General features: G+C 40.6%; 1 protein-coding gene across 3 annotated transcripts; it reads right to left on the reverse strand.

Annotated features, from left to right (window-relative positions):
* Positions 1 to 23,811: 23,811 nt before the first annotated feature.
* On the reverse strand, positions 23,812 to 113,893 carry LOC124804904 (BTB/POZ domain-containing protein 2-like). 3 transcript variants are annotated; one of them, XM_047265281.1, is made up of 7 exons: positions 113,591 to 113,893; positions 112,804 to 113,379; positions 97,461 to 97,796; positions 86,962 to 87,121; positions 60,518 to 60,675; positions 38,862 to 39,096; positions 23,812 to 25,876 (listed from the first exon to the last, which is right to left on the reverse strand). In XM_047265281.1, exons 2-7 carry the CDS (start codon positions 113,376 to 113,378, stop codon positions 25,718 to 25,720), a joined length of 1,623 nt encoding a protein of 540 aa, XP_047121237.1. In that variant the 5' UTR covers position 113,379; positions 113,591 to 113,893; the 3' UTR covers positions 23,812 to 25,717. The 3 variants fall into 3 exon arrangements, with proteins under 3 accessions (XP_047121237.1, XP_047121235.1, XP_047121236.1); XM_047265279.1 differs by having other exon boundaries at positions 113,489 to 113,893; XM_047265280.1 differs by having other exon boundaries at positions 112,804 to 113,398; positions 113,489 to 113,893.
* Positions 113,894 to 121,896: the final 8,003 nt, after the last annotated feature.

Below are 121,896 nucleotides of genomic sequence, written 5' to 3' on the forward strand. Positions count from 1 at the left end.
TCACTACCTTAAGGGAAGCACATCATGCACTTGAAGGATAATGACTGATTTGTCTATCAACTTAGATTAAAAAAATTGAAATCGAAGGAGCTGCGACTCTGCAGCGTATGGATGTTGCAGCAAGTTGTGAGCAAAACGAACATCGTACATGATTGTCACGGGATGGGCATGAAGTACCACAGCTTATGCCTGGGACAGAGCGTGAGAATAATGACAATAGGTATCGACAAATTACTGAGACTCTACATACATGATATTAATATGGAAATAGTTCAATTAATGCTATGCATTGTGAGAAATTGAACTGTAGTACTGCTGTTACGTACAGCCAGTGTAGCGAAGAATGCACTGGTGTAACGAGTGTTGGATCTGTGGTGCCAACATTGGCACATATAAAACACAAGGAATCTTTAATAAAACACTGCCTGTTCCAAACCTTCTTGAGTAGAAAAAACTGTACATCCCATGATATTTATTAAGATTTTCCAGAATGTGCTGCCTACATCATGGACTGAAACACGAAAGATCCTCATTTAGAGCTGGTGATGCAGCTCTGTGGGCAATGAAGATTGCACATAGCTGCCAAACATTTTTCCAATTTGAGAAGGTATTCTTGGGTCATCTCTGGTCAATGTGTGTACAAGAATGCTTCAAGTTCATAATCCTGAGCTTTTTGTACAAGAATGCTTAAGAAAGCAAGTTCATAATCCTGAGCCGCAAAACCCAAAGCGAGGAAACATGTGCATTTACTTTAAGAGTAATTCAACAAAATGTGGTACTGGGATAAACTCATGTCTTCATATGATGTGTTAAGAATTTTAAAAGGTTGATTACTGATCACTATATGTGAGAAAATAGTCCATGTCCCTGACACAGACTTTGAATTGTTTATGTCCACAGTTGACTTGCTTGTTCTTATCCAAGAGGATGCAAATTAGAGTGAAGCAGTGAACAGTGGTCAAAACAACTACAATAAAATAAACACCAGAATGGCCACAGTCCACATAAGAATGCTCAAAGGGGACATAATGATTACGATGCATGGAATAATAACAATCAATCAAGCAATCAAATGGACTTGTAAATCAGCCTAATTATAACAACAATCAAACCGTAAGCATTTCCGCAATCGAAATGGTAATATTAACAGAAAAAGGTGGAATGAAGATGGTTATAATGTCCAGTTTCAACCTAAAAACATGTGTGAGATGTATGACCCTAGACAAAGAACAGGTCCAGCCAGTAAACTGGCAGTTGACTCCACTTTGGGATAGAAACCACCTGGTAAATAATGTCAATGTAATACCAATGCCACCTCTTAACCAGCAATGACAGTGGATACCACCAGTAAACATGATGTCACCGCAAATGCAGCAGCAGTCTCATACCGTTAGGATTGTTGAGGTTGTTGACAAACCCCTGCCCAGCATGCCACAAGTGTCAAACTCCACTGACCCATGTGAGCTCCCCGCATGTGGTCATAGGGACATGTGGGGGAGAGGGGGGGAGGGGGGGCAATTGTCAAATAAATGAATCCACACTCAGATACAACAAGGGGTTGGACCTGAAGGAGGATTTGTGCACTAATACATGCAAATGTGGTAAGTGGAACACTGAACTGGTGCAAGCTGTACTTAAGGGAACTACTCATGGAATGCCTGTCAATATCATTATTGACACTGGTGCAAGCGTATCCTGAAAGACTATGACTTATTCAGGTGCATAAATCAGTTACATAACTTATTGTGATTGGTGGTGCAGAACAGCAAAATTGTCAGTGGCGTATGTGGATGAATGCAATGAATCCAGAACTAGATGCAGGCCGTTATGCAACTAAAAACAGAAGCAATCAAATGCTCACTCCTAGTTGTACAAAACTAGCAGTCGCCTGTATCCTGGGATGGGAATATTTGAGAAAGAGGTGCAAAACTAGACCTTTCTCAGGCTGTCTGTTCACTAAAGTATGAATGCAGAATTCTGGAACTGGCAATGATAAAGGCAACCGCACTACACAGACAATATTGTAGGGGGTTGAAGGTTACTTATGACCGACCAAAGTTAGTGCAAATCACCTGCAATTATATGTGGGAAGACAACCTACCTATATGTAGGAACGCCGAGAGTGAGATAGAAGTCATAATAAAGGACATCGATACCAAGGTCACCGAGTAGAATTATCTCGACAAAAGTCAGCAGCACCAACTTGCACAACTGCTAAATCAGTATACAGTGGAATCCTCAGAGAAACAGGGCATAATAAAAGGATACATTTATGACATGCAAGTTAAACTGCATGAGACATACTGCCGAGCTACATAATCTGTCCCTTGGAGCAAGAAAGAGGTTGCATCCAAAGAGATACAACAAATGATAAAGTGGTGGAAAATAGAGACCTTCTTATCCCCCTTATAGCAGCTAGTTGGTCACAGTCCCCAAGTCGGATGGTAGCATTCGTCTTGTGCTTGACATAAACAAGATAATCATTCCTGTGCAAACATGACTGGAAAGTGTGGAGGAACAAACACAGATGTTCCAGGGAGTGAGATACCTTATGAGATCAGAGATAACAAGGCAGGTGATGACAGAAGGAAAGACTGAGCAAGCTTTAATGTCATTAGGCAAATAGGCACAAAACAGAAGTCCCCAACATAACAAACAACAGGGGACTATTCATGACTAGTGAGAGGGTCATCTTGTCTTGCTGACAACTCTCCCAAAAGCCTCTAGTCTAAAAAGAGTCAATAAAAAGTGGCAATTGTTATACACAGGTCCACACTTGATTGTAATGATACCACATGAAGCTTGCTGCCTTCCTGCATACTCAAGTACTTTTAACGGTGAAAGGATTATGCCCATGCCATGATTTGAAACCTTTCATTACTGCAGAATGAATGAATATTAATATACCATGTTGTATGACAGAATAAACAAAGTTTTTACTCATTTCAATAGTAGTTTAAGTATGATTTCTGTGTTTTACTAATTGTTACCTACGTATGCATGTCAGTAGCTTTCAGTTATTTCTCTGAGTGTGTGTGTGTGTGTGGTGTGTGTGTGTGTGTGTGTGTGTGTGTGATGTTTTGTTTGACTTTGAAGTGGTAACTGAAGCCACAGACAGTTCTACCTTTTTGACGTAGGAGACACAATGGTATTGAAACTGTATCAACAATCTTAAGTTAAAATAAGCCCTCAGTAAGCAACTATTGCATGCTCCAGGAGCACTTTTTGCTTTTATGATTTCGACTTACTAATCAGATCATTCTGATTCTCACCTTGCTTATAATAATGTCTCATACAGGATAAGACTTGTCCTGATTGCGGACATCTGTATGCTCTATGCATATGTTCTTAACTGCTCACTCATGCACGCGAGTTTTCTGCACATTATAGCAAAGTTTGGCAGGATGCAGCCATTTCCTATATGTGGCAATATTTTGCGGAATGGATCAGTGTGAATGAATATGAAACCACAAGAATTAGTTCAGAGTGACCAAATGGTCAAGTTTTCAGCATAAAGGGATGCTACATTACTTCTGATGTGATCAAAAGTAACGAAAGTTTAAAGCATGCAAATGGAAGACACATTTTGCGTATATGCTCATGAACTGCAGGAACTTATATACTTATAGTGCTGCTTTTCATCAAGTACAATGTACAGACTGAATGATGTGGAAGACATCTTAAGTATGAATTTGTGAATATAAATTGTGCTTTAAGTGCAAGAGCGCTCTATTCGAGTGCCAAACTGTGTGTGATGCAGACAGACAAAAACTGCGTAATCACAGAAATCGAGTGACTGATATAATTATCAGTGAGTTCAATTATTCAGTTAAGTATTTAGTGGAGCAATGCTTCACCAAACACGTCTATACCTACAGAATTGTGCATTACAAAAAAGCAACTGGAACTGTGTCACGCAAGTGGAAACCAGCTATGTTAACTCACAAAGCAGACAGTTTCAGTTAAAAATAATGCATCTCAATGCTGCAATGCCAGGTGCACCAACCATGCACTAAAAGCACTACAACCCTATGAGCCTGTTACGAATGCTCACCACAGTGTCTACAGACAGTGCAGGATATCAGAAGTGCTGTGCCAAAATAAAAAGTGGTGCTTTGTGTATGTTCTTGAAAATAATGATTTCCTACGACCCAAATGTGTACCAAACCTGGACTGAAATACTTCTTCGTATTACATACAAGAACATTTATTCACACACAAGAATAACTGTGGAATGAATGCAGAACAACAGGACTTCTTTACATCTAAACTACTATTGCCGATAAAATATTAATCCAGTATTTGGTGCTATTTCATGTACTTGTGGCAGCATTCACAGCAAAAAACTAGGTGTGTGGAATCAGACTAGCTGACTGTCTCTGGGGACACAGCCAGCTGCAACAGCTGATTTACCGAGGGGGGTGTGATCCTGAACTTGAGCTGTCACACTACACCAGCCATCCATGTATCAAACCATGGACTTCTATTCCACACCACCACTATCAATGCAACTAATGAAGAATTATTTATGTATTTGCGAAATAAGACTGTAAAAACTTCATACTTCTGCAAACATTATCAGCATGAACTGTTTATGAAAGCTTTTTTGACAAAGACTTTTGAATTCATTCACGTTCCTGGTATATATAAGACAATCTTGCAAATGACTGTTGTAAAGTTCTTTATATAACAAGTATGCTTTTATAAATTTCATAACCATAATGAAATAATTTTTATTTCTCTCTGAATTCTTAATAATTGGAATAACATAACCTGTAAAGGACTTGGTAATTATTATGTAAAGTTCAGTCATTCACAGTCTGAAGACTACGGGCAATGTTCTTAGTAGTACCTGGTTTTTCCTGTTGCCTATAACCTGAATGGGGAAGTCAGTCAATACCTTTCCACTGAATGTAAATTTGTCAGACTGTTTTCGTTAATTGTAAAGTATAAGGAGGCCAAAAGTCAAGAATATAGTGCCCATGTAAACTCAAATAATTAAGCAAAGAATGTAGAATGTATATAACAAGTAATATCCATCATCATCTGCTATTTAAAAACTTTGAACACCCAATTAATGTAATCATTCTTAACTAATGATGAACATTCTGAAAAGGAAATGATACACACTGTAATAATGAACTCAAACTAAAGTAAAGTGTCTCTTTCACAAGTACGAACAAGGTGATCAATTGTGACAGTGCAGAACCAGTACTAGTGGAATTACTGTCCACAAAAATGATGTGAATTCATGGCACAATAATCCCAGGGGGCCATGGCACTGGTTGCCTTGGGGAAAACAATATTTATTCATATCAAATTACAGTGCAGTGAATTAAGACTTTTATCATTCTTGAAAGACGTGGGTAAAAATGTACCGAAAAAAACATCACTCATTCAACGTAATTGTACTGAAAAAAATAGTGATTTATTTCATATGTTATTCTTTGTTCTACGTTAAAAACATTAATAACTGTGAAACAGTTGAATGATTTTATGTGATCAGCTGCTCTGGTCTTGATCTTGGATGAGGATAGACGTCAGTCACTGTAAGTGTACTTATGTTGCATTTTTGGTTAAATGTATGTATATTTTTGCTCTTAAAACCTTTATTAGGTATTTAGCATACCTACATGTCAGGAAACTAATCATTTACTTGTTCAGAGTATCAGGACATGCAGTACAGTGTGAGCCTATGATTGATTGTTGTTGGCCAGTTGCACGGCCGCAGTGTTTTATTTGAATATTGCCAATATTGAGCAGCACATAGCTGCAGAAATAACTTACAAAGTTGCATTTTAATTATATTATTTAACTTCAGTGTCATTTTAATTTATTTGCAAAGACTAATAGCAGTTTTTCTTAAATTCTTGTGGTTGTTGCATAACAGTTATCTTTTATCTCAGCTACGTACATTCACAAAAATTAACTTACTCAGAAATGATTACTAATAAACATGCCACGCAGTAATATTTCTCTGCACGAACTCATGACATTAAAGCAGTATTAATTTCAATGAAATTGTAATGCAAAAAGAACCTGAGCTATTTTGTTGATATAAGAGCTAGTACAGGGCCTCACACCATTCTTTACATGTTTCATATTTCCATAAAACAAAAGACTGTGTAATTTGCCCATGATAAGTTGTGTTGCCACTTTAGTGTTTGCGGCATCATTTGATGTTTAATATACATATATGTGCCAACAGATCATACAGTTTAATGAATTGCACATGTACACACAATTAAAGCACACCACTTGAAGGTACAGAATGGAACACAACAACATACATAGTACGAACAACACAAGACATTTGATGGTACAAAATCTGCATTAAATGAGCTTGTAAACAATGTGGACATAGCTTTGAACTAGTGCATAAAGCACACAATCCAATATTATAATGGTTTTAAAAACCCATACTCAGCGTCTCACATGAAGTAAACTGCTCTTCCATAAGAAGTAAGAAATTTCTTGGAAAATTAAGCGTATAAGTGTGCTTTTGACTTCTATGCATGTAAAATTTTTTAAGTAGGTGATCACAGGGAAAACTGATTGCAGACAGGGTCAGTAAAGTAGATTCATTTCAACATAAATTTCCTGTGGTTGTCCATGTTGTGTTGCTAGCATCAGAGCTGGTGGTATCTTTGTCATTAATAAAAAAAATTAAGCAGAGCAGTATTCATTCAAAAACATCACCCTAGTTGAGGCTGTTCAGATAGCTTCAGTGGAAGGGGCAGCAATTATGTCCACCAAAGAAAAAGGATTTGGTGAAAAAATCATCAGGGCAAAACAGGAAAGATTACCCTTAAGTTTATCTCACGTGGAAGTACAGGATAGAAGAAGTAAAGTTAAGTGTAAAACCTGTAACAAATCAATACATTTAATAAGGGACTGCAGACTTGAGAAAAGAATTCATAAAGTAGAATCGGTTCAATCGTGTCGAGGGTTGGAGGCCAAAAACCAGCAGGTGAGAAAGTCGCAATTTATTGAAACACAGACAGCCCTGTAAGAAAGTGAAGCCAGCCGTGTATTTCGCTTGTCATAGCCCAGGGCATATGGCTAGAGAGTGTACTGAGAATGCAGAGTAATCTGAAAAACCAGAAGCAGGGAAATTGAAAAACATAACATTATAGTCACCTTTATACTGAATTGGAAAAAATATTTTAAGCCGACTGTGAAAGTAAAAATGAGTTTGTAGAATTGAACTCCTCACAGAGCACATAAAGTCTATTAAAATTGCTTTTAGGTAATGGAGCATAGATTAGCTTGTTCAGTATGAAGTACCTTTCAAGCCAGATCATGAATAGACCTGAAGAAAGTATAAAGTTTAAAGGTATTAGAAGTCTGGTCATATGCACGTATGGGACAACAGTTTTAAATGTTGGAATAGATCAGAAATCAAGAGAGAAACATAAGTTTCATCTGTTAGGAGGGGAATTGGGTGTTCCCTATGGTTATTTATTTGGTAGAGGCTTCTTTATAAAGCATGGTGCAACAATTGATTACGCCAAGATAACCCTGTGAATTGGGGGCAGGCCCATTAAATTATGTATGGAGACAGAAGCACAAGGCACAAGTACACAGGAGCAGGAGCTTAGAAAATCAGGTTTTGAAACTGCAAAATGTGAATACAGTAGAGTTCACAGTTCTCTGAGTAACTCAGAGAGGCCGGCAGACCAAAGTATGTGAAAGAAATGATGAAGTACTGGTAGACAGATGTGTCCCTGACAGGAAACAACACTACAAAGCCTAAGGTAGGCCAGATGGATAGAATAAAGTTAGGTCCTTGTGAGGAGAGTATTTTTAAGATAAAGATTTTGCATACTGCTAGCCCAAGAGAAGGAACTGCTGAAAAAAAGAGTTGCAGGAATGTATGTACCTACCAAAGCACTGGTGGGAGTACAAAAAAGCCCTTGTTTAATACTGTTAAACACACAAGAGAAGGTGGTTTCTACTGAGATACCTTGCATTAGGGCGGCAGAAGTTGTGCAGTTTAGCCCATGTCCAACGTAGGATGCGTGCAAGGTAGACAAGGTCTCAAGTGAGCAAAAATTGAGTCAGTTTATTAAACGAAAATTTGCAGTTAGGTCATTTAAATTCCATAGAAAAACAATCCATACCAGAAGTGTGTTCTGTGCATAATGATATCTTTCTTTTGCCAGGAGATAAGTTGAATATACGGACATAATTTGGCATCAAATAAAACGAGGGACAAGTAATTTGCTCTCATCCTTACAGAATACCAGACGTGAAGAAGGAAACATTACAGCAGCAGATAAATCAGATGTTGGAGGATGATATACGAGTACCTTCAAAAATCACTTGGAATTTCCTGTTAATCATGATTCCCAAAAACATGGATGCATCTGGTAAAAAGAAGTAGAGATTGGTAGCTAATCACAAAAGACTAAACGACATTCCTGTCAACAGTCTTCCCACTCCTATATATACCAATAAAATTTTGGATAGATTAGGCAAAGCAAAATATTTTTAACACTTGATTTGGCCAAAGGCATCGCATCAAGTGTTATTAGATGAAAAGGAATGAGAACTTACAGCTTTTAGTACACCATATGCCCATGGCCAAAGAATGCCAATGTAACTCCATTCTACACTTTCCACATTTCATTTCAAAAATTGATACGTTCAGTTCCAATGGGTTTACAGGGTTCTTTATTTAAACAATGTAGTAATTTTGGTCCATCACTGGAAGAACACAATGTCCATTTGGGTGAAGCTTTTGAGAGATTATGGCAACACAATTTGAAATTACAGGTGGATAAATGTGAATTTTTAAGGAAAGAGGGCACATATATGGGACATGGCTTAACTGAGTTTGGATTAAAGTCAGATCCAAAGAAGTTAAAAGCAGTGTTGGAATATTCCCAGCCCAATACAATATATGCATTTCCTAAGTGGCTTTAGTAAAGTGACAAAACCACTTCATGAGTTGTTGAAGAAAGGTGTTAAGTATGAACGAGGTGCCAAGCAGGAAGATGCATTCCAAATTCTAAAAGAGAAGTGCTCATCCCCCTACATTGTGGTACACAGATTTTTTTTAAAAAAAAAAGTTTATGATCATGACTGATATGAGCCAGGATGCTATTGGTGCGGTTCTTAGCCAAGGGGAGGTAGGTAAAGACCTTCCAGTTGCACATGCATCCAAAACTCTGAACAAGGCAGAGCGAAACTATATCACACGAAGAGAGAGTTACTGGCCATAGTTTGGGCAGTTACATAACGTCTGTTTGGTTCTAAGTTTACCATTTGTACAGATCAAAAACCATTGCTGTGGGTCAGAAATAATAGCAATCTGTCCTCACATTTAATGATGTTCTGACTGAAATTAGATGAGTATTATTATGACATTGTATACAAAAAGAACATGAACAACAGTGTAGCAGAGGCACTGTCCACGATAATGGAAAAACAATCAGTTGATATCAAAACTGGGGCAAATGAAAGTGGGGAATGGCTGATAGTCAAGGAAGATGAACAGCAGGAGATAACTGCTGAAGAAAAGGTGGATATTTTGCAGGAATTATATGATGCACCCATAGGTGGTCGTCAGGGAAAAGTGAGAATTTAAAATCGAATTAGGAAATACCAAACGTGGTTCAGTATGAAGAAGGCTGTTGAGGACTACATCAGAAAATGTATTAGGTGTCAAAAAGAAGATAAAGCAAATATTTTAAAAAAGGTTTTGGTTATAACACCAACACTAGATGTGTGTTTGAATGGTGCAATATTGATATCGTGAGTCCCCTGGCTGTATCAGACAGAAATAAGAGACATATACTAACATTCCAGGATGTTTTAATGAAGTTCACTGCAGCAGAACCAACAGAAAAGCAGGCCACAGATACAGTGGCACATGACATGGTGAACAGAATCATTCTAAAGTTTGAGATACCCTCACTAACACTCAGTGACAATGGTAGAAATTTTTTGAGTGACACACTAAAAATAGTGTGCAGATTGTTAATGATTGACAGGTTACAGGCCTCCTACCACCACCACCACCACCTATCAAATGGAGAATTGGAAATATCACAGCGAACTATTACAGAATTCCTGAGACACTGTATTAACAGGGCTCAATTAAACTGGGATGAATGGTTCCATTCATAGACTTGTGTATAATGCCACACCCCATAGCACCATAAATTATACACCACGAGGTCTTTTTTTTTTTTTTTTTTTTTTTTTTTTTTTTTTTTTTTTTTTTTTTTTTTTTTTTTTTTTTTTTTGGTTACAGCTTGTAATATACCAGGGATATTGCAAAGAGATCCTCAGATGTTACATACAATTATGCTGATTATGTACTCAAATTAAAGAAGAAATGAGATAGATGCACCATTGTAACAGAGATTATAATAAACAGTATAAGGGGAAGAACAAACAGTACTATGATAGAGACCAGAATGTGAAAGATTTTAAAATGATGATGATGATGTGATTCTTCAAGCTTTCCTGGCAGATATGTTGTAAATAGTCTTCACGGGTTTGCCGCTGGTGGCAAGCCTGTGAAGACTATTTACAATGATGATGATGATAATGATGATGTTGGTTTGTGGGGCACTCAACATTGTGGCCATCAGCACCCATACAAGTTCCCAATCTTTCCAGTTCCAATCTTGTCATTTCCCGAATGATGATGAGACAATGAGGGCAGCACAAACACCCTGTCCCCGAGGAGAGAAAATCCCCGACCCGGCTGAGAATCAAACCCAGGACCCCTTGATCCATAGGCAGCAATGCTAGCCACTAGATCACGAGCTGTGGATGATTTTAAAACAGGTGCAAGTTCTGTTGTATGATGGAAGCATTGGAAGGGGCAGAAGCCATAAGCTAGACATGCAGTGGCATGGCCCATACACTGCTATAAGGACAAAAGGCCCAAATGTGGTCATTTGTTTAAAGAGAAACAAATTTTTTAATGATGAATGCCAATAGGTTAAGGTAGTTCTGTTGAAAAATAACTTTTTCTTGAGTTTCAGATGTGGAAACTGACATGACTGTTGCACCCGGTGAGCTGTACTGCAGCAGTGTACACGCTTGAACAATTTCAAGGCTTATATTATGATAGTACTAGCAAGGTACAAATCTATGCTATATTAATGTGGGAGAACTTCAAGGAACAGCTGATGAGACTAAAAGATTGTTTGGGATAAGCAATAAGGAGTGTACTGCTGCAGAGCAAGCTTTAGAATGGCATATCAAGAAGATCCGGAAATTGCAAGGTCTAATTGGACAATTAACAAGACATGAGACCTGTAGGAAAAGATGTCTTAAATTTTGTGGGTGAAATTAGTAAAATATTGTTCAGGATACCTCCTATTTCAAATCAATAATTGATTCAATTGAAAATGAACAGAAGCAATTGCTTAAGTTGACCAAAGAGCAAGTAAAAGTACTAAAAGAACTTTGAAAAGTTTCAGTCACCCAGTAGTTAGCCTTTCACATAAAGAGGAAATGACACTTAAAAACATGGAAAATCTCCATAGATACATGAATGAGTATGCTAATAGCACTGATCAGAAGATACAGCACTTAGCTGTGATCACCACTGTTAATGAACAGTTAATACAGTTGGTATCGATTTACACTGAGTTTTAAAGACAATATGATACGCTAATTTCTGCTATAGTAAATGCACAAAAAGGAATACAGTGGAGCTTTGAGTTTTCGTTCTCTGATTTTACATTTTTCACAATTCTACACCGTAAATTCATAGCCCCTCTGAAAAACCCATAAGACCAATACTAAAAATTCTCTGCTTTTATATTTCTTCCTGGTAATGTTTACTCAGTTATACTTTCTTACTCAATATCTCACCTGACTTCGTTCCATTTTCTCCCTATTGACATTTGAGGTGACTGAATGAGTTACAAGTGACAAAAAACAGACGGTTCACATCATGGGTGATGGGGGAATAAGGAAATATTTTAGGCTGTTGTGGGGGGGGAGACCTGAACGGCAGCAAAGGCGGAGAAGATGGACTTCGGTATGGCAGAGCTGGCGGAAGAGACACCTTTTCTCTTTGGGTACAAAAAGAGTACAAGTAGTGACTGAACCCCAGAGGGGTGGCAACAGACAGCGACTGACTCATGGTGAATGGCTGACTTTAGGCTGGGCATCCTCCTGCCTATGTGGAAAGTAACTGGAGACTACCACATTACATTCCCAAGCAGTACATGGTATGTCTCTCCATGTGAAAGATTCCGGAGTTAAAACTTCCCCGTATTTGGATCCCCAGGAGGGGAACACATTGAGAGTAGATGTATTTGAAAGGAAGAAAGGGACAGTGAAGGGAGGAAAGACAAAGACTGGAACATGGAATGTGAGTACACTACTGCAAGCAGGAAAGCTAGAGAATGTAAAACAGGAGATGAAAAGGAACAGATTAGATGCTGTGTGAAATGAGATGGGGAGAGAATGGGGAGATAAAAGTGGAGATTAGAAGCTCTTTTACTCAGGGGAAATCAAGAGTGGTGAAAACAGAGTGGGAATATTGATAGGGCAAAAGTTGAAAAATAAGGTAATGAAGGTACAATATATCGATGGAAGACTGATGATGATATGACTGAAGGGTAGTTAAAAAGATTTGGTATTAATACAGGTATATGTGCCAACCAACCAGCATAGAGATTTGGAAGTGGAAGAATATTATGAGAAAAATACAAGAACTCATCAAGAAAGAAAATAGAAATGCCTGTGTTATCATTATGGGGGACTGGAAGAGATGAAGAGATGAAGATCCAGTAGGAAAATTTGAATTAGGAATAAGAAATGAGAGAGGTGAATGACTAGTTTCTGTAAAGAAAGTGCATTAGCAGTGAGTAACACATTATTTGAACAGCACAAAAGGAGACGTTACACATGGATATCAAATTTGAATAGGGAAAGATATCAGTTGGACTACATCCTGATACAAGAAAGGTTTAGGAACTGTTTGAAGGCTAAAGCTTATCCAGGAGTGGATATAAATTCGGACCATAACCTAGTAATGGGAGAAATACAAGTGAAGTTGAAAAAGTCTGGAGAGGTAAAGCAAAGGAAAGACTAAATACAGGAAGACTCAAAGAGGTAGGAAAGGCAACAAATCTGGAGAGCAGATTTATGGAAAAATGGCAAAGAGGTAGTGTTGATGAAAGTGTTAATGACAAATGGATAAAACTGAGGGAAGGACTCATGGGCTCTGACAAAGAAGGTACAGGAAACTGAGTAATGAGTTAAGAAGAGAAACTGAAGAAGCAAGAGAAAAATGGATGAAACAGAAATGCGACGAAATAGAGAAAATGGAGAAAGAGGGAAAGTATGAAATGATATGTAGACTGGTTAGTGAGATAGTTTTTGAACATAAAAGAAAGAGGAATAACATGGAAATAGAAAGAGCGGATGGTACTCTAGCAGAAAAACCACAGGAGGTTTTGAACAGATGGCAAGAATATATTGAATGTCTGTATAAGGTGGATGAAATGCAAAACAAAATTAAGGTCGAAGAGGAGCAATATGTGCCAGAAGACGGAAGCAGAAGCAGAAGTAGAAAAGGAGATGAAGAATAGGAAGACATGTGGAATTGATGATTTGGCAGCAGAACTGTTGAAGAGTCTGGGAAACAAGGCGAGAAAAGAAATAGTCTACCTCTGTAATGAGACATACGACAAAGGGGAATGGCCAGAGGACTTCCTTGCAACAGTTATTGTACCAATAGAGAAAAAGAGAAACACTAAAAAATGTGAAGAGCACCGGACCATCAGTGTAATTTCTCATGCAGCTAAAGTCTTGCTGAGAGTGTTGAATAGAAAGCTATATGGCAAGCTGGATAGAGGGATTGCAGAGGAGCAGTTAGGATTTAGAAGAGGAAAAGAAACAAGAGATGCTATTGGTCTGTTACGAACTATGGGGGAAAGATATATGGAAAAAGGTACAGAAATCTTTGCTGTTTTTATAGATTTAGAAAAGGCTTTTGACAGAGTTCAGTGGAACAAGCTGATGGATATTTTGAAGAGGAAAGGAGTAGATTGGAAAGAGAGATGACGGATACAGAATCTATATTTACACCAGAAAGTAAGGATAAGGATTGGAAATGAAAAGCCAGAAGGAAGCAACATTGGACGAGGTGTTAGACAAGGCTGTTGCCTTTCCCTGCTGTTGTTTATCGTATACCTTGAAGAGATTATTGCAAAAAATTTAGATGGGAAAAGAGGAATACGTATTGGTGGAAAGAGAATAGAAAGTGTAAGATTTGCTGATGACATGGTATCAGTGGCAGAAAGTAAGCGGACAGTGAATAACATGCTGAAACATCTGAATGAAGCTTGTGTGGAATATGGGATGCAAATAAACACAGCAAAAACAAAGAGTATGGTCATCAGTACAAGATGCAGACAGTGCAATATTAAAATAGGACAATCTACCATTAGCTAAGTATGTGCATTTAAATATCTTGGAAGTACAATAACTGAAGACGTGAGATGTCACCAAGGTGAAAACTCGAACTGCCATAGCGAAGGAGGCATTCAACAGAAAGATGACTCTTATGTGGCAAATTAGATAAAGAACTAAGGAAAAGGCTTGGCAAATGTTTTGTCTGGAGTGTGGCACTATATGGGGCAGAAACATGGATGCTGAGACGAGAGGATGAAAAAAGGTAAGAAGCATTTGAGATGTGGATGTGGAGGAGACTGGAGAGAATAAGCTGCATGGAAAGAGTGAGTAATGAAAGAGTATTGAAAAGGGTTGGTGAGAGAAGATGTCTGCTGAAGGTTGTAAGAGAAAGGAAAAAGAACTGGTTGGGACATTCATTGAGAAGGGAGTGCTTGCTAGCAGATGCTTTGGAAGGATTGGTTTGTGGGAGAAGACTGAGAGGAAGAAGGAGATACAAGATGATAGACGACATAAAGGGAAGAGGAAATTATGCAGACCTGAAGAGGATGGCAGAAGACCAGACAGCCTGGATAACTACCATGTGAAAACCTGCCTTTTGGCAGAACACTGATGATGACGATGATAATGGGGGGGAGGGAGGGGGGGAGACGTGAGAGAGGAAATGCTGACATAATCCACAGCTGGCGCTGCCAACACAACTTGCAACGTTTAGCTTCGCCGCTCAATGATGAAGGGTTGAGTATGTTTCAGACTACTTTTTGCAGGAACTGACATAATCGTGACGTGGTGGTACTGTGAAGGTGACCAGGAATGAGACTATTGATTTGTCGATCGCTATAGCGTCAAGTTGATATATATTACGGATGTGTTAGTGAGAGGAGAATCTTAGCTGTAGCAAGTACTATTTAGGGGAATATGTCTGTGGTTGTACAAAGTGCGAAATATTTGTGACAAGGAAGAATATGAGCATTATTGCTCATCTTTTCAATTGCAGCAATTTAAGCTGTTGTCTTAGGTTACCTGCCTAACCACACACTAGGAAACCACGATATATTCAGAAATAAACAGTGAAGTATTTGTGACAAGGAAGACTATGAATTTTATTGCTGCTCATTTCACTTGCATAAATTTACCTAATTACACAGTCTGAAATGACCACACGTTCAGAAATAAACAGGCAAATATTTATTTCATCCTTCATTTTCTAACCAGATAGAGATGTTTAGCAACATCGAATATTGCAGAACATATTGTGTTATAATCATACTGAATGTGATAGCAATGCTAAGAGGGGGGGAAAAATGAATAAAAGTTGGCATGCATCGATTTGTGCACCTGTAACCTCCAACTCAGGTAATCATGACGTTATCCACTACATTAAAGCTTACTCCTGTGAATTTCAGGCATTGTGCATTAGTTACCATAAAATCTCTTGAAGCCTCACATCATTAATGCTTTAATGATTGACATTTAATGATAGTGTGATGTTTGTGATATATGCAACATTGTTTTGAAATGGCATACTGCACACACTACGAAAGAAATGAATAATTGAAATGCACAAAGTTCACACAGGGTTCATTACCAAGCACTGGCAAAAGTTGATAGTCAGAAGCCTACTAGTGACATCACCACTGCAGAAAGCAGTGTGAAGCCGCCTCAACACTGACGCTGAAAACATGTTTCTGTTGGAAACATTATTCCCTACAGTGTTTTGCATTTGTTTACTACTTAGTTTTTTGTCTTTATTTCTGTCCATGCTGGCAGCAAACATTTCTCAGTGTATTCACATTGTTTGCAACATTGTCTGCCATGTCATGTCTAGAGAAAAGGGAAACTGTAATATATGCTGCTCCCTTATTAATACTTGAAGGCTCACTCAAACAAAATGAAAGACATCATCGTCCATTTTTTAAAATATATTTATAGTGACTTGTGACCTGAAGGCCATAAGCATCTTTCATCGTTTTATAGTTTCACAGCTTAAGGTTGTGTTTATCAAAAAATTTCAGAATAGATTTAAAAACTATGATATTATTTTGATGGAGGGTTTGTAGAGCAGCTGGTGATGCATGATAAAATCAGATTAGTTGTAGTATGAAACTGATTTGTTGGTTTGCACATAGTCATCTTTGGTGAGTGAAAACATACTGTAAAACAACTAGGGGGAAAAACTGCTACATGTAGAAACTGAATATGGAAGACAGCTCCAGCGCCCATAATATGACTTGGATATCATCTAATGAATTTGAATTTCTGGCAAATACTGGCAATCACTGTCTCTTTAAAAAGAAAAGATGGGCATTTCAGGAAAGCAATTACAACACAACATGCTGTTAGCCTTTTTTGTCAATTCCAGAGCCTTGAGTATTTATTTCACATTTCAAAGCAAGCTACAAGAAACGACCTTATTTTTCTTTTCTATGCAGTCTTTCTCAGTATTCTACTAAATGTAGCGGCAGTTTTCTGCAGAGCGTCTTGTTCTATTACTGTTATTGTACTCCTTGCTTCATATATTCCGCAAGCAGCTGTCAGGCTGGTACAATGATAACAACTCGACAGTCTGCTGCCTCTTCCACTGCCCTTTTTATCTCAGAAAAACTTAATACAACAAACGAAAACAAAACACCTAAAGACCTCTATATAGCAGATGACACAATGCAACACACATACATACACTTGCACTGTGCAGTGGTGGCATGTCGTAGCTGGCCTGAAACATAGTTTCCTTTGACCTACACGGACACTGCTAGGGATAGATGTTTCCATGTTTTAATAGATATTTCCAAATGGTGTCCACATCATGAAGCCAGACATATGTTTGGAAAACATGTTTCAAGCCTCGTGTGTATGTGGCTTGAAGTCTGCTCAACTCAATTAAACTGGCATTGGCTACTGAAGGAAAACACACACTCCACATGATAGACTACTTTAAATGATGTAGCCGACAGGTGCACATTTGCGTTTCACAGTTCTTTACTTTCACTGTTCACCTGTGTAGGTTTGGTGATGACATATATTTGTAGCAGGTGGCCTCTTCAGTCAAGCACAGGAAATAGTGAAGAGTGAGATGAAAGCTCCATTATATTTGAACACAATGAGGAAAGAGCCCCGTTGTAAGTGTACTGTCATATCGCTGGTTTAGTTGTGGAGTATCTTTGCAGACAGCCGCGTCTAGAGTCGAGCGCAGGACACGGAACTGTTACATTGTGTAGTGTGTAGCTCTGCATGTGAGAGGCATTGTTAGTATGGAAGTTGAAGTGATGCTATTACAGTAAAGTGATAAAATAAGCAAATGATTCAGAGGAAAGTGCATCAATAAGTAATTTAAAAATGAGCAGTGCTGCTGCGAACGTATTTGTGTATCCTCTCGTTGCGTGTCATACCGTACAGTATCAATCATCCACACCGTGTTCGGTCTTCAAGAATGAACTAATGTGAATCAGTAATACTATTTACCACAAAAGAGAGCATTTAAGTGCCAGTGTCTTGTTGCGAGCATAAGAACGTGCGTTTGATCATCGCGTTCCGCATCATCAATGATCAGCCGCACTGCGATGGTTACGCGCACACTCATACAAGTGAGAACTGAAAAATTAACTTTACAAACAGTGCCATATCATTACTAGTTTCAAGGAGGAGTGGTACCAAATATCCGTGTATGCGTGATGAGCGTAAGAACTTTCATGCGATCATTCGGCTTCCGCAACGTCAACAATCACCTGCGTCATGTCGGTTACACGTGCGCTCGTCCAAATGATATTGTGGACTGTTAATCAACCATTAATTGGGCTAACACTTCTGAATTAGAATGTAAACAGTGCAACCAGTGACTTTCTTTTATCGTCTCAGAATATAGTTGTTCATTCCAGACGTCGGACAGTGTTGTGTTTTAATGTTGAGAGGTTCCCCTAAACCCACTTGCATATTTCGATAGATAATTTCAGGCAAGCCAGCAGCAGTATGGAGCAGAACAGTACGATTGCCACGGGATTACCAGGTACGTGGTGTGGACAGGGCGCACAGTCAAGGAATGACAAACAGAATAAAGTACCCCCCACCCATTAGTACTCCCGGGCGTGTTACACCGTTACCTGTGCCAGCTCCACACAGAGATCAAAGATAATCCAAAGCACTGCAAAAGTCCCTTACTAGGTAGCAAATTACTATTGCGAATCACATAAGGAAAATGTAAACAAGGATCTTATGTATTCTTTCTCCGATTTATTATTGTAATGATGATATGTAATGTTCAGTGCAGAAGTGTTTATGTATGTGTAACGTGAAGAAAAATAAATAAATAAATATTGATGTGTGTATGAAATGTGAAAAAAAGAGAAAAAATATTTTACCTTTGTTGTGTACGAGGTGGGACTTTGCAAGATTTGGCAATCCTGCAGGCTTGCATAGGCACATCATCTTTGACCTTGGTCTATAAGCAGATACTAGTCCAAGTGGCACATCGATGCAACTGCGAGTTGTGTGGTGTAATAAGTTAACATGTCTTTGCATCTCTCGTCACGGAAATGGAACTCCATAATATTGCGCAATGGTTTGCCATTTCTTTTTGCATTAAATTGGGTGAAAATGCGACGACAACTTACGGTAAGCTTCAGAAGGCTTTTGGAGAGGAGGTTATGTCAAGAGCTCAAGTTTTCGTTAGCATAAAATGTTTAGTGAAGGCAGAACAAATGTTGAAGATGAAGACCGCAGTGGACGACCTCACGGTTGGATGTCAACTTGGCCAAGGTGCGTGAACTCGTACGATCTGATCAAAGATTACCCGTGAAAATGATTGCAGAAGAACTGAACATCAATCGAGAAACAGTTCGTCTAATAATAACTGAGTATTTTGGTATGAGAAAGATTTGTGTGAAAATAGTCCCCAAAAATCTCACACCACAACAGCGAGAAACACTGAAAAATGTGGCAGCCGATCAGTTAGAGCAAACAGAAATCAATCCAGAATTGTCAAGCTGTGTTATCACTGGTGATGAAAGTTGGTTTTTTCAGTACAATCCAGAGACAAAATGCCAAAGTTCCCAATGGTGCTCAAAGGAATCACCCAGGCCAAATAAATCTCACACGTCAAAGTCAAAAGTGAAATGCATGCTTGTGTGCTTCTTTGATTCCAAGGGAATTGTTCGTAAAGAGTGCATGCTTCCTGAACAAACAGTTAACCAATATTACTACAAAGAAATTTTATAAAGACTTCATAGAAGAGTTCTTTGTGTCCGTGCCAACATTGCTGATAATTGGATTCTGGCTCACGATAATGTGCCATCCCATACTGCTCTGTCAGTACAGCAATTTTTAACCTCAAAACAAATTTCAGTACTACCACAGCCACCTTATTCACCAGATATCACTCTGTGCGACTTTTTTCTATTTCCAAGAGTCAAAACGGCAGTCAAGGGACACCATTTTCAAACAACACAAGATATCCAAAAAGCTGTGACGAGGGTCTTGGAGGATATTACAGAAGATGAGTTCCAGAAATGTTACCATCAATGCCAGAAGCACTGGAAAAAGTGTGTGCAATCAGAAGGGAACCACTTTGAAGGAGACAACACTAAACTTGACTAAACCAGTAAGCAACATTTTTTTCTCATCAGTCTCATTACTTTATTGTCGCACCTCGTATATGACGCATCTGTGATATGAAGAAACAAGTTATTTAGCCAATGATTTAAACTGAGGTTTCAATGTATTTGTGAAATAAAGGGAAAAATGAAAATGTTTTATACTGATGTATACATGATGTGTGCAAAAGTGCAGTGAAAAATTAACTTTGCGAAGTGCAAAATGTAAAAATGACTAAAGTGATTAACCAAGAATGCATGTAATATTTTTAGAACTAAACAATGCAAAATCCAGGACGCAATGTAACAATGTTATAAAAAGGAAAGTTGTGGGAAAGACATCTTAGTTCTAAAAATATTATAAAAAAGAAAATTGACACTCACCATATAGCGGAGATGCTGAGTGGCAGGCAGCCGCACCAAAAAGACTGTCACAAGTATGGCCTTTGTCAAAAATAGACCAACAAACACACACGCACATGCACGCAAGTGCGCACTCGCGTGCCTATAAACGCAAATCACACAGACATGACTGCGGTCTCTGGTAATTGAAGCCTGGCAATGTACTGATGCCTGGATTCAGTTGCCAGAGACTGCAGTCGTGCCTGAGCTAGTTGCATTTGCGCCTGAGTGTGTGTGTGTGTGTGTGTGTGTGTGTGTGTGTGTGTGTGTGTGTGTGTGTGTGTGTGTGTGTGTGTGTGTGTTGTCTATTTTTGACAAAGGCCATACTGGCCGAAAGCTAATTTGTGATACTTTTTTGGGGAGGCCTACCTGCCATGGTGAGTGGCAACTTTCTTTTTCATAATATTTTTAGAACTAATATGTCTTTCCCACAACAGAAGCCAGATTAAAAATTTGTTGCCAAGTAACTGTCATTAAATTTTTCACGTAGGGGAGATATATATTACCGATGTAATAACTTGCACAGTGTTAAGATTGCTGGAAGCAACCAACAACATTCCAAGGTAAAGTACAGATCAGGCAAAAGTGGTAGGTTATTGGAGATCAACAATAACTGCAAATTGCAGACATTCTGGGCAGCTGTCCCAGGGGAGAAATTTCTCTTAAAATGATTACTCGTAACTCTTTCCACTGCCTAGATGCTGTTGTAGAGTGCTACAGTAGTAGTCCCCACTGACAAAAGGCCACTGGGCAGTGCCAAGAGATGTAAAACACAGTTGTTTCTGGCCATGAGAGGAAGGACAGTGACGCTAAAGTTGACAATGTAACAATATATAGTTGGTAACTCTTAAAAAACAAATATAAATTTCAAACTCTTGGCAGTGTAAAACTGATTACAGTATGGGGAAAACCTTCTTAGAGTGGATACTTAAAAAAATTACTTATTACTACCATTATAGGTATGGACTAGGGGGGTAAATGATGCCTACATGTAAATGCGATCCATGAGCAGTAAAATAGAATCTTGGAACTACTTTCTGATCTGTTATGATGTCTCTTTATCATGTCTGAACGGAAAGACACAATAGTCACAACAGTCTTTGCTGTTACCTAGTGTGCCTCACATAAATAAATTTGCTACGTCGTAAGGGAGTTTTGCAGTGTTTTTCATTATCTTTGATCTCTGTGTGGAGCTGGCAGAGGTAATCGAGGCTCTTTCTTCACTGTGTTCAAACACAATGGAGCTTTCATCTCACTCTTCACTATTTCCTGTGAAAGTGCTTGGCACTACTGCAAACAATCAATGTGCCTTCACTAGAAGTTTGTCCTTCTGAATTTGCTCCTAACCACTGGGAAACTGCAGATTGACCTGGAACCCCATCTTCTCTCTCTCCTGAATTAGAACATGACATTGCTTGAAATACCTTTTGGCAAACCAAATCATTAGCTATCCTGCGAAGAACACAGGAAGTTGCAGCAAATTTCGTGGAGCATGTATTCCCAATTCTTTTATAGTCACTGCAGTGCTGTAGTTTGCAAAAAAGTATTTTCTACTTACTGTTACACTCAGATAAATAGTTTATCACTTTGAGATACATTGGGGTTGCTCTCCCTTGGTTCAGCTTTACTTCAGCCTTAAATTACTTTTGTGTAATAGGGGCTGGGGACTGTGTCTATTGTGCATTACCATATACTTGTACTCCATGACAACAGATTTCATTCTTCCAATACTTAGCTCATGCTGGAGACGAAATAGTACATGATCAGTTAAAAAATCCTGGTCAAGGGATAGCATTCTAGGGTGGGATTACTAAGTTAATATCCCCCTATAGTGTTATAAGGCCTTGACACATTTCTATAGCAAACAAAGACCGTGTTTTCTCTAAATCAATGGTTAAACACCATTTCTGATATTCTCTATGCACCTTTCTACTCATTTAATTTGTGTTATTCCCGTCCTCAAATGACTTTGTCATGAGCAAAATGCAAACTGAATAGCTTATTATTTGTAGACACATTCATACTATAACAGGAATGTTTACATAACCTTAAGGCAGAGTTCAAGCATATTTTAAATCCTGAAGGTGCTACTGCACATCCTTGGCATTACACATTGATCACTGAAATCTCTCTAGATAGCTATATAAAGTCTGTCAGCTTGAACATAAGCAACTCATTAACACACTAACGTTGTAGTCCACAATTTACAAAGGGGAGGGTTATCATAAGCCTTGTTAAAGTCAGTGGAAACCATATGGGTCTCCAGATTCCTGGTCAGTCTTTTTTCCACTAGCTGTTTTACACAAAATACTTTGAAATTTTAAGCATTTTGTTTCACACCTGGAAGTCCTCTGTTACCAAGACAGGTGAAGTGTGATAAGTCTCATAACGTATTAATTACGAAAAACATACAAGAAAATTTGACACTATACAGTTTTGACTGTGAGGAATATTTGCCTAGTTCCATCACACTCCACTTCTGTAGTCAAACACACGCTCTATTAGTGGGTGTGCTGAGATGATCTATATGTCTAGTGATGCGTATTGCCAAAGTTTTATTAAAATTTTCTTCATGGTGATGGTGAGGCACACTAGGTAGCAACAAAGACTGTTATGACTATCATGTCTTTCTGTTAAGACATGATAAGGAGACATCACAACAGACCTGAAAGTAGTTCTAAGATTCTATTTTACTACTCATGGATCACATTTACATGTAGGGATCGTTTACCCCCCTAGTCCACACTACAATGGTAGTAATAAGTAATTTTTTTTTTTAGTTTTTTAACAGTTGTTAACTTTATATTGTTACATTGTCAACTTTAGCCTTCAGTTCCAAGAAACAGAATACAGTTATGTTTTTACACTGGGAATACCTTTCAAGGCCTCTTCAGTTGACCATTTACTATGTAACATATTCAAGTATGTGTAATTGTGCATATAAGTTAACTTTATTTGTAATTCAGTTTTCTAGTTTTTAATTATGTCCCTTTTCTTTCTTTTTTAAAAGATTACCTGATGACAACTTGCTAATGAGGTGAAACCTGTAATTATACCACTTAGGTGACCTGAGGCTATAATAATAATCAATTATTATTATTATTATTATTACTAATATTATTAATTACACAACAGTCACAGTATTTCCTTACGGCAGTGGGCCTAGTTGGTTCAAAGATTAAAACATTAATACAAGATAGGAAATGTACCATGATCATGTCTTTAACAGTGACCTAATGCAAAACTAGTGACACTTTTAACGGGACTTGACACTGACATTACACATCTACTGTTTACAACAATGAAATAATGTTATCTTTAACACATACCTAAAATTATTTTTAATCAACTGATGAAGCTTGTTAGTCAACTGATGAAGCTTGTTAATCAAGATTTACAAAATTTGGTGTCTAAGAAAAGCAAGCAACAATTCTTTTTCTGTACTATTTATTGAGCAATGTAAATACAGCTCTGATTACAGAAAGCAAGTGCTCTTTCCTCGATAAATCTTTTTAAATACATTATTTCTGCCTAAGTCTACACTGCACTCAAAAAATACTGAACAATTGTACACATCATATGCGTGAATCACCTCTGTACTAAAGAATAACTGAAGTAATAATACTAGCAAACGAAGCAGATTTCAATGGCAAAAAATTAAATGTGGAGAGTAGACACCAATTTTAGCTCACTAGCAGAGTAAGTCTTGATTGGCTAGCTAATACTACAAGATACTGAGCCATGTTTGCCAGCCATATACAAACTTTCACTGTCAAGTGAGTTATGACTAAATTCTCCCTTCCACAGTTATGATACTACTGTAACATAATACTTCATACCTCAAACAACTAATTAACAGCCATCATGATTAAAACAGATAATAATGTAAAAAGATCAGCCTTAAAATGCATATGCGTGAAATGTTTTAAAGAAAGTAATTTACAAATACATATATTTTATATACATCTCTTTTTACACATTACTGCTGAATTGTCAGAGAAAGCTTTAAAAGGTAGACAAAATTGAGAATGACTGGTACAAGTAGAAATAGCAATTAAGAAAAGAATTTAACCCAAACTGGCTCCTTAAAAGTGGGCAGAGTTCATTGGATCAGGAACAACTAAAGCAGCACATGTTAAATTTCTAGCTATTGGAAGTTTCTAAAATTCTTTCATTGAATAAAGATGAAAAACAGGAAAGAATAGGGTATTTGCAGAGGTGTTGAAGTCAAAAGTAACTTTAAACAGTGGCTGTGCTGCTTTTGATGCAGACTTGATGGTGGTTAAATGTGGAAAAAACCTGACAGATTTGTTGTCTGTGTGGATTCATTCTAGCACTATCTTGTAAAGCACAGATCTATTTGGGCACTTTGCTCACAATGTGTTGTTAAGAGTTGAATGGAAAAACTGGAACACTGATGTCTCAAACATTTTCCACAATGCCTTGATTTCAAAACATGATATATTAGACTAAAACAAAATGCCCATTCATGTTTAAAAAAATCAAACTGTAAATAAAAGAACATTTCACAATTGGATGACAAAACTACACTCAATAAACAGCAAGATCTAGATAAACATACTGACTAATGTCTTTTCTTAGAGTGCTTTACAAGAAAGAGGAGTTATGCAGAAGCAACTGACTCTAGTAAGATGCACTTAGATTGTTTATACATGAATCCTGATCGAATGGACTTTTATTTAACATGGGCTAAGCACCTGCAATCACACCATTTCACATTTACAAAAGTCTCACCACTTTGATCTCTTTATGTCTTCTTGACAAAATCGTGTGACTCATGCTTGTAGTTTTTCCAACATTCAATCTCCTAACAACCATGTAAACACATTCCCCCATCCATACACAAATTACAACCTTTCTTTACATTTAGGTTGTTAAGTTCTTTTATAATTATTTTCTTCTTTCAACTTGCATGTCATCTACTCTGATTTGTTCCTTTTCTTTTAACAGACAAAGTTTGAACAAATAAGTGTGCACCAGCCAACATCAAATCTTAGTTTGACATAATTTGAAAAATTTAAATTGTATACTAACATGTCATATCACAGTTATGTCTCTGCTAATTTCTCTTCCGTTTATTGCTCGGATGTTTTTTCTTTCAGTGTGCCCAGCACAATGCACCATTAAATCAGAACACATTTAATGGACAGAATTATATAATAATGATGAACATTCCTATTATTTTACAAAGAGAATACTAATATTTATCACAAGAAGTAGGATATTTACCCTTTAATGTGAGAGAGGAAACTTCCTACTTAAAATACAGTCACACACTTTCAGCCACAGCATCAAAAACTATTTAAAAAGTGATCTTATGTATAAAATATTATTTCTGGAATCTGGCCGTCTTCAACTGAAGTTCCATTATTGTTCCCAGCAGCATAGGAAAACTGAAATGTAACTTTGCCGCCACTTGGACAGTCAAGCACCAGCTTCCTCAAACCTTTTGTGCCGTAGTGAGATTCTGGACCCTGGAAAGATTGAAGAAATTATGGTAAACACATAGAGAAAATACAAAGCAATAGTTCAAATTACAACTATATCAGCAGGTGGAGTTTTTCCGATACTTTGGTAATTCCTGGCAACTACACAGAACTGTCTATGGCTCAAATTAATAACTGAGTGATTGACAGATTGCAGTAGCCGGAGGCAGTGTTACTGGTGTGCAGCCAGCTACATCTTGGCAAGGCTCTGAAGATACCTACCAAACAGGCAACCGGATGAACACATTGCACTTGGCTGGCAGTTTGCTGGTGGCTCACCTCTATCACTCTGATGTCAATCACAAAGTTATTTATTACATCCATTAATGTAGCTTTTACACCCATCAACAATATTACACAGTCGCACTTCTGTTTTGCATCATAGGATGCAAATGTAATGTATCACACATGCATCTGTGTAATTTCGCTGCCTGGTTTTCCAGAGTGTTTATGTCTTGTTCCCCTGGTGCTTCAATATGACTTAGCCTAAAACTGGATCACTGTTGCTGTCTTCATTATCTGTCAACTGACTTGGTTCTTCTCACTGAAGACACAAATAAATCACAGACATAATGTTATCAGCTAGTATCTGTTAATCTTCCTCCATAACAAAATGAAACATTGTGAAACTACTTGAAGAAAGTGCAAGTGTATCCACTTGACAATAAAATTCTACAATATTGTGCCATGAATCTACCTTAATTACCACTTTTTTTTCCTTGTCCATGCAAAATGACTCTGAGCACTATGGGACTCAATTGCTGAGGTCATTAGTCCTCTAAAACTTAGAACTAGTTAAACCTAACTAACCTAAGGACATCACACACATCCATGCCCGAGGCAGGATTCGAACCTGTGACCGTAGCGGTCTCGCAGTTCCAGACTGCAGCGCCTAGAACCGCTCGGCCACCGTGGCCGGCCCTTGTCCATGCACCACCACAGCAAAACTGTTTAGGAAATTAATCAGCAAATACATCTGGTTAACAGTATCTATTTGTACAATGTAAAAAGGATAGACTGTTACACACCATAAAGACAACACATTGCATTTCAGACAGGCACAATAAAGAAGACTGTTACACATTGATCTTACGGCCAAAGCCTTCTTTGGAAAGCAAAAAAAACACACACATACACACACACACACACACACACACACACACACACACAACTAAGCACACCTCACGCATACATGACCACTATCTCCGCTACTCCAACCAGAATGCAACTGCAGCTTGTTGAATAGAAGCAGCAATGAAGTGGGGTGGGGAAGGGGCAGAGATAGCTGGGTATTGGGGGTAAAGGGGGGGGGGGGGGGAGGAGAGAAGGGAACATAAAATGAGGAGAGAAGGGAGCAGAAAAGGAGAGGCGTAGAACAGTGAAACAGACCGGTGGGAGAAATAGCAGAGAATGGTGCACAACAAGGATGACAGGTACAGACTGCGAGGAGGTAATAAGGGGTTGGAGGGTGTGGAGTCAATATGTTACCATAGGTTGAGGTCAGGATAATTTTGAGAGTGGAGAATGTACTGTAAAGGTAACTCCTATCTGCGCAGTTCAGGAATGCTGGTGGTTGAGGGGAGGATCCAGATGGCTCAGGTTGTGGAGCAGCCACTCACATCAAGCACGATATGGTGCCCTCTTGCCCCTCCAACCCAAGAACCTCACTCGCAGCCTCCCGACTCTTTGCCTGGCAGCCTTGTTCTGCCACCATCTACTTCCTGCACACTCTGACAGGCAATGCCGACTCCTCTCCCCCCCCCCCCCCCCCCCACCTGTACCCCACTATTCCTCCCCTTTCTCTGCCCTATTTATGACTGCTGCTTCCGTTTGACACAACACAGTTGTATTCTGGCCAGAGCAGCCACAGGTAGGGTCCTGGGTGCATGAGATGTGCTTGTGTGTGTGTGTGTGTGTGTGTGTGTGTGTGTGTGTGTGTGTGTGTGTGTGTGTGTATGCGTGTGCGCGTGTGTGCGTGTGTGTGTGTTTTCCTTTCTACAATGAAATTTTTACTTTGCAACAGAGTGCCTCTGATATGAAACTTTCTGGCGGATTACAACTGTGTGCTGGACCAAGGCACAAACTCTACACCCTTGTCTCTCACAGGCTATTGCTCTACCGGTAGAGCTTGTTATGTTTACCTGGTTTGCAGTTATTTCTGATGGGAACAATCCTGTCATTAACCTGTTCACAGTAACTCAGTATCTGCCCAACCTTCCTACTCATAGTGAATCCTACTGCTGGTGTACCAATTTCCACTGCTGTTATTACCACATATTCCTACAGCCAGATAGATTTATCTTCTTTCCATTTCACAACACTGTCCCATACTATATCTACTCTGAGACCTGGAATTTCCCTTCTCATATTTTCTAGTTTCTTTATGATGTTCAAACTTCTGACATTCCCCACTCCAACTCACATTATAATACCATTTTGTTACTTATTCAATCTTTTTCTCATGATTTCCTCCTCCTTGGTAGTCCACTATGGAGATATAAATGGGGGCTTATCCCTAATCTTCATGGCACTTTTGAACTACATGCGACAAGTCTTGTGGATAGACATGTTTTCCTTTTAATGCCATGATTTCCACCATCTTCTGTATCCTCACTGACCATTGTTGATTCTTCAACCTTTTAGGGGCAGTTCCTCGCCCCTAAGGCATGAGATTGCTCTGAAATTCCATCTCCCCCTCAATACTCTTGAACAGGGCTGTAGGCAGAACCAGAGTGACTCCTTATACCATAAGTCTCAGCAATGGCCGAGTTCAAAGGTGGGAACCAGAATGTTTTTAATATTATTCGGAGACACTATCACACAATCAGCATAGCAGCTAATTCATCCAAGCTGCTGACAACAATAGTATACACAAGAATGGAAAGATAACTGACGATCTGTTACACAACAATCAGTCTAGCTTTAGACAAAGAAAAGGCACCAGACAAGCAGTTCTGGCACTGTGCTTGTTAAAGCAAGATCAATGGAAAACTAACACACTATCATTGGCTTCGTTGAGCTACAAAAACCTTTTGACAGTGTGAAATGATGCAAGATGTTCAAATTCTGAGACATATGAGAGTAAGCTATAGGGAAAGACAGATAACATACAATGTGTACTAGAGGCAAGAGGGAACAGTAAGACTGGAAGAACGAAGTGTTCAGATTAAAAAGGGACTGATACAGAAATGCAGTCTTTCTTTCCTACTGATCAGTCTCTACGCTGAAGAAGTTAAGTTGGAAATACAAGAAAGATTCAACAGTGGGATTAAAATCCATGGTTAAAGGCTATAATAATATAATTCACTAACAACATTGCTATCCTCAGTGACAGGGGACAAGAAGTACAGAATCTGTTGAATGAAATGAAAAGTTTAATTAGTGCAGAATATGGATTGAGTGTAAACAAGGAAAAGATAAAAGTAATGAGAAATAGAAGAAACAAGAATAGCGAGAAACTGAACATCAAAATTGGTGATCACGAAGAAGAAGTTGTGAAGGAACTCTGCTAACCTGGAATTAAAATAACACATGACGGATGAAGCAAGGATGACAAAAGATGGACTACAATGGCATTCCTAGCAAAGAAATGTCTACTGGTACACACAACACTTAATTTGATGGAGAAATTTCTGAGAACATACATTTGCAGCATAGAATTGTATGGGTAATAAATCATGGACAGTGTGGACACTGGTACAGCATTTGAGATATGGTGCTACAAAAGAACACTGAAAATTAGGTGGACTGATAAAATAAGGACTGAGGAGGTCCTTGCAGACTCAGGGAAGAAAGAACCATGTGGAAAATGCTGACAAGAAGAAGGGACAGGATGATACAACATGTATTAAAGACATTAGAGAAAAGCCTCCGTGATACTAGAGGGAGCTGGAGAAGGTTAAAAACTGGAGGAGAGAAAAAGAGAGAGAGAGAGAGAGAGAGAGAGAGAGAGAGAGAGAGAGAGAGAGAGAGAGAGGGGGGGGGGGGGGGGGGGGAGAGATAAATCCAGCAAATAATTGAGGAGGTAGGGTGAAACTGCTACTTGGAGGTGAAGAGGTTAGCACATAAAAGAAATTCGTGGCACGCCAGAAATGTGACTTGGTACCTCACTCTTTCTACATTTCTGTATGATGATCATCTGGATCATAAACCCTGCACCTAAATAGGGAACGTATCAACCAGTCTCACATCTACATCTATGTGATTACTCTGATATTCACAATAAAGTGCCTGGCAGAGGTTTCAATGAACCACCTTCAAGCTGTCTCTCTACCATTCCACTCACGAATGGCGCGCAGGAAAAATGAGCACTTCAATTTCTCTGTGCGAGCCCTGATTTCTCTTATTTTATCGTGATGATCATTTCTCCCTATGGAGGTGGGTGCCAACAGAATGTTTTCGCAATTGGAGGAGAAAATTGGTGATTGAAATTTCATTCATTTGCTGTCCTGCAATGATTTCCATACGGCGAACAGGCATTTTGTTCTTAGGTGATGATGGAACTCAAGTTCCAGCATTTCCTCTTCATTTATGCCTGACTCCTGACTACAGTGTAATGCTGGCTCTTGGTTTTCAGTCAGGATGACCAAAGTGAAGTATTGTGTCATTGTTAGACAATGTCTCTAGGACAGGCTGTTCCAACACCCATGCCTGCCCCTCAACACACCTGCAGGCAGCAGCAGATAATGCAGGCTAACTGCTAGATGGCCCAATTGCATGTGTTCTATACATGTGCAATTTGTTTGGTCACCCCTACCAAAATTGCACAACCAGTGTTGTATGGCCTCGAATGCTATGGCCCGGCTGCAAGCCTGCCCACACATCAGCAGTTTGCACACTCTTGCAGCCAATTCCTGGTGGTGTGTGGAGACAGCAGTTATTGATGACCCATATTTGCCAGAACCCCACCTACTTACTTCCCACACATTTATAGTGCCAATGGCACAATTCAGAGTATCTAAAAACACTTGCCATGACTTTATTTCTTTCTCCAATTGTTATTCATAACACTGCTCTTAATGCTTAACACTTTGGAGACCAGACACTTAGAGGAATATTGGGCCTATGAAACTGGCCATTTATGCCATTTGTAAGAGGGTGTTTTATCAAATATCCTGGTTCGCTATGGGTATTTGTACCAGATAAAGACGATCACAAGCATGGATATTTGATAAACAGTGTACAAGAAAAAAGCAGATACTATGCACCCTCGTCTAGGTGCACTGTAACAAGGGCAGCAGCAAGCAGCCGTGTGACGCATGGCATTCACTTATTGCACAGTTCTATACATGTGCTTTGGCACTTCAATTTGTCAGTGTTGTCAATGGCTTTGAGTAAGAGAGCCATTGACATTGTCAATGGGGACCCAAAACAAATGAACCACTTTTATGTTATAAGGAACTTTGATATTCACAGCCTAAGTGTCAGATGCTGTATGTCAGAATGTGCTATTCTGCGTGTCAATCACTGGACTCCGTCATTGTGAGATTTGAGGACTTTAAATACATAGAAGTGCAAATGAAGGTTCAGAGTTTATTTAGTAGTAGTCATTATCTAACATTTCATCACCACCCCCCAACAACAGAAGAAAAGGAAGTTCGTATACAGTGGGGGGACGGAGTAGCTGAGACAGCCAGAACAATTTCTAAAGATGACCATTCATCAGCAACCTTTATAACAGATAACTGACAGATCTTACACCATGAAAATATATGAAGCACAGACAACAGGTGATGTATGCCATTGCAAAACCCATCTCTTTCACTTTACATTATGTAAAGTGTTACTGGCACATAAGTAATTGATGTACCTTCAAGAGCAATAATACTAAAAAATGTCCAAGCTCCAAATTTTATTGTTCATATTCATTTCAGTTCTTTGAGAGACCACAAATTTTAAAATAATGGCCACAGAAAGTATAATTACCCACCCAAGAAAGAAGTACGAGTTATTGAGCAATTTCTTCCTCTCGAGCTTCCAAAATTTCACACTCACTCAACTAAGCGACATATGTGTAGCAGAATTACAGCAAACTGGGAAACCTAATGAGTACTTGCATGAAATTATGTCAATGTGATTGTGCTGGCTTTGTAATTCACAATAGCAGCTGTAATATTGACTAATGTTTCTTTCAAAATAATTTTAGCAACTGACAACAGAAGGCAGCACCAGTCAAAGAGTGCGATACGATACATTGTTCTCTTACAAAATGAGTCCAGTTTTCGAGTGACAGATGGCTTGCACATTGAGAAAGTCATGGCTTGACCTATACTCAGGTGTGGTCTTTTTAACACAAAATTGTGGATAGAGGTGTGATCAGGCTTGGTCTCCAAAGTGTTAATAGTCTGTTAAGTTGGAACACTGGTGATGTTCGACTCATTCCAAAGCTGGTTCCCTGGCCCTGATTGTGGGATGACTTTTTTCATCAACAGCTGCACTGCTTCTAAAGCTGGCTGTAGGACTCTGGTATAGATGCACCAGTTGCACTTCAGGTCTTACTATCGACCAACTCTGTATGATCTGTTGAGAAATAACCAGTTAACTATTTAGTGCCCAGCTCACTCTGGAAAGTGGATCCAGATGGGAAAGTCAATGAATGTCAGTTCCCAATGATGTGACTCACTTGGCATTAAAGGAACATGTGGATCGATATGTAGTCGGTACAGTACATTGACTGAGAAGCTTGGAGTAAAGTTTGCCTTCCTTGTAGGTCCCCTTGATAACTCTCAGCTTGTTGAGGGTTAAGGTAGCCTACTGACCCATATCTCAGGTTTCCAAAGTCTGATGTCACAATTGCAATCTTAGGTCTGTGCTCTGTACTCCAAAGTCAAGTTTGTCTCCTGTGTTTGCTTCTTTAGCTAATGTGTCAGTGAGTTCATTTTACAGAATACCGAAATGACATATTGGGTTCTGAGGGTTGAGCCTATCCTGACTCTTACATTTGGAGGAATAGGAAATGGTTAAGCACCCACCAGATACAAACACTGTGATCAGGCATTGGTGATGTATGGAAGCAACGCGCACTGCTGATTCCAGTCTTATCATTTGGTCTGTGATGGACCGGTGTGCCCAAAACCCATTTCGACGTTGTGCAAATGCACTCCAGCCTCCCGGCACAAACAATTGCTGAGTGATTATTCTTTCAAATAATTTACACAGGCTATCCATTAGAGAGCTTGGTTGATAATTAGTAAAATTTTGAGTGTCTTTTTCCAGTTTCAGAATAGAAATAATAATATCCTCCGATCATCTGGATGGAAATTCCCTTCCTGCCAAATGTGATCTATGTGTTTTATGCTGCCATTGCCAAGATGTTTAAGCATTTAGTTGTGGATTGTATCGGGTTCAAGAGCTGTGTCTCAACACGCTGATGAAACACTGTGAATTCCCATTCACTAAATGGAACATTCTATGATTCAAAGCCTTGGATGAGGATAAGTAGTTTCAACCCACCAGGCATTTTCAGGTCAGGAAATAAGGATGGTAGTTACCGCATGTGGAAAACTTGGCAAAGTGCACCACAAAACATTCATGAGTGCCTGTGGGATCAGTACAGATACCACCACTGAGGGAGATGCCTGCATCTATTGTGAATGGTTGGTGGCTGCAAATGTTGCAGAGTTTGGTCCATACATGAGATGATGGGTTGAAGCCTCTTACAGAAGATACATAATGTTCCCAACACTCTTGTTTTCTCTCTCTCTTTTTTTTTTTTTTTTTTTTTTTAATTAAATCCCTGCCTGAGGCTGAAGTCTCTTGAATGCTATTAAATGTTCAGTAGACAGCTGGCATTCGTGTTAAGGATGTCCCTTTTGACACTCTGGATAGCTGGAGCCATTTCTTCAGACCACCGTGGCATGGGTTTCTGGCAGGGAGGGCCCGAAGTATGGGTATTTTTGCCTCTGCAGCACAAATAATTTGTCAATGCTATCTAGAACCACCCTTTCCATATCCTTCTCTTGACTGGCTTCAAAAGTTGCTTTGGAGGTGAAAGCTAACCAGTTGGCTTCTGAAGTGACTAACATCATGCATATTCCACTGATAAGTTATTTGAGAAAAAAAAAGTGATAGGAAACTGCTCGCCATCACAGAGGTCATAATGGACATCCCACTGGATTAAGGGGAAGATGCTCAGCTGCAGACTGTGATTTCTATGGCTGAATATGTTCCATGCTGTACTGCAATGTGTTGCAGCTCTAGTGTTATGTAGGCAGACATCCACTTCTGAAATTAATAGCTCTATTATATTGCACCTACTGCATGCATTTTTGCTGCCACACACAGGATTGTGGACACTGAAGTCCACTAGTACCAGTAGCCAGTAGAAGGAAGGGTGGAGGCATCTCTGCTCTACTAGCTCCTGACATGGACAGACCTATCTGGTTGTAGATGAATATTACATACAGTTACCCTAAGTGACTTGAGGACATGAATAGCCACAACTTCTAACACAGTGTTTACAACTTCTAATGCAGTGTTCAGTGACACCTGTTCACTGAAAACGACAGTGTTATGAGTGTGCAGACTCCTCCATATACCCTCCTGATGTTAATGCAATTTTTCCTGTAGGATTTGTAATTTTTTAAGTTGGGTGTTGGGTTTCTGTGAACTGTGTCTGCTGGTGACACACCAACTGCAGAGTAAGTGGCTACAGCTGCCCAAGTTCAGCCAGGTGGCAATGGTAACTGTCACAATTCCACTGAAGGAACATCAGATTGGGATTTGAGAAAGCAGTAAAGGGTAAACAGGAATGACAATGTGCCGATGACTCATGCTCCACTCAATGGTATTCCTATGTTCAACCTTAGGGGGATGGAGGCCGGATTGACTGGAGCAGCAGAATTCAGTTTAAGTTTCTATTTTTCCTTCTTGTGCTTTTGATTTCTGCAAAGATTTTCCTGCTTTGACTTCTGAGACAGGAGAGGACTATTCTTTTCTATGACATGCAGCCTTTTGCTCTTTCAGCCGCTGGTCTGTTTCATTCCAAGAGGGAGCACTTCGGTAGTAGTTGTCCTCGTCCCCTGGTTATGTTGGAGAGGGCTGCCGCTTTTTGAGCTGTGCCGTTGGTGTGTTAGCACTACAGCTGTGGGTTGGTGGGGGGGGGGGGGGGGGGGGGCAAGGAAACTGATATCCCCTACCCTAACTGAAAAACTGGCATCAACATGTGTCTGGGGCTAGGAGTTGCTATCTGAGACCTTGTAATCATGCCAGGTGTAGATTTTGACATAAGCCTGTGAGGCAAAAAGTCATGTTGGAGCTGTGGAGCTGTTCAAACTTTTTCTTTTTCTTAGCATCTAGATAACACAGGTGATCAATTTTTTATATTCCTGGATTTTTTCTCCCTCTTGTAAACTGAACATTTTGGTGATAAGGGGATGATGATGTGGGCAATTCACACTTGTAGGATGTTGTTTGCAAGGTCTGCCCTTGTGTTTTCCCCATCTACATGTCCAGCAAGTAATCTCATTAGTACAGTGAGGGAACATGTATCCAAATCCCTGGCACCTGACTCAACTTGTAGGAGGAAGAAAACAGGATCTGAGATCACATCTATAAACCATGGCCTTCAATTATTCAAATAAAACATTTCCATCAAAGGCTAGGATAGAAGTTCCAGTGTCCACCATATTATCCTTAGGTCCTCTCTGAATGCCAGTACCACACCACTTAGTTAGTGTGAAGTTCTTCATCTCTTGTGTTAGGTCCCAATGGAAGATGACACCTCTAACTCTGTTGAGTTTGTTATGAGGATAGATGATAACTGGTGTATAGACAAAATTGTCACATGTCAGAAGTGCCTGTGATTGGATCACAGTCAAAGTTTTGATTCAAAGAGATATATTTCGCATTTTCTGTATTGCAGGAACTTCTCTGAACCTATCCTCAATATTTTCAATGAAAAACAGTGGGTTCATTGTCATGAAGCATTCTCATTCAGTTCTGGAGCACACCAAGAACTGTGTGAATCCTGTTTACTGTGCGCAAGAGACGGCCTTCTTGGCATGGCCACCAGTACAATGAGTTTGATATGTTTCATTGCAGCTCACCCTTCCTGATGCCACTCACTCCATCTTGGTGTTCTCCCCGTGTGCATCACACCACCATGACAAAGCCGTTGCATAGAGTCTTGGTGCCCCAGACTGGGCAACACCTACTCCTCAGCATATAGCAGGTTACAGCTTGGTTGTCAGCAATGTGAGCCTACGGGATTACAGCTGTGATGGTATTTGATGACACCCCACCCCCACAAAAAAACATTGGCTACCATGCTGGATTTCTGATGCAAAAATAATTTCTACCTCCCACAGTTCTGTGAAATTTAGAAAAGGTGAGGTCACACCCTACAAGGGGACCAAAAGTAATTAAGCCCAAAAGGTTGTGAAATGAGCTAAGATTGAGGGGTGTCCTAATAATAGTAGAGTTGTCAGTGTAAAAGGTTGACTAGGTATAAGACTCCATTTAGCCACCTCTAGCAGAAGGTAGGGAATTGCAGTGTGTCCATTATAGCCCGCAACCCAAAAGGTGGGATTTCAAAATACAGAAGAGCTCTATTGCTCAGTTCTTTCTGAGGCTTCATTCTGACATTACATGTCTTGTTCAACTCTTCAGTTCTCAACTATGGAAGTGAGGGAAAAAATTGAACTGCTGGCATTTCTGACTCAAAAATAATCTGAGAAATTTCACCAAAGAAAATTGTAAAACATGACAACAAAACTGAAACTTCATTGAGATACACTTCAGTACATGATAATTTAAGGGTGGAAGAGATGAAACAGACCCCCCATTCACTTAGAGAAGCATGGAAAAGTATTGACCATACTGAGTGATTTAAACACTTCGACACCTCAAAAGTCGCAGCTGTTTGTTTATGTTCAGAAGAGCAATGCATAACGTACACAATTAAATCAACAAGCTGTCGAATGTGTCAAAGTGCGATATGCAATAAATAATTTGTCAAATATTAGCTGTTAATTCATATATGAAGAGGAACCCAAAAGTAATGAGAATTTCTCTCTGCCAGTTGGTAGAACACTAGCTCTGAAGTCTCCTGCAGCACACAATTTTTGTATCACTTGCCAGAGCAGCATTTGTCTGCAAATAGTATTGTGGTCAGTGTGACTGTTTCTGCAAAAGCTGTTCCAAAGTGTTCAATAATTTTTCACATACTGACATGCCAACATTGGGTTCTGTTTCCAGTTAGGGAAGTAAACAGCAGAAACTACTGTAATGCTTTGGACAGTTTTGGGGAGGAATCTTGGAGTCAGGTAATTGAAGATGAATCAAGACTGAAACGTCCCTCGACTTCCAGAACAGACAGAAACTTTGAAAAAATCATGCTTGATCATCGTAGAACAATTGATTGGTGGAAATGACTGGGATATCTTACAGCCCATGCCAGTGAATTCTGACTGAAGGTCTGAAGATAAAACATGTTGCAGCAAGCTTTGTTCTGTGTACTCTTTCTTATGCTCAGAGAGCCAATCATTCATGCATGTGCTGAGAACTGAAACCACAAAACCACAGACAGAAACTGATATGATGTTTGATGCAAAAGTTATCACTGGTGACAAATCGTGGTGTTATGGATAGAACCCACAAACTAAGCAACAATCCAGCCAGTGGGCGGATTCATCACCAAGAAAGCAAAGCAGGTGAGATCCTTTGTGAAGACAATGTTGGTTTGTTTTTTTCAACATCAAAGGGAAAGGTCCACCATTAATTCATTCCACCTCCTCAGGGGACACTGCCTTAACGTAGCACTGTCCGTGCGGGTGAGGAGGTTTGCGTGCTCTGGATCCAGAGGGTTATGCTGGCGGTAGCGTATCTACCAGCAGGGTCACCCATGCCGGACAGACTGAAGGGGAGGAGCCAGACCAAGTGTCCCCCTCAACGACGAATTGAAAACCTGTCTCCTATCCTTTTCCCATCCCTAGCCCATCCTTTTTCTTTTCCTTCCCATTTCCCCCCCACATAACCAATGATAGCGGTTAAACCATGTATAGGGGTGCGGAGAAAATGCCAAGCCCATATGCCGAACATCTGGCAAACTGTCAATGCCTCGGCGATAATGTGGCAGCCCCACCAAGGCAATCGGAAGTGGTGGGCCAATCATCCGCCCTTCTTAAATAACCTGATAACTGAAACTGAGATGCGAATACAAAACCGGATGGATAAACTGGTAATGACCTTTGGCATGAAAAGGAAAACGAAAATTGGCTTTTGGAATATACAAACCTTGAGGGAGAGTAGCAAGCTGAAACAAGTGAGGATGGCTTTGGATTGGAACCCTCAAGGAGTTAGAAAATGTGGTCATGACAAACAGACATGGAAAAGGACGATCGAGAGAGAAGCTGCAGAGGATGGGAAAAACCTGGAGTGAAGTGAAGAGACTTGCTAGAAATCGTACCAGGCCCTACGTTTCAGAGGGAATGGCAAGGACTAAGCAAGCAATTCATTCCACAGAGCACCACAGCTAATTGGCTTTTGCATCACAACACTACTGTGTTCACACAGCACCTTTCGGCCAAAACCCAACTGAAAATGGCTGCTCCCCCACCATCCTCACCTTACATGGCCCCCAGTGACTTCCTTTATTAAGAAGAATAAAAATAAACCCAATGAAGATGCATTCTCAAATGCTGATGGAGGCACTAAATAGTATAACTTCCACTAATGTTAAAAACGCTAGGATAAGTGTATTATGTCTTATGGACAATATTTTGGTGTTTTAAGTTTTAAAAATGTTCCATCAATACATAATTTCTTTTACACAGTTCTCATTATTTTTGGGTCTTCCCTCACATACAGAGACTACTTGGGCCACTGGTTTTAGGATTATGACATTGTTATTTTTAAAGCAATCTGTAAATGAAATATATTTGTCTTAAGATAGAACTCCCACCCCAAAACACATACAATTTATATAAAATAAAAATGTTTCTGCATTTTATTTCAATATTTTTGACATACATACCTTCAATGTGACTGATGCAATGTAACTTGTATTGGGAAGTATTTCAATAGGTTCTTTGAACATTACTCTGAAAGTTGAACTGGATCCATCTGAACTAAAACTGGTAGTATTAGTGCCCAGAAGATCACCAGAACCAGTATGTATTATCTGTATATTAACACTGTATTCTGTTGGATTACGAATTGAGCCATAAAGACCAAATCCAACAACAAATATTTGACGATCAACTGTGAACCTGGAAAAATTTACAGAATTTTAATTTCAGTGAACTGCTTGTATATTAAAAGGTAGTGACTTAAGAAAAACATCTTGTTGTTCAAAACATTAAATGCCCTAGTAACATTGCATAATGGGTTTTAAGGCATGACTGCCACATTTTTATCTGTGGAGAACGTTTGAGTACAGTCCGCCTCATTCACAGTGATGTACCAGAGAGAGAGAGAGAGAGAGAGAGAGAGAGAGAGAGAGAGAGAGAGAGAGCAGGGGAGGGGAGAGGAGGGGAGGGAGAGCAGGAGAGAGGAGGGGAGGGAGAGCAGGAGAGAGGAGGGGAGGAAGAGCAGGAGAGAGGAGGGGAGGAAGAGCAGGAGAGAGGAGGGGATGGAGAGCAGGAGAGAGGAGGGGATGGAGAGCAGGAGAGAGGAGGGGAGGGAGAGCAGGAGAGAGGAGGGGAGGGAGAGCAGGAGAGAGGAGGGGAGGGAGAGCAGGAGAGAGGAGGGGAGGGAGAGCAGGACATGGATTATGCATCGCTTCCTATGCTAGTGAATGGTCAGTTGTAAACAGTGCTACAGTATCACAATAGTAATTGCGTATCTTACATATCTAATAATGACTATGTCACCTGGGAGCACTGCATTCATGTAGCTAAATGAATGTATTGCTTATATTCTGCCTTATACTGCTGGGCGTGTGGATGTACGAGAAGCGTTTGAAAAGTCTGTGCAAAAATAAAAACTACTTATGTGTTTGGGGTAAACCTTTCTTATTTTTTGACATTGTCTCCTTTCAGACTTATACACTTCGTCCAATGCTGTTCTAATTTGTTGATCCCTTCCAAATAATAGGAATTGTCCAAGACTGCAAAATAGCTATTAGTTTCTGCAATCGCTTCCTCGTTTGAATAAAACCTTTGTCCCGCCAGCCATTGCTTCAAATTGGGGAACAAGTAGTAGTCTGAGGGAGCCAAGTCTGGAAAATACGGGGGATGTGAAATGAGTTGGAATCCTATTTCCATTAATTTTGTGACCACAACTGCTGAGGTGTGTGTTGGTGCATTGTCGTGATGGAAAAGGACTTTCTTGTGGTCCAATCTCCGGGGTTTTTCTTGCAGCTCGGTTTCAAACTGTCCAATAACAATGAATAATATGCACCTGCAATAGTTATACCTTTTCCAGATAGTCGATGAGGATTATCTCCTGCGAATCCCAAAAGAAAGTTGCCATAACCTTTCTGGCTGAAGGAATGGTCTTCGCCTTTTTTTGTGCAGATTCTCCCTTGGTAACCCATTGTTTAGATTTTGTTTGGTCTCAGGAGTATAGTAATGTATTCATGTTTCACCCACAGTGACGAAACAATGCTTAAAGTCCTACAGATTCTTCCTGAACAGCTCCAAACCATGCTTGCAACACTTCACATGGTTCCATTTTTGGTCAAGCATGAGCAATTGCGGAACCCTTCTTGTGGATAGCTTTCTCATGTCCAAATGTTTATGCAAAATATTATGTACCCATTCATTCGACATGCCCACAGCACTAGCAATCCCACACACCTTAACTCTTCTGTCATCCATCACCATGTCATGGATTTTATCAATGATTTCTAAAGTCGTAATCTCCACATGGCATCCAGAACGTTCAGCATCACATGTGCCCATATGGCCACTCTGAAAATTTTGAAATCACTTATAAACTGTTCTAATCGAAGGTGCAGAGTCACCGTGATGTTTACCAAGCTTCTCTTTAGTCTCCTGAGGCATTTTGCCTTTCATAAAGTAATGTTTAATCATCACACAAAATTCTTTTTCGTCCATTTTTTGAGAATCACTCGCCTTCCTTGATTCACACGAATGCCAAACACAAAGAAATTGACCAATATGGCTGAAACTTGGTGTGTATTCCTTTCAAAGATACTACTAATTAAACATGACCTCGATGCAAGCCAGTGGTGCCATCTCTCGGACTTTGCACGGACTTTTCAAATGACCCTTGTAATGCACATTTTATTCATTTTTCTGTGGTTTAGAACATAATGTGAAAACTCAGAAGTAAGTCAGCAATAAAGATCACTTGGGGATTAAAATCAACCTGATAGCCAAGGAAGCAGAAACAGAGACTAATAACACACAAATGTGAATAATGGAAACAACAGCAAGGCTTACAATTGGAGAAGTGGAAAGTACCATATAGGCAAACACATTATGAACCAAGCAGAAACCACTGTTGCATAAAGAGGAAAGAATGCAATGAAAAAGTAAATGTTACTGAGGATTTTTCCACTTCTCAAGCTCAATGATCCATCCCAAGACAAACTAGCTGACCATCGCATATCGAAGTTATTGTAAAGTCAAGAAAGTTTGATGTGAATATTATAGAAGAGTGTTCAGTGATGATACTTGAAATAAAGTAAATTATCACAAGATCTCTCTCCAATTTAGCAGGCAGACCTCAAAGTATTAAAATAAGGAGGAAAATGGAACTAGGAAGCCATTCAAGCTCAGTCCTAAAATGTTTAACAACACGCAATCAGATGTCCAGAAATGAGTGATGGTCAGCCAAAGCAGAGTCACTGCGTGGTCAGTTTGAATACCAGGCCTTTCTGTTATGAACAAGAGTAAAGCAACGAAGAGTAGGAAGTTAGCAAAGGTAAAGAATTGGAAAGATAAAACCTCTACAGTAGCAATTTTATCCAGTTAACAACTTAAGGAATACTCAAGAAAACTGCGATATCTCCATACAATATGTGGCGTTTGTCTGTGTGAAGCAAAACAAGACACTCAGAATTTTGAGACCTGAGGTGAATTATGAACCCAAATTTAACACAACAGAAAAATAATGATCTTAATGGTAACAGTAACAGTAGTAGTAGTAATAATAATAATAATAATAATAATAATAATAATAATAATAATAATAATAATAATAATCTCTTCTTTAACTGTCAAGTCTAGAGGATCAGAGTAGTCCAAATAGTCTAAGGCCACCGTGCATGAACAATCCAGCAAGCCAAATAGTACTCTGCCAAACCAAATTTTGCTGTGTGTAAGGAAACACATGGACTTTGGTGGCTCAGCCAGTCCAGTTGAATTTCCGGCAGGTTCAAAAGCTCTGCACCTTTCTAGTGTGAAAAAATCTGCTGCAGTGAGCCATGGCAGTCCACCTAAGATTCCCTCACACATGGCACGTTCTTGCTCGGTCATGGCACGTTCTTGCTCGGTGTGATGCAATTTGGCAAATTTGAAGTCGTGTCTGGTGATCTACAGTAGTGATGTCCAGTGGAAGCACAAACTTACTTTTTTTTTTTGCAATTTCATTTTAGGCCATATTTTGTAATTCATTAGTAATTTTGTATAGGTTTCTGAATGAAGGGAATACTACAACATTTTATGTTTTTGGCACTTGTTTTCTACCAAGGTTGTAATTTCAATTTTTTGTTGTTTATTATTTGTGATAAAGTACAAAGTCATTTACGGATGGTAAGTAACTGTTATTTGTGGCCACCTATTTCATTAATTTACTTTAATCTACAAGATGTACTTGTGCGTAGGCCATGTTTATATAAGTGCTAGTCATGCTTATATTTGCTGCTTGTTAGATATTATGAAACGGAAGGAGCAGGCAAGAAACAGACACAACCATTCACATGATTTGAATTAATACTGCCTTGATTGGAACAGTGTCCTACAAATAGCCATGTGATTTAAATAAATACACATTAATAATAATAACAAAAGGTTTTATTTAAAAGTAGTTAGAGACTGGATAAATACAAGCAACCAGCTGTGTACATGATCAAATGTCCAGCCTGTTCCATGTTGTAAAATGGTAAACATGTAGATTATTTGACATACATGACCACGAGCACACAGTGTGCTGTTACATACAACTTCAGAGGAATGCTACCAACCCTACATATTCTTACCAATGGAAAATATTTGTAAATGAAAACTATAAAACAAGTTGTGATAGAGGAAAGCACAAATATTGTGTGAATTTGTCATATTATATGCATGTGGAGAGCCACACCAAGGGACAATGAGTGTCCTCCAAATGGGATAGATACCACAGTAACTTCATGAGCAGAGGTACCAGCACAGACGCGAATGTATGAGATCCTTGCATTACTGGCCTACAGTGGACAAGTACAATGTCCTCTGACAACAGTTATTAGGAAATTCAAACAAATGAACACACTGTCATTCTGAATCCTTCATTCTTTGTGTAAACTTGTATGCAGTGGTTTAGAGTTAGACAATCTCATTGGACATTTCATGTTATATGAGGGTTACTTCGCTGCTGCTGGCAGTACCAGTGGCAGTTGCACTACAATGACAAGTTATCACTGAGTTGTGATGGTGCAGTAATTTTACATCACTATGCTGCATGCTGCACAAGAGAGCTTGCTGAGCTGTATTTACATGAAAACAATATTTGTTACAATTTTATTTTATTTATTTATCTTTTTCTGTGCATTGCAGATAAAGTGAAGATGGAGTTTGGCTTTTAGCAGAAGTTTAAGAAAGAGCTGATGACTGTTGTTAAATGAGAGTGGCGTTAAATTTTTATTTTCATTGTGATTCTTTGCCAGTAATAACCAGAAAGACAGAAGTAGTACATATTGTATCCCAGTTCCATTAGGACTGTGGCTATGTAAAATAAAAGTCATGAATCACGTTCCCCAATACAGAGCTGAAATCGTTTCAAAAGTGTTCTGAAATAGTCACTGTAGTTCTTTATTGGAGCTGCAATGCGATTTTCTTGGATGTCTTTGACTGCACCATAATGGCGTCCTTTTAGTGCCAACTTCAATTTGGAGGAATGATCATAAGTTGGCTAGGAGCATATCCAGCGAATACATTGGGTGATCCAGGACTGCGATCTGTTTGCTGGCCAAAAATTCACACACAATCTTCACTTTGTGGGCTGAGACATTGTTGAAGAGCAACCAGGAACCTGCCACTTGGTATTCCTTTTGAATTCGAAGAACTCTCACCCACAAGCGATGGAGGTCTCAAAAAACTTGGTGTTACCTTGCTGTGCCACCATCATTTTCTGATAAGTGTCATACTTACTGCAATGTTCACAGCCAGTATGCCTGCTGCACTTTGACCTTCTACATGGCTGTTGAAACTTCAAGGATCATAATTCAGGCCTACATTAAGTAATATATGAAATATGAGTCAATATGTGCATCCTGAGAAGGGCACTGCGATACACTTTATACCACTGACATGATCTGGTTAAAATGATTTGCCATATGATTATTCCACCTCTAGAAACAGTGATTAACCTCTGATTTGGATTTACTGTGAATGACACAAAACTGAATCATAATAAGACAGATACCCTTATATACATCCATATGGTGGAATAACTATTTTTTAAGTAAGAAATTATTTCCATACATTTTTAAATTTTTAAATTTATGATCTGGACAGGCTGGCCATACATTATTTAATTCATAATAATAAATGTTTTTGTTTTTGTTTTTTTTCCCTTTACAAATGTCTGCTTGTGTCTGTGTATGTGCGGATGGATGTGTGTGTGTGTGTGTGTGTGTGTGTGTGTGTGTGTGTGTGTGTGTGTGTGCGCGCGAGTGTATACCTGTCCTTTTTTCCCCCTAAGGTAAGTCTTTCCGCTCCCGGGATTGAAATGACTCCTTACCCTCTCCCTTAAAACCCACATCCTTTCGTCTTTCCCTCTCCTTCCCTCTTTCCTGATGAAGCAACCGTTTGTTGCGAAAGCTTAAATTTTGTGTGTATGTTTGTGTTTGTTTGTGTGTCTATCGACCTGCCAGCACTTTTGTTTGGTAAGTCTCATCATCTTTGTTTTTAGATATATTTTTCCCCACGTGGAATGTTTCCCTCTATTATATTCATATCATTAAATGTTTCTTTTGTCATACTTATATTTTGTGTCAACAGAATTGGGTCACAGTTTGATCAAAATTTTTTCCCCATTATTATGAAGATAATTAGTATCATTTCTTTTTGAAGATGTCAGCACTATCACACTGATGAGCGAAAAAATAGGTACTATAGTTGCCACCGTAACCATGACTGCAATGTTGGTTTCTCCAGTATAGAGTTTTAGGGTGCAATTGTGAAATACACAGTAGTGATTGCTGAGAATTTGTGATTTGCAGGCATGCAAACAACTGACACAGTGAAGCCATATGAATAACTGATTGCATCAAGAAAGACATATGATAAGAACCATCTGTTGAAGTGCATTCAGGGGAATAGTTTCATTAGATATTTTATACTTATTCAGTAAGTAACTGTAGAAACATTCAACAAAGGTATTTAAATGTACGGAAATAGCACTGCAACTGCTTATTTATTTGCTTCAGAATCTTGAATTATTTATTGGGGAAATACATAACAGCACTACATACTGAGCCTTTACAACAAAGTATTTTACTCTATTCAGATTTGTAGATAACTTCCAACACTGTGAAAAGTGAAATTCAATGAGTATATGAACAGTATTTTTTCCGTGTACATAAGGTGTGATAAAATTCACCAATTCATTGAAAGATACAGTTATCAGTTTTGTTGAGTTGGATGCCAGTAATGTTTAATGCTTTTTACGGAAGTGCCTGAAATCTGTCGGGCATCTTGTCAATGTGTTTTATCATGTCCTTACTAAAATTTCTAGTGTTTTCTTAATGTATTTTTGTTTGTTCATTGGTATGATAGTTTCTTTGCCAGCTTTTAGAAGCATAACACTGTTAATTTTTATTTTGTCATTAATAGCATTTATGTCTTTGGTTTGACTGATCAGCTGATGGTTATTGCATTGTTTATTATAATGATTTTTGATTCTTTTGGATATTTCAGTAAGAACATTGTTTTGCTCTACTCTTGGAAGTTTTGCTGCATCACTGCAATTTTTACACATTCCATCATTTCTACTGTACTACTATGGGATGGTTTTTGTTCAGTGATATTAAGTTAAACCTTTCTGTAAAAAGTTGTTTCATTGTCATTAAAATTAAATTTATTAAAATTTGACGATCTTTTGCAGAAATGAAATTCTGAATTGCAATTTGTTCCTGGTTTCATGGGGTAGCTAGCAGAGTTTCTATTTCCTGCTATGTCAATGTCTAATCTTTCTCCTGTCCATTTCTGTCATAAGCAGCAATAATGGTCATCATAATCACAATACTGGTTCCGTAGTAGTTTTCCTTTTTTTGGGTGTGTTACATATAACCAGGGACTCCTACGATACGACTTGGCAAACAAATGGTAATGAGATGGGGAGCTATTAATATCAATGGGGGCTACTCTGGGAAGAAGGTAGAGCTAACAGAGGCTGCAAGTACGATGGGGCTGGACGTTTTAGTTGTTAGTGACATTCGGGTAAGGGGTGAGAAAGAAGAGGAAGTGGGAGAATACAAGGTCTACCTGTCAGGAGTCAAAGCAGGAATAGCACAATGGGGTGTAGGGATTTACATCAGGAAAGAAATGGAACCCAGCGTAGTTGCAATAAGGTATGTAAACGAACGACTGATGTGGATGTATTTGACAGTGTCTAGCAAGAAAATTAGGATTGTGTCAGTATATTCGCATTGTGAAGGGACAGATCAAGATAAGATGGCTGCATGACCTCCAACAATTGTCTCCCACTCATGATTTCGCGTTGTCGGATCCTCCTGTCCAATTAATCCCATACAAGCTCGATTGGGTTACAATCAGGGGATTTGGGCCGCCATTCCATGTTTTTCAATATTTTATGAACCTCTAGAGACTTCACATAGTTCTGACACAAGCGAGACGTATGTTTCGGGTCGTTGTCTTGCTGCAAGACAAATCCTTTCCCAATCAGATGCAAACCAGATGTCTTAGCATGTCGCTGGAGAATGGCAGGATAATCTTTTTGGTTCATATTTCCATCTATTTTCCGACTTTATTCCCTACAAAGATCCCATACCATCCCAGAACCACCTCCATGCTTTATAGTTGGAATTACGCACTGAGGATTCAAGCGTTTATGGGGTAAACGGCGTACAAATTCATGGCGTTTACTTCCAAATATTTCGAACTTGGATTTATCAGTGAATAAGACTCTTTCCCGATCCTTCGCTGTCCAATGTTGGTGTGTCTTAGCACACTGTTGCATTTTCTTCTTGTTAACAGAACGCAACAGTGGTTTCCATGTTGCTACACAACCTCGGAGGCTGTTGTCTGCCAAGCATTGTCTCACTGTTGACTCACCGGTGTATCCCGCGTTGCGTTTAGTTCAGCAGCCAATTCACGGACAGTTTTTAATCTGTTACGTTTACTGGTCACTAACAAATACTTTTCCTGGCGTTCTGATATTTTCCTGGGTGCTCCTGAGCGAGGACGATCTGAGTTAGGAGCCTGTTTCTCGATGCCAGTGTATGGTTTTGACATCTCCGCTCATGGAAATCATCAGTTTCTTTGCTATTTGTAGGATATTATTGCCTTCTTGGTGCAAAGTGATTATCATTACCCATGATTCATAAGGAATCTGACACTTTGGGGCCATTTTCAATTACTTTCGCGCCGTGTTATACCTTTATGCAAAGGCAACTTCAAGTGAACAGAAATGTAAACAACGTACACTTGACAGTAAAAAAAGTGGGTCACTGCCGAATACAACCAACATAACGTAGCTGTGTTTCAGGTCCTCTAAACACCAAAACCCCGTGGGGTACAGTCGTTTGACTACACACAATAGGTACCGCAAGAGACTACTAGAGACCAAAGTTCAAATGGGTCTGAGCACTATGGGACTTAACTACTGAGGTCATCAGTCCCCTAGAACTTAGAACTACTTAAACCTAACTAACCTAAGGACATCACACACATCCATGCCCGAGGCAGGATTCGAACCTGCGACCGTAGCGGTCACGCGGTTCCAAACTGACGCGCTTAGAACCGCACGGCCACACCGGCCGGCAGAGACCAAAGGTCTTTATGGCAGTCAATCTAAACGTCAACTAATATCGTCATACAAAACATATTAGAAAACACGTTCTTAGCAATGAGACACCCCATAACACTCATAAACTAACCTTAATTACAACAAGTGACATTCCAAAAGTTCTGAGAAAACGGATTATTTTACATATGTCGTACAGTAATCCTTGGTCAAAATTAAATACTTGAGACAATATATGGAGTTACAAAGCTGTACAGCGATTGGAAAAAAGCTTTTCGCTCTCGAAAAGGTTTTCCATCCACGTGCTGAACGTCGCTCAACGGCGAGTGGTTCTGGAAACTGGATATTGGACGAACCAGTAAAAAAAACGCGATTAACAGTGTGGTGTCACCGCCAGACACCACACTTGCTAGGTGGTAGCTTTTAAATCGGCCGCGGTCCATTAGTATACGACGGACCCGCGTGTCGCCACTGTCAGTAATTGCAGACCGAGTGCCACCACACGGCAGGTCTAGAGAGACGTACTGGCACTCACCCCAGTTGTACAGCCGACGTTGCTAGGAAAGGTTCACTGAGAATTACGCTCTCATTTGCCGAGACGATAGTTAGCATAGCCTTCAGCTTAGTCAATTGCTACGACCTAGCAAGGCGCCATTTATCCTTTGCTATGTATCTACTGAAGCATGTACAGTAACAAGACCAATGTTCACCAATTGTGGATTAAAGTTCAGTATTCCAGCAGCTACGTACTTTTCTTTATAGCATTCATTACGTATCCTGTTTCAGACCTCACGCCAGCCTGCGTGAGTATAAGCGCGTGCCTTTCGGTTACCCGTCACTGTGGATTGGCTGTCTTGCCAGTCCACAACATTTTTGGCGACGACGATTTAACGGTCGTATTGCTCTAATTTACTTGTGTCATGGCTTCGCCACAATCTCCAGAGGTACTGTCCGAATTTTATCGCTTGCAGAATCAGCAGACGCAGGCGTTATTGGGTGCCCTTGGACAGCTCGTCCAGGGTCAACGTGCAATGCAGAACGATGCGGCAGCCGCCGCTCCACCGCTACTGCAGCCAACACAAGCAGTTGCACCACCTTTTCGACCGTATGATGCGGCGATGGAAACCTGGACGGAGTGGTCATGCCAATTTGGATTTCATCTCGCCGCCTACAGAATTCAAGGTAACGAGCGGCAGCCTCATTTATTGGCGTGTGTAGGGGTGCAAACGTACTGTGAGATAGTGAAATTATTTCCCCGACGCGACGTAGCAACTCTATCCTACGAAGAAATTTTGTCTGCTTTAGATGCCTATTTCAAGGAATCAGTTAATGTAGTTGCAAAACGGTATACGTTCTTTCGTACGAAACGTACTGCCAGTCAAACTAATCGGGAGTGGGTTGCAACTTTGCAAGGCCTTACAAGGGATTGTGCTTTTGAGTGTGAATGTGGACTCCCTTATTCAGATACTATGGTGCGTGCTGCAATTGCACAGAACGTTTCTGATGTTCGTATACGGGAGCAAATTTTGAAACTAGTCAATCCCTCCCTTCAACAAGTGATAGACATATTGGATAGGCAAGACACACTTGACTTTGCTCAGGAATCGTTTGAAACTTCGCCAGCTGTGTGTCATATTAACCGGCCCGCCGGGCGAGCGGCAGTGTGAGAATTGCCCGTCACGCCACGCTATTTGCTTTTTCTGTAATAAAAAAGGACATGTTCAGAGTGTTTGCCAGAAAAAGCTCAGATCGGACACAAAACACCATTCCCGGCCCTTTGCTTCGCGCCGGAATCGCACCAAGAATGCTCAGGCTCGTGAACCTTCGCCCATGGAAATTCATGTCGTTAATTCCACTCCGCCCAGTGCCGCTTTCTCTAACAGTGACTGTGTTCGTCCCACAAAATGTGTGCGTCGACATCGACGGAAATCACGTCAAGTTGCGAGTGATTCTGTACCAGTGTCTGTTCAAATTGCACGAAACAGTCGCTCTTGTCGTCAACAGGACAATAAACTTTTTGTGGACTTGGACATTCATGGCAACGTGATCCCATTCCAGCTCGATACCGGCGCTGCAGTTTCATTGCTCAATAAAGACACGTACAAACAACTGGGCACTCCTCCGTTGCGTGCCGCAAATGTTACGCTAACTACATATTCAGGTCACAAGATCCCTGTGTTAGGACAGTGCAGCCTTCTTGCAACATACAAGGGAAAAACAAAACTTGTGTCATTTTACGTCCTTCGATCTTCTTCTGCAGTGAACTTGTTTGGTTTCGATTTATTTCAGTTGTTTAACTTGTCTATAGTTAATCAGGTCCTATCAGTGAACCTGACTGTGCCTTCAGCCAATGTTTCTCATCTATGTGACGAATTTGCAGACATTTTTGCACCGGGCCTTGGTTGCGCTAAGAACTATGAAGCACATTTGGAACTGAAAGTCAACGCGCAACCGAAATTTTTCCGAGCGCGCAATGTTCCCCACGCATTGCGTGATGAGGTCGCAAGAACATTACACGATTTAGAATCACAAGGTGTAATTGAACGTGTGCAGGCTTCTCTCTGGGCCTCACCCTTAGTAATTTTGCCAAAACCTTCCGGAAAATTGAGACTTTGTGTGGACTTCAAGGCAACAGTGAATCCACAACTAGTGATTGCAACTTTTCCTTTACCCCGCCCGGAAGATCTTTTTGACAAACTGTGCCCGGGTAAATATTTTTCTAAGTTGGACCTAGCAGATGCGTACTTGCAAATACCGGTGGACGACGAATCCCAGCGCGTATTGGTGGTTAACACGCATCTTGGTTTGTATCGATTCAAAAGACTGCCATTCGGGTGCGCATCCGCCCCTGCATTGTTTCAGCAATATCTGCAAACTGTTTGTGCGTCGGTCCCTACTGCAGCAAACTATCTGGATGATATTGTGATCTCCGGAAAGACAGAAGAAGAACATTTAGCCAACCTCCGAACATTATTTCAGGTCTTGCGACAACATGGTCTTCGCTTACGGAAGGACAAATGTGTGTTTTTTGCTCGTGACTTACCATATTTGGGACATGTAATCAATGCCCAAGGCATACATCCGAGTCCAGAGCACCTCCGTGCCATACACGACTTGCCTTCTCCGCAGAATTTGAAGCAGCTACAGAGTGTTTTTATCTTGCCTATCATCTTGAGAGGCAGTATATGTGTACTGTAGAGCATGTTTGGCCAACATTGTATAATTTTATGTAAGATTGCATTTCATGGGCTTTTACTTAAATGGTCATTTTAGTGTATAAAGTTGCCACCCTTCCACCGTAAGACTTTTCTTAGAGGTTAAAATCAAGTTGCACCTACGGTGGCAAGTTAATCTTTTAAATTTAGTGTTTTGTACCATTTCCATCCCTTTACTTTAAGCTAATCTGGTATGTTGCAGATTTGCACCTGTGATAGTCTTTCAGAGGTGGTTCTGAGCGGTCGTGACTACGGCCGTGTCAAAAGGGGGCGGCAAGGTTCTCAGCCCGAAAGCTCATACACTCAAAAATTTGTTTCTTTCTGCCTCTGAATAAATTGTAACTTGATATGTAGAGGGTGAGGGTGCTTTTCTGCTTATAATTTTAAATATGTTTCTTAAAAAAAAAGAAAAAAGAGCTTGTAGGAATAAAATTCCCACTTATAAAAGCAATTTCATTTTGATTTCATCAGTTACTCCCTGGCAACTACTTACACGCCCACATAGTGTGATTAAATGCATTAATGTTCTTGGTGAATCGCCAGTAAATGAAGTAAATTCTTAAGAAAAGTTTTCAAAGTAAATTCACGGTTTAGGACCATTATTAGATGGCTCACAGAAAGGGGAATGAGCTCACGGCGACCGTTGCGCCAACTACTATTGACCTCTGTACACCAACAACCCCGTTTGTAGTGGTATCGGACAAATACGGCCTGGAAACTCATTGAGTGGAGCAGAATTGTCCTTAGTGATGAGTCCCGCTTCGTACTGAGCCCTGATGACCAAGGAACGCATGTCTGGAGACGCCCAGGGCAGCGGTGAGATGCCAACCCAAATGTCGCTCGCCATACGGCCTTACAACCAGGAGCGATGCTCTTGGGTGCCATTTGAGTTCATAGCAGAATCCCTTTGGTAGTCATCCGCGGCACCCCGGTTTGTTGCCCTTCGTGGCAACCCATCCTGGGCTTACATTTCAGCAATATAATGTCCGCACGCACACCGGGAGAGTTTCTACAGGTTGTCTTCGTGCTTGCCAAATCCTACCTTTGCCAGCGAGGACTCCGGATCTCTCCCCATCTCAGAAGTTTGGGATAATTAAGGGCATGGCTCTGCAAACAACTCGGGATTTTGAAGATTTAACACACCAGTTGGACATAATTTTGTGTGATATTCCTCAGGAGGTCACCCAACAAATCCATTAATTGGTGCCAATTTGAATAACTGCTTACGTGAGGGCCAGAGGTGGGCTAATGCATTAGTTACTGCTCAATTTGTACAACTCTTTCTCTTGAATATATTTTGATGAAAAACTATGTCTTACACTGTACGTGATGAAATCTAATAATACCAACAAAATTCTGGAGGTTGTTGAGGGATATTTTCGTGCAAGGAACACGCTATCATTGGTGGCTTGCTAGATAGCATTTTGCATATTTCCCTCCCCTTCCCTCCCACTTATCATTGTATCTGTGTTGCACTGAAATTATATGCACAACAGTGCAAATGTCGATGGTATGTGCTGCGTATCTTGTTTAGAAACAATGAGGAAATCAAAGAAAAACTGGGAATGAACTCTATATATGTAGCAGTCAGGGCGAACAGGCTTAGATGGTGGGGTCATGTTACACGCATGGGAGAAGCAAGGTTACCCAAGAGACTCATGGGTTCAGCAGTAGAGGGTAGGAGGAGTCGGGGCAGACCAAGGAGAAGGTACCTGGATTCGGTTAAGAATGATTTTGAAGTAATAGGTTTAACATCAGAAGAGGCACAAATGTTAGCACTGAATAGGGGATCATGGAGGAATTTTATAAGGGGGGCTATGTTCCAGACTAGATTAGATTAGATTAGATTTACTTTCATTCCAATTGATCCGTAGTGAGGAGGTCCTCCAGGATGTGGAACATGTCAGAAAAACAACAATACATGACAAATATTTAAACTAAAACAAATAAGCTAATGTACCATTCCACAGGTCCCAAGTGGAATGATCGTCATTTTTTAATGAACACTAAGAGTCATTTTACAAATACTATTGCACTGAATTTAAAATAAAAAAGTTTTATATTTATTTATAAGGTAAGAAACATGTAATACAACTACTGTAATACTTATTTACAATGAACACATTACTGCACTGAAATGGTGCAGAAGTTAGATTATACTTACACACACACACACACACACACACACACACACACACACACACACAAATTTTCAGTGAACACATTACTGCACTGAAATTGTGCAGAAGTTATGTTGTACTTATATACAAATCAGTTGGTTTTCCTCAGAAATTCATCAATGGAGTAGAAGGAGTTGGCCACCAATAAATCCTTTAGGCTTCTCTTAAACTGAATTTCATTGGTTGTTAAGCTTTTTATGGCTGCTGGCAAGTTATTGAAAATGTGTGTTCCTGAATAATGCACACCTTTTTGTACAAGACTAAGTGACTTTAAATCCTTGTGAAGATTATTCTTATTTCTAGTATTGATTCCATGAATTGAGCTGTTGGTTTGAAAAAGTGATATATTTTTAATGACAAATTTCATTAAGGAATAAATATATTGGGAAGCTGTAGTTAGGATCCCTAGTTCCCTAAACAGGCTTCTGCAGGATGTTCTTGAGTTCACACCACATATAATTCTTACTGCACGTTTTTGTGCCCGGAAAACTTTAGCTTGGCTTGATGAATTACCCCAGAAAATAATCCCATATGACATTATGGAATGAAAGTAAGCATAGTATGCCAGCTTTTTCATTTTTATATCCCCTATGTCTGACAAAATTCGCATTGCAAACAGAGATTTGTTAAGACGCTTCAGCAGTTCTGTGGTGTGCTCCTCCCAGTTGAATTTATTATCAAGCTGTAATCCCAAGAATTTAACACCGTCCACTTCTTCTATCTTCTTGTCATCATATGTTAGACATATACTCTTGGGACACCCCTTACAAGTTCTGAACTGCATGTAGTGTGTTTTTTCAAAGTTTAGTGACAAAGAATTGGCTAGGAACCAGTGATTAATGTCTACAAATATTTTATTGGCTGATCTTTCTAAGACTACACTTGATTTGCTATTTATTGCAATGTTTGTATCATCAGCAAACAAAACAAACTTGGCATCTGGTAATGTTACTGATGAAAGGTCATTGATATACACAAGAAAAAGTGAGGGCCCCAAAATGGAACCTTGTGGGACCCCACATGTAATTAGTTCCCAGTTGACTGAATGCTGAAAGGCATAATCAGTCTTAAATGATGATGATGATGATGATGATGATGATGACATATAATTTAGTATTCAGAGACCTATTTTTTCTTGAGTGCCAGATTTACAAATGTTTTGTACTCAATGTGTCTTGCAACTTTCAAATGGTTCACAAACAACTCTTATTTGTTTATAAAGACAAGGCTGCTTGCTTTTTATATTTTTTAATTTAATGGACTGGTATCTGGCACATGCTCATTATCAGCAGTCTTATAGAAGATACATAAAAATAATGTATGACAATATTATGAAAAGTTGCAGATAGACACAACAAAACGACTGTAAAACAAAGCTTATTCTGCCCTGGATTTTCCATTGTTTAAAAAAATAATACACGATACGTGCTATATAGGTGATAGGTTACAGAAGTTGGAATATGTTTATAAGCAGAAATGTTTCAGGAAGAAGAGGAAGAGGAAGAAGAAGATCATGAAGAATCAAAAACATAATAAACAATGCAATAACAAACTTCCAGGCAGATTAAAACCTTATGCCAGACCAAGATTTGAACTACGGTCCTTTACCTTTCATAGACAAATGCTCTACCGAAAGCATACTCTGCTGCAGAGTGAAAATCTCATTCTGGAAACATCCCTCATGCTGTGGCTAAGCCATGTTTGTGCAATAACCTTTCTTCCAAGTGTGCTGGCCTTTCAGTTTCAGCACGAGAGCTTCTGTGAAGTTTAGAAGGTAAGAGATGAGGTACTGATGGAAGTACAGCTGTGAGGATGGGTCGTAAGTTGCGCTTGGGTAGCTTAATCAGTAGTGCACTTGCCTGCGAAAGGCAAAGATTCTGAGTCCAAGTCTCGGTCTTCCAGGAAGTTTCATGTCAGTGCACACTCCACTGCAAAGTGGGAAGCTCATTCTAGAATACAGTAACAGTCCTCGGACCAGTGAAACTGAAACCATAAATGCTATTAATGAGAAAACAAAAAAGAACAATGCTTCTACAAGCAGACAAAGGAAATACTGTCATACTAATCAGAAAACAAGAATACATTAATAAAACATTAATACTTTTAGTAAGAACAAAATGAAATGTACTGGCAAGAGACACCAATAGACAGATTTCAGCACTCATTTAAAAAGCTTCGAACAAGACTGGCACCCTATTCAACAAAACTGTTTAGCAATGGTGTGTAACAATGATGGGTTCACTCCTAAATTATGAGCACAAATAAAAGAGAGACAAAAAAAAAAAAACATACTGACCAAGTCTCTCTCTCTCTCTCTCTCTCTCTCTCTCTCTCTCTCTCTCTCTCTCTCTCTCTCTCTCTCTCCTGTGATGGCTCCATGATATCTGCTTCAGTGTGCATGCACTAATATCATCTGAACCACTATGGGAATGAATAATTTATGAGTAGGGGGTTAATGGACAAGTGATGCCATTTTGCAGCATGCGGTAAGTTGGAAATTTGGGTCGGTCACAGGCCGTGTTCAGATGGCTGAAGTGGTTAAGTCATCTGCTCATGAGAAAGGGTTAACCTAGGTTTGAGTGCCAGTCTGGCACAAATTTTCAACTTTCATCAATGCATTTCCAAAATGCCCTGTGCAACTGGAAGTCACTGTTTCCCAACCACCATTTCCCATTCGTTTATTTCGTATACAAAATTATGTTTGTAACAAACAATAAACAATCAAAAGTTCAACAGACTTTATTCATCAAATTAAAGACATAAAATCACAGAAAATTCTAAATTATTTCCCCTAGACATTGCCAAACAATCCATGTCCCAGTCAATGAAACTATTCACAATACTGAAGAAAACTTTTGTGGCAGGGCCAAGCTAGATGAATTTGGTGGCAAGGCCAAGGTAGATGAATTTATCTCACTACTTAAACTTAGTTGATTTTATTTTTACCAACCAATGAATGCAACAGACAAGACAAAGGTCTTGCAATCGGAAAGTATCTTGCTGGCACTCTAGCAAATATATTCCTTGACAAAATTGAAAATGCTATCTTGAATGGGCACGCAGAAAGGCACAATAATATACAGTACTACTGAAGGTATGTTGATAACACTAGTCACAATAAGTGGAACTAAACAAGAAAGATACACATTCAGCTTGTAATTCAGTTACCTACACTCCAAATCACATTCTCAATAGAACACGAGGAGAGCAACAAAATAAATTTTCTAGACCTAGAAACACGTAAAGAAAATTCAGCACATACCTTCAACATTTTCAAAAAAGCTACAATTGCAGATACAGTTACAAACCACTTAGCTGTTTGTAGATGACAAGCTGTAAATCGTGTAGAAGATTTAAAGCTACCAGCACAAACAACCAACCATGTCAGGCATCTATATAAATGTATACATCCACTTGATTTCCAAATCTATTATGAAACTAGTACCTTTACACATATCACAAATAAACAATACAGAATGCTTCAACTCAGTGATATATGTCTCAATTCTATGCTGTATGCAAATGAATGTAAGAGATTTGTCAACAATTGCTCATTTCATCAATGTAAATATTTTGAACCAAATGTTTCCTTAGAGGTTAACATGTGACAACGTATAAAGCAAACTAATAAACTCACTGATGATAGTGCAAAAAGTGCTGAAACATATTTGGGTGAAAACAAAACTACAAAACTGTGTCTTTCATTAAGCAGAATTCCTCTCCATTTTTTCTTAGCTAGCACAGAAGTAAGAACTGCAGCAGTCATAAGATGATTATTTCTATGCCGAGCCAGGTCCTTTCTTCGCAGCTCTTCAACAAATTCCACAATATATCAATCAAATTTCAGAAAACTATGCTTAACCCTTTCGCTGCTGTGGATGTATATGCATATCCTGCTCTGGCATTCCCCAGGTGCTGTGGAAGTGTATATGCGTGCCGTTTGGGATTTCCTACAGTGCAACTGACTGTGATAAGCACCCTGAGCCACTGTCCACTCAATGCTGTGGATGACTTACATCCATATCTTGGTGAATAAAAAGATTCACATATTTGTCACACAACATATGTCCCTCTTTGCATGCTATCAGTTGCAAAAATATTCATTTCAATATCTCCAATGGTGAATGAAATATGACACATAATTCCTGACCTGCAGGGATGGTAATGGATTTCTTGTGCACGACTGTTCATTGGATATAAAAATCAACAACTGGGGAACAATATGAGATATTGTTCTGCTCTGAATTTTAAATAAAATTTAGATATCTTATCTACATGCAGCAATGTATGTGGTAAAAGCAACAAAGCAAAGTTTAAGGAATGTGTTTTTACCTCTGTAAACTCTTTAAAATAGCATGTAATGTTTTACTTAATTTGATGGAATACAGTAACTAAGAAGAATAACAAAAAGAAATTCAGTCCTTTACTGAGCAAAGTAATCAGAGTGTAAGATGTGCAAAAATCAATTTTTTCAGCAAACAGTTTTCTTAATATTAGGTGATAAGTATTTCATAAGAGCCGGGATGCCATCTCTCACCACATTTCATTATGGTGGCAAGCAAAACAGCCACAACAAAGCTGCACTCAGCATGGAATGCAGACAGCCTGTCTGTAGTAGCCAATGGGTTGATATAACATTCAACAAAGTATGTTTGGCCTAAAAGTAATACCCAGTTATGTAATCACAACTGTAAACAACATGCCATCTGCAGCACAACAGACAAGACATAAAGCTGAAATCATATGGATAAAGCAAGAAGTCCGGTCTCTGTATTCCGAAGAACAAGCATTTAACACTGAACTATACATACTGCTTACTGGAGCTAGCAACTCATATAAAGTATACACCAGTTTTGATGAATTAATGCACAGGTTTAGAACATACACAGATACTGTAATAGAAAGAAAACAAATAATCCCGCAAAAGAAACACCAAAATTATAATTCACACAATTGCTCATCAATCACAACATCAATATAACAAACACACTTTTCACAAAAGAGTGATTAATCTAACAGATAAATTTCTCTGAACACGAAAGCAGTCTGACTGAAAAGGATCCCAAACATAACAAACACAATGGTCCCACAGAACAACACAGAATCTCATAACAGAAACTGAACACATCATACAGCAACAGTGACTGAACGCACCTGAATTAAATGCAAATGTAACAAAAGAACTAGTCGCTGAGGAAATAAAACACAAAGAGAACATAATCACCGTAACAGAAAATGCAATGACAAAAAATGTATAGAAAAAAAATTAATACAGGAAAACGCCATTACCACAAAATCTGTCAAGGGTAATTAAATTTTATTTTAAAAGAAAAGGAATACACTGACAAAACATTAGAATTCATCCAAAGCAACATCACAGAATTAACAAGTGACCCAACAAAGCAACACCAAATAAATTTACCAAAAACTTTGAAAAACAGAAACAATTTTCAAAGACACAGAGATTAAAAGAATGATACAGAAACATCCCAAGGCTCCCACTCTAAAATCATTGCCTAAAATTCATGAACCAGATATACCACTATGCCCAATAATAAACTCTCCCAATGCACCAATATACTACTTAGCCAAACAGACACGTTGCTACAAACAATATGCAAACACACTGAAAACAGATGCCTAAAGAACTCAAATGACTTAACAGAAAAAAATAAGAAATGAAAAAATACCAAACACAGCAACATTAATTTCATTTGACATAATTACCATGTACACACACATTCCAACAGGAGAAACCATCAACATCATAGAAATCTGCAACTACAAGGAAACATACCTGCAACAAACATACAAGAAATATCAGCCATACTGAAGCTCATCATAGAGCAAAACTACTTCACATTCAGCAAGAAGTTTTACTCTCAAGAAGGACTACCTATGGGATGCCTAATCAGTGGCCTCTTAGCTGACATTTCCATCAATCACATATAAAATCAAATCTTCGACAAAATAGTTAAACCAAAGCAATACAAAATAAAATATTGGTACAGATATGCAGATGATATAATTTGTCTAACAGATGAATCACAGTTTCGTATTAAAGAAGTTCATGAGGACATAACACTATCCAACCATAAATACAGTTAACTATTAAAACACAAACAGATGAAAAACTAAATTTCTTGGATCTCACCATATATGAGAGAAACCCCAAACATGACTTCATGATTTCTAGGAATCACAAGCACCAACATTCGTAAGTCATAAGTTATGGATAATGACCAATCCAATCAGCCCATAACTCATAAGGAGGCCAGTTTCAGATAGTTACTACACAGACTGAACATAACACCTACGAATAAACATGACTACACACAGAAGAACTGAACACTACAAAATGAATTTCACAGAAGAATAGGTATGATGCAAATACAGTAAAAATAAACAATAAAATACAAAAGCAGGCAACATTTAACCAGGAAACACACACACACACACACACACACACACACACACACACACACACACACACAATAAATCAGCACACAGTAATTTTTACTCACATGAAAGAATATCCAAGTGGTAATCTAAATGAACAAACAGATCTAAAAACTAAACATTTTATCAAAAATTTACAAATATCTTCATCCTATAATGAAGCAATCTTTTAAACAAAACTAAACAGACTTTACACAATTTATTTTTACACTACCTATATTTTTATATATTTGTTAGCAATGGGCAAAACACAGATCATATACATAACCAAAACAAAGATAAAGTACACAAGAATTGTTACCTTCAACAACAAAATATGTCACTGATATAAAGTACAATGAGGCTCATTTAAGCTCACATGATAATGTGGTAGAAACTGTATAATATTCATATACGATCAGCAAAAACTAATACGAAGAATTAAAAGCAAAATATATGTAAGTACTACAGCATCTAACATAACATTATAAACAGACTCCAATTCTCATAGCATATATCCTACAACATGTATTACATACTATTTTTAGGTATCTTTTACTGGTCTGATAAGTGTATGCTGGATACCGGTCCAAAATATTATATAATAATATACAAAAAAGTCATTATAAACTATATGTAGGCCTTCTCAATTTAACAAAGTTTATCATTAATAATGCAACCTTAATTAATCTTTGACTCACCTGATGCGGTCACTTGTGCCACTGTAGCCCCAACGACTCTCAACCACCTGGAAACGATTGACTACCTGCTCCTTGCCTGTCATGCAGCAGCGAGGTGCTTCAAGGAATCCAACTGCTGGTTTTGGGTTAAGCGTAAAATAAAGGAATAGTGATACCACCTGAGAAAAACAGTGATCAAAATCACACACGTCACAGAAAACTATGTTAATATGGTCTATTAATCTAATCATACTTTTCATCTTCAATAAATGTTGAATACACTGTTTCCTGGAATTACAAACACTGAAGATGTACACATGAGATTCAAATGCATGAAAGTAAATAGTACAAGCTGTACCATATCATTTGCAACCTGTTACCATCATTATATCAAAGAACAAGCAAATGAGAGTGTTTAGGTTTTGCCTTGAGAATTGGAAGCCAAAATATCAATAATGCCAAATAGTATAAGGGGTGATCAGAAAGTTTCCATTTGAAGTCTTTACAGTATAGGATCATTATGCCAAGCAGGAAAATCACCATGAGCACTGAGGCAATAATCCTACCAATGTCCCAGGTTGAAGATACCCATTTGCTGTAACGCTGTATCCTTCTGGATGAAGAAGTCCGTAACTGCCTGCTGCACATCCTTGTCTAACAGGAATTGTTGAGCCTTCAAGGCCTTTTGTAATGGCCCGAAGGCACGATAATCACATGGGGAGAGATCAGGAATTTAGGGCAAGTGCTCGAGGGTCTCCTAGTTGAGTTAGTGTAACTTCTGCATTATGAAATTTGTGGTATGGGGACATGCGTTATCATGAAGCACAAGCACCACTTGTCAAAGTTTTCCCAGATATTTCATCCTAATTGTACACAATGATTATACCAGCTTTACATATCCCTGTTCCCTAGTAAGGAGAAACAGATTCCCTGAAATCAATATGCAATGGGTACTGGTAATCAAAGAACAGGTGAGTGTCACCTTTCCAGCAGGTGGCTGTCTTTTGGGAGGGTGGGAAGGGGGGGGGGGGGGGCGATGGATGACACAACTGCATCTTCAAAGCTTATGACTCCAGTTCTCAAGTGGTGGCACCAGCTTTCACTGCTGCAACAATTCGCTCACTCAGGAAATGTGTTGCCTTCAACACAGCTGCAGCTACTGAACAACTTAAGTTTTCCAGATATTCTATTTGATGGGTGGTTTTAAGTAACTGGCTTTTCAGGCTTGCCCTGTCTTGCTGTGAGCTAGTGTAACAAACCTACAAATCTATTTTCTGTGCTTGAGTTTAAAAACATTTACGGTACTTAAGTTTCCAAACGTTTAAATTCCATCGTTAATTCACTGATTGCACACTTCTTTTAACTCTTTGGAAGATTACCAAACTTAAATTCACCTTCTTTATTGGAGGACTGATTCTTGTTCTTGGTTGTTGTGTAATTTAATTTAGGAATCTTTACGTAATTCCATTGTTATACTTGTGTGGGCTTTATTTAAGGGCCTTACAGCCATTTAAAATTTTGGGTTACTTTAACTTGTTGTCTACCAAGTTTTAAAAGTAGCCTCTGCAGGGGTAAGGGTGGCTTCAGCCTGCTTATTGTGATAAAGAGTAGTTATTTCTATTATTGTTTCTCCCTTTTAAATTTGCCTGTGTAAGTGAAGCTTGTCATTTAAATTGATATTTGTCTTGTTTTAAAAGACTGCTTATGAAAGAGAAACTTTCTGTTCATTATTATATATCAGGTTCAAGAGAAGGCTGTGGTTTGAATTCTTATTCTGAGCGTTGGCATATTTTGAAACTAATTTGTAATTTCTTAAGGAAAAATGATGTGCTCAACCTGGGTTTGCCCTTCCACGTCTCCTATCCTTTGTCCCTCTTATGTTTGGACATTTCAGTAACCATTACAATTCCACTGGAGGAGGGTAGTACAAGATGTGGGTGGATGTCAAATGGGCCAAAATCGATCATTGTGCTGAGTCACTGTCCATCACCGGTAAGGATGGAGTGACCTCCTTGAGTGTAAGATCGGACCCTGATTGAGATGGAGGGGACAATATCCTCTGGAACGTCAAAGGGGGGCAGGGGGGGAGGGGGGATTTCATCTGTGCCTTACGCATCTTCTTCTTCTCCTCCTTTGAGGGGCTAGAAGAATTAACTTGCAGCAATATCCGGACCTGAAACAGAACGAGTGGCCTTGAGACCCACAAAGAAAGACTCCCATTCTGACTTGGAACAGGTTGGTTGGTTGAATTAAAAGGGGGAGGGGGGCGGGGGGAAGGGACCAAACTATGAGGTCATCAGTCCCTTGTTCCAAATAAAACAATGTCTCAAGTGTGAGAAAAAAACAAACAAGGCTGACAACACAAAATGGAATGAAAGGAAAACTCACAAGAACGATGAAGGGCAACAAACATGTAAATGGACAAAAGGGGGACAAGAAAACCACACAAACGCAAGAAATGGGATGAAGAGAGTAAAACAACAAAGCAGATGCCCATGGCTGTCCATAAGAATAAAAAGGAGAAGCCAGCCACTCTGCAACACATTGATAACTCCACCCTAAAAGCACTAGGTTGGAAGACACACAGGGACAAAGGACATGCGCTAAAACTTAGATCAAATGATAAAACCCACCCTCACGAATAAAACGTAAAACTAAATCAACCAATGAGGCATTGTCAGATAAAATTAGTGGAAATGAGCCCAGTAACCCAAGATTCCGTTGCTGGGCAGTCAACATGGGACAGTGCACGAGAAGACGGGCCACTGTCAACCGGGCGTCGCACCGACACTGAGGCGGGCCTTCATGGCGCAGGAGGTAACCGTGGGTCGCTCAAGCGTGGCTAATGCGGAGCCAGCAGAGGACAACTGATTCCCTGCAAGAGGCCCGCATGGAAGACTTCCACACATTCGTAGTCTCCTTAATGATGCGCAGTTTGTTGTGCATACTGTTATGCCATTCCATCTCCCAAAACCGAAAAACCCTACGGTGTAAGTCGGAACGCAGGTCAGGTTCAGACATGCCCATCTCCAGAAGCAGTTTCCGCGTAGCCTGTTTGGCCAGCCTGTCAGCGAGTTTGTTGCCTGAGATTCCAACGTGACCTGGGGTCCAAACAAACACCACTGAACAACTGGACCGTTCCACGGCATTGATGGACTCCTGGATGGTCGTTACCAAAGGATGACAAGGGTAGCACTGGTCGATAGCTAAAGGAGTCAGTGCACAGGAGAAATGGCTCACCTGGGCATGAGCGGATGTGCTCAAGAGCACGAAATATGCCCGCCAGCACTGCAGTGAAAACACTGCAGCCATCGGGCAAGGAGTGCTATTCTACATGTCCTCCATGAACATAAGCAAAGCCAACGTGACCACCGGCCATCAAGCCATCAGTGTAAACCACTTCATGGCCCCGGTACATGTCGAGAATCGAGATGAAGTGACAGTGGAGAGTCGTGGGGTTAACTGAGTCCTTAGGACCATGTGAATGGTCCAGGTGAAGCCGCGGCCTAGGTATACACTATGGAGGTGTACGTGAATGGACCTCAAGTATAGGGTGTAAAGGGAAGGACTCCAGTCTAGACAGTAGGGATCGCACGCAAACTGCAATCATTAGCCCTGAGCTGGGCCTCCGATGCGGGAGATGGGCTGCCATGGGTGGGAAAAGGAGATGGTAATTCGGATGCACAGGAGAGTTATGAATGTGTGCAACATAACTGGCAAGCAGTTGTGCACGCCTAACCTTCAATGCAGGGACTCCGGCCTCCACCACGACACTGTCACTGGACTCGTTCTAAGAGAACCTGTCGTTAGGCAAACACCACAGTGGTGCACTGCGTCGAGTAAACGCAACGCCAAGGGTGCCACTGAACCATAAACCACACTTCCATAGTCAAGGCGGGATTGAACAAGAGCTCTGTGGAGGTGCGGCAGCATAGAGCAATCTGCACCCCAGTTGGTGTTGCTCAGGCAGCGGAGAACACTGAGGTGCTGCCAGCATTCTCACTTAAGCTGATGAAGGTAAGATAGCCAAGTCAACTGGGCACCGAAAACCAGTCCTAAGAATCAATATGCCTCCACTACAGTGACTGGATCATCATTAAGATGAAGTTCTGGTTCTGGATGAACGGTACGACTCCGACAGAAGTGCATGACACATGACTTCACGGCTGAAAACTGGAAGCTGTGGGCTAGAACCCACGACTCCGCCTTGTGAATGTCTCCCCACAGGCGCCGCTCAGCAACACCAGTACTGGAGGAGCAGTAAGAAATGCAGAAGTCATCCGCATACAGAGAAGGTGAGACAGATGGCCCTACAGCTGCTGCAAGACCGTTAATGGTCACTAAAAATAGAGAGACACTCAATACAGAGCCCTGTAGGACTCAATTCTCCTGGATTTGGATGGACCTATGGGAGGCATCAACTTGGACATTGAAAGTACGAAGCAACAGGAAATTTTGGATAAAAATCGGGAGCGGGCCTCAGAGACCCCACTCGTATAATGTGGCAAGGATATGATGTCGCCTGGTCGTGTCATACACTTTTCGTAAATAAAAAAAGATGGCAACCAGGTGTTGGCATCTGGAAAAGGCTGTGCAGATGGCAGACTTGAGGGACACAAGATTATCAGTGGTAGAGCAACCCTGGCGGAAGCCGCCCTGACATGGAGCCAGTAGGCCATGTGACTTCACGACCCAAACCAACCGCCAACACACCATATGTTCCAGCAGCTTACAAAGAACATTGGTGAGTCTGACGGGCCAATAGCTATCCATCAGGCGGGTTTTTACCAGGTCTGAGCACCGGAATAATCGTGCTCTCCCACCACTGTGATGTAAAGATGCCATCATACCAGGTCCGGTTGAAGATGACAAGGAGATATCACTTATAGTCAGATGAGAGATGTTTAATCATCTGACTGTGGATCCGATCTGGCCCAGGAGCTGTGTCAGGGCAATGTGCCGGGGCAATGAGGAGCTCCCACTCTGTAAATAGGGCATGTAGTGAACGACATCACTTTCCCTTCCAGCTCAAATGGCTCTGAGCACTATGGGACTTAACATCTATGGTCATCAGTCCCCTAGAACTTAGAACTACTTAAACCTAACTAACCTAAGGACAACACACAACACCCAGTCATCACGAGGCAGAGAAAATCCCTGACCCCGCCGGGAATCGAACCCGGGTCCCTTCCAGCCACCATTTGAGAGTGCAAAAGGCTGGGAGGTAATTCTCCAATGCAGAGGCTCGAGCATAGTGCTCAGCAAAGTGCTCGGCAATCGCATTTTCGTCGGTAGATAACATGCCATTTATGTTAACACCGGGAACATCTGTTGGGGTCTGGTACCCGAAAACACGTTTTATCATTGCCAAGACTTGGGAAGGTGACGTATGGCACCCAATGGCCAAGACGTATCTCTACCAACACTCCTGCTTCCATCGTTTGAAAGGTGGCGAACGCGGGCACAGAGCTGTTTAGAAGCTATGAGGTGTTCCAGGGAAGGGTGCTGCTCATGTCACTGTAGAGCTTGTCAATGCTCCTTAATTGCTTCAGCGACTACGGGCGACCACCAACGGACTGCCTTTCGCCGTGGGCACCCTACAGAGCGAGGGATCATGTTTTCTGACACAGAAATGATAGTTGTAGTCACCTGCTCAAGCATCACATCGATGTTACCAGGTGCCAGAGATTCAATGGTGACAGCAGAGGTGATAGTTTCCTAGTCCGCCTCGTGTAAAACCCATCTGGGCAGGCGCCCATGGGCCTGACGCTAGGGCAGTGACAGGAAGATGGGGAAGTGATCACTACCACACAGATTGTCATGTGCTCTCCAGCGGACAGATGGGAGAAGGCCAAGACTGCAAACAGAGAGATTAATGGCCAAATATGTGCCATGTGCCATACTGAAATTTGTGGGGGTACCTGTATTTAAGAGGCAGAGATCGAGTAGTGACAGTAAATTTTTGACACATCTGCCTCTGCCAGTCAGCACAGTGCCACCCAACAAGGCTTTATGAGTGTTAAAATCTCCCAAAAGTATGAAAGGTTTAGGGAGTTGACCAATCAGTGCAGCTCCCGAGGTAGGTGGTGTGGGAGCAACAAGGAGGTAAGTCCCCCAGACCATCAAGTGGGCAGGTGTAGTCCTCTGGCTTGGAGAGTCGATGAGAATTCGCAGAACAGATGGGGCTACAACTGTTCTCGTAGTGGCGGTGTAATAGGAGGTCACAGCCACAAGATGTAGGGGCTCAGATTCCCTCTTAGCCTCAGGGTAGGTCAGTCAGTCCAGGGTCTTGTATTCCATGATTTTCCTTTTGCGCTGTAAAATCCTGCAGTCTGGCGAGCAAGGGGAACGATGCTCTCGGCAGTTGACACAGTGACACAGATGGGAGGTGGGGCACATGGACTATTGGGATGTGATGGACGACCACAATCTCGACAAGTGACGCTGGGAATACTGTGGGAAGACATATGGCCAGCACTTAAAGCACCGCATAGGGAGAGGATACATGGCTTTACATCACAGTGGTAGACCATCACCTTGACCTTCTCGGGCAATGTGTCATCCTCGAAGGCCAGGATGAAGGCAATGGTAGCAACCCATCGGACCCCGATGGATGTGCCGGACAAAATGAAAATGCCTCATCACTCTAAGTTTGTGCACAGCTCACTGTCAGAATGCAAAAGAAGGCCCCTGTGGAATATAATACCCTGGACCATATTAAAGCTCTTATGGGGCATGATGATAACGTAAACATCCCCCAGCTTGTCACAAGCAAGAAACGCCCGTGATTGGGCAGAGGATGCTGTTTTTATCAAGACTGGCCCTGATCACATCATATTGGACAAGCTCCCCCCCCCCCCCCCCCCAAACTTGTCCTCTACATGGTCTACAAAAAACAGTGGCTTCATCAAAACAAAAAAGTCCATCATTTCTTGTACATACGAGGTACCGCGGTGAATGTTCACTGCCATGCTTAGCCTGGCGTTCCTCCCATTGGTGTGGCCTGGGAGGGGAATGATTTAGGGTCGTACTTCCTTGCATTGTACTGAGTCTTAGAACACTTAGAGACTGCCGGTGTTTGATCACCAGCAAGTGATGATGTGGTACGCTTCATTGCACATCATCCATCCTGATGCCACCCACTCTGACCAGGGGATCTCCCCACGGGTGCCACCCACTTGCAGCAAAGGCCACCTGGCAGGATGGCCATTGCCGGGAGTCCCGATGTCCTAGGGTGACAGGCATCTACTCCTTGGCATACATGGGGAGTTAACAGCACAGGCAACAGCAGAGCTCTCCCTGTGTTGTCAGAGGGCTACAACCAATAGGGTACATGGTGGCCCCACTACAACGGACTGGCTACCGTGCTGGAGTCAGGTGCATCGTTGGCACATAAAGCAACACTGCAGAGTGCATGGTGGAAAATGCACCCAGGAAGGTGTGCTCGCCCAAGAGATGGAGAATGAAGGGACTGCGGTGTGACGATGAGAAAGCGGGCTATAGATCTCAAGGCACGATGGACATGATGCACCATGTAAGGCGCCCTTCCCCAATTGGCTTGCTCTTTGGAAAAATTTTGAAGAATGTAGTTCAAACCCTACAGGGGACCATCACATAAAGGCCGAAACGTGTGAGACTCCTTTTAGTCGCCTCTTACGACAGGCAGGAATACCTCGGGCCTATTCTTACTCCCGGACCCGCAGAAGTAATATGCTTATTACTGGCAGAAGTAAGCCGTGAGGACGGGGCGTGAGTCGTGCTTGGGTGGCTCAGTTGGTAGAGCACTTGCCCGCGAAAGGCAAAGGTCCCGAGTTCGAGTCTCGGTCCGGCACACAGTTTTAATCTGCCAGGAAGTTTCATATCAGCGCACACTCCGCTGCAGAGTGAAAATCTCATTCTGGGAATATGCTTATTGTTCTGGAGACACCAGGGAGGGGGACTTCTTGAGGGAGACAATCCCTGGCAGGTGTCAGAGAAGAGGGTTTCTTCTGAGGAGGAGCAGTTCCATGAGGGGAGGAAATGGGAACCACTCAGGGGGAGGAAAGGGAAAAGGGAAGAGGTATGGGGTATAGGGTATAGGAGACAGAACGACGATGACAACATGGATGCAGTGTAGCAGCAGCCGCCGAGCCGAGAGGACGTACAGCAGAGCAGCGGCAGCACTTGTGTTATAAACTGTAAATTAATTTAGTCTTTGGTTTTTGTTCATGTGATTCTGCAAAGAAATGACCTGTACGTGTGTACTTTACTGTGTTAGAAAATTAACCATAGTTTTTGTTTCTGTGTAAGTCTTGTGAATATCCTTGTGCAGGGCGGCTTCCTAGTTTAAATTTTCCATGTAGAGAAATTTATTTCTGTTTAATAGCTTGCAGTCTCAGAGAACAGTGAGAAATCTACACATCAACTTTTAGTGTTGCTTTATTCTCCTTTGGTATATTTTCAAAGTCAGTAGCACCATTTGAGACCTTATATCTATTTTACACACAGTACAATATGGCTAGGGACTGGGCTTGTTGTGAGCAGACACAAGGAGAGTTGGCTGCCGTCCATAAACAGCTGGAAGCTGAATTGGCTACCACTGACAAGCTTCTAGTTAATGCTCGAAGTTGCAGTGACATCGGGGTGCCAGTGACAAGACCTGTGACACCTTTGGTGTCACTGGAATCCCCTGGTGACCCAGATGTCGTTGCGGCTTCTGATACACAACATCTCACCGGCCTGTCCTCACTCCAGAGTGGGTGCCAGACAGTGGAGGGTTTGCGTGTCACTGGGCAGAAGGTGAAAGTGGGAATAGACTGGCTCCCTACATCTTAGCAACAAGTACAAGTGCTTCCCAGCGTTGTTGATAACTCTGAGCCAGCACGGGATGCCTCTCCTGTTGGGTCAGCGGTCGATTTTCCTGCCATTCCAGACAAGTACAGAGGGTGGGTATGCTAGTCATTGGGAGCTACAATGTTAGGCAGGTGAAGGAGCACCACAGGGAGATAGCAGGCAAGGTGGGAAAGATTCCACAGTGCATTCAGTACACTTGCCGGGAGGTCTCATCTGTGATGTGGAGGAGGCCCTGCTGGTGGCTATCAAGCACACTGGGTGCAACCGGCTGCATGTAGTTGCACATGTCGGCAGGAATGACACCTGCCACTTGAGTTCTGAGGCCATCCTCGGCTCCTTTCGGCAGCTGGCTGATTTGGTGAAGGCAACTAGCAACGCACATAGGTTGTAGGCTAAACTGTCTATTTGTAGCATCGTACCCAGGGTTGATTGCAGTCCTCTAGTTTGGAGCAGAGTGGAAGCTCTAAACCAGAGGCTCAGACGGCTCTGCAATTGTATCGGATGCGAATTTCTCAACCTCCACTATCGGCTGCAGAGTTTTAGGGTTCCCCTTAAAAGGTCAGGTGTGCACTACACGCAGGAAGTGGAGTACGTGTGACATGCACTTGGGGCTTTCTTAGGCTAGAGGACTCCTCCCTTGGAGCAAAGATGATTTGCCTACTAATTCAGCCTAAGTGACCTCAGAGAATCTCGGTTCTTGCAGGTCAGAGATAAACTAGATTAATATGATTTTAGTAAACTACAGGAGCATCCAAGAAATGGCCCCAGAATTAGTATCGCTTACTGAAGGTTATAATGCACAGATAGTATTAGGAACAGAAAGCTGGTTGAAGCCAGACAACGAAATCCTAAGTCCAGATGGGATTGTTTATGGTAAGGACAGGTTAGTCGCCATAGGTGGTGGCGTGTTTATTGCAGTAAAAAGTTAGACAAAATTTAGTGAGGTTATCATGGATTCCAAGTGTGAATTAATCTGGGTGAAATTGATTATCACGGATTCCAAATGCGAATTAAGCTGGGTGAAACTGAGTATCAAAGAATGGTCAAAAATGGTGATCGAATGCTTTCACAGACCACCTGGGTTAGGATCTGTAGTTGTAGAGTGCTTCAGACAGAACTTTCAGAATATCATTAGTAATTTTCCTGACCGTGTAGTTGTAATAGGGAGTGACTTCAACTTGCCAGGTATAGATTGGGAGTATTATATACCATCAAAACTGGTGCCAGAAACAGGGAATCGTGTGGCATTGTTCTGGATGTCTTGTCCGAAAATCACCTTGAGCAGATAGATAGAGAACCAACTCGTGAGGGTAATGTCTTAGACCTCCAAGGAACAAAAAGACCTGAACTTGTTGAATCACTTAACGTAGAGGAAGGTATCAGTGATCATAAGGCTGTGACAGCATCTATGATAACAGGTCCTACAAAGAATGTTAAGAAATGTAGGAAGATACATTTGCTCAGCAAGGGTGACAGGATACAAATTTCAGAATCTCTCAGCAGTCAGCACCAAATATTCAATGATGAGGATGAAGATGTGGAGAACAAGTGGAAAAAATTCAAAGGCATCATTCAATATGCCCTCGACAAGCATGTTCCAGGTAAAGTCTTAAGGGATGGGAAAGATCCACCATGGTTTAATAGCAGTGTTAGAAAAGCGTTACATAAACAAAGAGCCTTTCATTTCAGACTCAAGATAAGTAAAACCCTAGCTGACAAACAAAAGTTGAACAAAGCAAAAATGAGTGTAAGGAGAGACGCGCTCAATGATTTTGAAAGTAAGACGTTATCAACCAACCTGAGTAAAAACCATAAGAGATATTGGCGTACGTAAAATCAGTAAGTGGGTCAAAATCATCTATTCATTCTTTCAGCAAACACACTGGCACCAAAATGAAAGAGAGAAGGGCAAAATACTGAATTCGGTCTTCCGAAGTTGTTTCACTGCGGAAAATTGCATACTGTCCCTCCTTTCAATCGTCGTGTGAACATCAAAATGGCAGATATTGAAATAACCAAATGCAGAATTGAAAAGCAGCTACAATTTCTTAGTAGTGGAAAGGCTTTAGGGACCAGATGAGATACCTATTAGATTCTATAAAGATTATGCAAAAGAACTTGCTCCCCTTCTAGCAGTAATTTATCGTAGATCGCTTGAGCAACGAATGGCACCTAACGACTGGAAAAAAGCGCAGGTCATTCCCATTTTTAAGAAAGGCCGTAAGTCAGATCCACACAATTATAGACCTATATCGTTGATGTCAATCTGTTGTAGAATTATGGAACATGTTTTATGCTCAAGAATTGGGACGTTCTTGGAAAATGAACATCTCCTCTATAAAAATCAACATGGATTCTACAAACAGAGATCCTGCGGAACTCAGATTGCTATATCCTTGATTTCAAGTAAGGCATCTGACAATGTCCCACATTGCTGTTTAATGAAAAAAAAAAAAATAATAATAATAATAATAATAATAATAATAAATAAAAAAAGAACAAAACAAAACAAAAAAAAAAGAGCTTACAGAGTATCGGAGCAGACCTGCGACTGGATTCAGGACTTTCTTGCAGATAGAACTTAACATGTCGCTCTTAATGGAACTAAATTGACAGATGTAAAGGTAGTATCCGGAGTACCACATGGAAGTTTGATAGGACCATTGCTGTTTACAATATATATAAATGATCTAGTAGAAAGCATCAAATGCTCTTTAAGGCTATTCACAGATGATGAAGTTGTTTATACCAAAGTAGCAATGCCAGAAGATAGTAAGAATTTGCAGAACAACCTGCAGAGAATTGATGAATGGTGCAGACTCTGGCAGTTGACCCCGAATGTAAATAAATGTAACATATTGCGCATACATAGAAAAGACAAACACTTGGAGACAGCATCTGCTGTAAAATATCTAGTCATAACCATCCAGAGCGACCTTAAGTGGAATGACCATATAAAACAGATAGTGGGAAAAGCAGACACCACACTCAGATTCATCATAAGAATCTTAAGTAAATGTAAATCATCCATGAAAGAAGTGACTTATAAGGCACTTTCCCACCAGATTCTTGAGTATTGTTCATCTATCTGGGATCCCTATCACATAGGACTGATAGAGGAGATAGAGAAGATCCAACGAAGAGTGGCGTGTTTTGTCATGGGATCGTTTAGCTGGCGAGAGAGTGTTAGAGAGACGCTAAACAAACTCCACTGGCAGAAATTACAAGAGAGGCGTTGTACATCACGGAGTGATTTATTATTGAAATTTCCAGACAGCACTTTTCAGGAGTCAGACAACATATTACTTACCCCCACATACATCTTGCATATTGACCACAAGGAGAAAATTCTCGAAATGCAGAGGCTTACTGACAATCATTCTTCCCATGCACTATTTGCGAGTGGAACAGGGTAGGTGGGATCAGATAGTAGTACCGAAAGTACGCTCCGCCACACACCATTAGGTGGCTTGCGGAGTATGATGTAGATGTAGATGCAACAAAAGAGAAGGGTGACATTAAAGACACCGGGTCAGAGTAAGATGGACAGTCAAGAGTTTTCTATTCTGAATCTTCCTTTCCATTTCATTGCTCAGGCAATCCAGAGAGTGAGGAGAGTAAAAGTCAGATCAGTTCATGCATTTGGATGGTGGGGTGCGAGGCTCTCCATGTGGAGAGTGCACCCACAATTGCCTCATCACATTGCGAAGACATGTGACCAAAACAGAGATGCTGGTAACAGCATATTGAGGTGGATAAAGGGTTTCACGTCACAATGGTAAACCATAAACTCTATTTCTTTCGGATGGTATCCCCCTCAAAAGCCAGAATGAAAGTGTCAATATCAACACAATTGTCCTTAGAACCTCTGGACTCGCCAGATGAAATGAATGTCGTGCAGTGCCAGGTTAGTCCTTGGTTCCTAACCAGACTGAAGGACGAGATCCGCATGGAACATAATAACCTGGGTCATATTTAAGGACTAGTGAGGAGTGATGACCACCAGGATGTCTTAAGTGCCCACAAACACAAAGAGAGGCTGACTTACTGGCAGAACCTCATTTAATCAGTAGGGAACCACATCGCATCTTACTGAGTGAGTCTACTTCACTAAACTTATCTTCTGTGTGTTCGACAAAAAAGAGGAGTTTAATAGTGGTGAAAATTTCCCCATCTGTCCTGGAACAAACCAGGTAAGGGGAAAAGGGTTTCACCCCAATCTGGAGGACCTGGCCTTCCTCCTAGAGGATGGCCAGTGATGAGAAGGCAGAGGAACCAAGAGAAGGGCCAGGCAGAGAACTGTTCCTTTCTGATGAGATGGTCCGAGACAAGTGGCCAGAAGTGTGGAACTTAACATGCTACATGTGCAGAGCATCTGGCCTGGTACAACCCACTATGATCAGGAGTCACCCCATGGGTGCCACCCAGTCGTAGCCAGGGCTACCTGGCACGGTGGTACTTGCCTGGCTGGGGGAACAACCCACACTGGAGATGCTAGGGAGAGAGTTCTTCCCCAAGTGGCTCACACTACAGAAACAATTTAGAAAGGGGGGGTCAAACACCAAGGGCAACCTGAAAAAGACAAAACAAAAAAATAAAAGGGAGAGTGAATAAGCAAGACAAGAGCATAAAGGAATGGCTGGGTTGTCATACAGGGAAACACCAAGGGAGATAGAGGAGGTGGAGAGGGAGGAGCTAGCATGGAAAGCAGTGGACATCGGGATGGGAAAGCAGCCTGGGAGAGAAGAGAGGTTGCAACAACTCAGAACCCCATGTGCATCACACACATAGCCACAAAAGAGATTACGGGACAGGGATGGGAGGAGGGGGGATAGACGGCAGAGGGAGGGGGGTGAGGGGAGGCGAGGCATATCACATTCACAAGACTGGAGGCAGACCCACGACTTGCCAGAAGATTTCTGCACCACGAAAATGAACATACGGAGAGCAACAAGACATCCGTTCAATGACTTTGAAGGGGGTTTTGGTCTTACATAAAACCGGTAAATGGTTCTAAATCATCTATTGAGTTCCTCAGTGACCACAAAGGCACCAAAATGGAAGATAACAGAGGTAAGACCGGATACGGAATTTGATCTTCCATAGTTGTTTCACTGTGGAAGATCGTAATATGGCCCATCCTTTCAATCATCATACAAATGTCAAAATGGCAGATACTGAGATAATCAAACACAGAATAGTAAAACAACTACAATAGGTCAGTAGTAGAAAGGCATCAGAGTTAGATGAGATATCTGCAAGATCCTACAAAGATTATGTGAAAGACATGCTCCTCTTACAGCAGCAGTTTATCATAGAACAGGGGAGAAATGAAGGGAACCTAGAGATTGAAAAAAATAGCAGAGGTCATTCCTTTTTTTCAAGAAGGGTCGTAGGACAGATTCGCATAATTACAGGCCTATATCATTGAAATCAATCAGCTGTAAAATTATGGAACCAGTTTTGTGCTCAAGAATTATTACATTTTTAGAGAACAAAAATCTCCTCTATCAAAATCAACATGAATTCTCCAAAAATATATCATGAAAAACTCAGCTCATTCTGTTCTTCCATAAGATGCTTAATGTTGTAGACAATAATGCTCAGGTTGGTGCCATGTTCCTTGACTTTGGTTGGTTGGTTGGTTGGTTGGTTGGTTGTTTGAGGTTAAAGGGACCAAACAGCAAGGTCATCAGTCCCTTGTTTCAAATAGACTCCATTCTGCTAACAGGACATCTCAGAAAAGTCAGAACAATAAAACGGAAAAAGGGGAAACGTAAAAGGGCAGTCACGTTGTCATTAGTAAAAACAAATGAGGGAAGTTGGCAAGAGAACGAACCCAACACTATGCTGAAGCTGCATAGGCAAGACCACCTGTGACTTAAAAGGTACAACTGCTATAATGCAGAAAGTACGTATGGGAATAGAAAAACTTACCAAGCCTTAAAAAGAAGGGGTAAAAACAGAGTAAAAGGGAAAGAAAAGAGGATTCCGGTCAGGGAGGTGAATCGGGAATCTCTGAACACTGCCTACAGTGGAAGACACCCAAACACTCACCGCCCTGCCCCAACACCAGAGGGAGATTAAAAACTTTAAAACTGAGAATAAAAACCACTCTCCCGGAGGAAACCTAGAACCAGAGAGACCATCCGGGAATCGTCAGCCAACATCAAAGGTAACGTGTGGGGGAGTCTGTACTTAGCACGCAGAGCCAAAAGAAGGGGGCATTCAACCAAAATGTGGGCCACTGACTGGAAGGCTCCACAACCACATAGCGGGGGTGGCTCATCACGCAAAAGGAAACCATGGGTCAGCCTGGTATGGCCAATCCGGACACGACACAGTGTGGTCGAGTCCTTGCGGGAGAGGCGAAAGGAAGAACGCCATGGGCCTGGATTCACCTTAATTGCACAAAGTTTATTAGACAGTGGAGTAGCCTCCCAAGAATGGGCCCATGACTGTGCAAAGTGGGATTTGATGTGAAGCCGTAAATCCGCTGCAGGAGGGGTTACAGAAAATGGGGGGTAAGTAACTGCTCCCCCAGCCAAACGATCAGCGAGCTCATTACCCGGGATACCCACATGGCCCGGGACCCATAGGAAGTCAATGGAACAAGCAGCACGGTGAAGATCAGCGAGATGGTCATGGATGGCAGAGACCAAGGGATGGCGCGAAAAACACCGGTCAATAGCAAGAAGGCCACTCATCGAGTCCGTACATAACAAAACGCGGTTGTGTTGGGATTGTTTAATAAAGGTAAGGGCCCGGGAAATTGCCATCAATTCCGCAGTAAACACCCCACATGAGGGTGGCAGCAGATGATTTTCTGTTCCAACAAAGGACGTGAAGGCATACCCAACATGATCAGCAGATTTAGAGCCATCAGTGTAAAAAACAACAGCATCCCGAAACTCCCATAAAATTTGGCGGAAAAAGGAACGAAACACCACCGGGGGAATGGAATCTTTCGGACCGCGGCGGAGATCCATCCGAATTCGAGGCCGAGGAACTAACCAAGGAGGAGTGGAGGGGAGGGAGCGAGGAAGACAGGACAAAGAAGGAAGCCGAAAATCACGGTTAAGAGACGCAAGGCGCAGCCCAACCGGTAAACCCGCCCGAGGGCGGGAGTCGGGCGGACGACGTCCATGGTCTGGGAATAGGATAGAATAGGAAGGATGGGCGGGAGAAGAACGGATTGTAAGGGCATAAGACACCAGAAGCTGTGACCGCCGAACAGAAAGGGGGGGGGATCCCAGCTTCAACCAGGAGACTATCAACAGGGCTAGTAGGGAAGGCACCGGTGGCCAAACGGATACCACGATGGTGGACTGGATCCAGCACCGGCAGCGTGGAAGGAGCAGCTGAACCATAAACTTGACAACCATAGTCCAAACGTGACAGAACTAGAGCACGATAAAGACGGAGGAGGAGGGAACAGTCCGCACCCCAAGAGGAGTGGGCAAGGAAGCGAAGGACATTGAGTTTACGGAAACATCCTACCTTCAGGAGTCTGATATGGGGCAGCCAAGTGAGCTTGTTGTCGAAAAGAAGACCTAGGAAATGAAACTGTGGAACCACAGGCAATCTTTGTGCAGCGAGATAGAGCTCTGGATCAGGGTGGACCGTAGTACGGCGACAGAAGTGGACCTCCCGCGATTTTAAAGGAGAGAATTCAAACCCGTGTGAGAGGGTCCATGCAGAGGCACGCCGTATAGCCACCTGGAGCTGCCGTTCTGCAGATGGCATCGAGGAGGAACTAACCCAAATGCAGAAATCATCCACATACAGGGCAGGGGCGACCAAGGGACCGACAGAGGCCACAAGTCCATCGATAGCAATGAGGAAAAGAAGGACACTCAAGACAGAACCCTGTGGGATGCCCGTCTCCTAGGTCCGTGGAGAACTAAAAGCAGTACCAACTCGAACTCTGAATGACCGATGGATCAGGAACTGGCGGATAAAAATCGGGAGTGGGCCCCGAAGACCCCACTGATGAAGGGTTAGTAAGATGTGATGGCGCCAGGCCGTGTCATAGGCCTTGCAAAGGTCAAAAAACACTGCAACCAAATGGCGGCGCTGGGAAAAAGCCTGCCGAACTGCGGATTCCAAGCGAAGTAAATGATCGATTGGAGATCGTCCCTCTCGAAAGCCACACTGGTAAGGGGACAATAGATCCCGAGATTCGAGGACCCAAGTGAGCCAATGGGCTACCAGCCGTTCAAGTAACTTACAACCAACATTGGTCAAACTAATTGGCCGATAGCTGTCAACAGATAGGGGGTTCTGACCAGGCTTAAGGACAGGAACCACAATGCTATCCCTCCACTGAGAAGGGAAGTCACCCTGGAGCCAGATACGGTTAAACACCCAAAGAAGATGGTGCCGTTGTGGAGCACTGAGATGTTGAAGCAGCTGGTTATGAATGGAATCTGGGCCAGGGGCCGTATCATGAGAAGAAGATAGAGCAGAAAGAAATTCCCATTCAGTGAAAGGTTCGTTGTAAGATTCTGACTCACAAGTGGTGAAACATAAGGTGACAGCTTCAGCCTGCTGTTTTTGATGAAGGAAAGCAGCTGGATAGGAGGCCGACGCTGATGCCACTGCAAAATGGGTCGCAAGATGTTCTGCGAGAACTAATGGGTCCGTACAAATGCCATCTGGGAGGTGAAGGCCTGGGAGGGTGGACTGCCGATGGCAACCTTGGAGAGAGCGAAGTGTAGCCCATACCCGTGACAGAGGGACAGTGGAACCAAGGGAAGAAACGAATCATTCCCAACATATCCGCTTGCTCTGTTTGATTAAATAACGGGCTTTAGCGCGAAGGCGCTTAAAGGTAGAAAGGCTGGCTACAGAAGGGTGCCTCTTAAAGTGTTGCAAAGCTCGACGGCGATCACGGATGGCAATGGCAATGGCCGTACTCCACCACGGGACTTGCCGAAGACGAAACTGTCCAGATGAGCGCGGGACAGCAAGGTTAGCAGCGCGAACAATCGCGTCAGACACGTCATGTAGGACGTGATCAATACAACCCGACAAAGAGGGAGAAAACTCGACCTGTGCAGTGTATAGAGGCCAATCGGCGCGGTGGAAAGACCAACGAGGTAACCTGTCCATCGGGGAGCGGGAAGGGAGCGTGATAATCAATGGGAAATGGTCACTATCACAAAGGTCGTCGTGTGGCGACCAGTGTAATGAAGGGAGGAGAGAGGGAGAAGAAAGAGAAAGATCAATGGCAGAAAAGGTACCATGACCAGCACTGAAATGAGTAGGGGAGCCATCATTAAGAAGGCACAGGTCGTGGTCTGCAATAAATTGGTCTATAAGAAGACCTCGTCTAGATGGAAAGGCACTGCCCCACAAAGGATGATGAGCATTAAAATCCCCAAGGAGGAGGAAGGGGGGAGGAAGTTGCTGAAGAAGGGTGGTTAAGGCAGCAGGTGTAAGAGTCCTGTCAGGAGGGAGATAAAGATTGCATACTGTGACTGCAGAGTCTAAGTGGACCCTAACAGCAACCGCTTCCAATGTAGTTTGAAGAGGAATCCACGTGCTAGCAATGTCTGTACGGACCAACGTACAAACGCCACCAGAAGCTCGCAAGGGTCCGACCCGATTTCGACAGAAAACACGGAACCCACGGAGGGTCGGTGAGTGAGCATCAGTAAAATGAGATTCCTGGAGAACCACACAAGCTGCTGAGTAGGACGAAAGAAGGGATTTCAATTCCGGAAGGTGACGATAGTAGCCATTACAATTCCATTGGAGAACCACAGAACGATGGTTTAAATGAGGGCTGAACACGCTAAATCCAGTCATACCGCCGGGTCCCCACCCGTCACCGACAAGGAGGGGGCGACATCCACAAACGACAGGTCAGAATCCGGTTGTGAAGTCGGGGAAGGGACCTCCGGTGACACCAGAGGCTCTTTGTCCCGGGACTTATGTTTCTTCTTCTTTTCAGGCTGAGATCGAGGAGGGCTGTGTGGCATAATGGAGCCAGCTGCAGCAAGATCAGGAACAGAAAGAGACCGGGCGACCTGGGGGCCGATAGACCGCGGCTCTCGCGGTCGCCGCGCTGCAGCAGACCTTTGACCTGGAAGGTGCCGGGAAGGGGCATCCTGGGAGAGGCGCCCTTGACCGGCAGACGCCGAAGGAGTGGGACACTTCTCCGGCTGGGGAGGGGGAGCAGCGCCCAGAGAAGGTGTGGGAGCCGCAGGGGAGTGGGGAAGGAGAGGGGTCCGGGATGGGGGTAAGGAAGGGGGAGGAAGGGATGAAGATGTAACCAAGGCGTAACTAGATGTCATGGACACAGGGTGCAATCGTGCATATTTCTTACGGGCCTCTGTGTAGCTTAAACGATCAAGGGACTTATACTCCTGTATCTTTTTTTCTTTCTTATAGACTGGGCAATCTGCTGAACGTGGAGAATGACTACCATGACAATTTACACATACAGGAGGGGGAACACAGGGACTCCCCTCATGGAGTGGACGTCCACAGTCACCACAGAGAGGGTCCTGGGAACAGCGAGAAGACATGTGGCCAAAACGCAAGCACTTAAAACACCGCATAGGAGGTGGGATGTACGGCTTCACATCACAGCGATAGACCATAATCTTAACTTTCTCAGGAAGGGTATCCCCTTCAAAGGCCAGGATAAAGGCACCAGTATCAATACGATTATCTTTAGGACCCTTCTGAACACGCCGAACAAAGTGAACACCCCGCCGTCCGAGATTGTCCCGAAGTTCCTCATCAGTTTGAAGGATGAGGTCTCTGTGAAAAATCACACCTTGTACCATATTTAGAGACTGGTGAGGGGTAATGGACACGGGAATTGTGCCAAGATGGGTACAGGCACGAAGGGCCGCAGATTGGGCAGCCGAAGCAGTTTTTATCAGCAACGAACCCGACCGCATTTTGCTCAGGGAGTCCACTTCGCCGAACTTGTCTTCAATGTGTTCCACAAAGAATAAAGGTTTGACACTGGTGAAAGTATCTCCATCAGTCCTGGTGCAAACTAGATAACGGGGGAAAGGTTTTGCCCCTAGACGACGGGCCTGACCCTCCTCCCAGGGGGCAGCCATGGAAGGGAAGGCCGAAGAGGCAAGAGAAGCAGCACTTGAGGAATCAGTACCACGCAGAGAGACGGCTGCAGAAGAGCGGCCAGAGTTTTGGACCCGTATGCCTTTCATCTGCATAGCGTCCGCCCTGATACCACCCACTCCGATCAGGGGCTCTCCTCACGGGCGCCACCCAGCCACAGCAAGGGCCGTCTGGCACGGCGGCCATTGCCGGGAGTTCCGATGCTCCAGGATGACGAGCAACCACTCCAAGGCATGCATGAGGAGGTCACAGCTCAGGTATCAGAAGTGTGATCCCTGTGTGTTCAGGGGGCTCAACCAAAAGGGTACATAGCGACCCCACCACACGGGCTGGCTACCGTGCTGGCTATGCACCCTAGCATCAGACAACGACGTAAAAGAAAAGGTGGAATGTACTAGGAGGGTGCACGTCGGAGACACTAGGTAAGGTGCTCTTCCCCAAATGGCTCACACTATGGAAGAGAAATTTTGGAATGGAGGTCAAACCCCAGAGGGGGACCAAGGAATGCCAAAAGGAGGAGATGATTACGCAACAAAGCCGGAGTGTAAAACCAACAGAACCAGGAGGATAGCGGGGGCCAACATAAGCAAGGACACCAGTAGAGGGAGAGGAGAGGGCGAGAGGAAAGGGGTATGGAGGGGAAAGGAGGGGAAGGGAAAGGAAATGCAGCGCGGGAGAGAAAGAAGGCTGCAATGGCTCGGGGGCCCGTGCTCGCCACGCACGTATCCACAAAAGAGTTGTGGACCCCCTGGGGGGCCTTGACTTTGGGACGGCATTTGACACCATCCCGCACCGCTGTTTTATGAAAAAGAGAAAGAGAGAGAGAGAGAGAGAGAGAGAGAGAGAGAGAGAGAGAGATGGAAAGGTAATTTCCAGAGTACCCTAAGGAACTATGACAGGACCACTACTGTTTACAATGTACATAAATAAACTAGCAGGAAGTGTCAGAAGCTCATTAAGACTGTTTGCAGATGATTCAGTTGTCTATAAGAAAGTAGCTTTGCCAGAGGACGGTATCAATTTACAGAATGAGCAACAGAGGATTGATGAACTGTGCAGATTCTGGCAGTTAACCCTGAATTGAAATAAATGTAACATATTGAGCATACATATGAAAAGAAATCCCCTACTGCACAACTACTGACGGCAAGACGGCAAATTGCTCGAAACAGTATCTATCATAAAATATCTAGAAGTAACTATCCAGAGTGACCTTAAGTGGAATGACCACGTAAAACAAATAGTAAGAAAAGCAAATGTAAGACAGAGTCTCATAGGAAGAATCTTCAAGAAATGCAACTCACCCACAAAAGCTTACCGGGCACTTGTTCCACCGATTCGTGAGTATTATTCATCAATCTGGGACTCATACCAGGTAGGAGTGATAGAAGAGAGAAAATAAGATACAATGAAGAGTAGCGCGTTACATCACAGGATCATTCAGTCGGCACAGAGATACTCAACAAACTCCAGTCGTATACGCTACAAGAGAGCATTGTCCAATGCAGAGGGGTTTATTATCGAAATTTCAAAACTCTGGGAAGAATTGGACAACATATTACTTCCTCCCACTTACATCACACAAAATGACTGTGATGAGAAAATTTGAGATATTAGAGCTAAAACAGGGTCTTACGAACAATTAATCTTCCCACATGCCTTTCGCAAGCAGAACAAGAAAGGGAGGAATCACTTAGTGGTATCAGAAGTACCCCCGCCACACACTGTCAGCTGGCTTGTGGAGTACTGATGTAGAGTTAGACAGAGCATTAAAAACTTACACTTAGAAAGGTGTTCCATATCCCTAAATGCATCACAAACACAACAATGCAAGGATGTACACAATGACCTTCAATACTGCAACCAAGATCCACTAGGTGTCATATCCAAACTCTTGAATGGCAATGAGACTTGGCCCCACTACTATGAGCCAGAGAGCAAAGGCCAATGAATGCACTGTAGGCGTACAGCCAGGATCAGCTGAAGTAGTTCTGTACAGCACCTTCAGAAGGAAAACACATAGCCACAGCCTTTTGGAACAAGGATGGAAACAGGGACCACCGTTAACAGAATGCTGTAAGTTGAGACTCTTCGGAGGCTGCACTGTGCAGTTCAAAAGTAACTGCCAAGGAAATGGATGAAAGAAGTGCTCCTGCAACAAGATAATGCTTTTCCCCATACAAGTTGGAGAACAATGGCTGCCACTGCAAACAGTGGTTTCCCCATACTGCCACTTTCATCGTATTCTCCTGAGTTGGCCCTTTCTGACTGTCACTACTGATTGTGGCTATGAGGAAAATATGGAACAGACATCATTTCGCAGATGTCCTGGAACTGCGAGTAGCTGTCCTGCGGTGGGTATGATGTACTCCAAAAAACTGGTTAGAGGAGGGTCAACAGAGGTTACAAGATTGTTGTAATATAACGGCGATTGTGTTGAGAAAGAGCATGTATATGCCATGGGATACAGGATCTTAAGGAGAGAGAGAGAGAGAGAGAGAGAGAGAGAGAGAGAGAGAGAGAGAGAGAGAGAGAGGCCTTTAAGTAGAATATCATGATAATGTTTTGAAAGAAGTGTACCATGCGAAGCTTCAAAGGAAGACATCAGAATATTTTGGAGAATGTAACACTAGCAAAAAAAATTCACAAATATTAAAAATTTCACAAGCCGAGAACTTTCAATGGTCAGAAGAAATTTATCTGGACACCATACATAACTGCACTCTACTAGCTGGAATGAAAAACAGAAGATGAAAGTTGAAAAGTTAAATGTATCCTTTTTTAACCTTTTTTTGAACTTTATCTCCATATTTACAGCACTCACTCAATGTTTTTACTCATAATTAAATACTGTGTCCCAGACTTTAGAATCTGTTCAGTGTCATAGATTGTTGTTCACTCTACCACAGGGCAGGCAACTGACCAATGTCAATTCTAATTAGCTATCTGCCAATTCATAATAAATAAGACCTTGAAGATGCTATCAACCAGAAATTGAAAAGACTCACAAGCAGCAAAGAATGAAAACATTTCTAAAAACATGTAGAAGGTAATTTTATTAATGAATGATACCACTACAGAAATGCATATATTATTATTTTTTTTTTTTTTTTTTACTGTCTGTTCATCATATGGCACATATTTAGTTATTATTATGAAATGCAGAAATATGTGATGTGGAGTATTACTTTCAACCTAGATTCCCGAAAGGAAGTGCCCTACCCACAACTATGTGCATAAAAATAAAATTTAACACTTGTTTTCACATTGTTACTGTTGTTATGGTCTTCAATCGAGAGACTTGTCTGATGCATCACTCCATCCTACTCTATCCTGTGCAAGCTTCTTCACCTTCGCCTTACTGCTGCAACCTACATCCTTCTTAATCTGCTTTGTGTATTAATCTCTTGGTCTCCCTCTATGATTTTTACCCTCCATGCTTCCCTCCAATACTAAATTGGTGACCCCCTGATGCCTCAGAAAGTGTCCTATCAACCGATCCCTTCTTCTAGTCAAGTTGTGCCACAAATTCCTCTTCTCCCCAATTCCATTCAGTACCTCCTCATTAGTTTCATGATCTACCCATCTTCTTAGTACCACATTTCAAAAGCTTCAATGCTCTTCATGTGTAAACTATTTATTGTCCATGTTTCACTTCCATACATGGCTACACTCCAAATACTTTCAGGAAAGACTTCTTGACCTTTAAATCTATACTCGATGTTAACAAATTTCTCTTCTTCAGAAACGCTTTCCTTGCCATTACCAGTCTGTGTTTTATATCCTCTTTACTTCGACCATCATCAGTTACTTTGCTCCCCAAATAGCAAAACTCCTTTACTACATTAAGTGTCTCATTTACTAATCTAATTTCCTCAGCATAACCCGACTTAATTCGATTACATTCCATTATCCTCGTTTTGCTTTTGTTGATGTTCATCTTATACCCTCCTTTCAAGACACTGTCCATTACGTTCAACTGCTCTTCCAAGTCCTTTGCTATCTCTGACAGAATTACAATGTCATCGGCGAACCTCAAAGTTTTTATTTCTTCTCCATGGATTTTAATACCTACTCCGAATTTCTCTTTTGTTTCCTTTACTACTTGCTCAATATACAGATTGAATAGCATCGGGGGGAGGCTACAACCCTGTCTCACTCCCTTCCCAACCACTGCTTCCCTTTCATGTCCCTCGGCTCTTATAACTGCCATCTGGTTTCTGTACATATTGTAAATAGCCTTTCGCTCCCAGAATTTTACCCCCGCCACCTTCAGAATTTGAAAGAGAGTATTCCAGTCAACATTGTCAAAAGCTTTCCCTATATCTACAAATGCTAGAAACGTAGGTTTGCCTTTCCTTAATCTTTCTTCTAAGATAAGTCGTAGGGTCAGTATTGCCTCATGTGTTTCAACATTTCTACGGAATCCAAACTGATCTTCCTCGAGGTCGGCTTCTACCACTTTTTCCACTTGTCTGTAAAGAATTCGTGTTAGTATTTTGCAGCCTTGGCTTATGAAACGGATAGTTCGGTAATTTTCACATCTGTCAACACCTGCTTTCTTTGGAATTGGAATTATTATATTCTTCTTGAAGTCTGAGGGTATTTCACCTGTCTCATACATCTTGCTCACTAGATGGTAAAGTTTTGTTAGACCTGGCTTCCCAAGGCTGTCAGTAGTTCTAATGGAATGTTGTCTACTCCCGGGGCCTTATTTCAACTTAGGTCTTCCAGTGCTCTGTCAAACTCTTCACGCACTATCATATCTCCCATTTCATCTTCACCTACATTCTGTTCCATTTCTATAATATTGTCCTCAAGAACATCGCCCTTGTATAGACCCTCTATATACTCCTTCCACCTTTCTGCTTTCCCTTCTTTGCTTAGAACTGGTTTCCATCTGAGCTCTTGATATGCATGCAAGTGGTTCTCTTTTCTCCAAAGGTCTCTTTAACTTTCCTGTAGGCACTATCTATCTTACCCCTAGTGATACATGTCTCTACATCCTTACATTTGTCCTCTACCCATCCCTGCCTAGCCATTTTGCACTTCCTGTCGATCCTGGTTTTGAGGCGTTGGTTTCCTTTCGCCTGCTTCATTTACTACATTTTTATATTTTCTTCTTTTATCAATTAAATTCAATATCTCTTCTGTTATCCAAGGATTTCTACTAGCCCTCGCCTTTTTACAGACTTGCTCCTCTGCTGGCTTCACTATTTCATCTCTCAAAGCTATCCATTTTCTTCTACTGTATTTCTTTCCCTAATACTCTCACTGAATCTCTCTACAACCTCTGGTTCTTTCAGGTCCCATCTCTTTCAGTTCCTACCTTTTTGCACTTTCTTCAGTTTTAATCTACAGTTCATAACCAATAAACTGTGGTCAGAGTCCACATATGCCCCTGGAAATGTCTTACAATTTAAAACATGTTTCCTAAATCTCTGTCTTACCATTATATAATCTATCTGAAACCTTCCAGTGTCTCAGGCCTCTTCACATATACAACGTTGTTTCATAACTCTTAAACCAAGTGTTAGCTATGATTAGATTACGCTCTGTCCAAAATTCTAACAGGCAGCTTCCTCTTTTATTCCTTATCCCTAGTCCATTTTCACCAATTACTTTTTCTTCTCTTCCTTTTCCTACTATCGAATTTCAGTCCCCCATGACTGTTAAATTTTTGGCTCCCTTAACTATCTGAATAATTCCTTTTATCACATCATGGGTGTGGGCTCGTGTCTATCTTGACTACAAAATGCTTTCACTATGCTATTCGTAGTAGCTTACCCACTTTCCTATTGTTTTCTTATTCATTATTAAACCAACTCCTGCATTGTCCCTATTTGATTTTGTATTTATAATCCTGTATTCACCTGACCAGAAGTATTGTTCCTCCTGTCACTGAACTTCACTAATTCCCACTATATCTAACTGTAACCTATCCATTTCCCTTTTTAAATTTTCTCACCTACCTGCCCAATTAAGGGCTCTGACATTCCACGTCCCGATGCATAGAACACCAGTTTTCTTTCTCCTGATAATGACGTCCTCCTGAGTAGTCCCTGTCTGGAGATCCGAATGAGGGACTATTTTACCTCCAGAATATTTTACTCAAGAGGACACCATTATCACTTAACGATACAGTAAACCTGCATACCCTCAGGAAAAATTATAGCTGTAGTTTCCCCTTGCTTTCAGCCATTCACAATACCACTACAGCAAGGCCGTTTTGGTTGATGTTACAAGGCAAGATCAATCATCCAGACTGTTACCCCTGCAACTACTGAAAAGGCTGCTGCCCCTCTTCAGGTACCTCATGTTTGTTTGGCCCCTCAAAAGATACACCTCCTTGTGGTTGCACCTATGGTACAGCTATCTGTATTGCTGAGGCATGCAAGCCTCCCCACCAACGGCAAGGTCAATGGTTCATTGGGGGTTTTCACATTAGTTATCAGGTAATAAGTCCGAAGTTAAACCAATAGCCTATGAATACGTATCAGAGCATAACAGAATAAAATTAAACTACTCACCTCTCTGTCAGTAAGCAATCCTGACTGGGCAGCCCCAATGGCAAACTCTTCCACTGTCATAAGAGGAAAGCGTACCAATGACAGAGCACGGCCAAGTACAGATCGCTGATTTTCTGGGGTGATAGGCAGCTGTTGTCTTGCACATTCACATTCAGACCACCTGTCACATTTTAAGTAATGGTTAATTTTGAACTCAGAGAGTAGAATTATAAGCATCTACATTACGAAACATTACATATAAAGGTCAGCAACACCGAGTACATAAACTGTAAATATATAAACAATTCATCCACCCACCCTCCACCCCCCCCCCCCATCTTACATATATACTACCTTTTATGGAAATGAAGCTCCAATGAAACATCACAACATATTGTAACTCCTATTACAGAAAGTAAATGAAACCTTCGAACATGTGATACGATTAGCGACATGTAATAAATTAATATTGAACATAAAAGAAAGAAACAGTATGAATTTCAGCATAAGGAGAGAAAAACAACTCTGTCACATTAAGCATATATGAAAAAATTATAAACTGTTTAACAAACTTGAAGTTTCAGGAATGAGCTTGTCAACTAACATGGGATGAGAATACAAAGATACTGGCAAAAAGAACATCATCAGCTTGTTATGCTCTCAGGGTCTTAGAACCCATTTGCAAAAGCCAATATCTTGTAACATACTAAGCCTATGTACACTCAGTCCTCAGTTATGGGATTCTTTTTTGGAGATCAAAGGCACAAAACATGAACACAGTTTTAGAACTGTGTAAAAGAGCCACATGAATAATAACTAGAAGTTGTACTTGGACTCATTGTAAATAGCTGTTTAAAATATTGGGCAACCTTGTTGCACCAAGTTATTGCACCCTCCAGTCTGTGGCGCACAGCATAAAAAATCTTACCAATTATTTAACTAATAGTTCTATATATAACGATGGAACAAGAGACAGTGTGGACTTACCTAGGAAGAACAACCAAAAAAGAAAAAAAAAACTCTAAACAGCATTTTCTATCGTAGGACAAAATTATGAACAAACATCCAAAGGGAATGAAAAAGATTACTAAAATACGTCTGTTAAAAAAGGCAGCTAAAACATTCTTCATAACCAATGCACACTACACAATTGAAGTTTACTTAGAGGTCTCAGAGAAAGCAGTAAACCATGATCATATATTGAAATGTGACAGGGTATTGTAATTATGCCCTTTCATTACTAATCCCTGTATCATTGTGAAATTATGACTGGATGAGTAAAGGCAGATAAATACATAAATAATTAAATAAATTCCTTTGTATGTTTTTGGTTAACCTGCACAGTACTGAGGTCCCCTTGCAGGGCCATAGAACCTTAATACTTTGGTACTTACTTTTACTGTAATTTGCAAACATTCTTTGTGTATTATAAAAAATCAGCACAATGAAACAAAGCACAAAAAAACAAATCACAAGGGTTATGCTGACGGTTGTAATTGTCATCTGCAGAGTGATCTGACAATGGCAAACAAAACTGAAGATGTCACCAAGCTCATTCTCTGGTTGGTCATTGTTACAGTAGCTCTTTTGTTAACAACTACCTGTCAATCACTGTGTTATTCTGATCCATGTGTTTACCTGTTCATTTGCATTTTCATACAATTTAGTACTCTGTGTTATCCCTCCAAACCAGTGCGCAAATATTACAGCTCAACTGAATCATTACAAAGGCTATTCAGTTACATCACCTCTCTCTCTTTGATTGCCTGTTATAACAAGACCACTGCGTGCATTACAATGCCGCCACCACCTCTCTCAACTACATTAATTAAAGATTCATATTCTCATGACTGATAATTTAATAAAGTAGATAATGACAGGTTTGACTAAAGAAATATCTTTATGTGCGATGATTTAGGATCTCCACAACGTGGCACATGAAAACTGTATGCCAAGTTGGCATTCCATCCAGATTACAGCCTTTTTCATGCAGCATACTAAGAATTACTTCAATCCTGTTGTGCATAAGCTAGAAACCCTTTCATAATTCCCCTTCAAGGTGCTAGTCTCATGGCACTATTGAAGAGTCTCTACAGAATTCATAAAGAAAAGTATAAATCATGTGGTCAAGTGTGCTGCTACAATAGAACAATACTTTACATGGGAGAATGCTGATAACCTTCAACAAGTTGGAGACATTGTGCTACTATGGAATATGCTCTCTCTCTCTCTCTCTCTCTCTCTCTCTCTCTCTCTCTCTCTCTCTCTCTCCCTCCCCCCCTCCCCCCCCCCTCGCATCCCCAAGGATCAGCCCACAGACACGTTGACCAGACCTCTCATATTTGGTGTCGCACGCAAAACGAGAATACGAGGGGGTGCCTGCTTCGTATGATGAGTGTACCCGGTGGCACACCGGCAGTGCCGGCTTCATTCTTGTGCAACAGCTGTGCTAGCTGAAGGGTCATCTCACAGACTGCGGAAGTTGCCTGTCATTATAGGATGACATAGCACGTGATCAGACTCTACTTGGACTTGTATTCTGCAATTAATGTTCTCTGTTGCTTGTGTAGTATTGTGCTCAGCTCACTTCTGTGTTGTTAATAAAGAACTGCAGTTACTACAAAAAATGCACCTAAAATAATTCTGTAAACCACAGTATGCCAGGATAGCAGTTGGTAATAATGAGGTTATTGATGTTGGCTGCCATGACCACCAATAGCTGCTGTCAATCATTGTCACTCCGCTGTCACTATCACACTTGCAAACGAAATCACCATTTCCAATGCAATTGATGACTATCTGCCAACTGCACCATTACCAGATGATACCACCAGAGCAACATGACAATGTTTTATTAAGTTTCAGCTCTAGCACTACCTACAGCATCCACAACACCCCTCTTCCACACACCTACTCTTTAGTTTACAGTTGAGAGGCAGAGGCAGCTAGGGAAACAATAGGAAAGGAAGGGAACACAATGTAAAATAGTGGGTTTGGTGAGGGCAGGAGCACACGACAGGACAAGACTATGGAGACAGCAGAAAGGAAAGTATTACCTTTTAATGGAGTGAAGAGGGAGGTATATCTTACATCCAACTCCACCCCTGTCACCATGCCTCCCAAGTCACTTGATTAACCCATTCACATTATTCCCTCCGAAGTCTTTCTTGTCCTCTGTTCTACCTTTCCCCACCTTCCTTCCCAACCCATTCCTCTACTTCAAGTGCCATACTCGACTTCCCCCGCATTTTGTGACTGGGTAGAAACACCAATGTCCCATTCCAGTCTCATTCCTTGCTGACACTGCCTCTTCGGCATCATACTTCAATTCCCTCCATCCCTTCCACATTTCTTGTTCCACTCACTCACTCCACAGATCAGTGACATACTTCGCAGGTTTATATACTAAATGAGCACTTGCATGAAAAACTATTCATATAAATAACTGTCATAAGCAAATAACTGCAGGGGTATAATAGTTATATTAATAATTAAAAGTGCACAGATGTGCAGACAAATACTTTCATAAAGGATTCCGAAATGTTTAAATTTATATTCAATGTTAACCTATTCCTTGTTTAAAAGCTTTTCTTGCAACTTAATGTCTGCATTTTAAATCTTCTCCACTTCAGCTATTGTCAATTATTTTGCTCCCCTAATAGCAAAACTCCTCTACTAATTTAAGTGTCGCATCCCGATATAATTCACTTAGGATTTCCCAATTTAATCTGACTACATTTCATTACTTGCGGTTTAGAGCTCCATGTCTTCATAAAATACATGATTAGTTCCCCTCGCTTTCAGCAGCATCACAGTTCCTACTGAACACCATAAATATTGTAAGTACAAATCACAGATATCAATATGCACAGTCTAATGTAATTGGATGCATAAAAATATCTACTCACCAAGTGGCAGCAGGACAACACACACATAAAAAAAGGTTTTACTTACGCAAGGTTTAGGAACTGGTGGCCCTTCTTCCGGCAGAAGAGTTGACGGGGAAGGAAGAAGGGTGAAGGGAAAGAACTGGTGAGTTCTAGGAAAAGGGGTAGAGTTCAGAAAAATCACCCAGAACCTCAGGTCATTGGAGACTTACCGGACGGGAGAAGAAGGAAAGACTAATTGTTAGAAATCAGGCTTTCCTTCTCATCCCATGTGGTAAAGTCTCCCATGATTCGGGGTTCGGGATGACTTTTCCGAACTCTACACCTTTTCTTAAACCTCTTCTGTTCCTTTCTCTTCACCCCTCTTCACCCCTTATGCTGGAAGAATGAGCTACTGGCTCCAAAACCTTGTGTAAGTAAAATATTTTTATGTGTGCGATGTCCCGCCACCACTTGGTGAGTAGGTTTTTTATCTATCCAATTTTATTGTCAAAAATTGATTATTTTCATTTTTATAATATGCACAGTCTGTCACTTCAGTTGCGGAAGCTGACATTTTGGGTTTATAAGTTGGATCTTCAGCTCATCAACACAAAGCACAGAGATATTTTCACAAGCATTAATTCATTAGTTCAGTACTGATTTACATAAAAGTTTTTTCTAAACAAATTAAGACATTAGAGAAAAGACAGCCCAAATAAAGCTGTGTGCATCACAAATATTAACAAATAAAAATAGTAAAACGAATAATAACAAATAAAAATAGTAAAACAAACATGGAGTCAGTATTTGAAGTCTCTTGGGAATAATTTTTGACCCATCCCAAGTAGGACAATAACTGATGATCACTGGAGCACTAATCCCACGATGAGTAATTTCTGTTCAGTAGAGGAAAGGTGTTTGAACTATACTAAAATAATCTGATCTTGACAGTTTTAGACAAAAAACAACAGGTGAAGTGTTTCGTCCGTTTTTCAAAGTGTTCCATGTGTAATGGGACATCCTCCTCTAGCATTACTTTTCCTCAACATTAGTTGTCGATATCAAGTGTTACTTTTCGAATTTTGGACAGGTCAATATCAGTTCAATTGTTTTTCTGAAAACTTTCATACAATTTTACACACAGTATGTTATATTTCAAGCTAAAATTTATGAAAAGGAATTATTTTATAAAATATTTTAGTTTCAATGTTGTAATTGATAAGTACTAGTTCTGAATGTACAGTTCAATTTTTTTAAATATTTGGAATTACAAATTATTTGCACACTTAAAACTTCTATTACATGATCCTGTACTATTTACTATGTTTATTTCTGGATGCATTTATGAAATAATAATTGAAATTAATAATGTAATGAAAACTAGTAGGAATTCATTTGTTAACAAAAATTATAAACCCTTTGGAATATTGATATTTCTGTGAAGTGTGAGAGTCTTAAGCTTGCATCTGATGTGATCAGATGTACTTTTGTGTAATAGATGTGAAGAATGTAATTTCAGCTTAGTTAATGTGAAAAATCAAAATACTGTATGATACTCTAAAATGTGAGCAAATCAATGAAAAATATATCTACATAAAAAATTTCACAACAACGATCTTCCAATTTATTTAGTTCAAACCAACTGTGAGGACCTGATGTTAGATTTTCAGCTTCAAGAATCAGACCCCTAGGTCAGCAAAACAAGCTAAGTAACTTGAAAGTTTATTGTAGTCTTGACTCCTCTCAGATCTTCATAAAAGACTTTGCTTATTAATGACTTGGACTGGGCATTGCTTAATGTGGACAATAACAGGAAGAAGGAAGAAAGGGGGGAGATTACACTTGTTACAATAGTCTCATACAGAAGTGCATTTTGACATACAATCCTTCTGAAAATACAATAAATGAAGAAATATGTCCATGGATGACCATGTAAGATTTTGTGTACATGAAAGACCACATAAACATGATAAGGCTGCACACTGTGCTGGACTAAGTAGTGACTATGTAATAAATTTTGAGGCACGAGTCGAAGGAGATTCTCAAACAACGCCTGATAAATTGTCGTGAGGTTGGTGTCTGCTCATAAACTGCTGAACAAAGTCATACTGATTCTTCAGTTTCTCCCTGCATATTTTTTGATCAAACAGTCCACAAGTGCACTGCCAATCTATGGGCTCATGCGGGCACACGGCAAACACCACCCACAAGCCATTCCCTACAAAATCCAAAACTGAGGACACAAATCAGCAGCTGCAGAGATGATGATGTCTGTCTCTCTGTAGTAGTATAGGTGCATTTACTCTGTGTTCTGGGGAGGAGACTTCCCAGCCATCACAGATATCACCAGTGTAGCTGAGAAAATTGCAGCACAACTACCACCTAAAGCTGCTGAAGAAGTTTGTGAAACTTGTCATGTTCTGATAAGAACTAAGCCTTTTCAAACAACACCTGATAAATTGTCGTGAGGCTGGTGTCTGCCCATAAACTGCTGAACAAAGTCATACTGATTCTTCATACTGATTCTTCAGTTTCTCCTGCATATTTTTTGATAAAACAGTCCACAAGTGTACTGCTGAGAGAGGGACCTGGGTTTGTTGTCAGAACTGTTGCAAAGACAATGCTACTGATGTTCTCTCCCACAAGGACTACACTGAGAGGATCCAGTGCCTGCTAAATGACTCTTACAGGAAGATAAATGCTGACACCACCAAGAAGATGGAGAACAGGACGAGAGCACTTCTCATGAACATGGATTTATCAGAGAAGATCACCAAGCATTTGTTACCCAAAGAAGCCATTCCACCACGATTTTATGGGCTGCCTAAGATCCACAAAGATGGAGTACTATTATGCCCCAATGTCAGCAACATCAGGGCTTCCACATATTTGCTGACAAAACACCCAACAGAAATACTAAGCCCTTTTGTGGGTAAATGGCCACATCACATCTGCAATACTGTCGATTTTCTGAATGACCTCAAACTTTAGGCTGAAGGACTCGAAGATATCCTGGTGAGCTTTAATGTCATTTCATTATTCACCATGATGCCTGAAGACACTACCCCTTTCAAGCATGTGCTAACCTCCATGTATTTTCTATTTGCTGTAGAATGCTATGAACAAACAGAGTAATGGGCAGCCCACTCTCAACTGTGACTGTGCTTCGATGAAGAAACCCTGATGTCATCCAAATGGAAATCCACCTGCTTTTCCCATTATGTGGATGACATATATGTCATCTGACCCCATGGACGAGACAAACTTCTTGAATTCTTTGCACATCTGAACACCACACATCCCAACATCAAATTCACAAAAGAGACTGAAGCAGAAGGAAGATTACCATCCACGAATGTTATGGTCAAGAGAAGAACTGATGGCAACCTAGGCCACAGTGTATATTGGAAGAGCACTGACCTGTATTTGCAGGCAGACAACTGTCACAATCCTGCACAGAAGACTGGCATTCTACACAGAGTGCACACCATCTCTGATGCAGAGTGTCTGCCCCAGGAACTGGAACACCTAAGAAAATTGTTCCGAAAAAAAAAAAAAAAAAAAAAAAAAAAAAAAAAAAAAAAAAAAAAAAAAAAAAAAAAAATGGTTACTCAGAATGGCAGATTAGGCATGCTCTCCGTTCCATCACTATGGAGATGGAAGAAGTGACACAGAAAGAGGTAACCACTGCCTTTATACACAGTACATTTGTGAACTATTTGGAAAAATGCATTATCAGACAGTGTCAAAGATGACCTCTGTTTGTGGAAGGCCAGAATATATCAGATTCCAAGCCAATGTGCCAAGAGATACATTGGACAAACAGTGCTCACCATCGAAGATCAATGCCAAAACACCAGCAGCACACTCAACTAATGTACCCCAACAAGCCACCAGCTGCAGAGAACTGTTTCTTCAAGAAACGTGATGGAATGTGAATGTACCATGATTTTAGCACATACTTCAAAATACTGGGGCAGTGTTGGTAGACAAGCCATCAAAATTCACACCACGGCCAATCTCAACTGGGACTGTGGCTACAATCTCAGCAAGTCTTGGGAGCCAGCACTGCATCCAATTAAGAAGACATTCAGCAAACACAATGATCTGGTGGCCAGGGTGGACACAGTACCTACACCTACAATACCTCAGGCACTGGATCCATCGCCTCCACGGTTGCCAACATGCACCCTTGGCATGGACAACGTAGGGAATGGCTCGCAGTGGGAGGGGATATACATCGGCTGCATGCCCCCAGGAGCTCAGATCATCAGCCCACCTGATGATGGTGACATGTCTGACCACCAAAATATTTTACTTGCTGGACATTATGAACAACAGTACACACATGGAGCATTTTTTTTTTAAAAAAAAAAAAAAAAAAAAAAAAAAAAAAAAAAGGACATAAGCCGCGGGTACTGTAAGCAAATTAAGGAGATCGATCTCCAAAGTTTTAGTCAACCAATATGAAAAAACATGAAATCATCTAAAGATGTAATATCAATGTGTTGGCAATGAAACGGAGTAACAATAATATTTCACATTCATTACCCAGAAGGTAAAATGTGTCATTTGGAACATACAAATGAAGATAGTTGTGCTAAAGCCACCTCAATTATTAAATCAGTCCATGCTAACATTGCATGGTACCATTATGTTCCAAAAAGCCAAGCAAAATTTTTCAGGGGGTCATATCTTGGCTTGTATTGGTCACAGATGTAAGGGATCAAGAGTATTTGATAGCCCTTAGCCTTGTGACTATTTGTATACCGACTGGAAGAATGGGCATACTGCAGCTACCCTAAGTACAGGATCAAAATTTAAACATTACACACTTGCTCCAGGCAAACTGAGCAAATCAGTTGGTTGTTCTGCGTTAGGTATGGTCTAAGTTGGACCTTAGGCACCTTTTGTTCATGGGCAGTTTCTGAGAAAAATTACAAAAAATTGTGGATATAGCCACATTTTTAATTTATATTCATGGCAAATCGTCAAAATTTTTGCCGTATACTCTTAAGATGATCTCAGGGAACCCTGAACCTTTTTCCAAAACCACTATCCATTACCAAGATTAAGAGGTTCAAAGTTACTGTACTAAGGCACATAATATTCAGTTTTAATTGATATAATGAACACAAGGTAAGGATTCTGAGGTCACCAAACTATGTTTTCAATTTCCAATTCTTCAAAATAAATAAATAAATAAATAAATAAATAAATCTATACGACAAGTACTTCATGTGTATGCAGTCTGTCTTGGCATGGAAATTGTTTGAGGGCATCACCAACCAGCAGAGTGATGTGAATTTGTTTGTAATTACTCTAAAGTGAACTTATTGGATGGAAGACCTGTGCTCACTTTAAACTAGAGGAAGCATCTATTTTGTAGAGTGGTCACTTTACACAGTACATTTGTAGCACTGCTTTAATTTTTTTCCCTCAGGTGGAGGTTTTTTAGTATTTGGAAGAAAATATAGAGATTCCCATTTAGACAAAAAGAACTCCTGTGTTCTTTGTTAATATTCTATTCTGTGTACTTATTTGTTGTTTATATGTAACAAAGTACATAATGTGCTGACTTAGCGGGTGCTGTTTGAAGTGGTCACTGTAGCAAGTATATATCTACTAATACCAGTATTGCTGGCCCCTGCTTCGATCACAAGCGAGGTAGATTATTCCTACACATCAGTCAGGGGCCTGAAGATAGTGTAATAAAGTACTGAAACTGGTTGCCTAATAAAATAAGGTTGAAATTTGATGTCTGGAAGGTGTTTAACTTGACATCATCCACTGAAGATGATGTGCAACAAGTAACTAGTAGAACTGTAAAAATTAAAACTGTTGTAATGTGAACACAGATGCACTGTTGGCAACACATATCATCCATAACTGAAAGTATGCTTCTCATGGCTCTTAAAGAAACGATATCAGTGACAGCAATGAGGGTTTGCTTAGAGTATTAAAGATATGTTTTTCAACATCGACAACATAAACAATACAATTTTGTGTTAAGAACTGATATGAAGCTCACCCTAAGTGCAAAGAAATAAAATGCTTGTATTTAAAAATGCACTTCCTTTTATTTTTTACATTATACAATTTTCAAAAATAGCATCACTGATTACATCATTATTTTCAAAATCTTGTTACTGTATTACAGTCACTTCTACAGAAAGCAAAAGCAAACAAAAGAAGTGCTGAAAACAGCAGATTATTTGCAAAAAATGTAACCCGTAACGCAAGACCACCTATTTGAAAATTGTTAAAACTGTAGTATCTACAACCTTGTATTACCAGCCAGTGTCCAGATATTAATTGTTGTCTACTACCTTGTATTACCAGTCAGTGTCTGGATATTAATTACTGTTTTTTTTAAGTAACCCATTTGCGTGTGTCAGAGAAAAGAGAAGGGAGGTGGGCGAAGAGGGGATAGAGAAACTATTTGCAAAGGAAAATCTCACATTCCAAATAGTGTGTAAGGTTCTGAGCATACTGTCCCTAATTTTCCAGTATTTGGAATAATCTGGCCCATTCCACCTTTCCACTTTGACAGAAATATAAAATAAAACTGTAAAAAATAAAGTGGTTGATAGATACTAATACAGTGCAAACCAGCTGTAAATAACCGAACAGAAAACATGTTTTACTTACCTGACTACATGTTGGAACAGTTTAGCTTCCCGAATGCGAAGTGTGTCTCTTTCGAGAACAACACTGAGTGTGTCAAGATCAATATCTGTAAAACCATCAGCGGCTAAAGCCTCTGCTGTATTTTTGTCAATCATCTCTAAGCAGAGAGCAGTCAACTGTGGTTCATCAAAGAGGCGTGCTTGTGTGAGTAACATAAATGCATTATCGCTTCCTAAATTCCGCTTCAAGAAGTCAACACAGTGGCGTTCGAGTGCAGGTACAGCATACTTCTTGGCAGTATAAAGAGTGGTCATAACAGTTTCAGGTCCAATTTGCACTTCATCTGAGTACAGGAACCTACAAAAAATAAAACAGTAAGTTTATTTTAGTAATATAAGCAGCTGACAAAAGAGTATAATCTTTTGCTACTAAAAGCTTATATTTTAGTTTTCCATGAAATTTGGTATGCGTCTACAGCACACTTTACCTTTGCCAAAACATAGGGAAGTTCAGTCAGCACAGATGCACATTATGATAGCAAATTACTAAATATGCAAAAAAGTTTTTCATGTAAGTTTTATTTGTCACATGGTTGAACTGGTACCTTTAAGAGATACAGACTATTAAGCATGACTATTCTGTAATACGATGATGAATAAGGTTTGAAGTGCTTTACTTCAAAATAAATAAAAACGCTTCTGGAGTAAATGAAGCTGTAAGCATCCACTACATATCGAGTAAATTAATTAAATTTCTTGAGGGACGTCATTTTCCTGTGAAGGCTGCTGTTTTATTTTGAAACAACCACTTTATTTCCTAATTTAATGATCAGCTAATTTTTCCCACTTGGACATTATCAAACTAATATATTAGACATGAAATCTGTAAGTAAAATGCAACCCTTATATGGGTTTTGTCACTGTGCCAGCATTCAACACATTAAAATATGTTAGTGTAATGTAATGTAACGCAGTGTAGTGTAGTTATAAAATCCATGTAAGTGTTAGATAGTCAGTCTCATGCAGCATGTATGATTTGTATAATTATTAAAATTATGTTGAATGAGTCATTTTACCTTCAAATTACACATTAATATGAAAATATGGCTACATACTCATTATCTACCATTTTTCTAAGTACAGTTGTGAGTTAGTAAATCCTAACTGTCACCTTATGAAATAAAGTGGTCACTTAAAAATAAAACAATAGCCCACAAAGGTAAACGACTTCCCTCATGAAATTCACAGCTATTGTTCACCCATCTATACAAAATACTACAATGTAACAAAAGATGGCACAGGTCCACCCTGGCTTTAATGATGCTTTTCTGAGAATGTTGGTAAAACAATGACTGTAGAGAAATTGATAAAGAAAACTTCATAGTATCTCATTCATCTATGAGAAAGGCTATGGATGTAGCCTACAATAGTTTGAGTTTGCAGTCAGATGGTACAAAAAAAGGTCTGTTAGGAAATCTTAGGATGTTTTTGCCACATGTAAAGTCAACAGGTCAACAGATAGATCCTCACAAGGGAAACTCCCCATCTCACCCCCCCCCCCCCACCTCCGATTTAATGGTAAGATGGCCTGCCCAGTGGATAGTTCATTAAAAACTGAACACAAATCAAGCATGAAAACAGGTAGATGGCGTACTGAACTATGGAAAAAGAAGCGAAATAGAAACAATGAACACTCCAAGCTCAAGAGTGCTAGCCACAGCATCGTGGTTATGTGGTCATAGTACTAGACTGCAACGGGAGAGACGAAAGATCCACGTTCAAACCTCCCATGTGACCCCCCCCCCCCCCCCCCCCAAGAGATTCATTACACAAATTATTAAGACAGAACTCAACTCTTGTGAGCACTCTTTAATCAATGTTGTTGATATTTTATCATAACCAATAGGATATTTAGATTTTAATGATTTTATGATGGATGCTACTTCTTTGGAAGACATGAGTGTTATTTCCTTTTTACTGAAGTTAATTGTAAAGACTGGCCCCAGGTACTCCACTGCACTGTTTACCATACCTGATAAAATTGGAGATTTGTGGTAAGATCTTATGAGACCAAATTGCTGAGGTCATTGGTCTCTAAGCTTACATACTACTTAATCTAACTTAAACTAACTAATGCTAAGGACAACACACACACCCATGCCCGAGGGAGGACTCGAGCCTCCGACGGGAGGATCTGCACGAGCCGTGACAAGACGCCTCAATCCACGAGGCTACCCCGCGCGGCCCAAACCTGATAACCCCAAGCTGTCAGTACTAAAAGCAAAGCACTTGTTTAAGAGGTTTGCAACACTACATACACTTGTTACCAATGTCTCATTTATTTTTGGCCCTATCTGTCTCTGTCTTCACTAAATTCCATATAGCTTTTATTTTGTTGCCTGATGTAATAATTCTTTTCTCATAACAAAGCTGCTTAGCCTTCTGGATTACTTGTTTCAGTATTTTGCAGTATTCTTTGCAATGCACTACTATGTTCCTACATAGTAGGTCCCACATGATATATTTATTCCTTGTTTAACCCATGGTTTATTTTTAGCCTTCTGTTTGATTTGAGTTACCTTTAGATGAAAACCATTTTCAAAAGAGGAAGCAACTTTACTAATGAATGCTTTGTATTTTCCATTTGAGTCAGAAGTATTGTAAACATCTATCCAGTTCATATCATTGAACAATCTCCTAAAATTTTCAATTTTTTACTGTTTATTGCCCTCCTGTACTCAGATTTAATAGATTTCTTTTATTCTGACAAGTTTCAACATTTAACACAAGATGCTGCATGTCAAAATCAGATAATCCATTTACCGCTAGTTTTGTTACATGATTTTTTTCCTAGATTTGTCTACAACAATATTACCAATAGCAGTCTCTGAGCATTTACATACCCTAGTTGCAAAGATGATGGAGGAGCGGACAGAGGTTCGGGGCACACACACTTGTCCTTGGGGTGGGAAACTGCCCCTAAAGGTGGAAGAATCACCAATGGTCAATGACATGAGAACGCAGAGGGCAGTGGAAACCACTGCATTAAAGACACGTAACATGTCTCCACAGGACTTGTGGCTTGTAACTGAAAAAGTGTCATGATGATCTCTCCACTGGTAAAAGGTTACGGCATAGTCCCCCATTTGGATCTCCAGCATGGGACAGCCAATGAGTAGAAGTCTGAATAACCGATGAAAGGATAATGTATTACAAGTTGAGGCACGGAATGTCAGAAGCTTGAATGTAGTACAGAAGTTATAAAATGTTAAAATGGAAATGCAAAAGCTCAATCCAGATACAGTAGGGGTCAGTGAAGCGAAATGGAAAGCAGACAAGGATTTCTGATCATAAGAGCATAGGGTAATATCAACGGTAGCAGAAAATGATATAATGGGCATAGGATTCATTACAAATAGGAAGAAAGGGCTGAGTGTTTTTTACTGAGAATGGTTCAGTGACAGGGTTTTTTGTAATACCTTCAAGTTGAACAAATATATTTCAAGGAAGACGCAATACATTAAAGTCACAGATCAAGTAAACAGAGTAAGACGTGTGTACACTTTAACAATAAAGTCATAACTGAGTCCGAGTCTAGCGACTGCTGGCTGGCTGGCCGCTTAGGTGGCGCTGCTGCTGCTGCATGGCTGGCAGACAGCACCGCATGTAGAGGATGCACGTAACTGCACAGCGGCACTTTGAAAGATCGGCGAGTCACAACACTTTTCCCCCCTTTGAATTTTTTGCACAGGTCTTGATGGAGGTGGCCTGTAGATTGCTAATGTTCATAGGTATTGTTTGACTGGCTGTAAAGTCTCGAGGAGGAGGCTTTCCGTATGGACGGAAGTGTCCCCGATGACAACGGGTCAAGATGACAGGAGACGTGGGGATAGAATCTGCTGGGGCCCCGTGCACCAATCTGCCCATTGCGTCAAGTCCGGTTGTTATAACAGGAGACATGGGCGATGTGGCCACGTCCATAGGAGAAGGAGGCGAGTAGAATTGCTCCGACAGATGATGGTCATCTGGTTCCTGCAAGGGCACGTCTCCTGGTGGTGTCAGTTCTCGTGCTGGCACCGATATGATGGTGTTGTGAGTAATGAGAGATTCCAGTGTCCCGAGCATCAGGTAGAGCCAAAGGTAGTGTAACGGCATCCGGAACAAGCATTGCCGGCACACGAGGCTGAAGCTGGTCCGAATGAGGCACTACAACACCCGTGTCCGTCTGGATTTCATACAGGTGTTGGCCACGGTGTTGTAAGATGCGGCCAGAACTCCATTTTGGCCACCTGCCATATACCCGTACCCATACAAGATCGACGGTGGTGAAATGGCCAAGCAAAGGGACCCGCGGCCGTGAGGCGGAAGGCCGCAGAAGATGAAGTAGCATGCATGGCTGTCGGCCATGTAAGAGCTCAGCCGGGCTGTGGTCGCCCATGGGGATGAAACGGTAAGAAGCCATAAATTGGAGAAGCGCATCATCAGCAGAAGAAGTCAGGAGTTTCCTCATCTGAGCCTCAAATGTGCGGACCAGTCGTTCAGCCTCACCGTTTGACTGCGGATGGAACGGAGGAGCTGTGACATGCATGACGCCGTGACAAGCACAAAAATCCGCAAAATCGGAAGAGGCAAATTGCGGTCCATTATCAGTAACAAGAGTAGAGGGAAGGCCTTCCAAAGAGAAAATGCGAGCGAGAGCATTGGTGGTTGCCACGGTGGTAGGCGACGTGCAACGGACAATGAAAGGAAAGTTGAAGTAGGCATCAAATAACGAGGAGTACCTAAAAAAGGTCCCACGAAGTCAGCATGAATACGCTCCCAGGGCTTCTCAGGTGAAGGCCACGGTGACAAAGATGACTTTGGGGCGGCGGCCTGTGACGCACAAGGGCCGCAGGCAGCGACCATGTGTGCGATTTCAGTCGATGCCAGGCCAGTACACATGACAACGCGCCAGAGATTTTGTGCGAGAGACACCCCAGTGCCCTTGGTGAAGGAGGCGCAAGACCGAAGCACGCAAAGATGCAGGTACCACAACACGCGGCGAAGCATTTTCGGTGGAAAGTAGGATAACACCATCCCTAGCCGTGACGCGTTAACGCAGAGTGTCGTAGTTCCGCAACGGATCAGAAGTCTTAGCGGACGGACGATCTGGCCAACCCTTCTGAATATAGCATAAAACCCAGGAGAGGGTAGGGTCAGAACCCGTAGCAGCCGCCAGCCGGTCCCCAGTGATGGGGAACCCGACCACAACCCGCTGCTCGGCAACATGCAGGTGGAAACACAAAAGTTCGTCCCTATCGAATGCCAGATCAGGACCCATGGGAAGGCGAGACAGTGCATCAGCGTTCACATGTTGAGACGTTGGCCGGAAATGAATCTAATAACTGAAACGAGACAAGTAAAGAGCCCAACACTGGAGACGGTGTGCAGCCATTTCGGGAACTGACATTGATGGATGAAACAAGGAAACAAGTGGTTTGTGATCCGTAACAAGATGAAATTTGGATCCATAGAGAAAAACACCAAACTTATGAAGAGCATAAATAATGGCCAAAGCTTCTTTTTCAATTTGAGAATATTTGTGTTGGGCATCCACGAGTGTTTTGGGGGCACAAGCAATGGGTTGTTCAGAACCGTCAGAAAAACGGTGCACAAGGATTGCACTGACCCCGTATTGAGGGGCGTCCGTGACAAGAACAAGATGTTGAGCAGGGCAATAAGTAGCCAGGCACGAGGCCTGTTTCAGCATAGTCTTCAATTTTTGGAAAGCCACATTGCACGACGCGGACCAGTGAAAAGGCACGTTTTTATGCAACAGGGGATCAACGGCGGAGCCACCGAAGCAGCAGATGGTAAAAAATTGTGATAGTATGCTATTTTCTCCAAGAAGGCCTGCAGTTCATAAACAGATGTAGGGTGAGGAAGGGCATCGATCGCAGCGACAGTTTGCTGTAGCGGACGAATACCATCCCGAGAGAGTTGATTTCTGAAGATTACACTTAAGACCGGCAGTCTGTAAGACATGAAAAAGTGTGCGGAGATTTTGAAGATGTTCGTCAGTGGTGGAGCCAGTGACAACAATGTCGTCCTGGTAATTTATACATCCAGGGACAGTGAGCAATAATTGTTCCAAGAATCGCTGAAAGAGAGCAGGGGCGCTGGCAATCCCGAATGGCAATCGTTGGTATTGATAGAGACCGAAAGGCGTGTTAAGGACCAGAAACTGCCGGGAAGCAGCGTCGAGAGGAAGTTGATGATAAGCTTCTGACAGGTCAAGTTTAGAAAAATACTGGCCTCCAGCAAGTTTAGTGAACAATTCTTCAGGTCAAGGCATAGGGTAAGTGTCGATAAGGCACTGAGCATTTACAGTGGCTTTGAAATCGCCACAGAGACGAATATCACCATTTGGCTTAACAATGACAACAGGAGAGGACCACTCACTGGAAGTGACAGGAAGCAAGACCCCTGAAGCAGTGAGACGATCCAGCTCCCGTTTGACCTGATCATGAAGGGCCACAGGAATGGGCCGAGCCCGAAAAAACTTAGGCCGAGCAGTGGGTTTGAGCATGATATGAGCTTCAAAGTCGTTTGCACGGCCTAACCCAGGAGAAAAAAGGGACGAAAATGTCGTCGACAAGGAATCCAATTGAGCATAAAGAATAGCATCAGAGATGATATTGACAGAGTCATCTATGGAGAACCCAAAAATGTGAAAGGCATCGAAACCAAGAAGATTCTCCACATTACTATGGTCGACCACAAATATGGGAACAGTGCAAACGACAGATTTGTAAGATACCTCAGCATCAAATTGTCCCAAGAGAGAAATCTTCTGTTTATTGTAAGTCCGTAATTGCCTAGTGACAGGTGACGGGACTGGAGAACCCAACTGAAGATACATCTGAGAATTGATGATAGTGGCAGCAGAACCAGTATCCACCTGCATGCGAACATCTCGACCAAGTATTTGGACAGTGAGGAATAACTTCCCTGAAAGGGAAGAAGTACAATTGACAGACAACACATAATCAGAATCAGCGTCATGTTCATGAACATCATGTATGCAGTCGGATTTGCAAACGGATGACACATGACCCCTCTTTTTTTTTTTTTTTTTTTTTTTTTTGCATTTGTGACACACGGCCCAAAGTTGTGGACAATCTTCTCATGAATGTTTCGTAAAACACCGCGTACATGAAGGAAGTTGCCGTGGGTTTTGCTGCAGTTTCTTAGAGGTTTGTTTATGGTTAGGCCGAGGCTGCGCTTGGGAGCGTACTGCGGCCACGTCGGCTGGCAGGGACACGCCACATGCTTCGTCAACATCACACAGAGGTTGTATTTCCCCGGCATCGCCCCATGCCTCTATTTGCACTCCAGCAGCACAAGAAATTTCAAAAGACTGAGCGATGGATAAGACCTGATCTAGAATCAGAGTTGCCAACTGAAGGGCACGTTGCCTAACTTCTTTATCGGGCGCCGATCGGATAATAGCATCCCGTACCACGAAATCGGAGTAGGATTCTTTGTGAACTTCAGTAACAAATTGACACTTTCTACTGAGGCCGTGAAGTTCAGCAGCCCAAGTGCGATACGAATGACTCTGTTGTTTTTGACAACAATAAAAGGCAACACGAGAGGCTACCACAAGCATTTGCTTTTGAAAATAGATGGACAGAAGTGAGCACATTTCAGCAAAGGACAAAGACACAGGATACTTCAAAGGAGCCAATTGCGACAACAACCAATACATTTGAGGTGAAATCCATGGAAGGAACAGAGAATTACATTTGTTCGTCCGTGACATGAAATGCCAAAAAGTGCTGTCGAAGACGTTTTTCGTAATCAGACCAGTCTTCTGCCGTCTCGTCGTAAGGAGAAAAAGTAGGTAGAGACAATGACGAGAGACGCCCCACATTTGATGCCGCGACGAAATCACGAATCACATTTGTGAGAAGCGTTTGCTGTTCTATGAGACCTTGCAATAGTTGCTCTAAAGTAGCCATGGAAACATGTGGGTCAACGATGGAAAAGAAAAATCACTATCTCGTCACCAATTGTAATAACTTCAAGTTGAACAAATATATTTCAAGGAAGACGCAATACATGAAAGTCACAGATCAAGTAAACAGATTAAGACGTGTGTACACTTTAACAGTCAAATCATAACTGAGTCCAAGTCTAGCGGCCGCTGGCTGGCTGGCCGCTTAGGTGGTGCTGCTGCTGCATGGCTGGCAGACAACGCCGCATGTAGAGGACGTGCGTAACTGCATGGCGGCACTTTGAAAGATTGGCGAGTCACAACATTTTTCTTATCAGAATCGACAGCAAACCAACATCGACAATGATAGTTCAAGTACACATGCAGACATTGCACGCTCAAGATGAAAAGAAGAGAAAGTATATGATATTGAAATGGTAATACAGTACAAAAATGGAGATGAAAATCTAATAGTCATGGGGAACTGGAATGCAGTTATAAGGGAAGGAGTAGAAGAAAAAGTTACAGGAGAGTATGGGCTTCGGACAAGGAACAAGAGAGGAGAAAGACTAACTGAGTCCTGTAATAAATTTCAGCTAGTAATAGCGAATACTCTGTTCAAGAATCACAAGAGCAGGAGGTATACATGGATGAGGCCACGTGATACAGGAAGATTTCAGTTAGATTACGTCACGGTCAGACAGAGATTCTGAAACCAGATACTGGATTGTAAGGTGTACCCAGGAGCAGATGTAGACCCAGTTCACAATGTAGTAGTGATGAAGAGTAGGCTGAAGTTTAAGAGATTAGTCAGGAAGAATCAGAACACAAAGAAGTGGGATATAAAAGTACTAAGGAATGATGAGATGCATTTTAAGTTCTCTAGGGCTATAAATACAGCAATAAGGAATAGTTCAGTAGGCAGTATGGTTGAGGAGGAATGGACATCTCTAAAAAGGGCAATCACAGAAGATTGAAAGTAAAACATAGGCACAAAGAAGGTAACCACGAAGTAACTATGGATAACAAAAGAAATACTTCACTTAATCGATGAAAGAAGGAAAACTTAGGAATAGTGAAGTACAAGTCATTGAGGAAAGAACTAAATAGGAAGTGCAGGGAAAAGGTAGAGAAATCGAAATAGAAATGACTGTCAGAAGGACTGACTCAGCCTATAGGAAATTAAAAGCAAGGGTGGTAATATTAAGAGTGCAATGGGAATTCCACTGTTAAATGCTGAGGAGAGAGCAGATAGATGGGAAGAGTACACTGAAGGCCTCTATGAAGGGAAAGATTTGTCTGATGTGATAGAAGAAGAAAGACATGTAGATTTCCAGGAGATGGGGGAGTCAGTATTAGAATCAGGATTTAAAAGAGCTCTGAAGGACTTAAGGTCAATAAGGCAGAAGGACTAGATAACATTCCAACAGAATTTCTAAAATCATTGAGGGAAATGGTAACAAAATGACTATTCGCATTGGTGTGTAGAATATATGAGCTTGGCAACATACCATCAATTTTCGGAAAAATATCACCCACACAATTCCAAAGACTGCAAGAGCTGACAAGTACAAGAATTATCGCACAATCAGCTTAATAGCTCATGCATCCAAGTTGCTTACAGGAACAATATACAGAAGAATGGAAAAACAAATTGAGGACGTGCTATATGACGATCAGTTTGACTTTAGAAAAGGTAAAGATGCAAAAGGCAGTTCTGACAGTGCGGTTGATAATGGAAGCAAGACTAAACAAAAATCAAGACACGTTCACATGATTTGTTGACCTGGAAAAAGTATTCAATAATGTAAAATGGCGCAAGATGTTCAAAATTCTGAGAAAAATAGGGTTAAACTATAAGGAGAGATGGATCCTATACAATATGTACAAGAGCCAAGAGGGAATAATAAGACTGGATGACCAAGAACAAAATGTTTGGATTAAAAAGAGTGTGAGACTGGGATGTAGTATTTCGCCAATACTATTCAATCTGTACACTGAAGAAGAAATGATAGAAATAAAGGAAAGGTTCAGGAGAGGAATTAAAATTCAAGGTGAAAGGATACTGATGATATGATGCACTGACGACATTGCTATCCTGAGTGAAAGTGAGAAAGAAGTATGTGATCTACTGAATGGAATGAACAGTCGGACTGAGAGTAAATAAAAGAAAAACTAAAGTAACGAGAAGTAGCAGAAATGAGAACAGCAAGAAACTTAACATCAGGATTGATGGTCATGAAGTAGATGAAGTTAAGGAATTAAAATACTTAGGCAGAAAAATAACCAATGACAGATGGAGTGAGGAGGACATCAAAAGCAGACTACCACTGGCAAAAGGGGTTTTCCTGGCCAAGAGAAGTCTACTGGTATCAAACAGAGGCCTTATTTGAGGAAGAAATTTCTGGGAAAGTACATTTGGAGCACAGCTTCATATGGTAGAGAAACATGGACTGTGGGAAAAATGGAACAGAAAAGAACAGAAGCATTTGAGATGCAGAGTTACAGACGAATGTTGAATATTATGTGAACTCATAAAATAAGGAATGAGGTGCTTCTGTGCAGAATTGGGGAGGAAAGGAATATGCAGAAAACAATGACAAGGAGAAGAGATAGGATGATAGAACATGTTATGACATCAGAGAATGACTTCCATGGTACTCGAGGGAGCTGTAGAGGGCAAAAGCTGTAAAGGAAGACACAGATTGGAATACATACAGCAAATAATTCAGGATATAGTTTGCAAGTGCTACTCTGAGATGAAGAGGATGGCACAGGAAAAGAATTTGAGGTGGGCCACATCAAACTAGTCAAAAGACTGAAGACTTGAGAAAAGTTGCGAAGTTCACAGTAGGAATTAAATTGAATGGCAGAATTACTCATTCAGTAATTGTTCACTGGCAGATATTTTCAATAAATCTACATTAAAATCACCAGCAACCACTATTTCCTTATTTTCTACTGTGAGGTAGGACAGCAAAGCTTCCAGATTTTTTATGAAGAGGTTAAAGTTGTACTCTGTATATATTTACCACTATAAAGGACTTATTGTGAAATACTACTACTGTTGCACAAGCTTGTAAGTGCTGCTCTGAGCAAAATTTATTAATATTCTTGACATGAAAACAGATTGTGACAAATGTGGCAACTCCTCCTTTCTGCATGTATTCTCTACAGAAGCCAACTCGAATCCTGTAACAGTGCTCAGATGATGTACACTTAAGTTGATTATATTAACTGTTTTGCTCAAATTTAATTCTTAAACATAAATAAGCAACTTGTTAAACTTACCACTTAGTCCTTGGATATTCTGATGCAATACGGATAACCGATTTTGTGCACTGGCTGAATTACAACTGGATGAAACTAATTTTTCTGTCAATTTTTGAATACCTCCAGTTTCAATCAGAGGCTGTCTGCATAAATTGTGTATATTAAAATTTGCTTTCTGGCTGCCTGTTTTATCAGTGTGAATGTCATTTTCAGCCTGTCTCTGAACATCTTTTGTTCTGCCCTCCCTACCCCAAAAAACTGCTATTTTGTCACTTAACAACTGATACTTTACCACTTGTGATAGTGCCCCACTTAAGTTATTTGCTGTTAGCCCCGACAGTTTTTGCTCCCCTTTCCTGCTGACGTGAAGGCCATGCCTAGTATAGTCCACACCAATGTGAGACCCCATACCTGATCCAAGGATATGGATATGATGATCAAGTTCAATAGCGCGAGGTTGCGGGTGGACATGATGTCCTCGATTAAGTTCCTGCAAATGTTTGGATTGATAGCAAAGATTGTCAAATGTAGCATCTGCCGAGAAAATATGAGGTTGGCAAGAGTTCTTGTGTCTCAGACCAGGGACAAGTACATGTGGCAGTGTCTAAAGGACAACCTTTGGTGCTGCATTAGACACGGTACCTGGTTTGAGAAACTAGGTTGGCTATGAGAGAGATTGTTTTGATGACTTACTACTTTTGTTATATGTCCTCTATTAGTTTTTGTGAACAAGAGACTGGAGTGAATGAGAGAACGGTGTTAGATTGTTTTTCTTTTTGTAGGGAAGTGTGTTCTGAGTATGTGAAGTATAGGGATAAGTTGGGTGGGCTGGGGGTGATGGTTGAGACAATCATGGATTGGGAAGAGGAACTATGGGAGGGGTAAGTTTCCGGTTGGTTTTTGGGTGTGGGGGATTGTTATTTCGGGGGTTGTGTACGCTGATAGTGTTTTCAGGGATTTGGAGGGGAGTTTTAAGAGCGAATTGGTGGGTTTAATTGAAGAGTATACTGAGGAGAGGAATACTGTAGTTTCAGACGCTTTTTCATCACACAGGAGTTTGAGGAAGAAGGGTTATGATCATTTAGTTGTAAACCATAGTTTTGAGGTTAAAAATTATGAAACTGGGGCTTGTACTAATACAATACAGGGCTTTGGGAGGTGGTTTAATGAGTCATAGGGAGGGTGAAGAGGCGCTGTTCTAACTGTTTCAGTTGTAGGTGTTTGTGTTTTGGTGTCATCAGCTGTAGCTGACCTATATAGGTTAAGGGAAGTACCCGATTCCAATTTTTATTGTTGTAGGTGTTGGGCTTGTGGTATCGATGGTTGTGGTTGAGCTACGAGGGTCACTCCAAAAGAATTGCACATTTTTTTTTTTTTTTTTAAATCCATCTTTTATTCTACATGTTCGAAATTTGTACAGTGTGTAGATACATCCTTTACAAGCAATATTTTCATTTCTCCACATAATTTCCATCCCTCTCAACTGGCTTACACTATCTAGGAACCAGCACCTGTATACTCGCATGGTAAAATTCTGGACTAACCTGTTGGAGCCATTGTTTGGCAGCGTGCACAAGGGAGTCATCATCTTCAAACCTTGTTCGATGAAGAGAGTCTTTCAGTTTCCCAAGGAGATGATAGTCACATGGAGCCAGGTCCATCTCAGTTTTGTCATTGCTTCCATGGTTTTTTGACTGGCATATGGCCGTGCATTGTCATGCAACAGCAAACATCCTGCTTTTGCTGATGTGGTCAAACACAACTCAGTCGAGCTTGAAGTTTCTTCAGTGTCGTCACATATGCATCAGAATTTATTGTGGTTCCACTTAGCATGATGTGCACAAGCAAGAGTCCTTCGAAATCGAAAAACACCATAGCCATAATGTTTCCAGCAGAAGGTGTGGTTTTGAATTTTTTTTTCCTTGGGTGAATTTGCATGATGCCATTCCACTGATTGCCTCTTCGTCTCTGGTGAAAAATGATGGAGTCATGTTTCATCACCTGTCACAATTCTTCCGAGAAATTAATCTCCACCATTCTTATACTTTTCCGAAAGATCACTGCAAACCATTTTTCTTGTTTCTTTGTGAGCCACTGTCAACATCCTGTGAACCCACCTGGCACAAACCTATTTAACACCAACACTTTCAGTATTCTGCAAACACTTCCTTCCCCTATCCCAACGTAGTGTGACAATTCATTCACAGTGATGCGTCTGTGAGCAGTCACCAATTCCTTAACTTTCTGCACACCGTCTGGAGTGTGTACGAGGCCTGCCACTGCGAGGACAATCCTCCATATTGCTGTGCCCGCTTTCATCACATAACCTGCTTGCCCACTGACTAACTGTATTGTGATTGACAGCAGCATCTCTATACACCTTTTTCAACCTTTTGTGGATGTTTCCCACTGTCTCATTTTCACAGTACAGGAATTCTATGACAGCACATGGCTTCTGACGAACGTCAAGTGTAGCAGCCATCTTGAGGACATGATGTGATGGCGCCACTCACAGGAACAGGTTGAACTAAGTTTGAAAACAAGGGGGAAGGAAAACTGGTTTTTTTTTTTTTTTTTTCAAAAACAGTGTGCATTTCATTTGGAGTGACCCTCGTATATAGGTCAAGGGAAGTCTCCGATCCCAATTTTTGTATTTTTAAGTGTTTTCTTTTTTGGTGGTATTGACACTAGCAGTTGAGCTATATAGGTGAGGGGGAAAGCCTGTGGATTTTGTGGGTGTAGCGGAAAGTGGGAATATTGCGTTTTTTTTTTCTTTTTTTAATTGTGGTGTGCATCTTTTTATGTTTATATTTCGTTAGTCCCCATCCTAAAACTCCCAATTCCCAATGCACTTATCCCATTAGTTTCATTATATTTTTGGAGGGAGATGATATTGCACTTATATGTATTTTCATGTTTGTTGCCGTGTTATGTAGTGACGTCAAAGGCGCCATATTGGAGACGCTGAGAATGGTCATTTCTGCCATATTCATGACATCACGGGTCAAAGCAGACAGGTGGAATCGGATGCTCCTGTAATCCCCTATGCACTGAGAATCCGCATAAGATCATAGCTCCTGATGATAAAGAGCAGTACTGAACATCCATGGTATTTTGTACCCCAGTCTAGAGAAGAGTGAAATTGTATTTAACATAACCATAAAAGTTAAGAAGTCTGAATCTCTTGTGTAATTTTGTGGACTTTATCTAAAACTACCCTTAACTTGCAAATAACTTACCTTGTTGTTTTGGTTGCTGAAATCAACAAACAAAACAATCCTTACTTGCTACTCACAGTAGCCCTTAATAAGAGTGTAAAATTGCCATGTAATGCAATGACATCATTGGAAGCGTAAAGGCAAAAGCCATGGTCTGTAGTTAAATTATGTATGTACCTGATGGCAAGCAGCAGTTCATTATCCTTCTCACACAAGCAGAAAATATGTATAGGAAAAAATTGAGACTAGAATTTAACAAGGTCATTACAAACTTAGCATGAGCTCAATAGGTCAGAACTGGGAGGGAAATCAACTATCTAGCTTTTCAAAGGAGAAAATCTGACTTGTGCCTTAAGATATATGGCAAAAAAATTGGATTGCCAAACAAGGATATTAAATGCACCCTCCCAAACACAATCCTAGTGCTTTAAACCAATCACATCAAATGACGATATGTAGTCGCAGAGGAGAAAGCAGTAAATACACATGGCAATGTAAAAGAGTGGGTTTGCTCTACGTTTAGAAAACTGTATTTAGGTCTATCATACCCACCAATCATAGTTGCCGATAAGTATTAAATCTGACTTCACAGTAACCAGTAGGATATTTAAATACAATATTATTACGTTAAGTACCACTAAATCTCACTCTGCACAGTCCAGAAGTACCACTGTTGACAATTTCATTCCCTCATCATGGACAGCAGCACAAATATCTGACATACCCACAAAACAAGAATTCATTCATAACATATTTAATGTGTTTCAAAGATTCTATTGCACAAATACATAACAAGCTTAAAAAATGTTAACAGGAGTTTAAAAACTACTGTAAATTCAACATTCCGCATAGAAACTTTTATCTTATATTCATGCTATAAGGTTCATCATACTCACTTCAACAAGGCAAGGAAAGCTGCAGGCTCCACATCAGGTAATTCAATCTCATCAGCTTTTGTGGCCAATGTACCATTGAACATGGCATCGAATACAGCACTTCCCACAGAAAGAACGAATTTGTGCGCTGGGATACGCTGTTGCTGTATATCACGTCCAACTATAAAGTGGACATCACAAAGAATTTCATTATTAAACATAAAAGCAAATCGCTCTTTCACCGTTGTTTTCGTTGCCTGCCAATTGTAAACAGTATGACTATTTGAACTGTGGGCCGACGTATTCGTTAGGCTTTGTGCTACTGACATTCCATTTGATGCGCTACCGTTGCTATTGACACTGCCATGCCTTGCACATGCAGAGAAACCGTTCACATTGCATGGAGAACTGTCTCGTTCCGCAGAATTTGAGTGAAGGTGATTCTGTGGGCCTGAAGCTCCAAGAGTTAACATATTCTGAGGGACGTCTGCATGCTCAGTATAACCGTCCGATTCATCCATTCTTACGTTTCTGGCAGGTCTTTCTAATGGATTGAGAATGTTGTATAAATCCTTCGTTGAAACTCCCGGCGACATACTGCAAAATGACACACCAGCTAAGCGACAAATACAAATTATTGATAATGTTTCATAATTACCAACATATGGGCGTTGCCAAATAACAAATCACAAAACAAACGCATCACCTGCCAATGGTACCCTTCTAATTTCTTCAAATATGATCCTCCACAAACTTTAACTTACAAGAGACGGGGTTTGAATGAACAAATTTACAGGGATTCGCTAACCATACAGACTGTACAGCTTTGAAAGCTGTAGTTCAGTTGAAGAACTAAGGCACGCCGAGTTCTATCGTGTAGTTTTTCGATAGTTCAGAGCTGTAGAGCATTTGCTTCATGAAGCAGCATACTTCAATTTTCGTAATAGTAACATTAACGAATTAACACAGTTTTCTTGATAACGTATTCGTTTCATTCAACTGAAAGCCAATAAGCTTCCTTCACCACCAAAAGTGTACAATTGTTTGTACAACATTAATACCGACACTCTTTGGTTCACTCACAAACACCACCCACTTGACAATCACGAAACAAAACATTACATGCAAAGATATTATACGTACAATAAATGGCAGTACGCCAATCAAAGGTGATAAAAGTTACGACTAGTGTCGGTTACCAATGGTCTTGTAAAACATTTATGTATTCGTTAATTCAATATCTGTCAACAAAGGCTACTGATAAAGTCATTCATGAAAGAATAAAACATCATCAACGATAGACCATTTCGTGACCTTCAATTAAACAAAGGTCGCCTATTAGCATTTTCACTCTTGTGAATTCATGGATTCTATACTATTCTGAAACTATAATAAGTATAATGACTGAAACGGTACCAAACAATACATATATACAGCAAAAAATGCTTTCTACTTCTGTTGTTGTTGTTGTGGTCTTCAGTCCTGAGACTGGTTTGATGCAGCTCTCCATGCTACTCCATCCTGTGCAAGCTTCTTCATCTCCCAGTACCTACTGCAACTTACATCCTCCTGAATCTGCTTGGTGTATTCATCTCTTGGTCTCCCTCTACGATTTTTACCCTCCACGCTGCCCTCCAATACTAAATTGGTGATCCCTTGATGCCTCAGAACATGCCCTACCAACCGATCCCTTCTTCTTGTCAAGTTGTGCCACAAACTCCTCTTCTCCCCAATTCTATTCAATACTTCCTCATTAGTTATGTGATCTACCCATCTAATCTTCAGCATTCTTCTGTAGCACCACATTTCGAAAGCTTCTATTCTCTTCTTGTCTAAACTATTTATCGTTCATGTTTCACTTCCATACATGGCTACACTCCATACAAATACTTTCAGAAACGACTCCCTAACACTTAAATCAATACTCGATGTTGACAAATTTCTCTTCTTCAGAAACGCTTTCCTTCCCATTGTCAGTCTACATTTTATATCCGCTCTACTTCGACCATCATCAGTTATTTTGTTCCCCAAATAGCAAAACTCCTTTACTACATTAAGTGTTTCATTTCCTAATCTAATACCCTCAACATCACCCGACTTAATTTGACTACATTCCATTATCCTCGTTTTGCTTTTGTTGATGTTCATCTTATATCCTCCCTTCAAGACACCATCCATTCCGTTTTACTGCTCTTCCAAGTCCTTTGCTGTCTCTGACAGAATTACAATGACATCGGCGAACCTCGAAGTTTTTATTTCTTCTCCATGGATTTTAATACCTACACCGAATTTTTTTTTTTTGTTTCCTTCACTGCTTGCTCAATATAGAGATTGAATAACATCGGGGACAGGCTACAGCCCTGCCTCACTCCCTTCCCAACCACTGCTTCCCTTTCATGCCCCTCATCTCTTATAACTGCCATTTGGTTTCTATACAAATTGTAAATAGCCTTTCGCTTCCTATATTTTGCCCCTGCCACCTTCAGAATTTGAAAGAGAGTATTCCAGTTAACATTGTTAAAAGCTTTCTCTAAGTCTACAAATGCTAAAAATGTAGGTTTGCCTTTCCTTAATCTATTTTCTAAGATAAGCTGTAGGGTCAGTATTGCCTCACGTGTTCCAATATTTCTACGGAATTCAAACTGATCTTCCCCAAGGTCGGCTTCTACTAGTTTTTCCATTCATCTGTAAAGAATTCGCGTTAGTATTTTGCAGCTGTGACTTATTAAACTGATAGTTCGGTAATTTTCACATCTGTCAGCACCTGCTTTCTTTGGAATTGGAATTATTATATTCTTCTTGAAGTCTGAGGGTATTTCGCCTGTCTCATATATCTTGCTCACCAGATGGTAGAGTTTTGTCAGGACTGGCTCTCCCAAGGCCGTCAGTAGTTCTAATGGAATGTTGTCTACTCCGGAGGCCTTATTTCGTCTCAGGTCTTTCAGTGCTCTGTCTAACTCTTCATGCAGTATTATATCTCCTATTTCATCGTCATCTACATCCTTTTCCATTTCCATAATATTGTCCTCAAGTACATCGCCCTTGTATAGACCCTCTATATACTCCTTCCACCTTTCTGCTTTCCCTTCTTAGCTTAGAACTGGGATTCCATCTGAGCTCTACTTCTATAGTATAATATATAGTATAATCACTATAAAGTATTAAAAGTATGAGGCAGACGGTTATGTACGAATTTTTATTTTATTTTGCATCAGTGTTTCTACAGTTTAGGCAAGTATTTATTTTTATTATATAAATATTTAAGGTTTCTGTCCATTATATTTACAGATAGTTCACGTGAAAATCACTGCTCATACACTTAATTTTATTTTCATGATCTTTGTGCCTACAGGGGACTTCAGATTATTCATAAGTTCAGCTCCGAAACCAGCTTGTCGGAGTTACCTAAGAGAGTTATCATGAAAATTATGATATACTACTTTACTGTCTGTTATTAAGACCTTCAACAACTTCATTAAACTCTCATACTTGCCACACAAGCTTTAATCATTTTGTACTTCCCTTTATCTATAAGTTCAATTTACTTTATCATATCAGTATAATATGGTCCACGTACACATGAGAAGCATTCAGTTATGGTCTGTACAAGAGTTCTGTAAGCAAACTCGTTTGCAGACAATCTGCAGTTAGTCATTAGCCTATCAATGAAACAAAACTTGTGAACTGTTTTACAAAAAATTGAACTTATATGTTGGTTTCACATCATAACTCAACCGATTGTTACTCACTAAATACCGTAAAACTGGGTGAATAGAAACAGCATGGTGAATAGAAACAAAACTTCATATACACAATTACTTTGAATACTATAAGGTTGTACTGGACATTAACTATTACCATTTGTGGGTTGGCAACACTTCAGACTAACAAGGAAATTATGTTTTGTTGGGTTGACAGCATTGTAGGTTGATGTTTATCCTTTTGTCTGTGTCAATAGTTTTTAAGTTGTGTTCCTAACTACTTTGAATTTCTCTGGTAAGTAAACATGTATTCTACATTCATTTATTTATTATCATCTCAATGATCACATTTGTGATATAGGATTTGTCAAGATACATTTCAACAAATATATAATATCTTTACAAAATGTTTTTCTATGCTGAATTCATATGAATCTATCTTATGTTAAATGCAATATACAACTAATAAGTGATTTTATAACATGATTTCTTATGTGCTTGACAGACCTATTCCATGATGTTGTGATTTCATTTGTCACATTTATGATATCATTTATTCTTATACAGTTGAGCAGAGCTATTCACTCATACTGTAGTGACATTTGTTAAGCATGTGGTTCTTAATCTTCTTATGTGCTTGAGAGACATATTCTTTGATGTAATTTCATTTGTCTCATTAATTTAAACATTTATTCTTATACAGTTTGTAGCGTTGTTCTTGGGGGACGAAAATAAAAAGAACTGTTACTTTGTTTTTTAATGTCGAAAAAGTGAATAATTTTGGTGGGCCACTTGGCAACAGGATCAGGGATTTATTACGCTATTATAATAATATACGTTGACCATTAAATACCTGAATAAGAGCAGCATATATATATATATATATATATATATATATATATATATATATATATATATATATATATATATATATATATATATATATATTTGAGATCGTTCGGAAGAAACATTATCATTTCTGTGCATTTTTATAGTCGCGATGTAGTCATACCCGGATCAACACTAAGGGACCAGAAGATTTATAGACTTTAAAAGAAATGCAACACTACACGAAAAAGTTGGTTCAGAAATAATAGGGAAACGATAATGTTCCTTCTGCCTCATGCTGCGTTCAGCCCATCAGCGTGATCGTAATTTCTGATGAAGTAACACAAAAATAATTATCATTCAGTTAAATCAGGAGATGGAATCATCAAGGTTAATTTACGAAAATAAGCACACTTATCTTTAACACACGTTTTTTTTAATGCTACCTACCTTTTCATATTAAATTACAATAGATGACCATTGTGGTTAAATACTTTATACATAACAGTCAAAATGTCCTCTTGATGCTGTCTGTTCGATATCAGTTACAAGAAACTACATCTTTTCTGATTAAAAAAAAACAATTAGCATATTTACTCAATATTTTCACATCAAATATAAAATACACTTTTGGAACGCAGCAAGTCCGCGTCCGCCTCTCGTGGAATACAAACAGTAAAAGGTGAGGCGCCAAAAGCCTCATTTGTCTTGAAACAACAGAATTCTTTTTTATACCATTAATCGATACATGTACATAGAGATTTACTGGCACCGCGCAAGAACGGCAAAGATAAAGAGTAATAGATTCTATCGCTGCTATGCGATGATTCATTTCTTTTACTTTACAATTGTTCGATAACTTTAGGCCATCAGGCGTTTACTATTGAGCGTATATTAATGTTTGTGAGGCGAAAATTACTAATATTACACTGCCTCCCATGAGGAGGGAAGGAATACCGAAGGTATTACTTTCATCCTCATGCCCATTGGAATATTTGTAATTTTCGGATGTAACATATAGATTATTAAACGTTTCATTTTATATTCGTTCCATAATAAAAGAATTAACGTTTCAATTTGTAATTACTGACGGTGGATCATTGTGAATTTGTTCTGTGTTTCTGTCAGTGTTTGCATGGATTCAGTCTTTTTTTGATGATTCTTAAAATTAAGGCTGTAAGTATACATATTTACAAAATTTATAAGGAAATAGAGTCACACTTCATTTTTCATCGTTGCAAAAGTAATTTGACTACCACAACTGGTACACAACTTTCTGTTTTGACAGTATTCATTATATTGTCATCGTCTTGTCGATTGATTGCCTTGTCCGTCGTCGCACTTAATTATACATTTATTTTCGTCGCACATACACTATTTATGATAGACTTGGATTGTAGAGCGGCCACTGGTGATGGCTTCGACAAGGAAGTCCATATCTTTCACTTTCAAGGCTCGAGTGTGGCTCTCCGAATTATTTCACATATGAAACAGATAAAATATCTTATATTAGAATAGCTTACAAAACTAATTTTATATACATGTGGGATGGGATATAGTAAGGATCGGATCCTTTGACGTATTTTCGTGTGCTTATTTTCATTCGTATCGTGACCTCTCGTCAAGGTTTACATTTCAACAGTGTTCAGAGGTGACCTTGTGACTTGTCTCTGTGTACAATCAGTCATTATAATAATTACGTTAACTTCTCTATCTTAGAGTCTCTCGGAAGGTTTATGATACATACAAAATGTTTTCAGTACTGGGTGTGAATGTTTTTACTACAGAATGTAGCGCACAGCAACTGTGTTGGCGGTTGAACGTTTACATTATTTCGTCACGTGGTGGCTGTCCGCCTCCACTGTTGCGAGCAATCTTGAAATTCAGTCTGTGCGAGCGCACGTGACCGGAGCTTTCTTGCAGAGCGTTGATTTCGCGCTTGAGGTGCCGTGCGTCGCTTTTGTTCGGCGGATCGTGGCTTTGTGCTTTCTAGATTGCTGGAGGGAGCTTCTGCCACCGAAACTGCCTAACAACACTTCCTGTCCACTATTCAGTTACGGATTCACAGGTAAGTGGTAGCTACCGCTGCAACTGCATGTGTGGAATGACACTGATTATTACACACTGCACACATCAACGAATTTTTCACACATATGGTGCAGTAGAATACTGCCACTGAAAACCGTCGAACTTTAAAACTTCACTTGCACTGTGGTGAGCGTCTGCGTGAACGGTGTATTAAAAGAAATTCTCGCGTCATAACATCACACGGTGTTTACAAGTTGATTTACATACTAATATTTACAAGAGTTCATTTAAATCGATATATAATCTAATTGACCACTTTGAATCAAAACAATTGTTTCTTAATTAGTCTTTTTTTTTATTTAAGCCTACGGTCACAGGTAGGCTATTATAAGTACTTTTTCTTTGACCAAATCCATTCCAATCTCCTTTACAAATTAATTTCATTCATAGTAATCTTTATCACGCTTGCTTATTCATTTTGTAGGACCAATACTTTTTTTTTTCTTTTAGTGCTCGTCTTATTTTGTGACTTGGGAGGGGAGCTTCATTTATGTCAAAAGTTTTTCTCGTATGTGCTTGTCTTTAAAGAAAGTTCGAGGACAGATTTGAAAATAGCAATTCCGCCTCTGAGTTTCGTGTAGAAATACAAACAGTCGAAAAAAGAAAGGTGGGAAAAGCGGGTCTACTCGCTGATCGTCGACAGAATTTAAATTACTCCTCAACCAGGTCGAAAATTTAATTTACCTTGCTCATTACAAAAGCAATATGCGCGTCGCGAACCTGCTCGTTTTTATATGTAGTGCCTCACTTCCTAAGCACACGTGCATCTTTACAAGTTGATCCTGAGGAGTGGATAGGATCAAGGATCTTAAAGGATTTGCACTTAGGAAAGGGATTCAATAATCACATAATCACAGAGAAAACAATAAATATTGCAGGGCACACTTAAAATAAAATCTATCACTTCAAGCATGTATATCTAATATGTATCTTGCTGCAGCTTGCTTACTACTCTTTGCTCATTTCTTAGACTAAGTCAAGTTTATGCATTACGCATTTGGGTATTAATTATCATTTGTATATATAAGCCTCTCACTAGAGTGTTTGTTGTTTGCTGCTGTCGCTACCTGTGAAGCTTGGCCGAGATCCTTATTATATGTGCTGCTAGCTTTTGAATTTGCAGTATCGCTAATGCTCAATAGTACCGTGAAGTTGCCATAATAAACCATGTTACTCATATCTTCTTTTACTCAGCTTGTTTATAGTCTGGACTCATCTTACTTTGCGTTATACAATAAACTTCCTTTTTATTCCATCACGCTTTTACTTAAGGTTAACGTCAGGCCTTTTTAGAACAATTGCACTGCGTCATCAATCTGTTCATGCTTAATCCTAGGTATCTGTTCACTTCAAAGAGATGTTATTTTATCGCTGGCACAGCACTGTGCTGGAATTTACAAGTTAAATCTACCGACTGTTTTACACTAACAGGTGGTGCCTTATTTACGTCACCTTTGAAAATAGGGAATAACCTCATGGAATCGAATCTTTCTCACAACTTTCCTCTTTTGTCTGGACGTTTAAGTATTTCCTTTTAAAACAGGTCATTAATTTGTCCTCGATTAAATTTCACTTACTAATACTAAGCACATATAATCATCATTTTCATATTACTATTTAGCGAGAGAAGTGCATTATTCGCTCCTTCCTGCTCATTCCCAAATTACTATTTAGCGAGAGAAGTGCATTATTCGCTCCTTCCTCTTTCCTCATTTTAGTACCTCGGGGCTAATTAATACCTCTCGAGTACATCATTTTCCTTACATACTAACTTATAACTAAAATTGAAAATCGCCTCTAGGACATGTCCTCCTGTTTGCATAAAGATTATTCATGTAAATACTTGTCTACAACTTATTCTGTATTTTATTTTCCAGACGCGTTGTTTTAATACATAAGGTTTCCTTTCAGCACCGGTTAACGTCCGTAGCCAGTTCAGTTCCGTTCTTGTTACTCATTGGTTAATCCTGATCTCCAATACCTTAGAATTTTCTTACAGCTTAAATTAACTTAATTCCTGGCGTTATAAAATTTTCTTAAATCTTGATGATGGAACAATCCTTTGATTTTATTCGTGGCAGGGTCAGATAACAAATAGCTACCAATGTGTGGTTTCCTCATTATCACAAAGGGACCTTCATAAATGTGTTGCCACTTACGATTCTTCTTTAACAACAGGGATGGTTTAAAGTGAGTCCTGACTAATAACTAACTCCAAGAAACTTCTGCAGATGCTCTTCAAGAGCCTCTGGTCTCGTTCTTATGGGTACTATAATTTTATTGATTAATCTTGCATCTAGGACTAGCCTTACGCTACCATCTGATTTTAGTGCAGACAATAAAGGACTCGAATAAGGTGAATGAGATACTTCTATCACATTCCAGCGTAACATTTTCTTGATCTCGCTCTTGACAGCTTCGCGTCTCGCATATGGAATGGAATAGCTTGTTCTACAGTAGGTTGAATGGGGCAGAACATCCATTCGATATTCAAAGC

This window comes from Schistocerca piceifrons, chromosome 7, assembly GCF_021461385.2.
Source record: "Schistocerca piceifrons isolate TAMUIC-IGC-003096 chromosome 7, iqSchPice1.1, whole genome shotgun sequence".
NCBI classification, from domain to species: Eukaryota; Metazoa; Arthropoda; class Insecta; order Orthoptera; family Acrididae; genus Schistocerca; species Schistocerca piceifrons.

Bases quoted from the DNA above. Each gene is read 5' to 3' on its own strand.
- LOC124804904 (XM_047265281.1), bottom strand. From the start codon at position 113,378: ATGTCGCCGGGAGTTTCAACGAAGGATTTATACAACATTCTCAATCCA. The intron at 97,797-112,803 runs GTGAGTATGATG...TATTTTTTGTAG, and splicing joins GCTTTCCTTGCCTTGTTGAA to GTTCCTGTACTCAGATGAAG. The intron at 39,097-60,517 runs GTGAGTCAAAGA...AAATTTTTCCAG, and splicing joins GGCACAAGTGACCGCATCAG to GTTCACAGTTGATCGTCAAA.